The following is a 144,179-nucleotide window of genomic DNA, read 5'->3' on the forward strand; positions in this document are numbered from 1 at the left end:
AAAATCTAGCAATTTCATAGTAATATGTCAATTTCTCTCTTGAAATAATTAAATTTTAGTTCCAGACAACCTTATTAATACTTCCCCCCCATACTAAATTATTTTATATTGCCCTGTGCTAGTGAACTTTCTTATAGCTTACCCTGTATATTTTCAGGGTGATAACTGAATTATCAAATTTTATTTCAAGGCAAAAAGAAAAAGGGAAGAACTGACCGCATAAGGCTGGGTGGAATTTAAAATATTTCATCTTTTAAAATGACACACATGTGACATTTGAAGGGGTGTGGCACAGTTGTTGTTTTTGTTTTTGTTTTTTAAAAAAACACCTTCCTAAATCTGAATACATGTGCATTAACTACTTGTAGTAAAAGGATGGTGGACTTTAAAAATATCTAATGCTCATAAATAAAAACTGTGCTGTGATTGGCTGTAGACTGGGTCATTAACCAATTTTCCAGCACAGCTGTACTTTCTGCAAGACAGCCAACTGGTTAAATAGAATCAAACAGCATGTTTAGGTTAGAAATCCTTATAATTTTCTTCCAAATAAAATCACGACTGTTGTAAATGTTTCTTAAGGGCATGAAAAATATACAAATGTTTTAGGTTTGTCCTAGTCACTATTTTAAAAAATAACTTTTAAAAGATGATAGCACTAACTACTTAACACAAACAAAAGAGCTCAGTGGTGAGAGCCCTGATGCCTGCCATTCAGACAGATGTCAGCCCGTGAACCCACCCATAACAATCACGTTTTGATTTAAGAGGGGCCAATTGTTTTGTGGCTTTAGTAGGCTATGTTTACCTACTGTTGAAGCATTCTGCTTCTCTCCTTTTTACTGGTGTGGGATTGGAGATATTATTTGTGCCAAATTTCTCAAATAAGAGATGCCAGGCCTGAAGGGTGACTAGAAGCAGCCCCACTCTGGTCTGGAAGCCATGCTTATAGTTTCCGCTGTTAACGGTAAGGGAATGCACTCTGCACATGCCCAACAGCACTGCACCTATCCCTGGCACTGAATTATTGTCCTAAACACTCTCATTTGATTTTGCCCTCTTTAGAAGGAAGTGCAGTTTTCAGCCATGTGTTTTCATTGTCAGCTAATGACTCCCCCCCCCCCCAATTAAATAGTAGCCTTTCCACTTAAGTACTCTATTTTGTCCATCTGTTTGGGGTTATAATACCATAATACACAGCTTCACAGCTGATAGGATAGTGGTGCTCCAGTACATAACCATCAAGCCACATGCATCAATGGCAGAAGAGGGGGTGGATTTCTGGAGAGTTGCCAGCCAATGACCTTTCTCATCTTCCCCTTGTCTGAGGAAGTTCCCTTTCCAACTTTGTAAGGTCAGGAAATTGTTGTTTTCTTCTTTCTGCAGCATGAGGCGATATTAACAATGCATGCATTGCCAAAACATAAACTGTTAAGCTCTTTGCCAGTGTTAAATCCTTTCTTAAAACCAGTCTTAAAACCACTCCATTTCAAGAGTGGAAAAATACTCGAATATGCCACTTTTTCAAGAGAAGGGGGATTTTATTGCTTTCATCGACGTGATTTATTTTTGTGCATTTCACGTTATTAAAGGGAGACATCTATATGTATATTAAAAATACTGAGAGGGTTTGGGGTATGTTTGTGTGTACACACACCCCAAACCCTCTCTGTATTATCTCCCAAGACAATCAGCTGCAATTATAACACATTAATGAATAATATGCCTTGAGAGTATGTTTTTTTGTTTTGTTTTGTTATTGTTCATCGCATGATGTTAGACGGCTTTTACAGGCAAAGGAAAGAGAAAGTAAACGGGTTACAAATAGGGAATTATCCCTCGTTTAGCATTAAAATTCATTTAGATAAAATTGCCACAAACATTTAAATGGAGAGATTAGTTCCCCCTCACGCCTTATTGCACACTCTCAATGGCTCCGTTAAGAACATTTTACACGTTGGAAATTCCGCCTTCTCAGCCTGCTTGCTGTTTCCTAGCTACCCACATTCAAAGCAAAGGCAGGAGCCACAGAAAGAGAAGGAGGGAGGGAGAGAGTGTGTGTTGGGGGGCGGGAGGGGGAAAGTTTTTTTTATTATTATTTGGCAACCAGACTGCAATTCATGCACTTGGATCTGCTTTAAGTAAAGGAGAAAATAAAGAAGCAGGCGGTTTCCCTCCCTCTTAAAGCACCCAGTAACCCTCTATGGAGAGACAAGGCGCTGCTGCCGTAGCCGTTGATCCACTTTTAGTCTCCCCCCCCCTTTCAAAAACGAAGCTGGGAATTAAGTTTTCCGAGAGCCGTCTAGCACAAAGAAAGCGAGATAAATTTATGTCTGTATTGGAAAATGCGCGTGTGTTTTGTGGGAGTGGAGCGATGCGCGCGCGGGTGGGTGTGGGGTGGGTGTGGGTGTGGGTGTGTGCGCGCAGCGAACAAAGATGTCCTGGTTTCTGGCGCGTCTGCTGCTCTGTTCCGCAGATTCCCAGCGCGCGCGCGAAGCGGTGCGTAAAGGGGAAGCTCTCCAAGCGCGCGCGCTTAAACGTCTCCAGTTTTGCAGCGCTGTGAGCGGAGTGCGGTTGTCTGTATTTAAAAATCTCTGGAGGGATTAGTTTGAAAACAGATCAGTTGTCCTCCTCCTCCTCCTCCCTCTCTTCTCTCCCCCCCCCCCGTTCCTCCTCCTTTCTCTCTCTCGCTCTTTCCCCCTCTCGCTCGCTGCCACCCGCTGCAGAGCCCAAGGAGAAGGAATGTCAGCTTCGACTGCCATCTTTTGGGGATATGGAAAAACGACCCGATAGGTAGGAGCCCGCCCTCTTCCTCCTCCTCCTCCTCCTCCTCCTCCTCGCTTTCCTTCTTTCCTGCTTCTTCCCCAGCCCCCCGAGTCCAAATCTGGGCTCCCACTTGTGCTTGCTAGGGAAAATACTTTGGAGCGCAGAAGGGGACCCGCTCGGGCAGCTCTGCGCCTTGGCCATTCTGCATGGAAGCATTTGCAGAGAGAGGGGCTTGGCTGGAGGGGGAGACCCCTGATCCCGTCGCCTTTTCCTCCCCCAAGTTCCGCGCAAAAGTTTTCCGGCGTCCCCGCCGGTCTTGCTTTTTTGTCACCTCTTTCTCCTCCCCCCCCCCTTCCCGCCCCTGCAAAGATTGTTCGACGCTGCCGCATGCGCGCTGGGGCTTCCTCGTTGCCTGTTTTGTGCGCGGCGAGGGTACCGTATTGCACCGAGTCGAGTGTCACTTGAGAAATTGCGAGAAATCCCGCTTGATCGGAGGGGTGTGCGGGCAGTTGGTAGTGGAGAACTTTTACCGTCGTGTTTGGACATGATCCCTCCTCCTCCTCTCCTCCCCCGCCTTTAAACCTCCAACCAAGGTTCTCCGTAGAGTTATTGCGCGGATAATACAATTGTTCCAAGATTAGGGTCGCTGCGATTAAAACAATACTTTAGTTTTATTTTTGTTTTGATTTAATACACCTTGTCCTTCTTTTTATCAGTGCCGGATCCACCCCAAGTCTGCTGCTGCCCTTGTCACTTTTCCTGTTGTCACTTTTCCCGGGGGGGGGGTGCGCGTGTGTGTTTGGAGAAGCTGAATCATGGAGATCTTGTTGTCTGCATTTGAACTCCCGGCTTCTCCCAGGAGCCTGCTGAGCGGAGTCCGGTGGGGTGGGCGAGGGTGGGGCAAAAGGCCCCCTCTAGAGGCAGCACCCCCGAGCGGGGCGGGAGGGACCACTAGCCCAGCCGGGCAAAGGGCTTCGCCTCTTTCTGCATTTGTCAGCCGCAGAATCGGAAGCGTCTCCGTCCTCCTCCCAAGTTAACAAATGGCCCCTCCGGTCCCCCTTTGGCTGTTGTGAACAGACAGACCTACTTTTCTCCCCAGCGCGACCCCGCTCCTCCCCTGCCTTTTCCCTGACCGTGAAGGGGCGTTGGATAGCATAGGGCAGGTTTATTCCAAAAAGCAAAAAAACCGGAAAGGCAAAGCAGTTGGATCGATACGACACGGATTTGGGAGAGGGGATTTTTGTTGCTGTTGCTATTCGTTTCCTGGGGCGGGGGAGAGGATGCTGGTGTTTGTGTGTTGCTGGACGGAGGTCTCCCTCCTTTTCTCCGCCCCCCCCTCCTTTTTAAAGTTCTGCAAAACTTTTCCTCGCCCAGCTTTGTTTGCAGACAAGCTCGACCCGCGAAGGGAAAAACAGGAGGAGCAGACGAGAAAAGGGCGATTTGCTCCGCTTCTTTCTGGTCGTGGGGGTGGGGGTGGGATTTCGTCCCGGAACACGTGTCAGCTGGCAAAAGAAGCACCACGTGTGAGTCTGCCCCCGCCGCCTAAAATCCGGCACCACAAGCCGGGATTAGCTGTTATCCCCTCACCCACTTAACTTTCCAGCCTCCTTAGACTCGGAAGATAACCGCTTTGTTTCTTTTCTTGTTCAAGCCAGCCTGCTCTCGATTGTCTCCTTCGGCCTCTCATGCCCTGGCGGCCGGGCCCTGCCCAGCCTCTCTCTCCTCCGACCAAAGCTCTTCTCTGCGGGTTCCTCTGCGCTGAAGGAAAGGGTGGGACCAGCATCATCCAGCCCAGAAGAGGGGACCTGGGGACATTTCTGTGCTTGGAGTGGGAGTCTCTCTCCCACGCCCCCCACGCCTCCTCTCTCTTTCTCCAGTGTCAAAAATCAGTCGGATCCTTCAAAGTGTTTGCGAGAGTGTAAAGAATAGAGCCATCTCCTTACCTTTTCATCCCCTCCTTCCTGCAAGGCGTGCAGCCTGTGTATGTGTGTAACCAACAAAGGTTATTTTTTCTCAGGCTCAAGCTCTAAACCTCCCTCACGTGAGATCGGGGGGATAATATCAGTTCCATATATCCTCTCCTACTTACCGAAATCCATCCAACGTGTGTGTGTGTGTGTGTGTTTGTGTGTGTTGGAAGGAATCCCCGTGTAAGGGGGTGCGTGTGGAGCCTTTCCAGCCCTTCCCCGAAACGCACCCGAAAGTCCGAGAAGTCCCTAAAGGGACCCGGAATAGCAAACTCAGCTCGTGGCTTCTCCTCGCCGCTGCCGGTCACAAACCTCCCAAGGCGAGCGACTTGCCTTTTGCCGGCTGCTGTCTCCAAGGTGCTTCGCAAACGGGGGCGGACGCTTGAATTAAAAGTGGCACCTTAAAAAGTCGTGGGGGTTGTGTGTTTGGGAAGATGTGTGGAGGGTTCCCCCCCACCCCCATTTTTTGTTAAATAAAAAAAGGTAAACTATGCCTTAAAAGTGAATCTGTCGCTCCTCCTGTGTGCAAAGACTGGCGCGGGAGGGGTCATTCCAAGCAAGGCTTGCTCCACAACTTGTGAATGAATTTTGGAATTGTTCCAAGTGTGGCTAGCAGTGAAACGCAATTTTAGGCTGACAAAGACACCATCTTCCACGCACGTACATGAGCGTTCAGACTCATAGACCCTTAAGGGGAAGGTTTTCAAGGGAACCTTTCCAGTTAGAATGCGCTGCTGAGTGATTGTGCTGAAGAAGGCTGCGACTCACCCAGGAGTAAGCGCCACTGAGCGCAAAAGGATTTACTCCCGAGTCGACCTATCGCATTGCACTGCCAATCGGTTTTCATGCGAAGCGCACCCACCACAACTAGTCAACAATATAAGCAGTTATTCCAGAGAGAGAGTTTAGGTAGATGTTTAGGCGGGCATCAAGACCTAGAAATTTAGAAAGTTTTTCGCAGGCTGTTGTTCCTCTGGGTTTCCTTCCGCGTTGATCCTAAACCCATGACTTGTAAGAATGTCCACCCGGGGATCCTAGCGAAAATCTCCAAGTGCGTTTGATATCCCCCGTCCCAAGGAATAGGTTGTGGATGTGAAGAGTGTGCACTTGGTCTTGTATTTTTGCGCTACCATTCCGTTAGTCTTTGTGTGTCTATCCTCTTTGTGTGACTTTGCTGTGTTTACCGGAGGTGTAAAAAGGACTCCCCGGCTCACGGTTTGGAATCGCAAAAGGGCCGCCTTTACTAGACCGTTAGAAGACGCAAAATACACTAAGACCATCTGTAAAAAGTGTGTGTGTGTGTCTGTCTGATAAGGGGCGGAGACTGACCCCCCCCCCACTTTGCCGAATCGGGCCATTTGTCCTAGAATCGTGATAACGCAAGATCTGCTTTTGTTCAGGTTCTCGCTAGAAGGTAGTTAATAAACTCCTAAGCAGTCTCAGCAGCTTTGTATTTTATGTAGTGGACAGAGGAAATCTTCCAGGGCTTTAATGTGTGAAATAACTAAATGCCTGTGTGGCAGCTGTTTCTAAAGCCAAAACTAACTCTTTGGATCCATTGGGGGTGGGGTGGGGGGGGGGTCTGGAGCGGGAGAAGGAGAGTGAAAGGCAAAAGAAAGGACTGCTCTTTTTTGTTTTCTTTTTTTCTTTGGTGCCATTTTGGATGTCATCTGTTTCCTTGGTGACTGTGTTCAGGCCCCCAAAGCCCCTGGGCTCCCGGACTGTTAGAAAAAAAAGCCTGCTATTTCTGCAGCGTCATTTATCACTGTCACCGCATAATGATTCCCCTTGCAGCTTCTTATTGATGTTTGTAATTGCATTATCTCATAAAGGGGAGGGGTGAGATGGGGGGGGGAGTGAGATGATCAATGAAACCGAGCTGTGCATTGTGGGGTCAGGAGATACGCGCGCGCACACACAACACACAACACAGAGAGAACTTTAGCGCTGCACAGGCGATCTGGCGCGCGCTACCTGATTCTGCAGGGACCTCACCGCCACGATTTCCTTCTCCTTTCTTGTTAAGAGGTTTGCGTAACCTTTTGGTGAAATGCAAAATCAAGGACCTGCCTTGCTGCGTTTCAACGAGACAAGGAGCAAGTCCTTGATGGGGGAGAAGGGCGGGAGGCTCGTGATGCGCGCTGCCCAAAGTGGGCGCAGGAAAAGTTGAGAATAAGTACCCGCGATTCCTCCCCGCAACTACCCTCTCCTTTGATGAATGGAGCTCTACAGGGAAATTGACAAAGGCTATATCTGGAAGCACTTAGCAGCCCGCAGCACTTTTAAGCCTCCCTTTAAAGCCCCGCTTTCCTCCCACCCGCGCCCTCCGTGTAGTTAATGCGCGCTGCAGATTTAGCGTGATCGCCTCCAGATTCTCCCTTAGGATCGCGTCGCCTTAGGTTGCTGGCAGCCAACGGGTTGGTTACCTGACCAGTCAAGAAAATGAAATTAGTCCACACTTTGTCCCTGACTCGGGAACAGGGTGGCACCGTGGCGTGGAGCTGACACGAGCCACGGGGCAAATCGAGGCAGCGTGTTGCACAGAAGAGGAGGGGAGAAGAGGCAAAGGGCGGCGTGTCTCTCTCTCTGTGTGTGTCTTGTACTCGGATTCGAGTAAGTTCGCCTATTAGGTGGTATGTCCCACTGATTTCAACTGAAGCTAAAAATAAGAAAACAAAACAAAAAATCCATGCTCAGGATTGCAGCAGCCCCGTGTAAAGTGTGTAAAACGGTCATTGTGCGATTCTCCGACCCTCCTGCTGTATTGTTACCAAAATATCTAGACACTGCGAAGATTGTTTAGCCACGGACTAGGGGAAAAATGTGGCATATTAATCCTCTGGATAAAATAACCGCTTGGATATTTCATCCAGAGGATTATGCCTTGTTCAAGGCAGCAGTTTTCGAAATTCGTCATGTTTCCTTTAATATATTTCTATATATACATAATTTGGATAAGTGGGAATTGCTAACCAGACATCTCTCACCCCATCTTTCAAGGCGAAAATAAGAAGAAGGTGATGCTGCTGGAAATGCCAAATTTAGGCAAAAGATTTCCACTTTGCTCCTCCCTTGTTTACTCCACTTAAAAAAAATAAATCTCCAAGTCCCGTCCCTGCAGGAGATGACCCAACGGCGCGAAGCAGGACTTTTAAAATAAACGCAATACGGAATAGAACCCACGATATTAGACGGGTTTCGGTACTCATCCTCGAGTACTGTATAACAATCTCAGCACACCTATTTTCTGAGCAACAAATCCAGTTAACTTTTGCGGGATTGAAGTCCCGAGTACATGTTATGAAATCTGAGCGCAATTTCATGGCAGTGAATCCTGCGAAAAGGACTGCTTGTGACTGTATTTAAGATCGGGGTGTGAGGCATGAAAAAGCCCCTCTCTAGAATCCAACTCAGAGAGTATTTTCAGTCTCCTGAGGGTGTATTTATACTGTCTGTTCCCATTGAAAGTCAATTGAACTGCCACCACCCGAACTTAAACGCCCTTTAAATGAAAAAGGAGGAGCACTCGATTGATGGGGCCAGACTTCAGGTAAATGTATCCGGAATCTGCATGTAAGACGACAGCACCACGAAAACACGCGGCGCGTGTGGGGTGGGGGCTAAAGGCACCGATCTGAGACCTTTCTGCACTACGAAATTGCCAACAGAAAACATTTCCTAGTTAATATTGTTGCTGTTTCATTTTGGAGAAGGGAGGTCCGAAAAAGTTCTGGAGGAGAAATTAATGGCTGGCAGGTTTCCCTCCTGCTTAGATAGATCACAGCTTTACAGTTGAGCGTTTCTGCTCGGTTTTAAAATGGCAATATCGGCTAATAAAACAATCTGGATGTTAAAGCCATTATTGTGAGGATCTCCTTCCTCTTGCATCTTTTAAAATATATTTCTTGTTCCGCCCCTGTCTCCACTCACTTTTGACCAGTGCTACAACGATGTAGGCAGATAAATATCTTGAATTTTGAAACGACAATTTTTATTTGGATCAGAATTTTAGGTTGGGAATGTTGAATACCATCTTACAAGATTTATTTTCTCTTTTCCCCCATTAATGAAACAAACAAAACCTTTGAACGGTTTTTAAAGGAAAGAGATTGAGTACTGGAGTTCATGGTTAAAAATCCTGATTTTTTTTTTTAAAGTCTCGGTTCAGAAATTATTTATTTATAGAACGAACATAATTAAAGTTAAAATAAATAAATAAAGTGCAGCTGCAACACCAACAAAAAAGCCCTCCCTGATTTACGATTATTAAATCTTTGATTGCCATGTTAATGTTTCTTATTCTACCTTTCATTTGCATTTTAATCTATCGAATCTTTACAATATCCCTGCCTCCAGTGATTGATTACAGATCTGAAAGGGGTGGGGGAGAGACCAGCGCCGGCCTCCCAGCTCTCTGTGCCTTTTTCTAACCCCCCCAATCTTTTTTTTGCTGTCTAGGAAGCCTTCCCCAACAATGTTAAGGCAAACAGGACAAATTAATTATGCTCTTTTAAATGTCAAAGGTATAAATAATTCCCCGCCGCCGCCTCCCAAACGCTAAATTTTTCCGCCCCTCGTTCTGATTGTTAGGCTCCTGTGTAGTGTGTGTGTGTGTGTGTGTGTGTGTGTGTGTGTGTGTGTGTGTGTGTGTGTTTGTATGTTTGTTTGTGTGGTCTCCTCATCCTTATAAAATACAATTAAAGGCCCTTGTAAAAGAGGATTAAAAGAAACCGAGGCGATTGTCACTAAATGGTACTCTTTCGCGTGTTTTGTTTTGGTTCTGTTTTTCAAGGTGAGAAGTTCAGGAGCGGGCCGGCCGCGGCGTTTTTCTGCTTTGTTTTGGCTGCAAACCTGGCCAAGCCCGAGCCAAACTGGGGGTGGGGGGAGTCTCTGACAGACCAGCAAACGAAGACAAAAGACAGGAGACCCCACCTCCCCCCGCCTTGTGTTTACTGACTTTCCCGGGTCTTTCTTTTTGCGCGGCCCGGAGGCTCCCCAGAACCCGGAGCCGCTGCGGCGCCCCAATCCTCGCGGCGCCTTTTGCCCTTGGAAGCAAAGTTGGGGAGCTGGGCGACCCCCCCACCGACCCCGGTGGCTCCCTCCTACAGAAAAGGAACTGAAACCTTCTGTAGGCAACTGCCAACCCTTCATCCCTTAAGCTGTTCAACGAAGTGTTAATGGAGGGGAGAAAGAAGGGTTTTAAAATATAAAAATATACGGGATATATTTGTATTGGGGGCAGGACGAGCAGGGGCGAACCCCGCAAGGGGCAAGATCGGGGGTGGAAGGAGTTCGCTGAAGCAGAGCTGGCAGATTTCTTTTAGGGAAGGAAGTGGGGGTACGGGGGTGGGGAGACTCGCCCTGCTGCTCCCCGGCTCCTCGCGCCGTCTTATCTGCCACCCTGACAGGCGAACGTTGCTGCCCGTTCCCACGACTCGTGTCCTCGGGTCAGCAGAGAGGCGGGCAGCACGCGCTAAGCGTACCGCTCGTCGGGGAAACATCCCAGGCAAGCAAACGGGATGGAAGGACTCTTGAAGCAGAGGGTGGGCGGCGGTATATTGCTGCGAAAGGCGGCCGTGGCTTGCTCTTGCAATGGAGCTGTCCTTGGGGGGTTAGGATTGCGCGCGCGCGCGCCGCGCCACGGAGAGCCAACCTGGCGCCCTCCAGGTGCTGCTGAACTACATCTCTCTGCTTATTGGCTAAGATGGTGGGGGCTGTTGGGGAGGGGGCGTCCGGGGTGCCCGTACGTGGTGCGCGCGCTGGCTTCAAGAACTGCGCCGCACCCGATGTGCTTGGCACGTCCATCGGCCCAGTCCCGACGGCTCCCTTCCAAGTCGGGATAAAATGGTGTGGTTAGGACCAGGGGGCCAGCCGGCCTGCAGCCACTGAACATCCCCCCTTTCTGCTTCCCCCAAAGGCGATTTCGATACGAGCCAGTGTCCTCCTGTAGGTTGTCAGTGGCGTTGAGGAGCAGAAAGCGGAGTCCTAAGGCGGCTGCTTCGCCGCAGCAAACCGCGGAGACAGAGCAGCGGGCGGACAAGAAGGGGAAAGCTCGGTGGCATGAAAATGGGGGCCCGGGATACAGATCCGAGACACCAGCGGAGAGAGGAGGGCGGGGGACAGTATTAAAAGGAGCCATGGAAGGTGAAGATGAACCGGGAGGCTGGGCTGGGCTTAAGAAAGATTCTAGAAGAAGTCCGAGCGAGGCGTCCCATCCGCCGCAGTTTTCTGACGGCTGGAAGGAACCGCGCGAGATTTATTTATTGCCGGGGGTGTCTAGGGAAGGTAACGACGAAGAGCTGGTCTCTTCGTCTGCTGAGGGGAGCGCGCAAGGAGAGCGGAAAGTGAAAGTGGCCTCCCCCGCGGCGGAGCAGGAGGGAGAGCGCGCTGCAACGCTGCTCCATCGCCAAGGTGACGCGCGCCTCAAGGGGGACCTTTCTCTTCCCTTCTCTGGTTAGAGAGGGAGAAAATAGAGATGTTGCCTTGAGCAGCAGCCGCCACTGTCTTGAGAGGTGGAGGGAGGGGGGGGCGGTGTTTGGGGAGGAAGAAACCTCTTCCCTCCGGCTCGCCCAAGCAGACGGGGCGTCCGCACGGCACGGGAAAGATTTTCGGGACCGCGCCGGGACCTGCTGGCTGGCTGGTGCGCAAAAGAGCCGGTCAAAGCCCCGAGAGCCCGGCGGGGCGGGGGAATCCCCTGGCCAGGAAGTGGGGGTGGAGGGGGGTGGAGTACCGCCAAAGAGGGCATGCGGCGGCGTGTTGTTCGACAGCGGTTGTGGAGCCGGTTTCCCCCCCTTAAAAATAAAAATATATATTTTTTTAGCCTTGTGCGGTGTCAGACCTCGGGGGTGGGGACTGCCCCAGTATCAGCCCTGTTGCCCACCCCGGGGGTCTTTGTCGACCTGCGCTTTGAATTCCGCGGAACCGCCCCCCCCCCAGTCCTGCTCAAGCGCCGTCCAGGGTTAAGCATGTGCGCAAGCCGCGCCCATGGGCCGCGGCGGATTCTATAGCCCAGTTGTATTTTGGGATCCTAAATCCTACTGGCCTCGGTGGTTTCTTAGGGCGCTGAAGACTTTTCCCAGGCCAGTGGTGCCCCAAACTCCAGGCCAACACTGCGCCCAAAGGGGGCTTTTGAAAGTCTCCTCTGGCCAAGTCGGCTCGCCTCTGAGGAGCCAGAAAGAAGGTGGCGCTCGCTTCAGCTTCGGAGCCACACCCGAATTCCTCCTCGGAGCTGAGCGGCTCCCAGCCTGGAGGAGAGGCAGGCACGACCTTGGCGCGGGGTTGCCGAGGTCAGAACCGGCGAGGCGGCCTCAGGGGTCCGCGCTTCTCCACCTGATGTGATCTGATCCGAGAATGGGCGCTGTGTTCGCCTGGAACAAGGCGTCCGGCGAGAGGGGCCGCGTCCCGCCCCGCCTTTGCCAGGGGATGCGCTGTCCAAAGATACTCAGCGCATCCGCCGCGCCCTGCGCCCAACCTCCCCGCACCCCAGGCCGCTTTCCTCGGTTCAGAGCTATCTTATTTCAGCTCACAATCACTGCTGACATTCGGGCTTCCCTTTGATCGAGGAAGGCTCAGGAAAGGCACCTGAGACGGAACTGCCATAATCCTGAGGCCAGATTACAGAAGATGGGCGTTTGTAGGAGATGCGGAGGTTGCAAACCGAGAGTCTGAGCTTCCTGCAGACCTGCGCGCGCCCTCGCGCTTTTCATTTATTTGGTTTTTCCAGGAAAGGGAGGGGGGGGATATGCTTTCCATGCCATGGAGTTCTAACTGCATTGTGTGGAGCCGGAACAGATTTGTTCCCGGAATTTCCACAAACGATACCTAGCTCATCAAAAATCTATTCCAAATCCTGAGCACCCAACATTTGCCATAACTAGGTTCGTGGGTGCTCCTGACCCAATTCATTTTTCCAACACACACACGTCTATTCACAGTGCATATAAAGAAAACAATTATTGGCATTCTGCTGCCCTCAGCTTGACAAGTTGTCTGTCTCACTTCAAAGGACGGTTACCTAATTGTTTCCAGAGGTTAAAAGTAATTAAGCTACATTAGAGAAACCTAAGTAACACAGAGAAGGGACTCCCCCCTCCCTTTCACACTGGGACCTCTTTCTTGGACATAGGCGGCTCTGTCTCTTTCTCGGTGTCCTTTTGAAAACGCGAAACTGCTGGAATCTGCCAGTTCCACAACACAGTTGAAGGTCACTTGGCTATAGCTGCAGATTTAATTTAAAACCGGGTTATGGTGTCCGATGCCTTAGTTGGAAAATACCACGATAAATGTGCATAGTTAATGCTGAGAGGACACATATCAGTCATCAAATATTAAACTATTTGTACACATGTATCGTGGGAACTTTGAAAAGAGTCTCCTCCCTGCCCAATAATTCTCCAAGGCTTTGAGAGTGTAAAACTGCACAGTCCTCAGCCATTGAGAAGTGCATTTGATTACTGTACTTCCAATAATTTGGAATATGCTTAGAATGAACAATTGAGAATTTCCATCTCTTCTGCATGTGTGTGTTTATATAGAAGCCATCATTTCGCCAGTAATATTTGCTTTCTTGAAGTTCTGATTGCGAAAATAGCATACATAGCAGTAACGGTAGTATTCATGTGCGTAGCCAGGATTTTTGTTGGGGGGAGGAAGGACTTCGCGGGGGGCAGGGCTTTTGTTTGGGGGACAGAACCGATGTGATTGGTCAGTTAGTTAGGTGTTTCTATTGTTTTACTTGATGGGCCCCTTGGCTACACCCATGGTAGTATTGTTAGCAATTACAAAGCAATACACAAATTACATTACCTGCTTGCCGTGTTCAGAGATGTTTCCCCACTTCTGATAACTTTGGCAAAAGAGAGACAGCCATGCTATATTTTTGTGCTATATTGATAAGCAGTTGGAAATGTTGAAAGAAAATTGTTGATAAAAATGACCAAATGTCCCAATTAAAATTCTCGTGACTGACTCCCATTTAAAACAAAACAATAAGAGCAATGTTTTACAGCATAATCTTCATGGCTGTCTACCGTGAAGCAAATCCCAATAATTTTAATTATAATGTGGTAAATGTGCTAAGATTCTCCTAAGCACGCTTGCTTAGAAGTAAGCTCCATTGAAATAAGTAGGAATTATTGTCAAGTTTACAGGCTTAGGGTAGTAAGTATGTGTAAATGAGGAGTGTTTGAAAATAAGGGGAAAAGCACTTTCAGATAAGATAAAAAATACTATTGTCTGAAACTACTTCCCCCTTATTTTCAAAAAATTGACTCAAAGCATTTTTTTAAAATGCAACACACAGTTCTATGCTAGGAGATCATCTGCCATTTTGTACATGAGTAAAAACAAAATTTAGGGCACAAACCCTACTATGAACTCAGTCTTTAAAGAGAGGCGATCAGGAGAAATGGTAAGTAAATGTTTGTGTGTGTGTGGTGGAAATAGGGTTTAGTGTAACTGGTGTTCATTGTTTTTGGTTTTTAAAAAAGTCTTGTGAATGCTCTAACACCTCAACATTTTAAAAATCCAGTCCAATCTCTCCCTCCCTCCCTCCCTCCCTCCCTCCCTCCCTCCCTCCCTCCCTCCCTCCTCTCTCGTGAACCCCATCAAAAGAAATATGATCCAAGTCAATACATTTTGCTGCCTGAGGCAGACTGCCTAAATAGTGCCCTCAAGGGTGGTAAAATACGACAATAAATTAATACTTGATTGCCTGCTGCCCTTTAGTGATGCATCCCAAAATCTGTCTCTGAGGCAGACCTCCTTACTTCCCAGATTATTCCTCATTCTCTCCATCCTTTGCAGACCCATCTCCTGTGTTTGCTTTCATCCAGGAGTAGCCAACATGGTGCTGTTCAGATGTTGTTGGACTCAATTCCTAGCAGCGGAGACTCTTTCCCAGGTTCAAGGGTTCAAGAAGGCACAAAGGGGAGCTTCCAGTCACCCTTGTTTTGATGCAGCAATGACCGGGGTCATTGTTCTAGATGCACATTCAGAGCACATTTCCATTTGCAGTGACTGATCAATTTCTGCAGGAGCTGGGGACAAATTGGGGACGGGCAGCTAGAAAAGGGTGGTTCAAATGACACAACTCCTTCTGCAAGTTCAGTGTGTTGGAATGTAACCAGTGGTGGACTTAAGTTAAAGGACCCCTGACAGTTAAGTCCAGTCACGGATGACTCTGGGGTTGCGGCGCTCATCTCGCTTTACTGGCCGAGGGAGCCAGCATACAGCTTCTGGGTCATGTGGCCAGCATGACTAAGCCGCTTCTGGCGAACCAGAGCAGTGCATGGAAACGCCGTTTACCTTCCCGCTGGAGCGGTACCTATTTATCTACTTGCACTTTGATGTGCTTTTGAACTGCTAGGTGGGCAAGAGCTGGGACCGAGCAATGGGAGCTCACTCCGTCACAGGGATTCAAACTGCTGATCTTCTGATCGGCAAGCCCTAGGCTCAGTGGTTTAGACCGCAGCGCCACCCATGAACTTGGGGCTCTCAAATTTCAGCAGTGCCCTGTGTGATGCTAAAATTTGCCGCCCCCAACTCTCTTGCTCCGTTCTTCAGCATTGTTGTGGCACCCCCTGCAGTGTGGCACGCTGGGCACCCATGTACCAGTCGCGCTACCCTAAAACCACCCCCGCTGGAACTCAGCTTGCACTGGAGGCTGATGTGTTTGCATGGGAAAGAGCAAGTACAGAGAGGAACCTCATGTTTCCTAGACTGTCCTTCCTGACTTAACCTGTGATGTAAGAGCAAGTACCACTTCTCCACCTTTGTTAGATAAGGAAGATCCCTAGCTCCAGCAAGCATGTATTTCCTGTAATAAATTCAGCTTTCTTGTTTCTCTAAACTCAGAGTTGCAATGCGATTATATCCAGGGTAAAGTGTGCTCTTCCAACACGGATTCAGTGTCAAGTTCAACTTCTGCTGAGCATTTTAACTCCACATGTCAACACAGGGCGAGTGCAGCTTGGCCTCTTCTTCTAGTGCCCCGTGGTCCTGCCCACAATGCCTCTGATTTATGCACTTCCCTGTGTGGTCTGAGTTAGGGTCAACACCCATTTCTACGTTGTGGGTCCTGCAAGACTCTTGCGTTTAGGTTTCTCTGTCTCTTTAGGTGCAAAGGCATATACACCCAGCAGGCATAGAAGCTGCGATTGCTGCCTGCCAATGTTCTGGGCAGGATCTTGTTTCCTGAAAATCTTTACAGACCTTGCTGCCTGGTCGAAGGATGAGCTTGTTGCACTTTGCACTGCACTGGTTCCTCTATAAACTACAGCAGGGCCTTCTGCTGCTTAAGAAAACAAAACAAAGAACCAAAGACAAAAACTTGTGCTGTAACCTATGGCTTTGCTTTATATGTAATAGAAACCAGTTGCTTCCTTCCTTCCCCTCCTTAAACAGAAACCATTCTATTCCTGCTATTGTTGCACTGCAAAACTCAGCTCTGTTAGTAAGTCCTCTGCCAGCCGCATCTCAGCTGAGGGGAGATGACAGGATACAGGAAAACCCCACCAATAGCTGGTGAGTTAGGCTATCTTTTTAACAACATGTCTGAACAGGGCTCTCCTTTGGTCACTGAAGTTGTGTTGAAAAGGCTGGTGTTCAAGTGAGTCAGCCAAATTAGTGCTCCAAACCGCAGCGTGAAGGCTGTTTGGAGAGTGAATCATGGCTAAGCTGTGTGCACTTGAATTAATGATGCTAACATTGTGCATGTGGCTCTCTCTCTCTAGAGAGAGTTTTGGCAGTGGTGGTGCAGAGAGAGAGAGAGAGAGGCAAAATACTTATGACCCCAACAGATTTTTGAATGCCTTTGTGATAGCGCAACTGCATTGGAACCATGAGCTTATGAATCAGGAGTGTTGGTGAAAGTCTTGCAAAACTGCCTTTCTCTGGCTTAAGCAAAACCATGCGGCACCCAATGCTGTACTCGCTGCTTCGTGTGATTTTGGGGTGAGAGGCTGAAGGTTTGGCACTATTTGCAAGATGGAAGTTTGGTACTATTTAATAATTATGCAAATTCTGCCATGGGTTTCCATGGTGCTGGGATTTTATTATAGAGAGGTTCTAGACTGTTTGATTATATCAGCATAGAAGAACGCTGTGGTAGAGACTAGGATTCCCTACCATCACACACACAATGACCTCCAGTTTCCACACCTGCTCCCTCCTTCCTTCCTTCCTTCCTTCCTTCCTTCCTTCCTTCCTTCCTTCCTTTTGACATGTTGTAGGGTTATGTAGGGATAACTCACTATCCCAGGGATACAAGGGCAGTGTTTAGTCCAGGCATCCCCAAATTTGGCCCTCCAGCTGTTTTGGGACTACAATTCCCATCATCCCTGACCACTGGTCTTGCTAGCTAGGGATGATGGGAATTGTAGTCCCAAAACAGTTGGAGGGCCAAGTCTGGGGTTTAGTCCTTTCAATAATCTGTAAGGGGAATCATGCCTTGTTAGAGTTTTGTCACACTCACAGAGCAAAGCAGAGAGCAAATTCATGCTACACAAATGTGCAAGCTGATTGATTTGTTCTCTGCTTTTGCACCCACCGTTCCAAAGTGGCTGCAACCAAATCAGTGATGGCTGGTGTGCATTGGGACTGGTGGAGTGGAGGGCCTGGAGCCCAGCCATAGGGGGAGCTGGAGGCAATGACAGGGAGAGTCACCCCTCCCCATAGGTTGTATGGAAGAAGGCCGGAAGGTGAGGTCTGGCCGAGGTTGGTGGATCCATTTGCCCTGATGCACTAGCCTCCACTGAACCAAGCAACCACTGTCAAATTGAAATCCCATGCTGGATTGAAAATATGTATTTCTGCCTACAAGAATCCCTTGGAAGGCAAGCAACAGATCCATCCCTTTTCCTTGCTCCTCACTATGCCTGAAGGCGCATCAGGTGTCATCACTCCCCCACCCAACAGCCCACAGACAGACATTCCTGCCCACAGGCATGCAATACAAGATGGGCAGCTTTTCCAAGAGAGGGGAAATAGAGAAACTGGAAGGTTACAAAGAAATTAAGGCAGGGGAAATGCTTGGAGAGCAACAGCAATGAAATGGAAGGGGTAAGCAGAGCAGGAATTCAGCTGCAAACAAATGAATTAAAAGATACGATTTAAGGTGCTTTTTAAAAAGCAAATGCAAATGCTAAAGAGAAACACAGTGATACATAAGTTTGATCACGTTCTCTGTAGCTTTGTTAGGGAAGATCTACACCATATATTTAAAGCACATGATTCAAAGAATCATGGTTTCTCACTGTAAGCTCTGCAGTTTCCAAAACACAGGTCCAAGGATGTGCTTTTAATGTATATGTATCCCCCCATTGCCCTGCTCTCAAATCACATCTATACCATGTATTTAAGGCATACGACTCCCCCAAAGAATACTGGGAACTGTAGTTTGTTAAGGGTGCTGGGAATTATAAATCTTTGAGAAGTAAACTAGAAATGCTAGGATTCTTTGAGGGAAGCAGGGCTGGTCCTCCCCACGAGGCAGAGGGAAGCAGCCACCTTGGGTAGCAGAATCCCCCGGCACACCATCGTGGGTGTCAAGCTCACCTCTGTTGCTGCTGCCAGGATTGCGCAGCTGCAGCGACAGCTTCTGGTGGGATCTTGTGAGATCTCACAAAACTATTGCAAGATCTTACGGAACTCATATGGGACGCGGGTGGTGCTGTGGTCTAAACCACAGAGCCTAGGGCTTGCCCATCAAAAGGTTGGCGGTTTGAATCCCTGGGATGAGGTGAGCTCCCATTGTTTGATCCCTGCTCCTGCCAACCTAGCAGTTCGAAAGCACGTCAAAGTGAAGTAGATAAATAGGTACCACTCTGGCGGGAAGGTAAACGGCGTTTCCGTGTGCTGCTCTGGTTCGCCAGAAGTGGCTTAGTCATGCTGGCCACATGACCTGTCAGCAGACAAACGCCGGCTCCCTTGGCCAGTAAAGCAAGATGAGTGCTGCAACCCCAGAGTCGTCCGCGACGGGACTTAATGGTCAGGGGTCCCTTTACCTTTTTATGGAACTCTCACTTGATCTCACCAGAAGCTGCTGCAGCCACACGACCCCAGTAAATGAGGCTTTGGCAGTGGGTTGCGGGGGAAAGTGTCACCGTCACGTTTCACCCCAGGTGGTAAAATGGGATGGGCCACCCCTGGGGTGTGGAATTTTTTTTTTAGCCAAGGACTCTCTTTTCCCTCTCCTTGTTGCCTCCCCATCCTTCCCTTTGGTTCCTTTCTTTGTTTATTTTACTCTGTTAGTTTATGCTGCTCTGTACAGCACCATTCAGGCGGAATGAATAACCACCACCACCAATACCCATGATTGCCAGGTCAAGAAAGAACGTGTGTATCTGCTCACACCCTGCTTGTAGACAAGGTATTTGAAGGACAATTTGAATCATGTCAAACAGGCTCCTGCTCCACTTAAGCTGGTCCCCTGAGGTTTTCAGAGGAGATGTTGCAGGTCAGCTGAATGTTAAATCTATTTCAAGACTTCACTGATCAGCTAACATGATAGATATGCCTTAATTCATTATAAGAGGCAACTACGTTTTCAGTTTGTTTCGTTGCAATGAAGAGGGCTAGAAAGGTATGAAAGAAGGAGAGAAAAGTATCCTTCATGGTTTGGGACAGGCATGTCCAAAGTCCATTTCGGGGCCTAATCCGGCCCGCCGGTCGGTTTAATTTGTCCCTTGTGGCAGTTTCCAAGTTTATTTCCTGGGGTAAAATCCTAAAAAAAACCCTCAACAACTTCAATCCTAAAAAAAAGGTCAACAACTTTGGTCGGCCCTTCACACCATCAGATCTGGCCCTCTTTGAAAAAAGTTTGGACTCCACTAGTTTGGGAGAATTCAGGTTGATGCCCTTTTGGAATAAATGTCCACTCCATACCTTTTGACCTCTTGGTTTGCCCTAGGGACTGATAAACTTGCCATGTAAGGATCTTCTCTCCTTATCTTCTCCACCATGAAAAGACCCACCTTTTAACCAAGGAAATCTGAATGACCTCCCCAGTTCCCCTGAATATTTGGTATTCCTGAACAATAGAAGATGGCGTTTTGCTACCATGAATGAGTTATTTGGTGGGAGAGTGAGGGAGAGGGATAGAGAATGAACACACCAAAGTGTCATCTCCTGGCTTCTAGCATTTATTTAATTTCATTTCAAAGACCATTGTATCCAAATGTAAGATCCCTCCCTTTGCTAAACTCCACTACTAAAAGCAAAACAAAACGCCACACAAAAAGAGGAGGGAAAAGGGACAGAGTTTGACATCCACGGTCAAGAACAATGAACTTTACTAAGCTTGTACGTCACTGTTTTGCCCTGCTTCTCCTTTCAGAGTGATAACAGTCCCACTGACAGAGAATGACAGATTTGATAAAACATGGTTATAAAACTTCATCACATGCTGGTAACTTTCCCACCACTGTGCTTCACAGCACACACGCTGGTGCAAAAGAGCGTGTCAAGGTTGTGTTCCATAATCATATCTGCGATTGGTAACAGAATAGGAAGGCCAAAGAGATAAAAATTTGAAGCCTTGGTTATTTATTCACCTTTGAAAGTTAATGAATTAATCAGCGTACTGAAGGCGTTTTTGATGACCCAGAAGAGAATCTAATTCTTAGATGAAGTACAGCACTTACGGTATAAAACTGTGTGCGTGTACATACCTGTGACACAGAGTGTACATACCTCACACAGAGATGACGTAAGTCCCAGGCGCTGTTGGGTGTTTCTGCCCTGACTATTCTTTTGACTCCTTAATTGACGAGCTTTTCCCCTGCCTCCCAACTTTTTGCTTTTAATTCCTCTGTGGACTCTGACCCTGGATTTATGCAAAAAAACCCAACAGGATTATCGGAATAGGACCACAGTATCAGATCCCTGGCTTAGTTTAGTGGGTCTCAATGTCTTGCCCCTGGAAATGGCCAGGACTGAATACTTCAAAGAGAAAGAGCAAGTAACTCTATAATGGATGATTATAGGAACATAGAAGTATCTTTCAGACTCTCATTAGCTAGTAGTTAGCTTTTGCCCTGAAGCACAAAGGTTTACACATCTCCTGTAAAAGATTCTTCCTTGTGTTACATCCTCATTGCCTATATAAATGTCTATAATCCTTTCTGGGGGGTGGGAATCTACCAAGCTTCCTGACTTCACGAAAATGAAATGGTACTATGATTTTGAAAGAGGAATAAGTAGTTTCTTATAAATAAAGTTACCAGGTAATGACTAACTGAGCTGTTAAATTCAGCTGATACATAACGAACACAAATAATTCCATTGAGATGTTACAATTCGACAAAGCCTCTCTGCTTATTGCTGTTATAACAACAGAGAGACTGCTGGCTCTTTGCAAAACATTGACAAATTAATCCTCACACCACCCCAAAGAGGAAGATTAAGCCACAATATAAACCCTATTGTACAATTGGTAGAACGGGGACATGGATAGGAGGGATGGGGTGGTTCTCAGGAAAGCTTGGCCTGCAGGGTGTGTGGAACAAATTTCCATCTCCTCCAGGGCTGGTCCACCCATGAGGCAAGCTGAGGGCGCATCCTGCCCTCCAAGGAATGCATCGCCCACTGCTGCTGCCATGTGAAACACATATGATGTACTGTATGTGAAACACATGAGATGTAAGTATTGTCAGTTTCTACCTCACCCCTTCCCTTCATCTCCTTCCCCTCCTTTTTCGCTAACGTTAAACACCTGTTGAGCAATTAGTAATGAAAGAGTGTATTTATATCCAGATCCAAATAGCCTTAACCTTGCTAAGTAAATCTTAAATCTTAAGCTTAAGCTTAAGCCAAGAAATAGTATTCTCTATAAAATGTAAGTATATTTGTATAATTTTTTTTGTAGTGTCTGATTTCACGTATAATGGATATGTATTTTTGATTTAATTGAAGATTTAGACGTGCAATAAGTTGTTTCTAATAAGATTTGGTTTGGATTATTATTGGTGAATATCAATATACGTATCAAGGCTTTGAGATGAGACCACTGAAGAAGCCCGGAAAACTACCCTGGGAGTGTGCTCTCTGCAAGCCCCAGTAAAAGGGCCCCATCGGGGGCACACAGCGGCCTCTTGGTTATTATTATTATTATTATTATTATTATTATTATTATTATTATTATTATTATTTATGTGTGGAGCCCAAACAGCAATATCTATGCACAAGGGGGAAGTTTCAGCAGGCACAGGGTAACTGCTAAGTTCCATAGTTTAGTAATAAACAATTCTTTTATTAGAGGTATTTTCTGTCTTTGCCAGTACTAAGCATGGAAAAGGCATTCTGCAAATACTGTGTACAAGTATTTTTCTTTGTTCCTTGGTACTGCATCCTTTAAAATAAATTATTCTCAAAAAGCCATGTCCCCCAAGGAGTCGGGTGAGGACTGAGCATGCCCAGAAGATGCTGTCTCTCCTGGGGACAGGGAATGGAATGGACTGACTAGGAAAGAAGAAAAAGAAGAGGAAGAGGAGGAGGAGGAGTGTGGATTTGATATCCTGCTTTATCACTACCCTAAGGAGTCTCAAAGCGGCTAACAATCTCCTTTCCCTTCCTCCCCCACAACAAACACTCTGTGAGGTGAGTGGGGCTGAGAGACTTCAAAGAAGTGTGACTAGCCCAAGGTCACCCAGCAGCTGCATGTGGAGGAGCGGAGACGCGAACCTGGTACCCCAGATTACAAGTCTACCGCTCTTAACCACTACACCACACTGGCTCCTAGGACGATGGCAGAAGGGAAATATAGATATTTGTAGGGCAGACAGAACCATTTCATTTTCTAGACAAGTCACCAAGAATCTGTTTCCAAATATCCTTAGGAAGAGATGTGAGAGCTGCCCATATGTGGAGAATCCCAACATTTCCATGTAACTGAGACTGGGCACCAGTGTGTCCTCCCCGGCAATAAACTAGCCCAATAAACTCTGGGCATGATCTGTGTGCATTGAATGCTGACTGGGGAGGGGAGACTCTAAACAGACGGTCTTTTTGTGTGAAATGGAGTGTCTGGAACCTTGAACAAACCCCACGTTTGTTGGGGGTTCTGCTTCTTCACTTTCAAATTGCCCATTAACTCTGCACTCCTACTAGCATATTAGCAAAGCTCCTTCTTCCTGCCAATGATTGGCTGTCACAACATGTAGGTGACTAAGTAAGACCGTCAATAAAGTTTTTGGAATTTGAAACTAAAGTGTTTAAACCTCTACCTCCAGAAAGAAGGGCTTTAGGTGCATCCTTTTCCTAGACGATCCCACGCCACTGGGCCAGAGGTGATTTGTCATCTCTCACACACGGCAGTCAGAATTGTATTGCTCTATGCGCATGACCCATAACTTTGCAATATTGTTTTCTGGGCATGCTCAGAATAAATGTGTGTTTGTGTGTGCATGCTGTCAGTAGCAGGATTCCAGGATGAGATGAATCTGTATTTGCCTAATGATAGGAAATGCCCACAATGATGTTGAACTTTCCATTCTTAAAGACAGGAATAAATTATTATTTTATGAGAATGGTCACCCAGTCACCCTTTTTATGGTTTACTACTGTATTTTGGAACGACGTTGGTCTTACCCTTCAATAAAACCATTGTCGTCATCAATTGTCATCATGATCAACATCAACAACCGAGACAGAAATACTTGTAAGTGAGAAGGAACATAAGATAATCTAATATGCAGTTGATACCATTATGCTCTTTCCTAATCTAATATTAGACCTTCAAAATTTAATTAGCTATTGCTTAAGCAAATTTCTGGTTTTAAAATTAATTATGACAAAACAAGCTTTGACTATTCCTGTTCCTTAGTCTATTCAAATTAAATTAGGAGGTACTTTTTCTAAAGTCAGCTAAGAAATCTTTTCCCAGTCAGAGAGGAAGGGAAGTTGGGGTGTCTATATCCAAAACCTATTATGGGCAGGTGACATTTGTCTCATCCACAGATGTCATCTTTCCAAAACTTATTCTCCATTGCTTGTCAGCTACATTTATTAACATCTGCCAACCTATTTCCCTTAGCTAGGTAATAGGTAAACTGGTGTATAATATGACTACTTCAGTTGCAGCACAACTTTACTAATCCAAACGACCCCAACACCAATTATTAGTGATGCTGTCTATGTTAAGTTTGCTCTGATATGGAGCAACACGAAGGATTTCTAATTAATACAAATAAACCAGACTGAGACTCTTGGGCTTGCCGATCGGAAGGTTGGTAGTTCAAATCCCCTCGACGGGGTGAGCTCCCGTTGCTCGGTCCCTGCTCCTGCCCACCTAGCAGTTCAAAAGCACACCAGTGCAAGTAGATAAATAGGTACCACTCCAGTGGGAAGGTACGGCATTTCCGTGCCCTGCTCTGGTTCACCAGAAGCAGCTTAGTCATGCTGGCCACATGACCTGGAAGATGTACGCCGGCTCCCTCGGCCAGTAAAGCGAGATGAGCGCCGCAACCCCAGAGTCGGCCACGACTGGACCTAATGGTCAGGGGTCCCTTTACCTTTACCTTTATTCTTATACTAGGCCAGGGTGTCTACTACTACACAGACACCCCAATAAATTAGCTAGTTTATTACATTTGTATATCACTTTACACATACAGAGGCATCTGAAGTGATTTACAGTAGTAAAATGCAAAATACAGATTACAGGAGAAATTCAATAAAACAATGCAAATATAAAATACTAAAAATGTTTGTTCCAATAAAAGCAATCTAAAGCAGCACAACACAGGAGAGGCACCTGCAGCTGTTAAATGTCAGGCCACCAGGGCTGTTCAAATGCCCAGTGAATAAAAATGTATTTGCCTGGCTCTGAAGAGATGACGCGGTCAGTTTCCTTAGGGAGCGTATCTCAGGCCATCTGAAGCGGTTGTCTCTCTTTGCCTAATGGTTGGGCTGGTCCTGGTCCTATGCCTGTAATCAAGCGAGGAAAAACTGAAGATGTGGATTCTCTGATACATCATGCTACTGATATTGTTCAACAAAACCTGTGTTCACAAAGTCCTAAGCCAGGCAGCAGCCATTTTGGATGTTTGTCACCAGTTTCGGTGCTCACAATCTCTTCTGTCTTGAGATGTAATAATAATAATAATAATAATAATAATAATAATAATAATAATAATAATTTATTATTTGTACCCCGCCCATCTGGCTGGGTTTCCCCAGCCACTCTGGGCGGCTTCCAACAAAGATGAAAAATACACTAAAATGTCACATATTAAAAACTTCCCTGAACAGGGCTGCCTTCAGATGTCTTCTGAATGTCAGGTAGTTGTTTATCACTTTGACATCTGATGGGAGGGCGTTCCACAGGGCGGGTGCCACTACCGAGAAGGCCCTCTGCCTGGTTCCCTGTAACTTGGCCTCTCGCAGTGAGGGAACCGCCAGAAGGCCCTCGGAGATGGACCTCAGTGTCCGGGCAGAACGATGGGGGAGGAGACGCTCCTTCAGATATACTGGACCGAGGCCGTTTAGGGCTTTAAAGGTCAGCACCAACACTTTGAATTGTGCTCGGAAACGTACTGGGAGCCAATGTAGGTCTTTCAAGACCGGTGTTATATGGTCTCGGCGGCCACTCCCAGTCACCAGTCTAGCTGCCGCATTCTGGATTAGTTGTAGTTTCCGGGTCACCTTCAAAGGTAGCCCCACGTAGAGCGCATTGCAGTAGTCCAAGCAGGCGATAACCAGAGCATGCACCACTCTGGCGAGACAGTCTGCAGGCAGATAGGGTCTCAGCCTACGTACCAGATGGAGCTGGTAAACAGCTGCCCTGGATACAGATTTGACCTGTGCCTCCATGGACAGCTGTGAGTCCAAAATGACTCCCAGGCTGCGCACCTAGTCCTTCAGGGGCACAGTTACCCCATTCAGGACCAGGGAATCCTGTAGAGTACTTTCACTCATGTCAGCCCAAACAGCAGGCCATGGGGCCAGCCCAGTTTGTATATTTCACAGAATAACATCCTCAAAGCTGTTTCAGGATCTTTCACAGCCTGGGTTGTGATGGTCCACGCTTTGGTGTGCATTATCTTGGTGTATGGGCAAGATTTGCCTGAAGGAATAAGATAAAAGTGATACAGTTTAACCCCATCAAACCTAACTAGGATGGATACAAGCTCTGTAGAACTGAGTATGCTTACAATTTTCTGTTGGGGGTGTTGAGAGGGTTCAGGGAGACAGATCTATTATCATTTCTATCTCTGCTCAATGAACTTTGACTTTATGAGCCATAGATTAGCAGGCAATGTCAAACTTAAGACTGTGACTCAAGAAAAATGTAAATGTTTTTGAATTAATATAGCTGACCTGGCCACAAGTATTTTTATTAAACACACACACACACGGCTCCCCAATCTATCACTCTGTAAGGGGATTTATGCATACAATTCCCATTACTGTTAATGGGAAATAATCACATAAATCCTCTTCACATCAATAAGAGAATAAACCATTAAATCATTAAGCTTTAAATGACAATAAGAACCAAATTCTCCTCCGATTTTCATCTTTGAATTGTTGCTACAGTGATCAAAATGTGTTGCTGAAGCTGCTGCTGCTTAGAATAACCTGTCCCCTAAGGTGGCCAGCCAGATTGACTGAGGAATGAAGCTTCATAATATCTGGAAATTGTAGGAAGTTTAAGCTACTTTTTTTCCTTCCAAAGAAATATGCATATGGAAACATGACGAGATATTGGGCGGTTATAAGCTGTTATAAAAGGGAAACAGGTAAAACCAAAATCAAACCACATGCCAGTAAAATATTTGACAATAGATGGAGGACTGGGAGGGGGAAGCTTTTTTCAAAATGATTGTAAGGCATAGCTGTCAACGTTTCCCTTTTTAAAAGGGAAATTCCCTTATTCCGAATAGGATTCCTCGCAAGAAAAGGGAAAAGTTGACAGCTATATTGTAAGGGTGTACCTCACTGGATCTTTTTTGGTAGTTTAAGCGTAGCTTGACAGCATTCTGAACCTTGTTGTGAGGAAGCACTTTATTTATTTATTGCATTTACTGATATATGCCACCTTTTCCTGAATTTGGTGTACCTGGTTCTCTTCTTCCCCATTTTATCCTCACAATAACCCTGTGAGGTAGGTTTGGCTGAGAGATGGTGACTGGTTCAAGGTTCATGGCTGAGTGGGGATTTGAACCCTGCTTTCTGAGGTCCTGGGGCAACACTTCAAACCATTACATTGAAATGGCTATCCAAGTGAGTATTTGTAAGCATGTAATTTGTATATCTAGACATCATGCCAGTGAATCCCATTCAGAATGGAATTTGAGATGTAATTATGGTTCTTTTCATCAGCTAGAAATTTGTCTGAATCTGGTGCCGTTTCCTCAGGCATTATGGGCGCAGAGAGGCCTCCTGCATCTATGTAGTGCAACGCGGCCCAATGGTGGCAACATTATCTTTTTTAAAAAATAATAATATTTATTACTTTTAAACCTTACAAAAAAGAAGAAAAAGAAAAGAAAAAAAGAAGAAGCAAAAGAAAAAAAAATACAATACAATATATAAACAGTACACAACGCAACATTAACACATTAGACTAAACAAAACAAAGCAAAAACAATTTAAAAACATACATCATACCATTTCAATGCCTTATCTTTCATTCCCTTGTTTCATCGACCTCCTCTCACCTCCCTTTTTGTATTCCACTTCTATTAATTGTTTCAGCAATTCCTTTCCATCTTTCTATATTTTCTGTCATATAATTATCTTAACTTATTTTAACCGTATTTTCCATTAATACTATAATACTTATTTATGCTTAACTCCTTATAACATTTCTACTAAAGCCATATAATTTCATTCCAACATTTTTCTAACCCTCATTAATTTTACAGTATTTCTATAAATAAACTTTAAACTTTTTCCAATCTTCTTCCACCGTCTCTTCTCCCTGGTCTCGGATACTGCCAGTCATTTCCGTCAATTCCATATAGTCCATCAACCTGGTGATCTTCTGTCCGAGGCTCTTAACTCTTTTCCAGGTCCCTTCTGCAGGTCTTCTTCATATTTATACATGCACTTTACTTTGTCTTCTGCTGATCTTGTTCTTAATTTCCTTCCTTTGATGCTGAAGAGTAGATCTCGGGGAAGCTCTGACCTAGCAATGTTTTTATTCCTTCTCAACAGGTCAGCCAAATCTCCGTAATTAAAACTAAAATCCAAAAGATATTTCAGGACGTGTTTCAAAATCCCTCCAAATCTGAAAGTCCCCACAACTCCAATCTCCTCCTGACCCAGGTCCAGGTCCCAAAGGTCAGTAAATCCTTGCATGAGGTGATCTATCCAACTTTCCTTCTCCAGTCCAAGCAGGGCTCCAATCCTCAAAATCTGACTTTCTCTGAATTCAATCATAGAAGGCAACAACTTATAGTCATCAAATTGTCTCTGTAAGGCTGGGGCTCTCTCCCTCTCCACTTGTATTACTTTAGGTTCAACAACAACAACTTTCTCCCTCGCCTTCTCCACAGTTTGCCATGTCAAAGTAGATTCCTGTATCGATTCCTGAATGGTTTCTGTATAGATGTTCACTTTTTGTCCCAAATTAGTCACTTTTTGTCCCAAGTTATCAATTTTGATAGTCATCAGATCCGTCTTCTTGTGGAGCTGTTCCAATGAATCACTTATCTTACATAATGCAATCACTAAGGCTTCTTCTGTTGACATTCTTAACCGATCCAAGGTCAATCCCTGGTTCTCACAGTTTTTTATCTTGCAGCTGGAGATTCCACCAGCTCAACTCTTGTAACAGTTTCAAAGGCTCCCTCTAGAAGGAAACAATTTCTATTTGTATCAATCCTTTTAAGCACAGTTCAAGCAATAAAATTAGTTTCAATTTTCAGTTACTTTTACTCCTTTTTAAACGCAGAAGGAGACAATGGAAACAATGTATTTCTCTTATTTAACTAGATACGTTTTATTCACAGTCAATGAACTTTCCCAAAACCTCAGTCTTACTAGCAGCCCGTTTCCAGGTTCAGAGCGGTGGTAATTTAACTTTCTTCACTCTCTCCTGCAGGCTTACGCGATCCCAAACTTCCCCCCCTCTTCTCCTGCTTCCAAGGGGGGTTTAATGATTTTGGCCGATGGAAGTTTAATCCTTTTACAGAGGACTTTCCAAGACTTTAGCTTGCAAGCTCTTTGCTTCAATCTATTTACAAAAGGGGAAGGCGGACTTCCTGTTTGAAACCTCCCCGTTTCGGTGCCAAATTAAGATGTTTAAAAATCCAATTTTCCATTCTACTCACAGGTAGTTGTTTAGGATCAAATTGTCCACAGGAAAAAGTCAGTGCTCTCTGGCAACAGCAGTGCGGCTTCACTCCGTGAAAGAAGCAGTCAATTTGAAGCACCGCGCCGCTCACCCCATGTCGCTCCAGATCCCCGAAACCGGGGCGCAACATGTATGTGTGTGTGTGTGTGTGTGTGTGTGTGTGTGTGTAACCATAGAATAATAGAATTGTAGAGTTGGAAGGGATCTCAATGGTCATTTAATCCAACCCCTTGCAATGTGGTATCTCAACACAGGGTCTCCCATCCAATTCAAAACCATTCTGCACCCTGCTTAGTTCAGTGACAAAAATGTCCAACTAGAACGAAGGAAGACTCAGGTTCAAATCTGAATTCAGCCATGAAGTTTACTGACAGTACTCAGGCCAACCTATGTTACCTCACAGGGCTGTTGTGAGGATAGAACGAGAAGAGCAAAAGCATAAACACCACTGTGGAGGAAAGACAGGATATAAATGTCATGGTTAAAGCAAATAAGAGGCTAATCAATAGGAGATGTGTTGTCATGGTGGGCACAGGTGTCAGGAGACTCCTAAGTTGTGGAATTCCCCTGCACAGAGGTTCATCTGACACCTTCACAATACAGCCGTCGGAAAATGTCCTGGTCTTTGATATCCAAGATGTTGTTTGCTTTAGGACCCACCCCATTTCCTGTGACTGTGATATGGTTTTGTTGTTATTGTTGTTGTTGTTGTTGTTGTTTAGTCATTTAGTGGTGTCCAACTCTTTGTGACCCCATGGACCAGAGCACGCCAGGCACTCCTGTCTTCCACTGCCTCCCGCAGTTTGGTCAGACTCATGCTGGTAGCCTCGAGAACACTGTCCCACCATCTCGTCCTCTGTCGTCCCCTTCTCCTTTTGCCCTCCATCTTTCCCAACATCAGGGTCTTTTCCAGGGAGTCTTCTCTTCTCATGAGGTGGCCAAAGTACTGGAGCCTCAGCTTCAGGATCTGTCCTTCCAGTGAGCACTCAGGGCTGATTTCCTTCAGAATTTAGCTGTTTTTAATACTGAACTTTAATTTTTTTATAACGCGGTGGTGGTGGTGATGATAATAACAGTAATAATAGACAATGCCTGAGACAGAATTTGGTGCTGGAGTCCTGCTTCCCTGGGCTGGCTACTGTCTGAACTGAGGTGATTCCAAGAAGCTGAAGAGAGGGCATGCTAAACTAACCTTGGAAGAAGGATTAACTTACATTCTTGAGTCCTCTTAGATGTTCTGCCAGAAAGGAGCTGGTTGGCAAGATAACTTTTAAAACATCTTTCAGCTAAATTAGAGATCCGAAGGCAACATTTAGCATGAAAGGGATATCATGTGGGTTTGTGAGCCTCCCTTGAAACACTGGTGTGAAAGATAATTAATACTTAGGTTTACCCTCATCCATAAATTTCATTGTCTTATCTGAATTGGCAGTGCAATTTTCATGGAACCGTTTCAAGCAACCACATGTGAACACAAGAAAACAGACGGGAAAATTATTCCTACAGCATGTTAGAATGACATGAAAGCATTTCATAGCATGAGGCCAGGCCTCTTGGTGGGGGGAAAGGCTTGGAGCAGATTTCCAGCTGGGCCGAGTTTTGCCGAAGTCATCGCCATATGATATAGGTTTGACATAAATGTGACTCACATACTTATGAACAAGGACTGACTTTGACAGCCACAGAAGGTCGACACCTTCTAGATTTCATGCACAAAACAGGAAGCAGCCAAGATGCAGACTTTTCCATGTGGCATCCTTAGAGTTCTTCAGTTGGTTTTATTATGAAGGCGGGGGGAGACTCTGATGTCTCTACAGTGGTACCTTGGTTCTCAAACGCCTTGGTATTCAAACAACTTGGAACCCAAACACTGCAAACCTGGAAGTAAGTGTTCTGGTTTGCGAATGTGCTCCGTTTTGAGTGTTATGCTGATGATCTGAGTGCCACACTTCTGTTTTGAGTGTTACACTGAGGTCTGTCTGTTTTTGCTATTTATTTTGCTTTTTTGTTTTTGTTGTTCTTTTTTTCTGTCACTGTGTGGAACCCAGTTCAGCTACTGATTGATTATGTGACTGCAGTACATTATTTATTGCTTTCCTTTTATGGATCAATGGTCTTGTTAGATGCTAAAATTCATGTTAAATTGCTGTTTTAGGGATCTGGAACGGATTAATCCGTTTTGCATTATTTTCTAAGGGAAATTGCACCTTGGTTTTGGAATGGAGTTCCAGAACAGATTAAGTTTGAGAACCAAGGTACAACTGTATAGCCCTCCTTTCCGCCATTATAAACCCAGAGCCTGACTTTCTAGGGGTTTTCTGCATTTCTACTATACCCAAAATGTTTAAGCAACATGGACTAGAGTCACTTCATTCATTTCATAGTAGATCCGCCCCTGTATACAGGAGCTGGCCTTGTGTCAGAGTGGAGGTGGCACTCTTGGTAGATATCTGCTGCTTGGATGGCCGGAATCTTTCAATATTCTTTGCTCTCTGAATTTAAGCTGGAAGAGAAGAGAGTTTTCAGGATAAAAGTTTCTTTTCCTTTCTTTCTTGGAGGCAGATGAGAAATGAGTGTTGGGGGTCAGGTGGCTACATCAGTTGAAGTGGATTTTATTTGGCCAGTCCACAAGCGAAATTATTTTTCCTTTTGGGGAGATGAGATTTGAAAGTTTGTTTTTTTTTGAGGCGGAGGAATGAACTGGAAGAGGAATTGTTTAGAGAAGATACATACCCCATCCTCAGCATGCGACCTGTGATCTACTCACTTGTCTCTCAGCATCACTAGGCACCTTCTGCTAAACAGGTGTTAAAACTAAACGATCTGGGGCTCAGACTCCTCCTGTGATGGGACACAGTGGGTGGTCTTGGGCAAGTCATTTGTTTCCACCAAGTCCAACCTTCTGGTCCGACAGTGGTTGTCGGCAAAATGCCTCTGGGAAGTTTATGAGTAGGAGTCAGTGGCAGCAAAGAAATATGGGCGGCTGGGTGGGAGGGAAGACACAGAAGGGGAAGGTATATTGCTAGGTATGTGAGTTGTGCCCCACATGTCTCTGAAAGGAAAATAACAGTAAGAGCTAATGACAGGAGTCCAGCAATATAGGGCAGGGGAACAAACAAGTGTCTGGGGGTGAGCTCCTTGTTTGGGGGAGCACTCTGGCGCCACCCATCAGTGGCGTAGCGTGAGGGGTGCAGGGGGGCCCGGCCGCACTGGGCGCAACATCTGGGGGGGGGCGCTCGCCGCCTCCGGAGTCGCCGAAGAGCCTCGGGCGCAGGCTGTAGCAGAGCCCCATGGCAGCAGCCCAGGCAGCAGCAAGAAGAAGCTGGCAGCGGCGGCAGGTTAGGGGTTAGGGGCGCAAATTACTTGCCTTGCCCCGGGTTAGGGGGCGCAAATTACTTGCCTTGCCCCGGGTTAGGGGGCGCAAATTACTTGCCTTGCCCCGGGTGCTGACAACCCACGCTACGGCGCTGCCACCCATGGTAGGAGCAGGCAGTGCGGGAGGCCAGCGCTGCAGAGCTTCCCTCTGTGGTGCTGCTGCCACTTAAATGGATAGTATGGGGCTTTAGGCTTCACAGGGACACCAGTGTAGTCAACCTGGTATTCCTCTCCATCCCCAAAGCCATCCTCATTCTTCCCCTGCACCACTGGGGCAGGGGTGGTGCCCCACAGCTGCCACATTGCAGCAACCTCTCTGGTTTACGAGAGGTTCCAAGTAAATGATATTCAGTTGTAAAGGTAAAGGCAGCGGCGTAGCGTGGGTTGTCAGCACCCGGGGCAAGGCAAGTAATTTGCGCCCCCTAACCCGGGGCAAGGCAAGTAATTTGCACCCCCTAACCCCTAACCTGCCGCCGCTGCCAGCTTCTTCTCGCTGCTGCCTGGGCTGGGGGTATTTACGGTAAGGTAGTCACTGCGGCGGCGGCGGGTCCGTGTCAGGTGATCTGAGGTGAGTTGCCGCTGGCGCTGCCGCCCAAACGACGCCGCTTGCCCGGAGGAGGAGGAGGGCAGAGAAGCGAGGAAAATGCAACATGGCCCAGCAGCTGCAGCAGCAGCAGCGGCGGTGGCGGGGCTGTGAGGAGGGGCTGCCTGGTGCGCGGAGACCGCGGCGAGCGCTGAGAGCCGCTGCCTGCCGGACGCCTTCAGCCCGGACGCGCGCACAGCTCGTCGGTTCCGCGAGACATGGGGCTCTGCTACAGCCTGCGCCCGAGGCTCTTCGGCGACTCCGGAGGCAGTGAGCGCGCCCCCCAGATGTTGCGCCCGGTGCGGCCGGCCCCCCCTGCACCCCCACGCTACGCCACTGGGTAAAGGGACCCCTGAGTATTAGGTCCAGTCGTGGCCGACTCTGGGGTTGCGGCGCTCATCTTGCTTTATTGGCCGAGGGAGCCGGCGTACAGCATGTGGCCAGCAGGACTAAGCCGCTTCTGGAGAACCAGAGCAGCGCACGGAAACACCGTTTACCTTCCCGCTGGAGCGGTACCTATTTATCTACTTGCACTTTGACGTGCTTTCGAACTGCTAGGTAGGCAGGAACTGGGACCGAGCAACGGGAGCTCACCCCATTGCGGGGATTTGAACCACCAACCTTCTGATCGGCAAGTCCTAGGCTCTGTGGTTTAACCCACAGCGCCACCCGCGTCCCATATTCAGCTGTACACTGCTTTATTAAACCTTTTTTATTTTTAAATTCGTTTTTATTAAACATTTTCTTGGTTTTAGAAAAGTACATGCCTTGTCTCTTTTTCACGTTGTACAGTCTTTCTTACAATTCAGTTGCATTTATTGTGAGATGTTAGTGTTGAGTACAGTATAAGGTTGGGAAAGCAGAGTGGGGAGTGGAGGGGTAGGGTTTATATTCTTTTGTAAAGTGTGTGTGTGGAGTTTTGTGTCAGCGTCAACTGGGTAGGTTCTCTTCCTATTTGCTTATTACATTTCCTTGGTAGTGAGAGGGATTGGGGGAGGCCAGGGCGTGGTTGGTTGAAGTGGGATTTGTTTGCATTGGGGCAGGGGGATTGTTGGGTCAGGTAAACCAGATTGATTCATATGCAGTCGGTGGATTCTTGCCATCAGCTTGTCAGGCTGTGTATGTGATAAAGAGGAACCATACTGGAGTCAAGGCATCCTCTTCTATTTGTCCCCAAGTCAGTTTCAGTTTATTAGTTAGCTTTTCTAGCAAGGCTGTTTCCCATACAAATTGATACCATTGGTCCATGTTTACTCCTGACAGGTCCCTCCTGTGTCTGGCTATGAGGCTTTTGGCTGCTGAGAGTAAGTGGGTTATAAGCCCTCTATAACATGGGTAGGTAAACTAAGGCCCGGGGGCCGGATCCGGCCCAATCGCCTTCCAAATCCGGCCCGCAGACGGTCCAAGAATCAGCATGTTTTTACATGAGTAGAATGTGTCCTTTTATTTAAAATGCACCTCTGGGTTATTTGTGGGGCATAGGAATTCGTTCATTCCCCCCCAAAAAAATATAGTCCAGCCCCCCACATGGTCTGAGGGACAGTGGACTGGCCCCCTGCTGAAAAGGTTTGCTGACCCCTGCTCTATAATGTGGTCATTATGATCTTGGAAGATGTTCAGTAGGGCCAGTTCTGGGGTGAATTCTAATACCCGTTTAGTTGTTTTGCATATCTCTTGTAGGACTGCTGTCCAGAAGGATTGGATTTTAGGACATTCTCACCACATGTGGAGGTAGGTGATGTGGAGGTGCAGCTTCTCCAACATCTTGGGCGTATCAGCACCAGTTTCTGTGGTTTTAAGTACTACCTATAGGTGAGTTTCAGAGTGAGTTCCCTTCCTTTGACTAATATGGACTTGAAGGGAGGTTTAGACCACATTCTAGTCCATTGAGTGGGGTTAATTTCATAGCCTGTGTCATGCTCCCATTGTTCTTTGATTGCCTCAAGGGGGTTTGTGGGATTTTGTATCAGTATTTTGTATGTTGTGGATACCATCCCTTTACTGTGTCCCTTTGCTTTCAGGAGAAGGTTTCTGAAGGTGGTCAAGGGCCTAGAGGCTGCTGGTTTTACTGTTGCATTGTTTAAGAAGGCATGTAGTTGATGATGTGTTAGCCAAGGTATTTGGGTGTCCCCTAGTTTGTCCTGTATTTCTTGTGTTGGTATGGGTTTGTTGTTGCTATAGACGTCTTTTAGATAGCGTAGGCCTTTGGTTGGCCAAGTTTTTATCTGGAGGTTTTGTGCTGCGTGTTGGAATAGTGGGTGGTGGGCCAGGGGGGTTAGTGGGGACGAGAATCGGGATAGTTTGACTGCTTTTCCTTTCCAAGCTTTAAGCATGGACTGTGTGGACCTGTTCAGTGTGGTGGGGATTTTCTTTAGTTTGCTTGGGAGAAATGGGTATGCTGTTGTGGGGATGTTTCCGATGGTGTCTCCATTGTTTTGTCTCCTAGAATATACAGGATTATGTAGTGTACTTTGTTGGCAATGTAATATGATTCTCTGTTGGGAATTTCTCATCCTCCTTCTGAGGTATTTGGGGCTTATTCTTGGCTTTTTGTGTGAGAAAATAAAGGAGTGTAGTTTTTTCTGCCACTTCTGGAATTGGGTTGGGGAATCCAGATTGGGAGGGTTTGGAATAAATAGGTTCGTTTTGGGAGGGTGATCATTTTGATCATTGCTATTTTGTCTGAGAGGGTGAAGTTGGCGTTGTTCCATTTCCTCAAGTCTCTGTTGATTTGTCACCATAGGGGCTTGTAATTGTGGAGGTAAAGTTTGCTGAGGTTTTTGTTATTTGCACCTTTAGGTGCCTGAATTTGGTGCAGAAGAATTTTATCTTTATGATGTTGGTGAATTCCTTTTGGGCATGCTGTGTGTGTGTGTGTGTGTGTGTGTGTGTGTTGAAGCACATAGCCTCAGATTTTGCAAAGTTTACTTGTAGGCCCGACACCATTGCTAATGTGTTGAGTTCTTTAGTTAGGGTGGTTGCTGTGTTTATGGGGTCTGATGCGGTGACCATCAGGTCGTCTGCGAAGGTGAGATATTATTATACTAAATCAATAACAATAAGATAACTAAGGCTGCGTATGAACTATACCTTTAAAGCACATTTCTTTCCCTAAAGAATTCTGAGCCCTGTAGTTTACCCCACACAGAGTTACAATTCGCAGGAACCCATAACAAACTACAGGGCCCAGAATTCTTTGAGGGAAAGAAGGTTCTTTGAATGAGCTTTAAAGGTTATAGTGTGTATACAGCCTTGGCCAAGCAAAAGAGAATGAGACAAGAGACTTGTAAATGCATGCATTTTTTAAAGTGGCATGAATGATGTTTTAAAAAGCAGAGCGAGGGAGAAAATATGAACCCTTTCTGAAATACACAGAGAGGTTCTGGTGACACCATAAACCATTTGCTCTTTGCTCCCCAGGTTTATGATGATGTCACCAAGATTCCTTGAAGCAGGGTCCTTTTAATTCTTCATTGCCACAGTCAGCTATAATTTATTTGATAATGCATCTGCACACTTTTCAGGAACAATTAATCAGCGCACAAGTAAAGTCTACAGTGGGAGACACACTTCAGACGGGCTTTTTCTTGTTCTGAAATTCATAGTCAAATGGGTCATTTTTCAAAAACCATGAATGTTACAATCAAGAGACATTATAGAACAACAGACGCTGGGGACAAGATTAATTGATTAGCAGCCATTTTAGAGTTTTAGAACACTCGGCGATGTTTTAATTGAAAGGTACAGCAACTAATGCATCAGTTGAATGCAGCACAGTTTCATATCAGATGTAACAATGTTTGACATTTCGATTTTCTTCTTCCCAATTTACATAATGGAGAAGATTGTACTGTAAAAACACTGCTGCTGTAAGTACATTTTTGCTTGCACCTTTTCTTTTCAGGGTGGCAAAATTGATCCATGTTTAGAATGTGCAGAATTCTTAACACATGAAAGAGGTGTTCAAAGAACATAATGGCTTCTTTCATCTGTAGTATGAGATTAAGATGTGTTCTGGAGCGTAAATCTTTGAATAACTCAGCTTGTGTATCTGCCTAAAATGTTGGCGCAACATCCTTTTTATTTAAGTGTTATGTCGTTTGTGACATTATACTGTTGCTTAAGCTAATTTGTACTCTGATACAATGAAATCTTTGTACAATCATGCATCTAGACAAACATGAATGAGCTTAAATAACCAACTTAAATAAGAAAAATAAGAAAAAGCCAGAAGCAGCTTAGTCATGCTGGCCACGTTACCTGGAAGCTGTCTGGCTCCCTCGGTCAGTAAAGCGAGATGAGCGCCACACCCCCAGAGTCGTCCGCGACTGGACTTAACGGTCAGGGGTCCTTTTACCTTTACCTTACCCAACCGGAACTTTGATCAAAGGGTTAGCTGGCTGAAAAACTGGGCCTTTGCAATCATGAAATTAACATTCACAGTGTGCCAGAATGTATGACTATTCACACTTCCCCATGGACACAAGGCCTAATAATGTTGCCTATCCTCTGTGTGATATGCATCAAAACCTGTTTAAGCATACATATACCCTGCTAGGTGGATCATGTAGGTAAGACTGAAGCCCTCAGGGCAGTGTCATAGCGTGGGGGGTGCAGGGGGGGCAGGCCGCACCGGGCGCAACATCTCCGGATTCGCCGAAGAGCCTCGGGCGCAGGCTGTAGCAGAGCCCCATGTCTCGTGGAACCGACGAGCTGTGCGCGCGTCCGGGCTGAAGGCGTCCGGCAGGCAGCGGCTCTCAGCGCTTTGCCGCAGTCCCCGTGCGTCAGGGCCATGGAGGGCGCGCCAGGCAGCCCCTCCTCACAGCCCCGCCGCCGCCACTGCTGCTGCAGCTGCTGGGCCATGTTGCGTTTTCCTCGCTTCTCTGCCCTCCTCCTCCTCCGGGCAAGCGGTGTCGTTTGGGCAGCAGCGCCAGCGGCAACTCGCCTAAGATCTACTGACACGGACCCACTGCCGCCGCCGTGGCTACCTTACCATAAATACCCCAGCCCAGGCAGCAGCAAGAAGAAGCTGGCAGCGGCGGCAGGTTAGGGGTTAGGGGCGCAAATTACTTGCCTTGCCCCGGGTGCTGACAACCCACGCTACGCCACTGCCCCTGGGGATACTGCACAGGATGAAAAGCTTCCCTAAACACCAAGACCCCCTGCTAGCGTGTCAAGCAATGGTTGCTAGTGATGTATTTCACTGGGCAAAGGGACACGGGTGGCTACACTGCAGTGACAGAGGCAAGAGGGGCCTGCGCATGCAGACACACAGCTGCCAAGCAGAAGCTAGTTTGGTCACAGGCACAAGCTGCTGACATCATCAGGGGCAGCAACGTGTCCCACGAAAGGTCAGGTGTGAAGTCCTTTCTCCAATTCCAGCACCACTGGTTTCGATGAAGAACTGCCTTAACGGCAGGAGCATAAAAAGGCAAGATAATGGACCACAACCCTTCCGCTTGGCATCCAGTTTTCTGTGTGGAGGGAAGTTTTATATGAAGGAGAATTTGATCAAACATGCTGCCACCTGTTCCTTGAACTGGTACAACCCACATGCTGGTTTCATATGTCTGAGATGGGATACAGAGAGTGAATTGAAGATGAATACTTCTGTTTTCATCAACCTGGGAGTAGGAATGATGGAGCCTTCTTGCATTCCCCTAGGTTCCAGAACTACTTGTCGATGAACACAGGAGCATTAATGGTTGAAAGTGGTTCAAAGGAGGTATTATTCACAAGGTGTAGGCACAGTTTAAGAAAAAATAAATAAATTGTTTAATTTTAAAAAACCCCACACAATTTCAATAGATAACAACAACAACAAACCCCACTCCCACCTATTTCTTTTGTCACTTATCAGTAAGTAAAACTTTAGGTCTTGAAGTAAGAAACCCTTCCCTGCAAAACCTGACTACTGTAGGCAAAAGTGGGTTGAATGTAGACCTCAAAAGACACAGTTCCTCTCCAGCAACCTTCAACTCTCTGGAAACAGCAACTCATGCGTGCAATTTGCAAAGTTCTTAAGACAGCTAGTGTGGGGACTTGGTGGGATGGGGCGTGGTGTGTATGGAGGGATGAAGATGAGAACAGTCGGGTGGTGCAGGGAGCTTCGTGTGTGAATAAGTGCTTGGGGTGTGCATTATGGGCGACAACATGAATAGGGGTGCAAGGATATCCTGTGCCAGCGCTGCAGCTCCTGTGTGCTTCTGCCTGGCACTGCCACCTTCTCCTGTCCTCCTTTTTGCTCTTCAAAATATGGCAACCCCAACTGCTGAGATGTATAAAGTAAAAATGCCTGCCTACCTTATTTTGTAATGAGCTTCAGTCATCTTAGGGAGGTTTGCTTAAAAGTAAAAATCCACATGATTGATTCCTATGGTTTTATTACTTGCTATAAACATGGGATTGAACTGCTGTATTTTCAAAATTATTCTGAATTGCCATTATTTTAATACCAGCCCTTTGCTATGCTTCTTGCATTCTTCCCTACATGGTTTTGAAAGGCAGGTTAAATATTAAATAACAATCTAGTTATTACAGATGGTGTACACAAAACCGAAACAAGAATTCTTCCAAACCTGGAAAGTACAACAACTACATTTAAATGCTTAAAAAATTAAAATAAAGCAATTCACTCCCTTCAGTTTTCCTTTCTCACCTGAATTTGTTAACCACATTTCATCTAAATACCTGACACAACAAAACCAATTATTTACGCATTACTACAAAGCTGACTTGGATGGGAAAATGCTGTTAAACCTGTGTCAAAGAGAGTAACAAAAGTAGAAATATCGCACTGTTTGCTTAATGAGCAAAAGAAGAAGAAGAAGTGTGAAGGTGAAAAGACAGATTCTGGGTTGGAGTGACAAGGCGAGACGGTGTCTTGATCACACTTATTGTGGTGCTGGGGAGCTGGAAACATGGCTGTAAAATCAGCAAAGAACAGAACTGGGCATCCTGAGTTGTGGCTCCTCACGGCCGAAGGGAGAAGTGCCTCTGGCTCAGTGGCGTAGCGTGGGGGGTGCAGGGGGGGCCAGCCGCACCAGGCGCAACATTGGGGGGGGGTGCGCTCGCACTCGCAGCTCTCTGCCCCTACCTGGCTCACTCTCTCTCTCTCACTGCAGTGCTGGCTGTTCGGATCCGATCCGAGCTGCCGGGTCGCCGCCCTCTGTGGAGGGGGAGGGTGCCAGGCGTGCGTTGCGTTGCGGAGCGGAGAGAGAGCGAGGGAGGGACTATCTGGGGGAGGGACAGTGCAGCGGCTGCCCAGCGCAGCGCTGAGCGCGGGAGAGAACCACATCCGACCAGCCCAGGCAGCAGCAAGAAGAAGCTGGCAGCGGCGGCAGGTTAGGGGTTAGGGGCGCAAATTACTTGCCTTGCCCCGGGTTAGGGGGTGCAAATTACTTGCCTTGCCCCGGGTTAGGGGGTGCAAATTACTTGCCTTGCCCCGGGTGCTGACAACCCACGCTACGCCGCTGCTCTGGCTTGTGTTGCATCTTTATCCCCCTGTTTCATGGGAACTGTCAGTTTGCTGCAGTAACTTTTAATTGGTTTATGAGTGACACAAAAGTCAAGTTGCTTATTCTTTAGACATCTGTTTTTGTTTTACTTCCCCCCTCCGCACCACACTTTGACACTACACGAGCCATCTTTTCATATTCCTGATTGTCAGCTTCTTGGCATCTAGTTGGCCACTGTGAGAAGATGCTGGAAAGATGGGTCTTTGGCCCAATCCAGCAGGGCTTGTCTTACATCCTGGCTTTTCAGGATACTGGCTACTTTCCTTCAGAATAGTAATAATAGTAATAATAATACCCTGCCCATCTGCCTGGGTTTCCCCAGCCACTCTGGGTGGTTTCCAACACATATAAAAACATCATACAGTGGTACCTCGGGTTACATACTCTTCAGGTTACATACGCTTCAGGTTACAGACTCCGCTAACCCAGAAATATTACCTCAGGTTAAGAACTTTGCTTCAGGATGAGAACAGAAATTGCACAGTGGAGGCGCAGCGGCAGCGGGAGGCCCTATTAGCTAAAGTGGTGCTTCAGGTTAAGAACAGTTTCAGGTTAAGAACGGACCTCCGGAACGAATTAAGTACGTAACCAGAGGTACCACTGTAAAACACCAGACATTAAAAACTTCTTGATGATACAGGGCTGCCTTCAGATGTCTTCTAAAAATTGTGTAGTTCTTTTTCTCCTTGTCATCTTGTGGGAGAGCGTTCCACAGGGCAGGCACCACTACCAAGAAGGCCCTCTGCCTGGTTCCCTGTAACTTCACTTTGTGTAGTGAGGGAGCTGCCAGAAAGCCCTCAGAGCTGGACCTCAGTGTCTTGGCTGAATGATGGAGGTGGAGACACTCCTTTGGGTTTACAGGGTTGAGGCCGTTTACAGCATTAAATGTCAGGACCAACATTTTGAACTGAGCTTGGATACGTACTGAGATCCAATGTAGATCTTTCAGGGCTAGTGTCCAAGAGGCCACTCCCAGTCACCAGTTTGGCAGCCACATTCTGGATTAGTTGTCGTTTCCAAGTCGCCTTCAAAGGTAGCCTCACATAGAGTGCATTGTGGTAGTCCAAGTGGGAGATAACTAGAGTGCACAGACAGGTAGGGTTTCAGCCGGCATACCAGATGGAGCTGGTAGATAGTTGCTCTGGACACAGAATTGACCTGTGCTGCCATGGACAGCTGTGATCCCAAGATGACTCCCAGGCTGTGCACCTGGTCCTTTAGGGGCACAAGTACCCCATTCAGGACCAGGGAGTCCCTCCCCCCACTTGCCCGCCCCATGTCCCCCAGAAACAGTACTTCTGTCTTGTTGGGATTCAACCTCAATTGGTGAGCCAGTGTGGTATAGTGGTTAAGAGCGGTAGACTCGTAATCTGGTGAACCGGGTTTGCTTCCCCGCTCCTCCACATGCAGCTCCTGGGTGACCTCGGGCCAGTCACACTTCTCTGAAGTCTCTCAGCCCCACAGCGTGTTTGTTGTGGGGGAGGAAGGGAAAGGAGAATGTTAGCCGCTTTGAGACTCCTTGGGGTAGTGATAAAGAGGGATATCAAATCCAAACTCTTCGTCTTCTTCTTCTTGACAACCCGCCATCCTCCAACTGCCTCTAGACACTCACAAGGGACATTCACCACCTGCGTTGGTTCTGATTTAAACGTGAGGTAGAGATGGGTATCCTCTGGATATTGGTGAACACCCAGCCCAAACCCCCTGATGACTGCCCAGGACTTTCTCCTCTTTCCCCCAGAATGCACATCTTGGCTGTTTTGGCATCCTCCTTCTACAGTCTCCCTTCCCAGGACACGTCCTCCCTCTCAGGAACATAGATGCAAATAGATCAATGTGGCAGCTGAAAATTAGCATAGATCATAAAAGGGCTTTAGTTTCTTTTTAAGCACACAAATGCTACCCTTCTTTCTATAACTGCAGTTTTGTTGTCTCTGTGTATGAAATAATAAGCGACTGTCTTTAAAACTGGCAGCAGCCTGCTTGTTTTACTTTAATATAGACAGGAACTACAATTTGAACTTGCATCCCTTTGAAAGACCTTGTAATATGTATTCCGTAAGTGGATAATGACAGTGCGTGTATGCAGTTGTGTTTTTGTTTAAAAAAATTGCTGACTTGTATCTAAAACTCTCATTACCTTACTGTTGCTTATCTGAACAGATATTCAGCTCCATTGTGTGTTTACTTCCTACAGTACCTTTTCAGTACAGACTAGTCCATCTTCTGTCCAAGACTGCCTCCCCGTAAGTTCTGTTTAGAGCAGACCTAAGTATGAATGAACTTCAAGGGGCTCTGAGCAGGTTGCCTACCAATGGATACAACCCCAAACCTTTGCATTACCTTTTGGCTGACTTTGAACTAGACCACAATAGCCTCATTCCTAGGCAACCATCTGTAATGTATTACAGATTCCTTCTTCAGTGTGATACTTATGGACTGACGTCCAGCTATTTCCTTCAAACTGTTGCGCTTTCCCAAGGTTATATGTGAACATTTCCTCTGCTTGGATGTCCTATGGGTCTTTAGGGTGACTTAGATTAAATGGCAGCTGCCTATCTAAAAGTATACGGCTTCATTGAGAGTTGCCAGGCTGACATCAGATTACCTAACTAAACATGACTTCAGTTCATATGATAATAATGTCTGCAGGTCTGTATGTATGTCTGCCCACCTCTTTCTCCCGAACCTCCCCATCAGTGCAGTCAGAAAAGGTGCCATCAAGAAACAAAGGAGGAGACAACTATGCTTGATTCTGTGATCTGGTGCCCCCCTGCCGGCAGTGCCCCATATCAGTTAGGAAATGGCTCTGTCAGTGCACAGTCAAAGGCCATCATTACATAAGCAGCTAGTAGACCACTTCTCCCCTTGCCCTGTCTCCTACTTCCAGTTCTGAAAGTGTCCAGCTTTAAACTGCAAACTGGATGGACAGGCTCTCTGTTTCATTCAAAACAGTTGTAGTCCTAAGACCTTCCAGAAGGGAGCTGCTGCAGGAAGGGGTGAGTCTTCATGCAAGAGCTGTTTCAAGAGGAATACCTGCGAAGGAAGAGTCATTCTCTGACGGCCACCAGGAGAGGGTTGGTTTCACCTGTGTTGCTACACCCTCCAGTCCTAACAGCCTTTATAAGCCTAATGGATATTTTGACTTGACAATTAATAAGCTGTATGCTTACTTAAATGTCTATATATATTAAATGAAATGTTATTTGTTGATTGTGTGTGTTATATTGCAGTGATATCATACGTCTTATTATTGTTGATATTACTTTAGACTTTGATTTTTCTGTGAACTGCTTTGATGACAGTTTTTACCATGGAAAATTTGGTATAGAAATAAACTGACAATGACTATGCTTATGTATTTTTAGTTTTTCTTTTGGTCAATCAGCTAGGAACTTTTTGTGGAGAAAAGCAATATATAAATCTAAGAAACACAAGCCTTGTCAGGCATTTTTGAAAGGCACAGGCATCATGCTACAAAAAAGTGGCAGCCCTTGAGGGACCATGTACCAAGGGAACACTATTGTGATGGGATAGTGAGCTGCTTGTGCGTAAAAGCTTGATCCCTCTGGGGTTTGGCTGGTCATCCAAACCGATGCACTAACGGAGCCCCCAAAGCATGACTCCGTCAGTCGCTGGTAGCATCTGACAGTGGGCGTCTACGGAATTTACGCCAACATAAAAGCTCTTTGACAGACATGCGCTTTCGAGACTCTCTGCGTGACAGTTTCCGGCGAAGGGTGGGCGTTCCCAACGGGGGTCCCGTTACCTCTCCACTACTCTCACTGGAAGCATCCCAGAGCCTCCCCTCCGCTGTGACTCCTGCACTCCCCCTGCTGGTTCCCTCTTCTACTGCAGATTCTCTCCTATTCTCCTGTAGCCTGTCCACCACCTGTCTCTCCGATGGCAGTTCCCTGACAACTATTATTATTATTATTATTATTATTATTATTATTATTATTATGCCCTTCATCCACAGATCTCAGGGTGGTTCACAACATAGGTTTCCAATATAAAACCACAAAATGCATAATAAAAATAAGAATAACAACAAACCAATAATCTCCCCCTCCCACGACATATTTAAAAACACGAGCTGGAAAGAGCGACAGGAAATTCCAGCTTTCATTCATCCCCTCACTCGGAAACAGGCTACATTTCCATTTCCATTTGGAAAGCGTCTCACTAGTTTTAAAATAATGGTCATTATTCATCTGAAAAAAGAAGGAAAGCCCAAAGATGCATTTAGTCAAAATAATACATTGGAGGAGGAAAAGCTTGAAGAGGAATATCCTTAACCAGCTCATTTGCAACCCAACAAAATCAAACGGTAGGGGAAAAATCCTCAGTAGATTTGTACAGCACAGCAATAGCCTTTATGCTTGGAAATTTATGGGCCATGGACAGTTTATAAGAAACGATGTAGTTCATCAGTGAGCCAAACTGATGGAACACATGGGAGCATTCTGCAGAGGAAGTTGAGTTTTGGAATAATACTTACTTTGATAGAGTTGTTTTGTTAGCTAAGTAAAACAGTAGGGAAGCCTATGGCCACTTAGGCTTCAAACATAAATATATATTTATAAGTCACCCAGCTGCTTAATTGAGATCCCTAATGTTTTCACAAAGTATATCTTATCCAAAAAACAATAAAACCAGAAAACAGAAGCGGCGGCCAAGACCTGCTCCAGGCTAAAGTTCGATTAATCAGTCAGCGGTTGCTAGGAAGTAACAGAATGTGACTTAAGGACCAGATTTGGATCAGGGCATGCAGCTCAACAGACAGTCTAATTCTGGAAGCTCTTGAGAAGGAAACTTCACGGACACTGGAGCGTCTAAATGAAAAGGTTGATTAAACACAAATTAATATGGTAAATTTAATTTCAAGCTGATGTCGTAAGCAGTATGGTATTCTCCTGGATTGGGAGTGGGTGGGCAGGGCATAGAAAATAAACAAAGAAGTAAATTGCCTGGGATCCAAAGGGTGCCTGGTGGACATCTGCACATGCTCAGAGGTTCTGAAGGTTTCAGCTTCTGACTGGAGCTACGTATGGTGCCCCAGAGGGTACGGTTGCTTTCAACATCATTTGTGATGTGTGTGTGTGCTGTGCTTGGCTGGTTAATTTTCCAAGTCTGCCATTTTTGAAAGAAATACATTTTCAGTTCTGACAAAAGAAACAGAATCCGTTCCAAGTCAAATGTTTGAGTACATATGACTTGCAGCAGTGACCTCCAAGTGTAAATCTGGACACATCAGGTTTGTTGCCAGAATATTAGCAATGGCTTGTAACAGCAGAAAGGAACTAATGTCTGGCTCATGTTCTATCTGTTTTTGAGGGATGAATGGGAATTACATAAGACCTGAAGTAACAAAATGTGAGAAAAGTAAAAGCAAAGCTGACTAAATGTCACAAGGATTGTGCAGAAACTGACTAAAAATCACATGTAAAATTCAGGTATTTCAATTAAATTTCAATTAAATGTGGAAATACCCAAACCCGACTCATGAATGTGAAGCCTGCTATTTGTACCACTCCAAGTTGCAATGAGTAGGAGAGGACTCTTACATTTTGGAGATAATATTTGTGTCAGGATAAGTGTACATTTTGTAATGAATGGAATGATTTAAAAAAAATAATGACAGGAAAGTGAATCCTATGAAGCATTATTTAATGGCTCATTTTCACATTGAATGGTTAGACTTGTCTCATCCCTGTTGTTTTGTTTGAATTCTGAACTTTTCTTGTTTTGCTATAAAATAAACTTTAATTCAATTCTTCATTTAAAATAAATTATGAAGGCCATTTACTCTTCACAAGTAGGAAAGAGACATCTTGGGGACTTTTCCAAATCTCCGCTTTGTTTACAAAGGGGAAGAAAACACAATTTCCCTGGATGCTTCCAAACCTTCTCACATGGAGGTTAAACAGGAGGCGGCTCATTAAATTTGAGCAGAGAACTGGAAAATGAGATTTCACACTCCTGGGATGGGGGAGCTGGCATGTTTGGGGTTTCACAAAATCTTTTAAAGATATTTGGCAAGTTGCGTGCATGGTTCATGAAATATTGTGGGGCTTAAGTGAAAATATTATTGCAAGTCCTCTCCAACTGGAGTTAATTGGGTTTATCTACTCAATCAAAGGGTAGATTTCATGATAGGAAGCTCACAGGTTTTCAATTAGGCATAGGCCCTTAATCAGTAAAGATTTGCTGCCAAACCATGCACTGTTTAGAGAACAGGAACAGAAAAACACCATAAGTCAGTAGGATCCATGATAGAACTAGCACGTGCTCAGCAATTGCTTTAAAACAGGGGAAAATGCAAGTAGTTACCTGCCTCACAGGTAGCTAGGTAATGGAGGTGAGAGACAAGGCCTGCCAATTGCACCCACTTTCCCTACTTTCACTTCATTTTGAAATCTGTCTTGAGTTGAGTTTGACTAGATAGGGTTAATGGTAAGGGGAACCATGGTTTAAGAATGTTGTTGTTGTTGTTTAGTCGTTTAGTCGTGTCCGACTCTTCATGACCCCATGGACCAGAGCACGCCAGGCACTCCTGTCTTCCACTGCCTCCCACAGTTTGGTCAGACTCATGGTGGTAGCTTCAAAAACAGTGTCCAACCATCTTGTCCTCTGTCGTCCCCTTCTTCTTGTGCCCTCCATCTTTCCCAGCATCAGGTCTTTTCCAGGGAGCCTTCTCTTCTCATGAGGTGGCCATAGTACTGGAGCCTCAGCTTCAGGATCTGTCCTTCCAGTGAGCATTCAGGGCTGGTTGCCTTCAGAATGGAGAGGTTTGATCTTCTTGCAGTCCATGGGACTCTCAAGAGTCTCCGCCAGCACCATAATTCAAAAGCATCAATTCTTCGGCGATCAGCCTTCTTTATGTTCCAGCTCTCACTTCCATACATCACTACTGGGAAAACCATAGCTTTTACTATACAGACCTTTGTTGGCAAGGTGATGCCTCTGCTTTTTAAGATGCTGTCTAGGTTTGTCATTGCTTTTCTCCCAAGAAGCAGGCATCTTTTAATTTCGTGACTGCTGTCACCATCTGCAGTGATCATGGAGCCCAAGAAAGTAAAATCTCTCACTGCCTCCATTTCTTTCTTTAGCTAGAATTACTAAAAATTCAGGGCACAGTTCAGCTTGAATAGACTTATGCTTGCATTAAAATGGGAGTGAGATTTTATTCTATCTAAACTTTTCCCCAATGGTTTATTTATTTATTTGAGAGAATAATCCAGAAGTAGCATACTCTCCAAGTGTCCCAGTTTTCCAGGGACAGTCCTGGAATTACGAAAGCCACACCAGCTCCTGATTTGATCCCAGAATGTCCCTATTTCCCTTGCTAGTGCGGCCAAACTCCAAGAGCAGAAGGAACTGGCGCTTGTCCCGAGCAGTGGTGGCGGCAGCGAGGCAGCATCCCCTTGTCTCCTCATGGCCTCTCCTTTGTAGCTGCTGCTCGTAGCAGCTGAAGGAGAGCAGGCAAGGAGGAGGAGAGGTTGCCACCACCGTGGCTTAGCTCCCCGTGATGTGCCAGCTGTGAGCGGCAGGCAGGGGGACAGGGCCACCCTGGGTGGGAAGGAAGGGGAAGCGGAGAGGAGCGCAAGGTGTCTCGATTATTATTTTTAAAATGTTTTGTGCATCTGCGTCTAGTCTTGCCCCTTTCTAGAATATATTTATTGTTGTGTGTGTGTGTTGGGGTGTGTGTGTTATTGCTGTTGTTGCAGTTATTTTTATATCTTGTTTTATATATCCCAGTACATTTCTGAGCACAGTTCAAAGTGTTGGTGCTGACCTTTAAAGCCCTAAACAGCCTCAGTCCAGTATACCTGAAGGAGCGTCTCCACCCTCATCGTTCAGCCCAGACACTGAGGTCCAGCGCAGAGGGCCTTCTGGCGGTTCCCGCATTGCAAGAAGTGAGGTTACAGGGAACCAGGCAGAGGGCCTTCTCGGTAGTGGCGCCTGCCCTGTGGAACATCCTCCCACCAGATGTCAAAGAGAAGAACAACTACCAGACTTCTAGAAGACATCTGAAGGCAGCCCTGTTTAGGGAAGCTTTTAATGTTTAACAGACTATTGTATTTTAATACTTTGTTGGAAGCTGCCCAGAGTAGCTGGGGAAACCCTGCCAGATGGGTGGGGTATAAATAATTATTATTATTATTATTATTATTATTATTATTATTATTATTATTATGGCTTATGATTTATGTGGAGATTTTTTAATTTGGTTGTGTAATTTTTGATCTTTTGTTATGTTTGTAGTTATGTCATTGTTTTATATGTTGCATATGGAAAGGAGGCATACAAATAAATGATGGATTGATTATTTCCTATGGCCACTGGCTGAAAAATCATTTGAACCAAACTGAAATTGTAATAAACACAACCAAAAAACTGCTTTTCCAGGAGAAGAGGGTTTGAAACCAGAAATGTAACATATGCAGCTTTTACAATGGTGAATCAAATGTAAATATTTAATAGATGAATTATTGAGCCCTGCTGTGAGGATGTTTACAACACCTTGAATAGCTCTGATCACTATATGCTTTAAATGTTAATTCACAACCTGAATTTGTCACATATCTGCTGCATAAAGATGCCAGACCATTTACTCCCATAATATCTCCCCAGTGGCCTTCACCCTGCAGAAAATGGCCTGGAACATATATCTATGTGCTCAACTTGATGTCTCTTATAGGGTTGCCGTATTTCATACAGTGAAAATCCGAACAGAAAAGTTGTTGTGCTTTTTTGGGTGGACACTGCTGCTGGCTGCAGTATTCCGGATGTGTCCAAGAAATTCCAGATGTATGACCACCCTGTCTCTTATCTTGTCCTCTTTCATTAGGAAGAAAAATGCCCCCCATATAAATGTGCTTTTTCTTTCACTTGGAAATAATGGATTTTGTGGATTGTGGTTGTAATCTCTACTGGCTAAGAAAAGTTCATGCCCATTTTAGCACACCACTGAATTCACACAGGTTTTTTGAAACTTCTACAAAGTATGAATGAAAGAAAGAATGGGACGTGGGTGGTGCTGTGGTCTAAACCACTGAGACTTGGGCTTGCTGATCAAAAGGTCGGCGGTTCGAATCCCCGCGATGAGGTGAGCTCCCGTTGCTCGGTCCCAGCTCCTGCCAACCTAGCAGTTCAAAAGCACCCAAAAAAGTGCAAGTAGATTAATAGGTACTGCTCCGGCGGGAAGGTAACAGTGTTTCCATGCGCTGCTCTGGTGTTGGTGTTCTGTTGCGCCAGAAGCGGCTTAGTCATGCTGGCCACATGACCTGGAAAAACCGTCTGCTTAAGCGGACAAACACCGGCTCCCTCGGCCTGTAAAGCGAGATGAGCGCCGCAACCCCAGAGTGGTTCGCGACTGGTCTTAACTGTCAGGGGTCTCTTTACCTTTACATAGTTTGAACTGGAGCAGAATAATCAGTGACCAGGCCTAGACTTGTGTCTGTGACGTTAACATATGAGAGTGCTGGAGGTGAAATAATTGAACAGGTTACCCAATCAGGAGCCGGGGGGTGGAGTCAGAGGGACTATAAAACCAGCTCTGGGAGGGGCGAAGGAGGAGTTCATTGGGAGTTGGGTGGTTGGTTGAGTGGGAGTGAATTGGGATAGAGTCTGGGGGTAGGTTGAGTTAGTGTAGCAAAATAAGCTGAATCAGGAACAGTTAGGAGCTAGGAAGACAAGTAAATATCTGAGAGGTGGTTTAGTGAGTGAGAGCAGGTAGCGGAAGTTACAGGTCTGGATAGGCACCCCATGAATGTAATTGACTGAGACCGTTTATGAAACCACACGCTTGTTAAACTGCAATAAATAAACAGAAGTTTATGTTCCAATTTAACCCTGACTGGACTCAGTATTGTACCAGGTAGGGCCTGGGTGGTGGCAGTGAGAAATAAAGTGGTGGCACAGGGATCAATAGACGGTGAAACGTCCGGGGACCCTGTGTGTGTCCACCTAAAGTTGTTCTCTCTCTCTCTCTCTCTCTCTCTCTCTCTCTCTCTCTCTCTCTCGGCATATGCCATGAGTTGATGCTCTAATAGCAGTAAGAGAGATTTCCAGATGAAGCACTACTTAGAGCTGCTTCTGGTGTCATAAAGGAGGAGCGCTAAGTAGGAAACACCATGAGCATGGCACGTACTTAGTCTCATATGACATTGTGCATTTTTGTTTCATTGTGATCATGTGCTAGGAAACTCCCGGCCAACTGCAGTTTCCCAGCACAGTGAAGCATATGCATGTTTCAATTGCCACACATGATTATTCCGTTTCCACTCTCCCCTGACCACCCCAACCCCCAGCAAGTAGTGATATTCATGTAGATAACTTGTCACATTTGTAGTGGCCCTTAGGATAGAAGCAACCAAGCAAATCTGTTTGATCAGACCTTTCCCACTCATTATGTCGACTGCTATCTGCATTAAAGCTTTTAACCATTACGTATACCACAGAGCTAAAGTTATTGTTAACTTAGGTGATGGATTACAATTGAGAATGTTAATGTTACCTAAAGGAACACTTTTAATGTATGTTGCTGTAAAATAAACAAGGTCATCAAAATTAAATGGGATGTCAATGGTCTACGAAGATCACAAAGTAAACAAAAGTTCTTAAAATAAGCATGAAACCTGAATACCCCTGAGATTGTCGTGTATCAAAGACATTTGTTTATATGAAGTAAAGAGAAAATTACTTACTGGTAATGTTGTTTGTCATAAGTCTACATCTAGGCCCATCAGACTGCAAAAATCCATCATGATGAACAATGCTGTGTCTACTTCTAAGAGGAGGCAAGGAGAATGTGAAACTGACTCACTACATTCAATTTTTTAAAAATATAATATTATGGGCTTGTAGCTTATTCACTGGCAAGTCCAAACAATTGCCATTTAGTTCTACTGTAAAATAATCAATAATCCACTTTAATGTTTTCCAATAACACGTCAGATAAGTCCAAATGAGGCTCATTGGGCAAAAGCATATTGACAACAAGTTTGTCAGCTATAAACAAATTATTTCAAAGGCCATGCTGTCATTACATTTCTTTATTCTATTTTTTAAAATGTTTGCAGGGAGGCAGAAAGAAAAAGCCAATGGGTGCATTTTTTTAATAGGAAAAGATTCAGATATCGCTCCCAGAACATACCCAAAGGTTCACACATCTTGTACCAGATTTATTTGACTACTGGGTCTATGGGTACTAAGATAATGGGTGGCTATCTTCAACTGAGTTTTACGCAGAGTAGACCTGTTGAAATTAATGGGCCAACTTAATCATGCTAATTATTTTTAATAGGTCTACTCTGAGAAAAGTTAGTTGACTACTACCCAATGTATTTAAAGCATTTTCCCACTCCAGAACATGGTCTCCAAAACATGCCCTGAAGACGTCCAACTCCCATTAGCCAAAGCTGCCACAGGGATCATGGGCATTGCAGTGCAAAACATCTGGAGGGCACCAGGTTAGGGATGGCTTGTTTAGAATGTGTTTCTCAGGTACTGAAGAATGAGATAGGCCTACTGGAGTACGTGGACATGAACCAGAAGACTAATGTAAAGATTATAATTTTTGGTAACAACCTTCAAATAACCTTCAGAAGATGCCTCAGTGCCTGTGTTGGGACTCTGCCATCAAGGGCAACATTAGGCATGTACCTCCCAGAAAGGCTGCTTCACATCCCTTAATGTCAGCCATCCATGCATACCTTGGCAAGAAGTTTGTGGACTGACTGCACTAGTTGTTTCCTCTAGGAAAAATGAACATTTGGTTTCCTAACCCATATGTTTTGGGGGTGGGTTAGTATTATTTTTTAGCTTCCTACACTGAAACCCAAGGAAAACCCAAGATAACGCAGTACAGGATGAAGTAAAAGCTAGAATGTGAAATAGCTTAGTGCTTTTACTATTCCCGATTAAGTTATATCCAGTTAATGTGTGTGTTTTTCCTCCTGAAATTTTACACATGCATGGCTACATTCCAAAATATATCAATGAGAGTTCAGAACACAAATGCCAGTTTTCTCTTTTGTAAATCTGCTCCTTTTACATTGTGATATGTTCCATGTGGTCATTCATTATAATTGCAGCAGAAGTGGGATAAGTATGTTTTTTTGCACAAAACAAAACAAAAAAATGAGAGGGGCATGGGGAGGTCACCCATGGAGGTGATGAAATTGACCCATGGGAAGAAGGGGGTATTTAATCTCCCATTGCTGATAGGTTAAGTGTATCTTAGAGTTGGACAAGGAGCCAGCCATGAAGGGAGGTTTTCTGTTCAAGATAAATGAGTTCCCTTCCTTCATGAGGCCATTCCCTTGGCTACCTGATTTCTTTATGACATCCTGGCAGCCACTCCAGTTTGTCTCTCACTGTGAGACAGTCAGCACCACACTCCTAGCACTGCAGGAAAAATAAACTCATCCAAACCAAGTAAAACACTTGGAAAAACATTGTCATGAATTGTGGTTCACTTGAAAGTTATGCATAAAGGGTGTTTTTTTTTAATGTGGTAGGGAAGGCAAACCATGTGGAGACAGGCACTTCTTTATTCAAGTTCCTTTGAGCTTCTTCGAAGGATGCTGGCTTGGAAAAGGCACATGAATGCGGAGGTTGAAATGAAAGGGAACAAAATCAGTTGAGTGCAAGCTATGTTAATTTGACCACAGATCACTTGACCTTGTCCAGAGAAATGCTCAGACAGGACTGTGTGCACATGAGGTTCCCTCCAGAAATCAGATTCTCGGGGAGAAAGTGTGCAGGATGTGAAAATGTAACTGTCACTTTCTTTGGTTCCACTTTGGTAATCTTCATACGGCCAAAAATAACTCCACCCACTCAAGAGTAGAGCTGGGTTCTTCTTCAACATGCAGAGAGAATGGTGATGATGCCTCTGAGAAGTGGGAATACAGGTCCAGCCGCCTGGGCACCCTAAATTCTGGGACTTTGGTTTCCTCAGTGGGCAACTTATAATATGCGACTGGCAGTTTAGAGAAGAAACTGTGCTGGTAGTAGTGATGACGATAATCATTTTTCAAAGACACATCTAGGGACTTACAGAACAACCTAGGACAGGGAAGACTTAAGGCTTTGCATCTATGAGCTGTGTGTGAAATCTTCACAACCCACTGCCTGCACTCCAAATCAAACATTTTAGGATTGTTAAATGGATCCTGGGCCTGACCTAGCTGAGCCTACTGTTGTGCCCCTCATTGCACCATCTCATGACTAGTGCCCCAAACACCTTCTCTACGCTCTTCACGTTGCCTAGACCTGCCCACGCCTACTATATTCGGCTGTTGGACATGAATTGAGAAAGCTAGAGGCAGTGTTGAAATGAAGCTGGGAGCGATGCCAAGGCTCTGGAACTCCATCCTCAGGGAACTTGCCATCTCTTTCATGGTTTTGTGCCATGTGGCAAAGGGATTTCACTGCCAACCTTCCTCCTTGTCTTTTAGGGACATTTTAACAGTGAAGTTTGATCGGTTGGTGTTTCTATATTACCACTATTTTAAGTCGGGGTAGCCAACAGGATGCCCTCCAGAATTTTGGACCACAATTCCCTGTTTCTGGCTGAGGCTGATGGGAATTATAGTCTATCCCTATTGTCATAGAATCATAGAATTGAAGGAGGTTTTTCTTTTTCTTTATTGCTGTGAAATGTATGTTTCGTTCTGCTGCTTCTGAGCATCTAACTCTGCCTTCACTAATTTTCTTTATTTTCGTTTTCAAAAAGCATTTGACACCTACTGTTTTTAGACTATTAGCTACCTTGGCAAGCTATAAATGCTTTAAATAATATAAACAAAGTCTGTCTTAGCTCATCTTAAGGGTTTTGATGTATATGGCATCTGCTATGGGATAGCAAAATTTCCAGCAATACGTAATCCTAGTGCTTTACCATTGCTTTGGTTTGGTGTCCTGGCTCAGCTGAAGAAAAGGCAAGCCTCTTTACCAAATCTGGAAAGGCAACAGATTCTGGACTGAACACAGTTGCCAGATGCCCAGTCATGTTGCATCTCCTTCCTTTCTTAGCAGCTGGAAGAGAAGAAAACATGCACTGATGTCCTTCCCAAACCTGCAATACAGATATAAAAGGAAATAATGTGACAGATTAAATTTGATATAGGCAAACATAAAATGCTTCAAAGTTTTTGCTGTTTGCTGTCATTTGCTCACTTGTCCTGCAGACTTTATACTGGTGGTTGACTAAGGTTGCCCCCAAAGTTGTTGAGCTATTTAAAACACGAACGCCAAAAGAATGTGATTTTTCAATTGACAAAGCACTGCCTTCTGAACATACTTCCTGGATGTAACGCAGCCCTAGGTTTATAATGGTTCCTTTTACAGGTGTATTTCACTGGCTACGAAAGGGCCACAATCCCAAAAAACACAACTGCTCCAAAAAGTTTCAAAAATTGAAGAGCTGTCCAGACTAGTTACTGATAAAACAAGAAAAAGAAAGTCATGCCACAGAATGATGTCCTCTTTGGTTCTGGACCAAATGTGAAGACATATTTCCATAACAACTGTTTGTTTGTTTGTTTGTTTATTAATTAAGATGTTTGTTAACATTCACAACTGGTTAAAAAGATACCAAAGCATGAACATGAAAAGACTTTGCGCAACTACCCTGAGCTGATCCTTCTCCTTTCCTTCTTTCTTTCCTTCCTTCCTTCTTGCTCTCATAAAGTGTGTACCTGTTAAAGATTGCACTAAAATGGATAAAGCAAGAAATACACTTTGGTGAAATATGGAAAACACATGCATGACATACTCTGCAAAGATGAACCCTTCAACTGTTATGCAGTAGAGCTATTCATTGAATATGCAAATAAATAATAATAAATATGCAAAAAGTCTTAAATGAGCAACAAGAATATAAGTAAAAGAGGGCTCTGTTCTATGAGAGCGAGATTGAATATGACAGGAAATATTAAGCTGGAATGTATTTCTTTTCAGCTTTCTGTAGTAAAAAAAAATAAGGCAAAGAGAAGTTGTTCTAGAGGATTTCTTGACCACTCTTGGTTGCAATATGTTTTCTGTAGGGAAAATGTTGAGTTAGGAAATGTCATCTTAGCCACCAATGTGATACTATAACAAACTTTTCTTTCTTCTCGCATGCTGTCATCGAATCAGCTCTTGTTTCCAACAGTAAAGTTCCTTTCTCCATACCATTGGTGTGAATTTTCTTTTACAACAGAAGGACCCAGGTTATGCATGCAGCATGTGGGAACACGACAAATGTCATATGCTGCTGATTTAAGCCACAGATGACTGGAAGATACATGCAATTCTACTGGCAGCTGGATTAACCCTGATACAATCATCTTTCAGTGCATCAGAAGATCCTTTGGAAAATACATCAATGACCAAGAATTGTAAATCTCTCTAACTGATATTAAGAAGGCCTTTCTGGAGAGTGTAGGTTTTAATTTGGGCGCCATAGCTCAATATGCTTGTGTGTTATTCACATTATGTGCTGATGGTTTTTGCCAGTCATCTGTACAACTGCCTCTTCGACTTCTCTGGCATAGAGAGAGGGGTGGGGGTGGGGAATGGTTGTATTTCAGTAGCAGAAAAGTGATGTTGTGTTAATTAGTGATACCAGACTCAAAGGTGTTAAGAGGCAGAACTATAATCCTGGCTCTCATTAACTGTTTCATTCTGAATCTTTACATGAATTTGTATATTTAATCAAGAATCTAGCTATGTAATTGCTCCATAAAAATCCCTGTAAAACTATTCAAAGGGAATTTTTCTACACGGTGAATAAAACATTCAAACCCTTCAAGTGCTATGAACATTCTCCTATTAAACACACTCTGTATCCCCTGACTATTGAATATTGTTAGGAATGGTCTATTGTGGGGAAATCCTGCAAACCAAACCAATCAAGTCCCTGCTACATTTTAGCCATGCAGCCTGATCCTTTGCAGGTTTAAGTAGAATGGAGGCTTACTCCCAAGCAAGCCTGCACAGGAGTGCAGTCTCAATGCGATGCTAAAGCCGGAATCCTAAACCTGCTTACTACAGAGGAGATCCCATAAAACAGAGAGGGGCTGACTTCAGAGTACAACTTGCAGCTTTGGATATTATTTCTCCATGGCCACTGGTCCCATCACCTCCTGGCAAATAGAAGGCGGAGAAATGGAGGCAATGAGAGATTTTACTTTCTTGGGCTCCATGATCACTGTAGATGGTGACAGCAGCCAAGAAATTAAAAGATGCCTGCTTCTTGGGAGAAAAGCAATGACAAACCTAGACAGCATCTTAAAAAGCAGAGACATCACCTTGTCAACAAAGGTCCGTCTAGTTCAAGCTATGGTTTCCCCAGTAGTGATGTATGGAAGTGAGAGCTGTACCATAAAAAAGGCTGATGGCCGAAGAATTGATGCTTTTGAATTATGGTGCTGGAGGAGACTCTTGAGAGTCCCATGGTCTGCAAGAAGATCAAACCTCTCCATTCTGAAGGAAATCAGCCCTGAATGCTCACTGGAAGGGCAGATTGTGAAGCTGAGGCTCCAATACTTTGGCTACCTCATGAGAAGAGAAGACTCCCTGGAAAAGACCCTGATGTTGGGAAAGATGGAGGGCACAAGGAGAAGGGGGCGACAGAGGATGAGATGGTTGGATAGTGTTCTTGAAGCTACACACATGAGTCTGACCAAACTGTGGGAGGCAGTGGAAGACAGGAGTGCCTGGCGTGCTCTGGTCCATGGGGTCACGAAGAGTCGGACACGACTAAACGACTAAACAACAACAACAAGAGAGATCTGCAATGGGCAGAGATCCTGCACTAAATAACTCATGCTCATAATCTCTGATGATATCCCAGGCATTACCCAATAAATGCCCATTCAACAATCCTGTTCTCAGGTGGAGCCTCATCTGGTGAAGGTTGAGGGAAGACTGCGGTTGGTGGGACAGCTCTCCATTTGCTGTAATGGACCAGCCTCCTTACTTAGACAGCAATCCAACGGTCCCTGGAAAGGCGTCTCAGGGACCACCGGATTGCAGTCTAAGTAACAAAGTTACTTTGGCCTTTTTTCACCCCAACTTTTGAGCTTCTCTTTCTTTTCCTTGCCAGATTCCATTTCTTTCCACATATCACCCTCTTCCCCTCCATGATGACGTTGACCAGACATAATCCAGATGGCAGACAGCAGAGGAAAAACCCTCTCCATCACTTGACTTCATGCACCCATTTAAAGATAAAACACAGGAACAATCCAGCTAAAAATAATCATTCCTTGTTATTTTTTTCATTCTTCAGGGGAGAGAAAAAAGATAAGCCTGCAGTCCTCAACACTCTTACTCATTAGTTAAGAGAAACTCCCAATTAAGGCTGACATTCTACGCAGAGTTGCTCAGAGGTACATTCTAGTTAAATCAATGGGACTTATTTCCAAGTTAATAAGTTTAGAATCGGACTGTAAAAGAATTTAGAGTTGCAGCTGATATATTTCATGAACAGCAGAAATAAAATCAATGAAGAGTTTCTAGTTTCAATGTTCCTGTAAGCAACTTCAGGCCTTCTTAAAAATCAGGGCCATTTCTCTCATTACAGCAAAGCTGCTTGTGATTCACAAAAGTATAAATGAGTCAAAGGAATCTGATATTTAAATATATATGCAGCCAATAGATAAACAGTCCAAATCCATCTTGATTAATCTTTTATAAAGGCATACCTATCTAATTATTAACAATATCATCTATTTTTGTTTCCATTCTTTCCAACGGGTGCCATTGCTTAATAAGACAAAATGACAGCACACACATATAAGGAGATGCCATCAATAGGCTCAGGGATATCGGAGATTTGTAGAAGTGTGTGTGGGGGGGGGAATAGAACAAACCCTATGCGGGCACCTGAGTGTCAGTCACCCCCCATCCAAAAAAGAAAGGAAGGGGGGAGGGAAATCCAGGGAGAACTAAGCACATTTCCTGGGCATTGCATTCTGGGTGACTGTTGAGAGAATAAAATGGCACCCTTACCACTGTCCACAGAAAGTCAGAGATAACCATTATTAGAAAAAAGTAGCAAACATAACTTTCTATATGGAAAAAAGATACACACACAAACAGAAGGTCGGAGATAATGGGACACTGAACGGTGGGATTGGCAGCAGGAGAAGCTGTGTTCTCCCCCTTGCCAGGAATGATGGGCTGGCATAAGGGCTCAGCTACACTGACCACATTACTCACCCTGTTAAAATGACATGACTAAACTGTCCATTTTCATTTCTTGGAAGGGGAGGGGGAGTGCAGGAGCTCCATTCTGGAGCAGGCTCCCACTCTGGATTGGGGCCCACACCAGTTTCTGCAAATGCATGGTCCTAGGGCTAAACCACAGAGCCTAGGGCTTGCCGACCAGAAGGTTGGCGGTTCGAATCCCCGTGACGGGATGAACTCCTGTTGCTCGGTCCCAGCTCCTGCCAACCTAGCAGTTTGAAAGCACGTCAAAGTGCAAGTAGATAAATAGGTACCACTCCGGCGGGAAGGTAAACAGTGTTTCCATGCGCTGCTCTGGTTCGCCAGAAGCGGCTTAGTCATGCTGGCCACATGACCCAGAAGCTGTCTGCAGACAAACGCCAGCTTCCTTGGCCAGTAAACCGAGATGAGCGCTGCAACCCCAGAGTCGTCTGTGACTGGACCTAACGGTCAGGGGTCCCTTTACCTTTACCTAGGCCTAATAACACTTTAAGCAGACGGAGAGTTGAAAGGTTATCAGCACCCTGAATTGGGGCCAGAGGAGAATGACAGGTTGCCACAAAAGTGGAGGAATAAGTTCTCAGCTTCCAACATGCATCAGTGACAAACTCTTCCAGCTGAAGCTTCTGACTCCTTCTCAAGGACTCACCACACTTGAGCTGTGGTATCTAGAGTGCATTTTACTACAATATTAATTAACAAGATCCATTTTTATTATAGGAAATTGGGATCTTATTTGAACTTAAGCTGCTATAAAAGCAAAATTGGGTTTGGCTGCCCTGTCACATGATGGCTGTTCTTTATGTTCCCTATATAAGTCCCTCTGTAAATTGTCAGCCTACTATGGGTACGTTTGCTTTATTCTTGGTGGCAGTGGACTGTTGCTGTTCAAATTTCAATAGTTTTTGACAGCAAGATTATGCGTCCTAACAAAGGGGTGTAGTGGGGAATAGCCTCTATATCTGTCATCTTTGCAACTAAGAAAAAATGAAGCCCAGATTTTTGGGTTACTTGTGGGGTGAAGGGCGACGATGACTGTTTCAGTGCACTTAAGCAATACATTTAAATGTGTGATTTATGCAGTCTGACATTGACTTTAATTTAGCTCATGTTACAAGTCAAGTAATTCGGTCCTTAATGAAGTGTGTTTCGCATGACATACTGAACATGTGATCTGACAATCGCTGCTTTTAAACAGGCCTAAGTTACATTTTCTTTTTGTCATTGAAAGTGGCCTGTCAGTTCATAAACTTGAAACAAAGCCTGCTGACCTGTCATTTTCCCTGAACTGTGTTATTGAAGTCTATGGAAGGCATATATTACAATACGCTCTTGTTGTAATCGGATGAGAGACAAGGAAAAAGTGCACACTGGTTGCACTGTTATACAGAACACTTCAGAATTGTGTAGGCAAGTCCTACCCCCCCCCAATTTTTGAAAGCAAGTTAGTGGGGGGACAGGACAAAAGAGATTTCTTTAAAAACAAACAAACCCCGAAACACCCCCCCAACAGAAGGAAAGTACTCGTCTGCTCAAAGAGAGGCTGACCACGAGTATCCAGCAATTGAGACACACCTAAGGCAAGAGTTTTCTTGGGAGAAAAGCAATGACAAACCTAGACAGCATCTTAAAAAGCAGAGACATCACCTTGCCAACAAAGGTCCGTATAGTTAAAGCTATGGTTTTCCCAGTAGTGATGTACGGAAGTGAGAGCTGGACCATAAAGAAGGCTGATCGCCGAAGAATTGATGCTTTTCAAATATGGTGCTGGAGGAGACTCTTGAGAGTCCCATGGACTGCAAGAAGACCAAACCTCTCTATTCTGAAGGAAATCAGCCCTGAGTGCTCACTGGAAGGACAGATCCTGAAGCTGAGGCTCCAATACTTTGGCCACCTCATGAGAAGAGAAGACTCCCTGGAAAAGACCCTGATGTTGGGAAAGATGGAGGGCACAAGGAGAAGGGGATGGCAGAGGACGAGATGGTTGGATAGTGTTCTCGAAGCTACCAGCAGGAGTTTGACCAAACTGCAGGAGGCAGTGGAATACAAGAGTGACTGGTGTGCTCTGGTCCATGGGGCCACGAAGAGTCGGACACGACTAAACGACTAAACAACAACAACAAGGTTACAATAGCTATTTATTCAGTATCTCTACATCATGTGCTGGGCCAGCCAACAGGAGGCCAGGGGCAAAATAAAAGAGGGCTCCTGCACCTTTAATAGTTGTGCAGAAGATTGGGTTTCACCAGGTGTAGCTTGCAGGACAAGCGTGAGCATCTGATCAGTCTAGCTGGCAATGGAGGGAAGGGAGGAGGGGAGTACGAAACATACACTGATTTTTTTTATTCTACATAACCTTGAAGGCATGGGAAGGAGCCCTATCCTTTGGGAACTTCAGCAGTCAGGTTGTCAACAGGGCAAGACAGTTTGAGCCTATAACCCCAATCCTGGCCCAACTGCACAGGAAGCCATCTAGCTTCTGGGCCCAATTCAAAGTGCTGGTTTTAAGCCATAAAGCTAGAGTTGCCATTCGTCCGGACATATCCAGAATACTGCAGTTGGCAGCAGTGTCAAGGCAGAAATCGGTAAAAAATGTCTGCGGAAATCTGGACATATGGCAGCCCATGTCAGAAGTGCTGTTTTCCCGTAAAAATAGCTCAAGAAATTTGGGCAAAAGTAAAAACAGCCTGGATTTTCACTGTTTGAAATACAGCAACCCTACATAATGCCTTAAACCTACCCAGACCCTGTGATCATCATCTGAGGCCCTTCTTCATGTGCCTTCTCCGTGAGAGGTCTGGATGGTGGCACCACATGAACAGGGCCTTTTCTGCAGTGGCTCCCAATTTGTTGAATGTTCTCCCCAGTGAGGCTCACCTGACACCATCGTGATATATCTTTAGGTGCCAGGTGAAAACATTTTTCTTTTCTCCTTGGCCTTTGGCTAATTCAACAATCTGTGGCCTTATAAACTCTGTGTGTGGTATTTTTGTTTGTTTGTTACTATGTTATGCACTTTTGTGATTTTATATTGTAAAGTGCCCTGTGATCCTCAGATGAAGGACAGTATAGAAATTAAATCATATTAATTATATCCTCTTTTGCAGCTGGCCAGCCTAGCCAGGCCAAATCCCTTCTATCCCAATCCTATGCATATTTATTCAGATACAAGTTCCATCCTGTTGACTCAAGCCTGAATATGCGAGTTATCCCAATTGGCCTCATTATTCAGGGTACGTAAAGAGCTGATACGCACCCACTAGAATGTGCCATTTCTCACGAGAAGGAAGTCTGCCTGTAGTCCTTCAGCAGAGCTCCTTTTTAAAAAAAGGCATTTGGTCCTTATTTCGTATTCTCGTGTTTTGATCCCCAGTTGTGCCGGCTGAGGCTGCAATCTAATACACGCGACCAGAGAATAAGTTCAGCTGAACTCAGTGGAGATTTCCTCTGAGTAGACGTTCACAGGATTGCGTTGTTAAGAGGGCTTTCTCTTGTGAGTTAATGTGATCTGACCAGATGTCTCATTTTTCACCAAAGCCGACTAAGTAACACTTTGCGCACGTGTTTTAAAGCGATCAGAAGGAAGCCGGTGCCCCAAAATATCAATTTCGCTTTTTATTGCAGCAAAGCTAATGCCAATGTTTCTAATATAAACCCCTGCTTGTAAAAATTAATCATTTTGCCAACAAACGTCTCCTCCTGTTGGTATAGGGCAAACCATTAAAGTAGAAGGGAAAATCCTCCTTGGAATATGTTTGTTTAAACAGTTGTTTTCAGTGTGTTTTGCTTTATTAATATTGTATGGAAAGCGCTGAACAAAAAATAAAGAAATGGGGCTTTGCTTACCCAATAGGGCATTTTAGCACTTACCAAATTCAAAATGAAGTTTAAGGGACCATCTGCATATCACAGCTCTTCTGTGCCAGGAACACTTCAATCTGGTTGCTTTATTAATATTTGAAATCAAGTAGGGTTTTTGTGGGCAAAAGCCAAGTGAAGCTGAGTCTCATTGATTTCATGTGCATATCCACTCAAATCAATGGGACTTAAAAGGGCCAAGATTCCACACTCCTTTGATGAAACATCCATTGTAACCACACAATTTCCTGTGATACTTGATATATGTTATACAGCCCTGAGAAAATATTAGATTATGCTGTAATCCTGCTTTAAGATGTTATGTACAACAGTGTGTTTCTTCCCCTCCAGTGTTGCGTAATTTCTGGAATTTTGTGTGCTACATCTTCCAGCTGGAAATCAGTTAAAGCGATAAGACTGAGCACTAGGAAATACCGTATGTGTTCTGTTTACCTGGCTGAAAATCCTCGTAGACCCAGAATACGATAACTATTCTCCCCATGAATCATGGAGATGCCTTTAACATAGATTGAAAGTCAGATCAAATTGTAGCTCATGTTTAAGTGTACTTGCGTCTAAGAGGTTTCAGGTAGTAGCCCTGGGAACAGGATGAAAGGAGAATGGACGATGAAAGAGACTGGGATGCAACAGAGGGAAGCTGTGTCTGTAATAGTTGTGTTAGTACAGTGGTGCCCCGCAAGACGAACGCCTCACAAGATGGAAAACCCGCTAGACGAAAGGGTTTTCCGTTTTGGAGGCGCTTCGCAAAACGAATTTCCCTATGGGCTTGCTTCGCAAGACGAAAATGTCTTGCGAGTTCCTGCGGGTTTTTCCCCCCTCCCCCCCTTTTTCTAAGCCGCTAAGCCGCTTATCCGCTTATCCGCTAAGCCGCTAAAAGCTGCTAAACCGCTAATAGCGCTAATCCGCTAAGCCGTCAATAGGCTTGCTTCGCAAGACGAAAAAACCGCTAGACGAAGAGACTCGCGGAACGGATTAATTTCGTCTTGTGAGGCGCCACTGTAAAGGGAATTTCAACAGGTGCAACTTCTTCCAACTCCTTTATGCAAGACCTGACCCACATCATGAATTTGGAGTTACCGTATTTTTTGCTCTATAAGACTCACTTTTTCCCTCCTAAAAAGTAAGGGGAAATGTGTGTGCGTCTTATGGAGCGAATGCAGGCTGCACAGCTATCCCAGAAGCCAGAACAGCAAGAGGGATTCCCTGCTTTCGCTGCACAGCAATCTCTCTTGCTGTTCTGGCTTCTGAGATTCAGAATATTTTTTTTCTTGTTTTCCTCCTCCAAAAACTAGATGCGTCTTGTGGTCTGGTGCATCTTATAGAGCGAAAAATACAGTAAATTCCAAGCAAACGTGGCTTTATTGGACTGGGATTTCATCAACTTTCCTGATGCAACTTGCCAAGGTTGTATTATAGTCAGTCAGTTTTATTGCACATAGCCAAAGGCTGCCACGATGTACACAGAATCCTACCAACAAACGAACATGTTTGCATTAGGGGATGTCCTGAAGTAGAGGACCTTATGCATTATATCTTGTGCTGCCCCTTATATAATGAAGCAAGAGAAAGAATTTTAGCACCTATAATGACAAGGTCCCCTGGCCAGAACCCCTCTGACATGATTTTATATCTCCTTGCAGACACAGATAAGTATGTGACCTGGCGTGTAGCACTCTTTGCAACTGCTGCTAGGAAAATTAGAGCAAATTATATAGCCAAGGTAGCCACCAACTGTAAAGGAGATGAATTTATTTGACCCTATCTACATCCTACATCCTATATTCTATCTTTATCACCAAACTCTGAATATAATTGCACATTGTATTAATTAACATTATTTTTCAATATATTAGTGGCCATGTGATAATTTTAGCTTATAAATTTTATTGTTTAATGTCTTAATTTGTATATTAAGGTACTTTTATAGCTCTGTTTAGAGTAGGTGATGTCTTGATAATATAAATGTTTAAGTTTTTTGTACACAGGATAGAAAGCTCCTCCATACAGTCCACCCCAGGGTGAAAATGTCACACGCTCCCTGAAAATCTTCAAAATGTCATTATATTTCAGTTTTATTTCCTCATTTGCAAGGTGGGATACAGATTTGCTCTGCCTTGCGAGGTTGTTGTTGTGAAGATAAAGTCACTGGGCGCTGCTGTCCATTATGTCTTTATATGGGAATAAATAAGGCTTGCTTCTGAGTAAACCTATCCATGAAAATGACTTTATCAATCATTATCAACAGTTGCCGGTGATTGGGGGAGCATTTAGATGGAACATAGTTCTGGCATGAACCAGTCAGAATGGAAAAATCTGGTCTGGATGAAAAAAAATCACCTGAACAGCAGAACCTTTTAGGGCCAGCTATCCCAGGAATTCTCAAACAATGCCTGCTTGTCATCTTGTGGTTTGCATACCGGGAGGCTGTGATTTAGCCACGGCATCAGCATACCATTTATATAAATTAATTAATGTTTGCTTGACCACTTTTATCCAATTTCTTTCACCAGCACATAAAAGAAAACCAGACATAAATTTCTCTTTCAAAACAATTGACTTAGCAACTGCTGACCTTCTGTTCTGTCATTCTAAGGATTGATTGGATATTGTTGAATTGTTTCATTCTACAGTAATTAAACATAAAATTAATTATGCTGGTAACCCATTATTTCTTTGAACCAAGGACTAAGTCATTTATTTTTGCTTGGTTACTCAATCTGAGAGTCTGACATCAGGCAGGAAAAAAGAGCCCCATTGTTGCAGGCAAACGAAATAGGACGAAGGAACAATTTATGAATCAAAATATACCATAAAGGCTTCTAATTTCCGTATGCCCAGCATATTGTATTAAACTAATATAATTTGGTCTATCAATCTCTTAAACCATATATTTGGTAATTTAAACATTTCCTGGATGACTAATCACGCACAAAAGAAAGCATCAAGAGACAACACACTTCAGAAAAGAGAGGGAGAGGGAAGAGAAGAAAAAGATAAGGTATAACAATTGCATAATGCTCAGTGACCCCAGGACATTATTGAATGCAGTGCTCTAATAAACCTTTGCTATGTTCAGCTTTGGAGCAAATGTCTAATATTTTCTTGCTGTGAAAGGATTATTAGTTCCATATGCATTTATAGAGTTAGGTGAAGACAGGACCATTATAAAGGCATTCTGGCCCTGGCAGGCAGGCAGGTAAGCTCAGTGCCTTTTGTGGAGGCTGGTCTTTATTATATGCCATATTAATTTAATTAGAATTCTAATTTAATCAGAATTACTGAAAGTAGAAAGTGATCTTACATTTTGAGCCATCAGATACCAGGAACCGTTCTGTTATTTACTTCTGACTGATGTAACGCTATTGGCTAACAAAAATATTAGCAGGCTACATTTTCACATTTAGACTTTGCTTGAAAGGTGACAGTAACCAGATAAAGCTGAAAGAATAAACATTATCCTCCCCCCTGGTTGTCCTCCCCACAAATAAACAAAGTTTCTCTGATTCCCACTCAGTAAATTTAGGTTCTGGTGGTCACTTGGTTTTCTTTTCAAGGCAAGGTGCCAAGTTTCTTGCCAATATATCACACATGTGACCCCCTTTCTTTAGAAAGGTCATCGGTCCTCTTGGTCCTTATTTTTCTAAAGGTTTTGTCTGTCACTGGGAATTTCACATTCTCTCACTCTGCTGGTGAGCAAGAGACTGACCAGTCTACTGGGCTCCTATGCCAAGGCAGCGGGAACCATTTTAGAATACCCTCCTCCCCACTTTTATAAGGAAGCCTCCTCCTTCCTGTTATCAAAAAGGACCTATAATGAATCATGCCATCATTAGCAGCAAGGAATGTGCATTCTACTTTTTAGCAAAGCATGAAAATAATGAAGACCATGCCTGATCCTAGCTCAATTCAGTTTTTGCCAAGTGGTTGGCGCATCCCTTTCATGGTTTGGAGTGAAAGATTTGTTCTGGAGCTCCCACAATTCACCTGGTATCTTCCACTAGTTGCCATGTTTGCTGCCTGTAGGCTTCCAATCCATGGACTCCATTAAAACAAACTAGCAAAATCCACTGTGTCTTCACCCTCAGAAGAACACCTCCAGTCATTCATGAATCATTTGATGACCTTGTGATGCTACGGGACAGATGTTGGCTACAGTCTAAAGGAAGCAATGAGCTAAAAAAAAAAGATGATTGAAACAAGCAGGGGCCACAGCCACAACTTTCTTCAACAATATTAGAAGAATATTAAAACAGGAGCCATGTTTCTGATTATTTTAATTTTTGCACTCAAAATTCACGAATGGCAAAATCGAGGAGGCCATTTTGCCAAATAACCTTCAGGGGAGGAATGAAATTCTTTAGTGGTTCAGGAGGAGCTTCAAAAAGGAGATTTTCAAATAAGTATTTGCTGTGAAATTTTGGTCCATCCTTATTGTGAGCTACAAAGGGCTTTTCAGCCCCCACTGCCACATTTTTTCATTAGATCTTGGGTAGGAGTTTCAAACTGACAATCCTAACTGATGCATACATGTGTTATAGAGCCTGTTCTTCCCTGTGAAACTCTCTGGTTTTGATTCAGGTGTGTTTATTCAAATAAATCAGATGGTGCGGTTGTGCTGGGGCAGAGGCACTTACCTGACCTCCTGGCAGGTGAGTTGCTGCTGCTTTCTGGGATGGGAAGATGGCGGTGAGGTTGGTGTGCTGTATATGCACTGGCCAATCCAGTCCAGCATTCCTGCCAGTGCATTTGCACTGTTGGTAATGATAATGGCCATCACCTCTGCCTCCTACGAAGCAGCAGCAACAGGTAAGTGTCTCCACCCCATCACGCTGAATAGAATGAAACCAGAATTGTGGAAATTTGTGGTCAAGTGGGAAATACATGGGCGATCATTGTGCTTTCGAATGTCCAAAGTGTTTGATAAACATTATCCCAGATAGTAAGATAGGAGTCAGTATTACTATCCATATTTTGCAAATGGGGATGGAGATGATTGAGAAATAGTGGCACACCTAAATTTTACTCTTTTCTATTGCAGTGTAATTATCTTGTTAGCTATTTCAAGAGGTGTGTTTCAGCAAGTTAAGAAGCTGAGAAATGGAATAATGATGATGGTAAAAACCATTAGTGGTCAGAAGGGCAGCCGTGATTACGTGACCTCCCTTCACTGCCCTGGCTTTTCCAGGGGGTGATGGGAAACAAGGAGCACTGTGGGAAAATTTCACCTGAAAGCTTCCTGGCTCCCATGCTTAGATACTGCACTAAGCCAATGGAGCCAGAGTGTGGAGGGGGAGCAAAACTTGAGAACTTTTTCCAAGAGATGATACAGTCTTCTAGCAAGGATGATGATGTCATCTCCCTTCAAGTCAATGAGGTGATAATAAGGTTTTCAATTTCCCTTTTGGTGAGAGATTAGCAGAGGATCAGACATTGTGGAAGATAACCAAGCAGACCTGAATACTTCTTTTCTTGATAGGATTTCCAGCTACATGCTAGTAGTTTCAATGGTAACGCTTCTTAGCAAGACTTTTTTTCATTTCTAATTAAAAGTGAAAGGCAGCATTGCAGCTGGCTCAAGATCATTTGTTCAAACTCATCTGAACCTATGGAGTCAGGCGCAAACACCACTGAATTCAATGGAATTTATTCCCAGGTAACTGTGGCTCTGTGGTCTAAACCACAGAGACTTGGGCTTGCCGATCAAAAGGTTGGCGGTTCAAATCCCCGCGACGGGGTGAGCTCCCGTTGCTCTGTCCCTGCTCCTGCCCACCTAGCAGTTCGAAAGCATGTTAAAGTGCAAGTAGATAAATAGGTACCACTCTGGCGGGAAGGTAAACGTTGTTTCCATGTGCTGCTCTGTTTCACCAAAAGCGGCTTAGTCATGCTGGCCACATGACCGGGAAGCTGTACACCGGCTCCCTCAGCCAGTAAAGTGAGATGAGCGCCGCAACACCAGAGTCGTTCGACAGTTATGCCACACTAGTAATCAGGGATGTGAACCAAGGATTGTTCAGCCCAGTTCCAGCAGGGCAACAACTAAGTCACCCATTGCAAGTTCAATATGCTCTTACTTTCCTTTGACCCTGCCCTTCCTTCTCCTAAGAGACATGGCTATGGAGCCTATCATGATGAGTTTCCATACATCAGCATTTACCCCTACACCACAGTAGTAAACCACTTCTCATTTCCCTTTCAAGGGTAATTCCTGAGCATTTGTGGACTGCGGTGCAGGTTGCGGAGCCTATGCTTTTGTGGGGGAGGGATTGCACACCTGCCAAGTACATAATTCTGTTTAAGCCCTGAACCATATCTTTGCAACGCTAGTAAACTTCTTGATCTCATATCTACACACCGTCTCTTGAATCTGCTATTAGTATATAGATATAATGTTCCAATGCATAATTTTCTAGTTTCGCACATTTGTGGACATACAACTCAAGCTGATCTTAATTATCAATGAATGAAAAGAAGAGGAAACGTGAAAGGAGTTCATTGAGGTCCAACGGAATTTTGAGTTTGCAGATTCTTTTTTGAAGTGCATCAGTTTTTCAATGGACAGCTAAGGCAGTTTTGCATGCTAACAGTCCCTTGAAGAAACTGAGAGAGAAGTAGATGGCTTGGTTGCTGATAAAGAGAAGTGAGCAAGAGAACTACTGACTTTCCTGCTTTAAGTTTTGCGTTTTCCCTAGAATGGAAGACACAAGGAAGAAAAATGACCAGGCAAATCTAGTCTTAAGACTGAAGTGGTTTAGCGTGCCCTTGCAGATAATAAGCTGCTGAATAATGAGTTAGCCAAGGAAAGAAAGAAAGAAAGAAAGAAAGAAAGAAAGAAAGAAAGAAAGAAAGAAAGAAAGAAAAAAGACCCTTGCTAATGATAGTTTATGGTGGCAAAAAAGAGAAAGAAGAAAACCTGTTACCATGTGCTGCTGGTGTTTTCAGATTAAGATGGGGGATTAAGGAATTTTACTCAGCAATTTGAGATGCTTTGTTAAGAATAGAGGAGATTTGAACTGCTTTGTTCTGAAACCACATGTTAGTGAAAAAGCAAACAGGCACTTAATCCTGACAGACAGCAGAATTTGACATCAATTTGTCCCTTGGGAAGTGACCAAGAGTTCTTTGGGACAGACTAAAACCGCTGGGACCTAAAATGGCTTTGAGAACTTAATGCCAGTACTTGTACCCTCATGGAAGCCCTCGAATGCCATAACTCACAATGGCTGGGGACTGGTCAACAGTTATATAGACCCAAACAAGGCAGTGTTTAAAAAACACATACAAGGTGCCAAAGTGTTTACCAAATAGAGTTAAAATATGATCTAGTTTAAGGTTATGCCTTTAGCCTTAAAAGAGATGAAGCCAAGAGCGAAGAAAAAGCTGATAACTTTCCCGTTTGTGATGTTGGATGGTTTCCTGTAACAATAAAAATATAGCAGCTGACATCTAGACAGTTGAATATATACAAGGCTATATAGTGGCCTCTGATATACACACAACAATATCTTATGCAGATCTTTAAGGGGGATTAGTTGGTTGTGTTTTTTCTTGAAAAAAACAATGCTGAACAGCTTTTTAAGGTCGGTCATAGCTTGACAGTATTTGTTTCTAAAAAATCTTATTGAAGCTGGCTTTATTTTTCCATATAAATTCAAAGAATGTTAAAGTCTGGCAGCAAAGCTAAATTCTGATGCAACGTTTGACTTCCTTAGTCCTGTGTTTTAAAGTGCAAATGTTGTACTGTGCAGAAAACTTGGCAAGTTCATGTTCTGAGCCACTCGCTACTCAGATCTACTTAGAACACACTTCTTAATAATCTTGTTATAGGAATGCGGGAAGATAAACTAAAAATTAATTGCAGCCATTCTCTGGTTTAAGTTTTACAGTACAGAGTAAATATCTTCAACACACAACACATGCACAAACTCTGTAAAAATGCCCCCCTATGGAAATATAAGCAGTGGGAAGTTACAGTTCTACAGATCCCATTACTTAGGTAAGTAAACAGTACCAACCCAATCAAGTAAGAGCTGTATTGGACCGTTTTTCTTTCCTCTGCAGTTTATTAGTACTGAAATACCTTTTTCAAAGAATAGCTATCTAGGTCTTAAAAAGACATACTTTAGGTAATTTGATAGACTTTTAAAATTTGCTTATATTCCGTTTACAACATCCATAGCTCGTGATCATGACCTGGTAAACTTTTAATAGCATAGTCATCTATTGACTACAATATAAAATTTACATGCTTCAAAAATCCCCCCTCTTTTTTGGATTAAATATCTTTCTTTCCCATTAAGAGAAGGCATATTGCAACATAAAATACAATAAAATAACCTATATATGATCAGGGCCAATGACTATATTTTTAAACTTAAAGCAAAGCACAGAAAAGCAACCCCCCCCAACCCTCTCCTGCTTCTGGCTTTTAATGATCACATTAGGCAAAATATACTCAAAGAACTATAAAAGAATACCTTGACCCTCTGTCCTTTTGAAAATGATCAGATGCTTGTTAAAATCCCGTCACACGATGCATGATTTTCATTACCTTCTTGTACATAACATAGCAAACGCTGAGAGAGTTAGATGCTATAGCCTTCATAGGAAATACCAATTTGTTAATTCTGCTTTTGTAGAAGAGCAGATAACCCAAATCTGTGTGTGTGTGTGTGTGTGTGTGTCTGTGCAACGATAGTGAGACATGCGGGGGGGGGGGTAAAAGGATCAAAGAAGGGGTGAGTTGAAATCAAAAACACAGTATTCATTCATTTAGCTCTGCAATAGCAGAGCAAATCTAGGGTGACTCAAGGGACACAGTGTCTTGTAAAACATATGTACTTAATATAAGGGTCATAAAACTTATTAAATTAAAAGCTAGGTTAAAAATAGGAAGAAAATTTATGCGGCTGTCTGAAATAGCAATAATTTCCCTTTGGCCTTTCCCTTTGCTTGCAACCAACATGAGCTTTCTTTCTTTCTTTCTTTCTTTCTTTCTTTCTTTCTTTCTTTCTTTCTTTCTTTCTCTTTCATTCTTTTTGACAAAGAGATCATATTTTGGAATGGAAGTGTCTCAGTAAGTAGACTATTTGATTACTCATACACAAAACCTTAAGGCTTAAGGTAAACATAACTGGGTGCTAACAAGGAAATGGGGCTCTTCAACGCCTCATTCTAGTGGGAGAGAAAGAGTGAAGATGGCTGCGATCCAAAGTCTGAACATGCAAAGTCTTCCTACTTTCTGACATAGAAGGACAATGGTTCATGTGCCAGGGAGCATATTCTGCTTCAGAGACTGAGCAGTTGTCTCATAAAAGGGTTCTGGGATACTGTTGGCAGACATGGCCACCAGACCACAGGATGTAAAAAGTGCTGTGTGAAATTCTTCAGCAGGCATTGTCAGTATTGTCATATTGTGATGTCTGGTATCAGTTCACCATGTGACTGAAGCAACACCAGGTGATGACTTACATGTCTAAATCAAGAGTCCGAAACAAGACTCTTCCGTCTGCAATCGCAATCGCAATGTTTTTCAATGGAGATACAAAACATTGCATGTACAGTAATTAAATGCAAAGCAACCAAGTGATGCGAAGCAGTCCTTTATGACTAGAAGCTCAATATGTGAACTGACACCACAGAAAAGTATTGTTTCGGAGGTGGCATGGGTTGATAGTGTCACATCCAAAACAATCCATTCATACATGCAAGTTATCACTTGGTATTGCCATCAACTAGTGAGGAACATACCAATATGAACAGTATGGATTTGCCTAGGCCCGAAAATGTTTCTAGCTTTCCAAAACATGCCTGAAGTGGCCATTTTTGCAATGGAATTAAAGCACCAGGCGTTGTTAGCTATAGCTTGCAACCAGCACGTCAATGTTCAACCTGATGGGATGGTCCATTCTCAAACGCACCACAAGTAGCCATTACATAAATGTGTATTATGTAGGGAACATAGTCAGGCCAGAGAGTGTGACTGTGACAATTGCTCATGCCCCAGAACCTCACTTTTTAGACAGGTGAGTGAGCATTTGTCAAAATTATTGCCAACTTGGACCTCTTCTTCTGAAATCAGGTTTATTTGGTGCAGTTAGAAGGCAAAAAACTAGTCCACTTTTTTCTTGGGGAGGGGGAATGACACTGAAATTGGCAGCCTTTATGAAATTTAAGCACACTGCTAATCATGTAATTATAGATGAAATATTAAAGAAGTGGACTAATTACACACAATACTCTTGAGCCCAATTAAAGTAGCATCTGTAGTGTAACGTAAGGGTATTCTCTTCCACTAATAAGAGATACTTTTTTTAACAACAGAGAATAAAACAGCTAAATTGGATAGGCAGTGGAGATTATAAATTTCCTATTAGCATATAAAATGAGGATTAACCTTATTTAATCACTTCATGCTTGATCATCAAAAGTCATGTTTCACCTCTATAATGTAGCAGTATCTAGTCTAAGGGGGGGAAATCATTAACACGTTTAGTTAACAACATGGTTTTCGTCTACTGACAAGAGCTGATAGCAACAAGTACAGCCCCCTCCCAGGTAATTTAGAAAAATAACAAAGAACTTTATTCTTCCAGCCATATAGTTGGGTGTCCTTCAACTAAAGTCAGAGGGACTCTGGCAGCCTAGATCCAGTCCACTTACAGGCAGACCAACCATTGAATTTCAGGACACTGGCTTTCAGGTCCTCCTACAATTCCTCCACCAAAGAGAAACTCCAAAGAAGGTAGAAGGAGTGCTTGTGATCCTGATATAGTTGTGATCAAAGCCATTCATTTAAAGACAGACAGGAAGTCTATGAAAATGGGTGCTGTGTGACAAAGGGTTTTCTGGGATTGTGTTGGCCAGCCTGCAGTGCCTAGTGTCACCTCTCTTGCTGTTCTGTAGGATCCTGCAACCCTACAGAGAAGCTTTCCTAGGCATGCAGGATTGGGAGCTTGTCTGCATTGAGTCCTACACGACTGTGAGCAAATACTGGGCTTAAAGAAAAAGCCTCTGTACAATAGATAGAGCCCTTGGTCACCTCATTCAGTCCCTTAGGAACTTCTCTGCTCTCTTGAATCTTTTTTTTAACAATGAAGTTCTATCCTTTCCCTCTCTTCCTCCCCCCCCCCCCTGTAGAAACTTCATTTTGCCTCCAACCACCTATGAATTGTTGAAATAATGACCTTTGGAGGTTCAGCACAGGTTGGCTCTGCAGCGACGTAGCTTGCCTAACACACTCAGTGAGCTCACAGGGGCATCCAATGTTCATTTCTTGGGATGCCTTGCTGCAGATATGCACCCAATGTGTGGATAGGGTTGAGGTGTGTTTGGCACAAGGATCAGGAGCACTTGCCACCCAGCTGTCCTGTTGCATGATGTTGAACACGTGAATAAGGCTATGTGCACATCGCAGGTTAACCATATTTGTTTGTTTGTTTCAGTAGACCACTTAATCATGTTCATCTCTAAGTGGTGCACAAGCCTAATCATATGCATGTTTGTTTGGAAGCAATTCCCTATGGAGGCCAGTGGGATTTATTCCTAAATTGGAGTGCACAAGATTTCAGCTTGGATCTCTGAAGGCTTCTTTGATGAATGGTGTGGTTTGTGGGCCACAGACGGAGGTCAGAATGTCCTCCTTCCAGTCCAGGGGTCTTTTACCTTTACCTTTAGTGGAGGAGCTAATAAAGATTCATGAATGATTCCTGTGCAACCGCTGATGTTTTTCGCTTGCAATGATCCATATGCCACATTCTCAAGGACTAAAGGAAAGATCGAAATACTTTTTTTAAAAAAAAATGTCCAGTAGCACCTTAAAGACCAACTAAGTTTGTTCTGGGTATAAGCTCTCATGTGCATGCACACCTCTTCAGATACTGGACATTTTAAATATTTTTAAATATATTTTGACTGCGTCAGACCAACACGGCTATCTACCTGAATCTAGAACTAAAGGAAAGATATTATGAAGTGCCTTTCATGGAATGCATACGTTAAGGTCTGATTTTCCATGTGCACCTGGAATGTGGATGCTACACTGAGAGTCAGTGTGGCATAGTCATTAAGGCTGTGATCTCTGCACTGAAAATCCAGAGTTTGTCTCAGACATGGGGCTCAGCCATACTTCTGCTTCTCCTGCCCCTTGGGAAAGCTCAGTCTTTAACACTGAATGCCAGCAAATGCCAGCAGGGTTTTCCTTAGACTGAGCTTTTCCCTGATTTAGTGCTAAAGGGTTGGTTTTCCCCAGAAAAGCAGTGGGACAAATAGAAAACTGCTTGGGCCCTTGCCTAGGAAGCATGGGGGAAGAGGAAAATCGCTCAGATCCACAGGACAAGTGGGGACAAGCCCTCAGCCATGTCTTCACAGGACAAGCTACTATTTCTCAGCCTCTTCCCCTTCGCCATGGAATACGCGAATAAAAAGACTGTCCTCTCTTGACATGCCTGCTGCAAGGATTTACTGAGATAGTGTGTCTGTGAGATGCCTGAACAATTTAAAAGGAAAGTGCCATGTGAGCACTTACTATTCTTAAGAGAACAGCAGGTGGGAAAAAGTCAGATATTTCCATGATCTCTCCCAGAAAGTTCTCCACCAAAACTGTAGCCTTTAATTTTTTCCTGCTAGTCTTTGGAAACTAGTTCAATTGGCACAAACAAATGAATGAAAGCAACATTATAGCAGGAGTGTCTGTAAACTGCTGCGAAAGCAGCACCATATTTTAGTGGTCAAAGGCTCTAAACACTTCTAAATACTGAAAACAGTTGTGACAGATAGCTGTTTGTGTTCCTAAACTGGTACTCTTCAAAATTAGCACTTGTCGAAGTCATCTTTGCCACTCACGCCACCTTTACCACTTGTGGTCTGCTTCTCTTGCTTATTTTTGGTCCAAGAACTCACATCTAGTAAAACTTGCAGTGCAGCCTCGGATGCAAATTGAAAGTGACTGGGAATAAAATGGGCCTTTCCATTCTGAGGGATTTGAGGTGTTGTACTGTCAGAGGACTGTGGGTGAAGTGACTGAATCCAGAAACATATTGAGAACTGTAAGGTTTCCTGCTGAGTCTGACATCAAACACATGATAGAAAGTCAGCAGCACGCTTTTGAAAATGTGAGTTCAGGGACATTGCTGCAAACAAAATATGAGAACATATGTAAAGTAGCCTTCTCGTTTTCAAGGTAAAAGAGGTCTCTGCTCCCCCCACCTTTCCCCTTTACTTCTAAAAATATTTATGCTTAATTTAATCTCCACTAATACCAAATGTACAAAATATATTTTGAAAAGCTTGCTCTCAATGCCAGTTGAAATGTTATGGTGAAATGTCATGGAAGCTACCCAAACTGCTGCTTTGTGGCAGTGGTTTGGTGTGGGGGACATGATGACATAAACTGCTTTTTCACATGCATCAGCCCAGATGTGTTTGTCCCGGAAATGACCAAGAATGTGTGGCACCAACACAGAAATCCCCCATGTTGACCAAACCAACCCACATGTTGGGCTACCTGCAAATGTTATGGGTCCTTGATCAAGTCATGGATGGCTGTGGTCTTATGAATCATTGACCTGGCATTGCACAGCAGCACCTTCAGGTTATGTGGGTATCCCTTTCTGATTCTAGTATCCGTCTGGTCAGAACCAGACCCAGAGGCAGGGATAATCCTCAGACAATGACTAAACCTACCTCCTCTGTAATGACATGGTCTGGTCTTAGCGTAACTCCTCCTCCTACCCGTGATCACTGAGATCGGTTGTCCCAGTGCATCCCTCCCTGTGGAACATGCCCCAGCCATTTTGTTGGCTGGGACCTACTCCCCGGCAGCCCTGACGCCTCCCCTTAAGAACGAAATAAAACCTTTTAAGAAACACACACAATAAAACAATACAAACAAAAAACTGTAAAAATTACAAATACATCAAAATCAAACAAATTCCCAAGCCCAACCAAACATCCATCCCCCCCCCATACAAAAAATTCAAACGGGAAAAAGAAAATTTTAAAACATTTTAAAAAGAACTCTGCGCCCCTCCGAGTCCTCCTGGACAGCAGCAGCAGTAGCAGCAACAACCATCCTTGTGAGGCCTGTCAGGCCCCGCCCTGGGCCAGGTGGCGAGTGGCAGGAAGTGTGGACAAGCCCTCAGACCTGTCTTCACAGGACAAGCCGCTATTTCTCAGCCTCATCCCCTTCGCCATGGAATATGTGAATAAAAAGACCGTCCTCTCTGACATGCCTGCTGCAAGGATTTACTTTGTGGAGTCACTGTGTGTGCCCATTTTATGTTTAATGAAGATGCTGTAATATTTGTAGCATACATGGACTTCCTCAAGCCACCTGAAATACCTGTTGGCCCACAGGAAAGAATATGGGGAAAGCAACTGTTTTGCCTGGTCAATCGTAAGTTCAAAAGGAAAGGAGAGGAGAGGCAGGATGAAGGGGGTAGGCAAGCTAAAAGTGTGCTCAGGCTGGTTATTACAATCACAATGAAACAGAATGAAATTTATGTAGGAATGTTGAGGGTGGCAGGAGAGGATATGTTGTTTATTAATATTCTTCCTAACTTGCCTAGCAAGTTTCTTCACTTAGCAGAGTGCATTCCCCATCTTACGCAGCAGAAAGCGGTTGCAAACTCGTGTGAGTTTCTCAAGACAACAAGTAATTCAATCTGGCTTGTCCAGATTGAGATATGTTCTAACATTCCTGGTAAGACCCCTTTTGAATCCCTCCTAAAAGAATGAAGACACCACAGTCTTTTTCATAAGTAACAAAAAGTAGTTTTACTCACGATCAGGCAGAGCACAGTGTGATCCCTGAAGCAAAGCTCTAGGCTTAAAGTTACAAGCATATACAAACAGGTTTACCCCATATGAGAGATAACCTGTGGAACTGCTGTGGCAGCCAGCAGTCCAGGTGATGCAGAAGCAGGCAGGATGAACAGGAAGGTCGAATAGAGGAAGGTAGCAGCATGACTTGGCCTTTTACCAGGTCTGGAAAGGTCATGCCCACCTACTACCGTGTACCCTCTAGTTATGTACCACTCTGGATACGTAACTTTCAGGTTACGAACACGGGTTTTGCCATGTGCACATGCGCAGAAGTGCTCAATCGTGCCACGTGTGTGCGCAGAAGTGGCACCTCTGCCTATGGACTTTTCAGGTTGTGGACAGACCCCCAGAATGAATTTAATTCGTATCCGAAGGGTCCACTGTAGTCACATGCAAGGAAGGATGCTTCAGGCGGAGGAACAGGAAATTTCGACCGTCTGGACCAAACATTCCCTTGCATGTCCACTCTAACAAAACAAGGAATGTTGTACTTGACTGCTCCCAGTGGATTACATCCCACAATCTACCCAGTGGCTATAGGAACTGATGGCAGCATGGTCATAATACTGGAAACGTCCAAGTCATCGTAGAGGCAGCTGCAGCAATAGAGTTGGAAATCTGACAGCAATTCTTAATCAAATAATACAAAGGATGCAATAGGTTCACCATTCCCTGTGCTTCTCTTCTTGGGAAAAAAGGGTACTGGTACTGTGTACCCTTGCATACCCCCCGAAAAGCGCTGACTATTCCACACCTCCCTTTCAAGCTTCTGGTGCTCAGAAATGTGTCCCCAGCCTTTATAAAGAGAGCAGCATCAAGTCATGGCCTCCAGGAGGCCATCCAAGGTGGAAGCTTCAACTTCCGCTTATCTGCAGCCTCTTGGTTGAGGGTATCACCTGAAAAGGGACACACTAAAAATGAGCACGGACATTAAAATGTTTGAACTGCAAGCATGTGATAGACCTCTGTGTGTGTTGCATTATAACATTTGTACAACGTGTGATGTTGCTCTGGGAAACATGCAAGGGAGCAGACTGCAGAAACATCTAAAGCGGCTCATACTGAACCAATGATGAGCCTTGTGAGAAGCCCAGCAACAGTGCAAACTCCAGCAGAGGCCAGAAATTGGAATATCTTCTGTCGACATGCATCCATTTTGCCTGAATTAGCTGCCTACGCTGGGTATACCCACTTGAGCTGGCCTTCAGACCAGGGCCGTCTTAAGCATATCCGGCACCATGGTGCAAAGATCCCTCCGGCGCCCCCCTCCATTTCTCAGAGTTGTCAATCCCTTTTTTTTAGGTTGGGAACACCAGCAGCGGCGGAGGAAGCCTCTTGGGATGGGATGGCGCTGCCAGTGACGCGCCCAGCTTTGTGGGGCTGGAGGATGCGGGCAGCGACTGGAGGGCGGCTCCGGTGGTGAGGAGGCGGAGGCTGGACGTGGCGCCTCCCGGCTCAGGTGGCTGCTTCATGCCGTGGTGGCCATGGCAGGTGAAGGCTCCAGGCATGGCATGGTGGAGGCGGGTGAGGGCAGTGAGTGGGCCGGGGGAGCCAGCCCCATGGAGATCCGCGGCGCCTGATGCCTGGCTTGAAGACGAAGACTCCAACAGGAGGGGCGCCATGCGCGCCTGTGCCTCAACCCGTTGGGCGAGTGAGCACACCAAGCGAGCGGGCCTGCGCTGAGCAAGCAAGTGTGTGTGCCACTGCTGCCAAGCGTTGGCTCGCTTTTCCCCCCTTTAGCCTTCTGGCACCCCGCAGAATTCGGCGCCTCACTCAGTGCACTCATTCGGTGTTCCCTGGACTCTCGCCTGGCGCCATCCAGAACTTGGCGCCCCGGCGCCCCGCACCACTAGCGTCTACGGGTAAGACGGCCCTGCTTCAGAGATTACACAACATCAATGCAAGGGCAATGATCCCTGTGTTAGGGTAACAAAACAGCTGGTGTGCTCCAGGATTCCTAAAGAATCATAGGGTCTTTCAAAAGAGGTTGATGTGTTTCAAATATACTGAGCACCTAGCATTCTCCACTCTCCCCCTGCTAGTGATATTTGCCCAAGTTTTCAGATGCTAAGAATGGTGGATTAAAGCAGAGCTGAGCTCTTTTGAGAAATCTTATGCCAGCAACAAGTAATGAATCAACCTGAGTACTAATTTTTCAGCATGAATATGCACAGCAAATTAGTCTCAGATTTGCTGCATTGTAGGCAAGTGGTCTCATTGTGACTTTAGGCAGTTGGAACTTCTGTAAGATGGTCTGACTGGGAAATGATCTTTATTGACAAGATCAAAGGAATGCAAAGAGGAGGGTTGCGTTTCATTGTAACAAGAAGGCAGATGATCTCTCTGTGTCCTTATTGTAATTCATTGCTTGTTTTCAGGGCCCATAATAAAAGTCTGGCATAATACACAGAGGACTTGGTTAAATTGTAAATGTGAATTACTTCAAGCACTATGTAGAAATATTCTCCACTCCCTATTGCCATACATTATTTTTTGCTAAGCTTATAGCAGCTCACATTTCCTGGAACTATCCCACACGGTTTCATTCTCCCTACACAACATCACTTTAAAATTGTGGAGCTCTCTTTTTAATCAACCTTTGTATCAGCTACAAATTTGCCGTATGACCTAATTTGAAAAATGTCTCAAAGTGCTGACTCAAACTGTTAGTGAATAAAGGCCAGTCATTACGACCATGACACTAATGTGATGCAAAATAAAATTGAGTTGCATCAGCTGAACATTAGTTTACAAAAATGTTAGTGATTGAAGCCATTTTCTCTTCATATTTTATTTATACTTCTGAGATTTATACTTTTTTCCTTCTTTCAAACAGCTTGGCCACAAAATTTCCCTGAGTGTGAGCGCAAAGAAACATTTTAATCTCTCTCTCTCTCTTTGTGTGTTTGGTGGTGAGGAGGAATCAAGCCAAAACATACATTCAATCTGCATTATATGCTTATCAGATCCTAAGCCTGTCTTGCATAAAACAGAGGAATGCACATTATTTTACAACTTTTATTAAAATATTTATACAGAAACATATGAGAACCTTCATTCTAACAGGCCATTTTACTTTGCCTTCTTGGATGATATTTCACAGCCGCCCCCCCCCCCCCCCCGCCCTGGTAATAGAGTTAAGAACTTAAACTGCATGCAAACCTTGAAATGGAATATTCAAGTGCATGTAGGGCTGTTGTTTCCAGCTGATTTTCTTCATTTTAAGAGATTGGAAAATATAAGCAGAAACACTACTATTATTACTGTTGTTGTTGTTGTTACTATTATTTTGCAAGAAAACCAAACAAACAAAAGTGTTACAAAGGATACCCTTTACATTTCTCACTTTTGTTCGTTTCTAGAAATCGTAGTTCTTGAAGGAAGTTCTGTCTTTTCATTAAGAGTTTCAGATCCGGGCCTGTTACAAATGTCACCTACCATCAGTGGGAAGCAGCCCCTCCATTATGGAATTCCCTTGCTCAGGGAGATTTGTCTGTCCACCCTTCCTTCTGTGAGAAAGCAGGCAAATCCTATTTTCTTTTGGTGAGAATCTTGCTTTTTAGAATTGTAAAAGCTGATTTGGCTTTTACTGGTGTTCTTACGGAACTGTTGCTAATTTCTTGCATTATTTTTTGTATATTATTGATGAATGTTGAGTTGTCTTATAAAGCTGTTTTAGTGCTGCAGTTATGTTTAATGTAAAATGCTCTGGGAGCTTTTGTATAGATATATATTAAGAAATCAGCATCAAAGTTAAATAGGTTCACAAGGTTTAATGACATGCATATTTGGTCTTGTCCAGTGTTGCTGTTCTGGATTTGTGAAAATATTCATAGTCATATTCATTTATTTCTGGTTCTAGATTCAGGTACGTAGCTGTATTGGTCTGACGCAGTCAAAATATATAAAAAAATTGTCCCGTAGCACCTTAGAGACCAACTAAGTTTGTTCTTGGTATAACCTTTTGTGTGCATGCACACTTCTTCAGATACATAAGGGTCTGGTGACTTCTGTTTCAGTGTAGCTGAAGAAGTGCGCATGCACACGAAAGCTTATAGCAAGAACAAACTTAGTTGGTCTCTAAGGTGCTGCTTCCCTTTTGAAGGAAATGAGCCCTGAGTGCTCACTGGACGGATCCTGAAGCTGAGGCTCCAAGACTTTGGCCACCTCATGAGAAGAGAAGACTCCCTGCAAAAGACCCTGATGTTGGGAAAGATGGAGGGCACAAGGAGAAGGGACGACGGAGGACGAGATGGTTGGACAGTGTTCTCGAAGCTACCAGCATGAGTTTGACCAAACTGTGGGAGGCAGTAGAAGACAGAAGTGCCTGGCGTGCTCTGGTCCAGGGGGTCACGAAGAGTCGGACACGCAGCAGTTCTGGGCTGCATAAATAGGAGTATAGCATCTAGATCAAGGGAAGTAATAGTGCCACTGTATTCTGCTCTGGTCAGACCTCACCTGGAGTACTGTGTCCAGTTCTGGGCACCACAGTTCAAGAAGGACACTGACAAACTGGAACGTGTCCAGAGGAGGGCAACCAAAATGGTCAAAGGCCTGGAAACGATGCCTTATGAGGAACGGCTAAGGGAGCTGGGCATGTTTAGCCTGGAGAAGAGGAGGTTAAGGGGTGATATGATAGCCATGTTCAAATATATAAAAGGATGTCACATAGAGGAGGGAGAAAGGTTGTTTTCTGCTGCTCCAGAGAAGCGGACACGGAGCAATGGTTCCAAACTACAAGAAAGAAGATTCCACCTAAACATTAGGAAGAACTTCCTGACAGTAAGAGCTGTTTGACTGTGGAATTTGCTGCCAAGGAGTGTGGTGGAGTCTCCTTCTTTGGAGGTCTGTAAGCAGAGGCTTGACAACCATATGTCAGGAGTGCTCTGATGGTGTTTCCTGCTTGGCAGAGGGTTGGACTCGATGGCCCTTGTGGTCTCTTCCAACTCTATGATTCTATGATTCTATGATTGATTGATTGATTGATTGATTGATTGATGCTGTGCCCACCATGCTGATACACACACATGTCCCTTTGAAGGAAAACAACACCAGAAGTTCCCTTTCCCCTCCTCACAGCAGCAGCAATGGCGGAAAGGAAAGGAGTGGACTTTGCTTAGTGTTAGTAAAACTACCTTGAAGCTGCTTTCTCCTGAACTGGTCAATTTCAGCAGAAACCACAGGAAGAGGACAGCTTGAGGACATCTGCATTGGTGATGCTGACAAAGTATTTTCCTCCTGCTTCCATACAGGGGAAACAAAGGCTTTTCCAAATGTGTGCAGCTCTATGGAAGGTGGGGAGAGTGATGGGTGGAGGTCTGAAAATGCACTTCAGATGGAATGCTCTGGTCAGAGGTCTATTTAAGAACATGAGGCAAGTGAATTTGGAATAACAGAATACCTACACACCCAGTGGGAGAAAGACTTTTTTTAAAAAAAGGGACATGCTTTAATTTTAATGAAATCTGTCATATAAAACAAGCTAAAATAATAGCTACAGCAATGCAAAGAAATAGAGGAAAGCAATAGAATGGGAAGAACCAGAGATCTGTTCAAGAAAATTGGAGATATGGAAGGAACATTTTGTACAAAGATTTCCATAATAAAGGACAAAAGTGGAAAGGACCTAACAGAAGCAGAAGACATCAAGAAGAGGTGGCAAGAATACACAGAGGAATTATACCAGAAAGAAATGGATGTCTCATATACCCCAGGTAGTGTGGTTGCTGACCTTGAGCCAGACATCCTGGAGAGTGAAGTCAAATGGGCCTTAGAAAGCACTGCAAATAACAAGGCCAGTGGAAGTGATGGTATTCCAGCTGAACTATTTAAAATTTTAAAAGATGATGCTGTTAAGGTGCTACACTCAATATGCCAGGAAGTTTGGAAAACTCAGCAGTGGCCAGAAGATTGGAGAAGATCAGTCTACATCCCAATCCCAAAGAAGGGCAGTGCCAAAGAATGCTCCAACTACCGCACAATTGCACTCATTTCACACGCTAGCAAGGTTATGCTTAAAATTCTACAAGGAAGGCTCAAGCAGTATGTGGACCGAGAACTCCCAGAAGTGCATGCTGGATTTAGAAGAGCCAGAGACCAAATTGCAAATATGCGCTGGATTATGGAGAAAGCTAGAGAGTTCCAGAAAGACATTTACTTCTGCTTCATTGACTATGCAAAAGCCTTTGACTGTGTCGACCATGGCAAACTATGGCAAGTTCTTAAAGAAATGGGAGTGCCTGATCACCTCATCTGTCTCCTGAGAAATCTCTATGTGGGACAAGAAGCTACAGTTAGAACTGGATATGGAACAACTGATTGGTTCAAAATTGGGAAAGGGGTACGACAAGGCTGCATTTTGTCTCCCTGCTTATTTAACTTATATGCAGAATTCATCATGCGAAAGGCTGGGCTGGATGAATCCCTAGCCGGAATTAAGATTGCCGGAAGAAATATCAACAACCTCAGATATGCAGATGACGCAACCTTGATGGCAGAAAGTGAGGAGGAATTAAAGAACCTTTTATTGAGGGTGAAAGAGGAGAGTGCAAAATATGGTCTGAAGCTCAACATCAAAAAAATGAAGATCATGGCCACTGGTCCCATCACCTCCTGGCAAATAGAAGGGGAAGAAATGGAGGCAGTGAGAGATTTTACTTTCTTGGGCTCCATGATCACTGCAGATGGTGACAGCAGCCACGAAATTAAAAGATGCCTGCTTCTTGGGAGAAGGGCAATGACAGGCCTAGACAGCATCTTGAGAAGTAGAGACATCACCTTGCCAACAAAGGTTCGTATAGTTAAAGCCATGGTTTCCCCAGTAGTGATGTATGGAAGTGAGAGCTGGACCATAAAGAAGGCTGACTGCCGAAGAATTGATGCTTTTGAATTATGGTGCTGGAGGATACTCTTGAGAGTCCCATGGACTGCAAGAAGATCAAACCTCTCCATTCTGAAGGAAATCAGCCCTGAGTGCTCACTGGAAGGACAGATTCTGAAGCTGAGGCTCCAGTACTTTGGCCACCTCATGAGAAGAGAAGACTCCCTGGAGAAGACCCTGATGTTGGGAAAGATGGAGGGCACAAGGAGAAGGGGGCGACAGAGGACGAGATGGTTGGATAGTGTTTTCGAGGTTACCAGCATGAGTTTGACTAAACTGCGGGAGGCAGTGGAAGACAGGAGTGCCTGGCGTTCTCTGGTCCATGGGGTCACGAAGAGTCGGTCACGGCTAAACGACTAAACAACAACAACAAATAATCTGTTACTACGATTATGCTTCATAGTTCATTTCCTTATTATGTTTGTGGGTATACCGGGAGGTAATGTACACACCTACATTATAATGCAGTATAATGGATGCGGGTGGCGCTATGAGCTTCCCGGGCTTGCCGATCAGAAGGTCAGAGGTTCAAATCCCCAGAATTGGAGTAACATAACTGGTGAATTGTTATAATGCACATTAAATGAAGTGGGGGAAGATTTCTGAGTGATAATTAAAGCACTTTAAAATGCATGTATAATTTCAGCCTTAGTGATAGTGGCAGATGTAAGAAAGCTGCTGGTGTGTGTTCTGCTTCCTTCCTTTTCTCTCCCCCACCTCTTATTTTCCAGTAAGTCTTTGTATTTTGTCCAGACATTAAACACTGCTTTCCTGACAATATGGTTCTTAAAGGCCTTATTGATCTTAACTTTATCATACCATAAGTATGCATGCCAACCAAAAGCATTGTTAAAACCTTCCAAGTCCAACACGTCAGTGTCTTCGAGAAGTAGCCAGTCTTTTAGCCAGCAAAAAGCTGCGGCTTCATAGTACAACTTTAAGTCTGGCAGGGCAAAGCCCCCTCTTTCTTTCGCATCTGTTAATATCTTAAACTTAATTCTGGGCTTTTTGCCCTGCCAGACAAATTTGGATATATCTTTCTGCCACTTCCGGAAGCACTCCGTTTTGTCCACAATCTGTAATGTTTGAAACAAAAACAACATTTTTGGCAATACATTCATCTTAATAGCAGCAATTCGGCCTAACAAAGAAAGCTTCAATTTTGTCCAACTATCCAAGTCTCTCTTAATTTCAGACCAACATTTTTCATAATTATCCTTAAATAGACTCAGGTTTTTTGCTGTTATGTTTACCCCTAGGTATTTTACTTTTTTAACCATAGTTAGTTCTGTTTCTCTCTGAAACCTTTCCGACTCTATATCTGTCAAATTTTTTCCCAACCCTTTAGTTTTCTGTTTATTTAATTTAAATCCTGCCACCCGACCAAAATCCTGTATCAGTTGTAATACTCTTTTCGTACTAGATTCTGGCTCCTGCAGAGTCAAAACTAGGTCATCTGCAAAAGCTTTCAATTTATATTGTTTCGCTCCGACCTGAATCCCTTCCACCAACCGGTCCCCTCTGATCAAGTTCAAGAGCACCTCCAGAACCGAAATAAATAACAAAGGGGAAATCGGGCAGCCTTGTCGTGTTCCTTTTTCAATTTTGAACTCTTCTGTGACCACATTGTTAACTATTAGTTTAGCCTTTTGTTCTGAATATATTGCGTCAATCCCATTCTCAAACCCCCGTCCCACTCCCATTTCATTCAAATTTCCCTTCATAAATTTCCAAGAGATATTGTCAAAGGCCTTCTCCGCGTCTATAAAAATTAACACTGCTTTTGTATTTATATCTGTTTGCAAAAGTTCCAAAACGTCAATAATGTTCCTAGTATTTGCAAACATATGTCTGCCTGGGAGAAAGCCTGCCTGGTCTTTATGAATTACTTCATTAAGCACTCTTTTGAATCTACTTGCCAAAATGTCTGCAAATATTTTGTAATCCACATTCAGAAGGGAGATGGGACGGTAGTTTTTAAGTTGTGTCTTTTCAGCTTCAGATTTTGGTATCAATGTGATAAAAGCTTCCTTCCACGATTCCGGCGCCTTCTTCCCTTCCATAATTTCATTACAGACCTCCATCAATGGTTGGATCAGATAGTCTTTTAATGTCTTATAATACTTGGAGGTCAGACCGTCTGGCCCTGGAGATTTGCCCAATTGCATGTTCTGGATAGCTTGTTCAATCTCTTGCTGTGTTATTTTGTTGTTCAGGATTAATCTGTTTTTTTGTGACAACTTTGTTAGTCCATTTCTTTCCAAAAATTGTTTAATCTCAACCTCATCTTGCGGCCCTTGAGTGTACAATTTTTTAAAGTATCTCTGGAAGCACTTTCTAATTTCCATGGGGTTCTGGATATTTCTTCCTTCAATTTCTAGGTTTGTAACTGTATTTAGTTTCTGTCTCTTCTTCAACTGCCAGGCTAGCAGTTTCCCACATTTGTTTGCCGATTCAAAAGTTTTTTGTTTCATTAATTTAATCTTCCATTCTATTTCTTGGTTTATCAATTTGGAATATTGAGCTTGATGCAGTTTAATTTCTCTCAGAATCGGCTGTGACTTCCTTTTTTCTTGTAGTTTGGAGCCATTGCTCCGTGTCCGCTTCTCTGGAGCAGCAGAAAACAACCTTTCTCCCTCCTCTATGTGACATCCTTTTATATATTTGAACATGGCTATCATATCACCCCTTAACCTCCTCTTCTCCAGGCTAAACATGCCCAGCTCCCTTAGCCGTTCCTCATAAGGCATCGTTTCCAGGCCTTTGACCATTTTGGTTGCCCTCCTCTGGACATGTTCCAGTTTGTCAGTGTCCTTCTTGAACTGTGGTGCCCAGAACTGGACACAGTACTCCAGGTGAGGTCTGACCAGAGCAGAATACAGTGGCACTATTACTTCCCTTGATCTAGATGCTATACTCCTATTGATGCAGCCCAGAATTGCATTGGCTTTTTTAGCTGCCGCGTCACACTGTTGGCTCAATCAATCAATCAATCAATTAATTAATTAATTATGAGCACCAGTGGAACTCATAAGGCTTCCCTCTCCTTCCCTTATGTCAGTTTCATTGTGGAGTAGGGAGAATAGTAGCGTACATGGCAATGGGATGAGCAAAGGGAATATTTCTGGGATTTCAGGAGAGTTGTCACAGAGATAGAATGGATCGTGTTACCATGATTTGCAGGGTGAAGGTGGGATAGCAGGCAGCCTTCAGGATAGGCAAGTGGGGGTTTGACCTTGCAGGGTGGGCGAGATATTTAAATCAGGAGTAACATAACTGGTGAATTGTTATAATGCACATTAAATGAAGTGGGGGAAGATTTCTGAGTGATAATTAAAGCACTTTAAAATGCATGTATAATTTCAGCCTTAGTGATAGTGGCAGATGTAAGAAAGCTGCTGGTGTGTGTTCTGCTTCCTTCCTTTTCTCTCCCCCACCTCTTGAAGCCTTTCTTGGTTTTTTTACCTTTTTAAAATCTAAAACATATGTGTATTTTATGCAACAAATACCCAGAACCATAGCTTTTTTTTTAAAGATTAAAATGAAATTATTGCCACTCTTGATAAGACATCAAAACAAATTCAGATTATTGCAAATGATATGCAAACCTTTTACATTTTTTTTTTTGCCCTGTGCATTCGTAAAGTTCACCACGATTTGTGAAAATATAATATTATTATGTTGAATTGCATTTTCTGCAGCCCCATTCCATGGCATTAATTAATGTAATACAAGGATGACGACCGTCATTACCACTGGGCTGGGTATCTTTGTCCATTCTTGCAAAAGCGAAGGGCAAAGAACCACCTGAAGCTTTTAAAATTGTTGTTTAACCTCCCACCCTTCACTTCCCATGCAGCACTGCTTTCGGACAATGTCTGATGATCTGAAAGCTTGTTGAAAAATCCTGAGACAAATACTAACTATAATCAATATATTAAAAAAATAAAAGGGGGGAGGGAAGGGAACGCAATGAAAATTTATGACCTTAACATTCCTTCAGGGTCAAGCCATTTATCAAATTCTCTCACTCTGGTTTCAATTACACAGCTCTTGTGGAAGGAACTTATTTTAGCAGGTCCATTTGCCTCAGTAGGGAATACAGGACTTTGGCCTAATGCTTCACCTTCAGTGCAGGCTATTTGAGCCTTAGAACAAATACCAATCATCACTCTTTGGGAGGAAAAAAAATCTGCATCAGAGTGGCCTATTGGTATGGGATTCCTGTCAAGGTAAACGGTTGTCGGCAATGACTGTGGTAGAGTGGGTGATAAATCCCATTTTATTGCTGAAAAATTCCAGCCTCTCTCCATGCCTGACAGCTCCCCACATTCTCATACACATTTGGGCAATTTCTGTACTATGTCCATCTGGTTCTTATTACCTCTCAACCTGCCTGTGTCTGGTCCAGAAAAAAAGTGCAGGTCACAAACAGGGGAAAGAGACCAAGGTGTTGGGCAAGAAAGAAAGAAATGATCAGGGCAGCAGCTAAGTCTATCAAGCTAGTACTTTTATAGCCTGTGTAAATATACCATCAGGTAGCTGTGATCAGAGGCATAGAGTTTGAATGGACTAAATCAGACACTTAAGAATGCATAATCTCTCCATTAGAACATAGTGGAAGCAAGTTCACACACACAAGCTCCCCACTCCAATATGATCCAGACCAGCTACAATTATGGAAATTGGGCTGCATCATCAGCTGCAGCCAATTTGTACGGTGACAATACACTTCTTCTGCCTGTCAGGGCCATAAGGTGGCCAGTGCCTTGTGCACTTGCATGTAGCCCAATTTACACCAGTACTTTCCTATGTGAAGGGACGCGGGTGGCGCTGTGGGTTAAACCACAGAGCCTAGGACTTGCCGATCAGAAGGTCAGCGGTTCGAATCCCCGCGCTGGGGTGAGCTCCCGTTTTTCGGTCCGTGCTCCTGCCAACCTAGCAGTTTGAAAGCACGTCAAAGTGCAAGTAGATAAATAAACGAAGGTAAACGGCGTTTCCATGCGCTGCTCTGGTTCGCCAGAAGTGGCTTAGTCATGCTGGCCACATGACCCGGAAGCTGTACGCCGGCTCCCTTGGCCAATAAAGCGAGATGAGCGCCGCAACCCCAGAGTCGGTCACGACTGGACCTAATGGTCAGGGGTCCCTTTACCTTTACTTTACCTTTACTTTACTTTGTGGTACAGGCATGGCCACAGTTAACATGTGTGAACAAGTCCAATGTGTTCCAATACAGATCCTGTATTTAACATAGGGCTCTGCTACATGGCCATCAAGGTCCCTTACAATTTGAGTTACAGATAGGTAGCCGTGTTGGTCTGCCATGGTCAAAACAAAATAAAAAAATTCCTTCCAGTAGCACCTTAAAGACCAACTGAGTTACAATTTGAGTTGTGCATAAATTGCATCATGTTGCGAGATATATCTTGGTGATCAGCAGCTGTCTGCTGTGGTTGTTGAATTATTCACCTACGGAAACACTAAATGCAGATCAAATCAGCGGAAGTGAATGTTTGGTCCATGGGCTGCAATGGCTGAAGACCTTTTATGAAGCCTGGGTAGCCCAATCCTAGAACCACAAGACCGTTCATCCGGGCGGGGAGTGCTTTCGTAGTCTCTGTGTAATGTGGACCATTACCCCGAATCTCAAGACATGTTTTTAAAGGAAGTGTTCTGCATTTAGAAGTTTGAAGACATTTGTCCTAAGGCTGTGGTCACAGGCTCATTCAGTCTGAAGCATGTTTCACTGATGTTATCTGGATTTGCTTCCATGTTAAGAATATTGAGAAAGAGGTTGCAGATCCTGAAGGCAAAAATTAATATAAAATTATTGTTACGTTGTGTCCAGGATGCTGAATGATAGATGATCCCTAATGAGAAATAAATGCACATGAGAAAAGACATGCCAAATGAATCACACAAACTCAGTGTTAAAAAGTATGAAACATTTGAGTATTTTATTACATTAAAGGTATGGATATTTCAGGAAAATCCACAGTCCATTTGGTAAAAATAACTCTTTTACACAATCCATCTCACCTCTCTAGCCTCTATCTTCTCATTTGATTCATTTGAAAGTAATTCTAGAGACTTTAGTTGATTCCTTTGATTAAATCTCATTTTAAAGAGTACTTTGCAGATACCTTTAGAGAGTGGTTTCCTGCCAGTGTCTGTTCTTGTGTATGCAGCTGTAAAGGAATTAGTAGATAAATTAATTATTTTGCACCTAAAATGTATTTTCTACAACATCCAAGAACCAACACCTTCAAATTACAAGGAATATACAGAGTGAGAGCTACATATTTTTTGATGCGCACCATTTTTCCATGGTCTGTCTTTCTTGTCATCTTCTGTTATATGGATATACCATGAAGTGTGATGTTCCCCTCTTGAAAATAGGGGACCTGTGGCATCTGGGAGAGGATCTCTTTCCTTTAAAGATGACTTACATATTAAAACTTTAGCATTTATTTAATGGGATATAGGTTGTCACCTGCATAAACAAGTTACTTGGTTGCAATGCTATTTCAGCACACCAGTGCATAGGGACGGGGAGATCCCTGTTATCAGACCAAAACTATGATGTGCCCATGGGCAGGGGGCTTGCTGTCCCCGCCCCACATCAAGTTAATAAATAAAAACACTTGACTAAAAGTAGAAGTTGTAGAAAGGTTTTGACAGATTTTTCTGAGCGCTTGGTGGGGTGTGTGTGTGTGTCAAAAGAGAGTAATTTAAAACAACTGTTGTTTAGACATTTCATTCTGAATCTGCTAGACAGAGGATGATGACAGGTGGGTGTCCTGCCCTCCATAACATAAATCCTAGCTACGCGTTTGGATTTGCCATGTCATTCTTGGCCAGCTACCGAAAGGCAAGGGTGATGCAGCCTAGGTTCTTGTGCCCAGAAGGCCTGGCGATGTGCACAGCGGTACAACCGCAACACATGTGTTGCAGTCCATGTCGGTAGTAAGGGCTCGACACTCATTGTTGTAGGACGAGTGGAGGCTGGGAAGCCTTTTATACTGACCAGGGGCCGACAGTAATGAGAAGTGAGTCAGCCAGTCCACACTGTGGCCAGTTCACAGCAGCCACAATTACGATGTTATCATCCTGGACTGGGTGTTCCTTGTATAACTCAGCCAGCAGTACATGTATAGGAGGTCCTCCACATGACCCAGCGGCCCCCTGTGGATAGCCACATGCCCAATGTGCTCCATCCTGTTGCACTGCAGTCAGCAGTTTCCCAGAACCAAGAAGGTTTTCTCTAAATATGGATACAGATGAAAGATGAGCCACCATCTTTAAATAACTTTTTTTAAAAATCTAATAGCAATATACTTTAAGGTGCTACTGGAAGGAATTTTTTTATTTTGTTTTTGCAATATGTTTTGTAAGGTTGTTACACAGGAGGCTATGGATTAATATATCAACTGGAAAGAAAAGAACCAAGTTGTAAGAGTTCGCATTTTATTTAAGATCAGATAATTTGGAGAGAGTTGAGCTTCTGGCTGGTTCATTAAAACACTCAAGGCATATGCCTAAGTCACATGATGGCTGAAGACTCATGCAAGGAAGTAGTCTTTTAACTTAACTGGGTTCTGCATACATAGAAACCAACACACCATGCCTGGGGAAAGGCCAAATGCCATAAATATATATATATATATAAAACATTTCAGCATCAGAATGGTTAATACATAGGATAGCCTGAAAAGAGCCTATTGGTTAACCCTAAGGGATGGCTGACAATTGTTAGACTCATCAGATGAAGATAATCTCCTCAGATAGCTTTTAGGTTTGCCTAGCTGACAGCAAAAGCACAGTATACCGGTAACACACGTTTTTCAGAAAGGAGTGTTTCATATACAGAGACTCATGCAACCAAGCAGCTCAGAAACACTGAAAATGAAAAGATGTAAAGCTTTGCTGCATAACTGACTCACGCACTGTCAGAAATATGAAAGTCTTCTATGCTTTGGCCTTCTTTAGATCATTCCTTATTTGTGCCTCCCCTCCTCTTTGTTTCAGATTGCAATTTAAATCAAACTCTTTTCTGTGACTGTCTGTTATGCAGCATTTGGGTAAGTCCCATTTTTTCCACAATTTTAAATTATATCTATATTTATATCTCTGTATACCCTAGGAAATCTATACCAGCAGGGCACTTTACAGAGTAAAATACATGTGATAATCTTTTAAAACCAAAGAGAAAATTGTTTCAGCAGAGGAGCATGTGAAATTGTACAGAACACTAAAACTGGAATGTGCATGTAGGATACATACCCAAACTCCTATTATAAAATATTCCCAGCATTTAAACCACTACTGGGTGAATTTGGGATGATATTTTATTTGGCTTCTTCTTCTTCTTCTTTTTTAAATGAGACGCTCTTTGAAAAATGACACAAAAGTAAATAGTTTTACAAAGCAACAACCTAATCAGTCTCTCAAGCAGAATATAAATCATGGATTTCATTAACTGTTGGTAGCCAGTTTAAATTGTAGTCTTGTCCATAATGTCTATCTATCTATGTATGTCCGAGTTATATTAAAAACCTTTAAATGGCTTTGTAATACCAGCCACATCTAGCTATTATAATAATTAATGATAGTGTTTTATAAATCAATATATGTATTCTTGATAAATTCATATCCAGTTAATGGTGTAATTTAAATAAAAAATTAATGCAATAAAGGACATACAGGCATAGGCAGAAAATCTTTAAAGGTTAAGAGGCAAATTTGTCTAAATTCCTTTTTTATTTTTTATTTTAAAAACCTCTCATTTTTTAGGGCAGCAGGGCTGGGGGGAAGAATTGCCCACTGAAACCCATTTTCCTAAAAGTCAACCTTATATTTTGTTTGCCATTTGGTTTTACTATTATCTATAATTTCACAAGCCTGATGCTTCAGAGTCTGCACTTCTGTAGAAGATTTAGGTTACAACAAATCAGGAGTTAGAGCAGGTGCTCTCAGCATGGATTCAAGGGGGGGGAGGGAGCCCTTTTTAAAATGTAATTGTACGTTTTTTAAATTTATGAACTTCTTATTCCAGATTTTGGTAGGTGAATGTTCTTTATTATATGTGTGCTCCATACTCCATAAATATGAAAACGCAGCTCCAAAATCATAAACGCATTGCAATGATTGTGTAAATCCTCAAGAATGTTTTCAGCCAACAGAAATATGTTCCTTATCTGCTGTTCTAAGTACAGTTAATCCAGTTTATTCAAAAAAATAACATGGGAGTAACTTGGGGGGGGAACTTATCATCCCCCCTCCTTTCCTCCCTAAGCTGCACATTCATATTAAATTACATAAAGTTTCTTTTATGGGTTATTGTATAGTTTACAGTTTATTTATAGCCTATAACAAAATGCATCCTGAAAAATAACACAAGGTTAGAAAAACAACAATGCTCACTGTGTGTTATCATCCACAGCAATCTTAAACATATAATAATAATTGTTGCTTGTTTATATGTTGAACATTAAGCAAGGAATAGCTCACCAAATTTATGCAAAAAATTAAGCATGGCTATTGAGGCTGACATGATGCAGAAATGTTACTTTAATCCGGAGAGATTTGTTTCTGACGTTTTTCTTAACATTGCATTGCCTTATTTAGAACAGTAAAAGTGATTCGTCCAATCTCCCTTGACAAGGATGGAGGGCTGCAAGATCCCTCATGGAAGGAAAAAGGAATGGATTTGCTGTTCTTTCACTTTAATAATACACCTTCATAGCCAATTTTTAATGTTTAAAAGTTTACATTTGCATTTCCACATGCAATTATATATAGTTCAGTGCTTGCTGGAGGGGCAGGGAGAGGGAAGATGTGGTGGGGGAGAGGAGAGATAAAAATAAAAGTACAGTTAATAAGTGCACGTCAAAGTGAGCTGGAAGAATGCAATCCATTTAAGATGTATTGTGATTTTAGGGAGAAAAAAACATGCCACAGATTTCTAGGAAACCTAATAAAAGAATACATCAACTGGTACAGATAAGTGAAACAATGAAATATGTCAAGTTTTTAAATATATATCTTCATCTTCCATTGTATTTTTCCTCTTGGGACTACATATGTTGCTCTCAACTAGCCTCCCGCCTCCGGATTATACTATGCAACAACCACCACCAGCTACCTGAATCTTAGGCTTTATTAGTCTTTCAGCACTTTAAGGATATATCCTCTTCATTACATGAAGTGAAACAGCAGTCTTTAAAATATTGATCCTCAAATATCTGTAAATTTTTTTAAAGAAAGTGTTTTTAATCAAATGTAGGACTTTTTTTTTTTACATACAAATCACAATATTTCTCCACTTAAATGAATGTTGTCTGCTTTTAACTCACTATGCTCATTTTGAAGGTAAAAAATCAATGTACCTGATAATTTTGCTAAAAATTTTTTTTCCTCAGAATGTCTATCAAGCAGCCTAATATATAACCAGTTAATATTTAGATTTAGGTGGATTTAGTCCTGCTAATGTCCACAGGACTCTCAAAAAAATCCTCTACAGCTAATTGGCATATATAAAACACTTACTTTTGGAGCTCTCCTTTTTTACTCCAATGAGACCATTTTCTGGAATAGACAGTTTAAGGCTTTGCTATTGACAGGCCAAAATCCAAGCAGGGGAGTTTAACTGGTTTGTGGATCAAACATTTTGTTTCCTTGTGTGGTTATCCCCCCTTGAGCCATGTGAAGTGGATTAGCATCACACCCACAAGTTCTCTCAGGATTCAAACCTGATTTCAGAAGAAACAGCATCCGTGTAAACAAATGCCTGTCCCAGCTGTGTAGAGTCAGCTCTCATCTGCAGATATTTACATCCACAAAACCACATTGTGAGAGCCAAGGAAATTATGCAACAACAGTGACTTGTTAAATAGCTTTTCCTCATCAGATAAGGACAAGTTTAAGGAGCCCTCGAGGCAAAGTATACTGATCTTGCCAGCTGACGGAGACCAAGATACAGGTAATTATTGCTATCACAGAACAATGGGTTAAAAGAAGGAATCGGCCTCATCCCTTCAACTGGACCGAGAGGGAGTTTATAAGGATATCCTGTTTGGAACATCGTAAATGTACGATCAGCTTTGGCAGCTATAAGCTGGCAAATGTGTTGAATAAATCAGAGAACACTTCTCAGTAATAGCACAATCCAATTGGTTAAAAACATCTGACAGATATGACCATTCTCTGCAGCCCACATCATCCCAATTCCACCGGTCAGGCAGAGCATTTAAGAAAAGCAAAAGTCTTCGCTGCACAGCAAAGCTGTTTGCTTCTTTACATTCCTTGTGAGCACCAATTCTCTGTGACTGAAAACAGTCCTTGCTTATTAAGATGCTAAAGCTTTTCCTCTAGAGGACATACTAATTTCTGTGCAGGAATCACATGGTGTTGAAAGGAAGAGTCCCGGTTTCTGAGGCACACATCATGATTTAAGGAGGCAGAAGCTGAGCATCACTGCAATTTCAGTGTTAAAAGCGGTAATCTGTTTATGAGCTTTTTGCCTGGAGTTATATAAAAAAACCCAAAACCGGAGGGTGTGGGGATAAACACACACATGACAACATGCAACAACAAACAAACAGCTAGTTTAAAAGAACCAAACATTTTGCTTATAATTATTGAGCTCAGTGTAACTAACCATTCTGGGTGGATTCGCCTTTTGAGAATATTTCTCGCTTAGCGGACAGCAAGTTGCCAAAGGCTTCTTCTTGTGGCACGCAGAGGATTCGAGTAGCCATGATAAGAAATGTATTGCAATTTTAAAAGGCTCATACAAAGCCACTGGGAAGGGGGTGGAATCTAAACAAAGGATGTGTAAGCAATTTCATTTATTTTGATAAACCTCCCTCCTGCTCAAGAGCATTTTGCTGTCTTTGTCAAAGTGAATGACAACAATTTGGCCAACTCTCTCTAAGCCACACTCAGCAGTGACAGGCAAATTATCAGAGGCCCTGCACTCCTTATTATCAGAGGAGAAGTCATCAGGAGGATGCGTGGTGGATCCCTCTCCCCTGTCACTATTTGTCAGTGGGACAAGGGCCACTGCTATGGGGAGCTGACAGGTAATTTCAACAATAACAATTACTCCTATTACTGGTGTCATAAACAATTCGCCCAAGGCATGACAATAGCAAAGCTTTATAATTCAATGCCATATAAATAAATGCCAGCAGGTAGCAAGTAATTTAGCTCCAATCAAGCCTTGGCCCCAGCATTAATATTGTTATTGCACGAAAATGGAAAATTGAAAAAAAAAAATTCAATAAGTTAATGAATTAAGAAAGGGTTCAAGGGCTAGCAAAGAGCAGCAGCTTTAAAATCACCCTTTAAGATCCATTTTGCATTTGCAATACTGTACATTCATTTACTATTTCACAAGATAATACCAGAGGCATGGTTCAGCTTACTTGTGTTTCTGCCCTAGAGAAAATGCAAATTTCACTGTTTGTATTCAGTTATTAAACTGCATATTTAAAATGTACATTAAGAACCAATGCATCCCTGCACTTCCCTATTTGTTTTAATACAGACAAAAATCGAATTGAAGAGGTCATATGGCTTAAGATAAGCTATTAGCAGCCTGATCCACAGCCCAGCTGAAGAGAATACTGGGACTTACATCAGGTATAACCCTGTTAAGTTCAATATAGCAGCAATTCATATTTACTAAGCCGTGAATTAGGCTAAGAATGTGTAGTTCAAAATTCAGTACATTGTATTTTTCCTTTTCCGTTCAGGTTTGATGAGACAGCAACTGAAAGTTGTTTTATTGTACAGTAACACAGTGTTGCAATAAAATGCTCTTTTCTCTGTTAGTTTCCTGCCTCACTTTTGTAAGCAGAGCCACAGAATTCAAATCCTGACATTAGCAAAATAAAGCACAAGCAAGTCTTATTACTCCGTGTTGATCCGCCCAATTTGCAATTTTACTCTTTGTCCACTAAGACAATGTGGCATCACTTTGACAGGAGTAAAAGAATTTGAAAATCTCTAATTAGAAGAGCTGTGGAGCAATTAACGCATGTCAAATTTCACTTCATCAAGTGCCACTCTAATTTTCTCACTAAAAATTAATGGACTTTTTTTTTTTGTATGTGCATGTCCCCTCAAGGCAATGTTGATTCAAATCTGCTCAAGAAGCAGTGTTGCACAGCTAAGCATCTTTTTGATTACAATCCGACACACTTCTAACTGCTTTCATTCTCACTGCCACAGATACTTTGTCAACAGTCAAATTACACCACGCTGATAACAATGCATAATGGTGTTCCTCAAAGGAGGTGCCTGTCATGGAAGAGTGTTTCATAAAATGCACCATCTTCTTCACTAAGAAACGCCACTGTTTTAAACCAAACTTTTTGTGTGGCTTCAGCAGCGCTGGCTCTGCATGTTTACGTCTGTTTCATTGCAATTTAGTTAATTCTAGATCACAGGGAAAGACAGTTGTGACTGCTTAAAGATGGCAAGTGTAGAACGAAAAACAAAGGAGGATATCCCTTTTCACCATTTCTCCTCCAAGACAGGTTTCTATGTAGTATCCTGGAATTGCCCAACAGCTTTTCAGCAAAAGACAAAGACACTCCTCATATGAACTGCCTTGTGATGTCAGTCGTAAAAGTTTTCCTGAGCAAAAGCTGCAAGTTTTGGCACAAATACAATAAACATAACAGAAAGTGTTATTTTAATGGATAGTATGTGGATTCCAACAGAATTTGTATAATGGTAGTATTTGCCAGATCCCATCAAAAATAAAATAAATAATTAAAAACCGGAAGAGGCAAGTGACAAATAGCTTTTTACATTTGGAAAAATAACTCTTGAGTGTTGCGAGATGTGGAAAAATGGGCTCATCTAAACGTTTTTATTTTTAAAGTTTATTTATTTATGGTTGATATGCAAGTACAGAAAAGCTTTAGGAGAAGGAGGGGGGGTTCCTTTTCTTTGATCAAAGCTGACTCTCAAAGACCTTGGAAAATTTCCAGTTATTCAAATGCCTCTCCTCCCCCCCCAAATTAAAACATGTCTGTGTTGAACCACTAATTAGTGACTTAACTACCGTAATATACAACTTTGCTACAAATGTCAAACGTTATCTTTTGTGTTTGATTGCTTCTCATCATTTTAAACATCTTATATTTACAGTTTTTATGCCAAATTCATCTCTGTTGCTGGAACTTAATTAACCTGAATGGAAAGAGACCATTGGATAATAGTTCACATTTTCATTATATTCCCTTACCATTTTGACCATGTTGCCATTAACAACTTGGTGCAACTTTATAACAATGTCTTGCAATCCACAGATGTCTCCTTTAGAAAATGTTCAGACATATAGATTTTTCCTTTGTTCCATTTTTGGCATTTATGTTCACAGAAACCAGATCTCAACACAAACTGCTGAAGCATTTAAAACTCCTCAGTGGTGGCAGGATGGAAACAGCGTCATCAAAAGTTAAGCAAATCAAACTGATAAGATGTGTTTCCTTCTTATCGATGGTGATTCTATATTTCTTAAAAATGATAATGTGGGAATTAGACAAGATATAGAATATACACTGCATATCAAATACCTTTTTAAAACATACAATCATTCTGGCATTTAAACAATAAGCAGAAAATAAATTGAATGTGAGGATGAGGTAAAGCAATACACGGATAAAAATTTGAAAATATAACTTCAATGCAAAACCATTTTTTCTTCAGGATTTTTTCTTTTGTTTTTAAAATGCTAAATAAACAATACATAATGCATCCCTCATCAGCCGCGAACCATGAGGGCTCTGCACTCAAATAACAGGAAACATATTCAATTTTCCTAACAGAAGACAGTTCATTAAGCTGTGCCACATCAAATAAAACTTTAATTTCTTCAGCATCCGAGTCGCAATGAAAGCAATTGATGAAGATGAGCCATATGGTACTTCTATCAGCAAACACATATTGCTCATTCCCCAAAAGTTTTCTAATTCTGCTCCCCAGGCCTGTGTAATATAGATAATGTGCTCTGAGAGCAGCAACCATGAGCTATCTGGTGTACATTTCTAATACTGTATTTAATGGGAAATAATGAATCATAAAAGCCTGCGGAAGGCTGCTTTTGCTAACCTAAATCTCAGCTGTAATTTCATCGTTCTGTGCCTAAGATGCTGTTTGCCCTTTCTAAACAACAGCAACTGAATGTAATAATGAAACAGCTTCAAACCTGGGTGGGAGGAGAAATCCTCTTTAATACACGCAGGCTTCGTTTAACTCTTGAGGCTCCAAAGACACCGAAACGAGGATTAATAAAAGAGTATTGTATGCTATGAAAATATGACATACATGTGTACACAGGCACATGGAAATACTTATTTCCATCTGTATCTATATGATTGTATTAAAAAAATTGAAGCTCTCCCAAACAGATAACTAAATGTGTGGGGGGGGGGGGGATGATTTGAGAGTCCAAAATTTGGAACTTTCATAGTAGCAGCTGCAAACACCCAGACTTTATAAGAATTCTTTAAAATGATTTTTTTCCTATGTACACAAAATTGAAAGACAATTCCTGAATGAACAGGTCCATATAAAAGTAGCAGTTTACAAGGTTAGGTACCGGTATATTTTTTTTAGATTTAGACATTACTGATTCATGCAACCTTTTTTTTTTTTTACAAGCTTCTAAATTATATTTTTATATCCAACGAGGATTTAAATATCAAAAATTGCTAAGCAAAAATAGATGGGTTGAAGTTAAACTTTACATGGCTCAGTCATGCAGAGTGTGCTGTTCTGAGAATGTCCTTAAATCTGCAAAAAGTTCAGACGTTAAGCCAACACGTTTTCTTAAAGATATGGTACTTCCACCATATGCATTGGAAACATATTTAGGTGAATGTGTTTGGCAAAATATGAATCCCAAACAATCACATTGCAAAGGAAGCCTTTGAAAAGTTAGAGACTGCCTTTAAAAGCTTATTAAAATCAGCATGTTCCATGTCTGTCTTTGAATTTAGAGACGTGATTGCCTTCATTAATGTTGCCTGTTTGGGTGCTTTTCCCGCAAACGTTTAAAGTGCCTGTTTTCTCCACACCTTCTCTTGCCCCAATGCTGATTCTCACTAGCTGTCCACTTGGGACTTTTCTCCCCGTAAAATCTCAAACAACAAATTAATCTTCCTTATGCAGCAACATTTACCTGCAGGTGAAATATACCAAAACAACACAGTATTGAATGCAGTGTCCTCAAAGAAGAGGTAAAATAAACCTGACCATCTCCAGCGAGAAAAAAATAAATACCCATTTCCAAAACGAAATAAGCACATAGATTATATTTCACGAATGTCTTAAAAACAAGTGTTTAAAGACTCCCACCCCCCTGTCCCCCCTGCTCCAAACAGCGCAGAAACCTCTGCCTGCTCCGATGGGTCGCAATGACAATGGTCTATTGCAATGTAAAACAAGCTGCGGGATAAAAAGGTGCTTTCTGTTACCATTTTATCAAAGCTGTTCATCTTCTAGCTGCAGGCAGCATTTTGCCGGAACTGCAGATATTTCTCTGTCCAGGCGCCTTTGTTTGTGCATCTCATTTGCATATATTTATCTCCAGCTGAGGGTGCTTTCAGCTCATTAAGGCCTCCCCTCACATTATTTCATAAGCCAGCTGCTAGGAGGGATTTCACCTGTGGTGACTGAGAAAAGAAGGGTAGAATAATAATAATAATAATAATAATAATAATAATAATAATAATATTCCAAACACACAATGCACCCCCCCCAATTCTTCATAAAAAGGAAATTTTCGGACTCTCTTCCCCTATAAATGGGCACCATTTGTGTTAAACAGCTTCTTTTCGTGATAGATGCCTTCGAGGGTCAGGGGTGAAAGTTGATTTGAAGGTCAGCAGTAAAACAACAGACAAACCAGACGCCAAACTGGTTCCTGAGCTGTCGGTGGGAGCGCTGGTACAACCAGGTCTTGAACCTTTTCCAACCTCTAATAAAACAGGCTAAGAATCTGAAGCGGATCAAGCGGACCCCAGAGGAAGCTGCGCAGAAACACACACAAATAATATCGATATCAAGCGGCAAGGAGAAACAATCTGGGCAGCTGTCCCGCAGTACAGGCATGCTCCTATTGTTTCAAGAGCAGGGGAATTAATTCCACTTATTTATTTAAGGCGTGTCAACTCACTGCCTAAACCTGTTTCAGTGTCAAGATGAATAAAACTTTTATGGCTCATAAAATGGAGTAATTCATCTCAATGTTCTTTGTGGTGCTTTCCCCCCTCCCCTGGCATAGAGAGATGGGTCTCCGTTCGGAATGGTTGAGGCCAAATGTACTGTTGCTACGGGATGCACCATACGAAATAAATAGGGGGGGCCCAGCAGCAGAATTATTTGACTGGCAAAGGGAGAACGGCACAAACAATAAAGCAGAAGAGGTTAGAAGCTGAGTAATCGCCTCCAAAATTCTCACAGGCAGTGCCTCCCTCGCCTGCATTTGCAAGCCTGCCTCGCTGCAAGCAGGGAGCTGCAACCCTAAAACATTTAAAAATAAACAAATTCCAGGGAGGAATGTGTTGGGGGTTTTTTTTGCGCATTATGTTGCTCACCTGCTTTGTCATCCATTTGCTTATTAAGTTGGCCCTTCTCAGTTTTGCACCAGTGCGAACAATACCAAATTCTTACATTTATTAAAAAGTAGACCCAATCTCTTAACTGTAGACTCGTCAGAGTTTGCTACCCAGGTGTGGGATTCGCAGCTAATAAAGCCTCACGAACCAATTCTTCTCACCCACCCAGGATGTGTTTAGTTCACAGTAGTTGTAAAAAGTATAGCCTGAAATTTAATGCATTTGAATGTGCCATATCTGATGAGTGAGAAGCAGACTCTCTCAAATAGCAAAGCTTAAACGGATTATCCAGGTTTGTAAAGAGAGGGCAAGTGTGCCTGCAACTTGTTTTAAATAGAATGAGGACACCTTTGAAGTAATGGGAAATAATTTACAGCAGAATTGCTGCCCCTGGATCAAAAAAAAAAAGACAATTTCAATTTTAAGAAATGTCTGTAAAATAAACTTTTATGACATGTCTGTAAAATAAATAGTCAAATATTGGTCTCTGCTTAGATATATCTATGATACTTAGTCATTGGTTTGTTTATAGTGAAAGGGAATCTGAAATAAACAAATGCCATTTTGTTTAGTGTTTCATCCAAAATGCTCGTCACAGTAACACGGTGTTTTCATTGCGTGAATTGCAGGTTCTCTTCAAACTTACGTTTCCTTTACAAATTCAGATCACTGTCACTTTTTCAGCATTCGCTGCCTACAATGTGAAGATATCCCCATTTTTAGCTTCAGCTCATCTTATCCGAAACAAGCCTTGACTCAAAAAAACTCTGAAAGAAACATGAAAAATAGGAGATATTCATAATGATCGAACTCTGTCTCAGTAACAGCTTGCATTTCCACCTTGGCTTGCATTTAAAAGATTTCCTTTTATTTCACCTAAAGAAAGAGTGTCTCTGACCGAAATGCCTTTAAAACTTTTGAAATCTTGTTCATACCTTGATTTACTTATTTTTAACAACTTGAATAAGTTTATTACGGCTATCTTGGCGTTTGTTCTCTCTTAAGAAACACAGAATACACCCCAGATCCCAAACAGATCTCTTACTCCCCCCAAAGATCTTTAACCGTGTTTCTCATTTTTCTTTGCCTCTAATCTAATCGCTAATTCCTTCACTTGGTCAAGACGTTAAAAATGTTAAGTGCTAGCAGTGCCTCCTTCCTCCCCCTCATATCTGTCTCTGTTTATGGAACGGGCCCTGGTTTCCTCCCTCGCTTGTTCAGCTCCAGGTCTTCAGGTCAGGAGACTGTAAATACACACAGCACTGCCCCAACCCATAAATCTGAGCAAAGGGCAGGCATATATATTCAGATAAGCAATGTGGAGGGGAAAGAAAGGAAAGACAGAACAAACAGAGTCTGTAGAGCGCCAGGCGTTTTCCTAGAAACAAAATTAAAATGCCAACAAACCTCTCCGTAAGGCAGTGGAAGGAGAGAAGTCTTCTTGCTGAACATTGGCCTCTAAAAGATGAGTTTGGAATCATCACCGTTCTCCTCCCACTGTTTATATACAAATGAGTAAAATAAATGCATTTTATTGCCTTCGAGACAGGGAAAACAAACAAAGGCATTGCACTTACATTCCTGCATGCTGTTCTGGTGTCTCCCAATTGCAACCGGTTGTTTTGGTACCCAGTTCCACACCAGTTTAAGAAACCCCAACAACAGCACTAATTCCTTTCTACAACAATCCCAATCCCAGGGAGGGTGGGGTACAAATAAATTATTATTATTATTATTATTATTATTATTATTATTATTATTATTATTATTAAAGGACCCAATGAGACAGTGCTTGAAACCACCTTACCAACCCCCCTCCCAATAATAATCAATTATTTCATCAAATAAGATTTGGTGCTAATGTTTGCCAAATGGCACATGCATCGTCGACACTCACCTCTCAACATGTATGCAAATTGTTGACATCCTATAATAATCTAAATCTTTGGGTGACTTTGGCCAACCGCCATGATGGCAGGATACCCCCACCTGCCCATTCCTAGCGTCTGAGTAGATAGGTTTTAATGCTGGGATCAAGAACAAGCTGGGAAGAAGATGTCAGCATTTCACAAAGCAATCTAGGTAAGAATTGAGGTTGCCTCCTTGTAGTCTTGGCTGGTGTTCCCTGAGCAAAAAAAGCAGAACTGACTGACATTTTGCTCTTACACGAACATACCAAACTTCCCTCCTCAGCTCAGGCTGACATTTCCTCGCACTGCTCTCATATTCACCTCTCCTGCTCTCTGATATCTGGTGTAAATAGGACCGGTTCAGGTGAGGTGTAACATACTGCAGATGTACCAGTGAGAGAAGCCATTACACTAAGGGCCTTTTTCCCTTCCTCAGTTGAAAAAGAAGTGAAAACTTCAGTTACTTGGCAGCCCTCTGCAGAAAACCATAGCAGAGAGAGCACACAATTTATTGCAAGGCCAATTCCCTCCCCAGTATGGTGGGGTTTTTTTTGCAGTTACTTGAAACAAATGTAAATCAATTGTCATTAGTTCTGGCACATACTGGCAAGTTGTTGAATTAAAGGTTTTCAGTCATATGACAGAAGTTGTCTCCTTCCACACACACAAACATTCCAGGCCTAGTCCTTTTCCATCAAAAAGATTTAGAAGAACATTTTCAAGGTTTCCAAACATTTCAGAGTATTAGTGTGGGTTTTTAATTTAATTTTTTAAAGTCAAATCTTGATTTCATACGTATTAGAACTGAAAAACTTTTACATTTAAAATAGATTGTTACATGAAACTTTCATATCAATATTAGTTCCCTTGGTGGAAATGACTGACAGACAAATGGGGAAAATGATAATTTGTTAATACATATCCAAGAAATTAGTAATAACTAGTTTCTTAATAAAAAAAATCTTTCCAGTAGCACCTTGGAGACCAACTAAGTTTGTTATTGGTATGAGCTTTCATGTGCATACACATGTCTTCAGGTGTATCTGAAGACGTGTGCATGCACACGAAAGCTCATACCAATAACAAACTTAGTTGGTCTCTAAGGTGCTACTGGAAGGAAATTTTTTTATTTTGTTTCGACTACGGCAGACCAACACTCCTACCCACCTGTAACTAGTTTCTTAATATTTACTGATATGATGAATAAGACTTTTGCATTTTCTCTATGTGGATTTTAATTTATTTGACCTGAGGTAATTACCTAACTTTCAATTTTGGGTCTTCTAAAGCAGGTATTGGTTTATGTTCTGCCCTATTGTAAAATTATCTGCACCACAGAAATGTTTTAAATGTTTGCTTAAATGCTCAGTAGGAAAGCTCTCTAAAGTACAATTGGCTTTTAATCTGCATTTTTTTTCTTTACTGCATGGGTCCAGGTTATCTTAATATCCGCCTGATCCATTATGTCCCGGCCTTATCACTGAGGTTTGGGGGACAGTCTTTGTTGGTGGTCTCCCATGGCTCAGATGCATGGTTCGTAACTACCAGAATCCGTGCCTTCAGTTTAGTGGGCTTGAGACGGTGGAGCTGAGAGTGGACAGGCACCTTCCTGACTGAACTTCAGGCCACAGAATAAGACTTTCTTGTTCCATCAGGCATTTTAAGGTAATGTTTGGTTTTATGATTATTTTTATTCTCTTATTGCCTGGATAGCTCAGTCGGTAGAGCATCAGACTTTTAATCTGAGGGTCCAGGGTCCATGTCCCTGTTTGGGCAATTAATTTTGACTGCTGGGATAGCTCGGTCAGTAGAGTATGGGACTTTTATTCTCAGGGTTATGGGTTCGAGCCCAACACTGAGCAAAAGATTCCTGCATTGCAGGGGGTTGCACTACATGACCCTCGTGGTCCCTTCTAACTCTACAATTCGATGATTAGGTTTTCTGTGAATTGTTTTAATGCGTACCACTCAGAAATATGAATAAATAAGCAGTAAAAGGTAAAGGTAAAGGGACCCCTGACCATTAGGTCCAGTCGTGGCCGACTCTGGGGTTGTGGTGCTCATCTCGCTTTACTGGCCGAGGGAGCCAGCATACAGCTTCTGGGTCATGTGGCCAGCATGACTAAGTCGCTTCTGGCGAACCAGAGCAGCGCACGGAAACACCATTTACCTTCCTGCCGGAGCGGTACCTATTTATCTACTTGTACTTTGACGTGCTTTCGAACTGCTAGGTTGGCAGGAGCAGGGACTGAGCAAAGGGAGCTCACCCCGTCGTGAGGATTCAAACTGCCAACCTTCTGATCGGCAGGCCCTAGGCTCTGTGGTTTAACCCACAGCGCCACCCACGTTCCTTAATAAGAAGTACAGAAATTTCTTAAATAATTAAAATGAATATATACAAACTTTATAAATGCTCAGCTAGGGATGCAAGGAATATTTACAGGGAAGTTCATACCAAAGTCAATGAAGATGAATGAAAATGGGGGGCAATTTCATCAAAAACCAATTTGGGGTTGGTGGTTGAAAGGGGGGCAGGAAGGCGGGAGACCATTACTGGGTTCTTACTGGAAGCTGGCCGTGTGAAATGCAGGAGTGCCCATTACCCTACACTAACCCCTTGGGGTCATTCCTGGTCAAGCGTCATCATTTGACCACCATCAGTATAAAACTAAATGTTTAAAATAATGCAAGAGACTTCTTTGAAATGCACGTGCCCAAATTCTTGTCACTTAAAAAGGTAAAGGACCCCTGACAGTTAAGTCCAGTCGCAGACGACTCTGGGGTTGTGGCGCTCATCTCGCTCTACAGGCTGAGGCAGCTGGTGTTTGTTTGCAGACAGTTTTTCCGGGTCATGTGGCTAGCATGACTAAGCCGCTTCTGGCGAAACCAGAGCATCGCACGGAAACACCATTTACCTTCCTGCCGGAGTGGTACCTATTTATCTACTTGTACTTTGACGTGCTTTCAAACTGCTAGGTGGGCAGGAGCAGGGACTGAGCAACAGGAGCTCACCCCGTTGCGGGGATTCGAACCGCCAACCTTCCGATTGGCAAGCCCAAGACTCAGTGGTTTACACCACAGCGCCACCTGCATCCCTTCTTGTCACTTACAACAAAACAATTGCCAGTTTTTGTCCAACAAAGAAAATGGTCAGCTTTCAAATGGGTGCGTACAGACGCCTTTGTTACTTCTGGAAATTAGCGAGGTGGAGAAGGATTCCCTAGAGATGCATTTGATGCAGACGAGGCAGTGCAGTATGAAGCAAAAATTGGCAAAGCCCCCTGTATGTGCATATGGTTGTACTTTAGGTGTCTGGAGTGTGTTTGTTGCATCCATTCCAACTATCAGTATAAATCGAGAACATTCGATTGGTAAACTTTATAACCCTCACTTTACAACCCTATCCATGAATAAATGGGAAAGTTCTATAATATTTTTTCCCCTGTATATACAGGCAAGTTTCATGTTTTCTTAGGTAATTTGTCATATTTTTAAAGGGAATAAAGCTAATTGGTTTATAGCTATCAGATTCCTCTGAAATTGTCAGAGGCAATTCATATGAAACTTAGAGTCTGAGTGTTTGGCTGGATAACCCTAAAAATATTCAGGGCTTATCTAAGCCTCAGTAAAACCTATCAGTACCATTTTAAAACTCTGGAAATTGAGCTAAAACTGTCTTGAGAGAGGTATCTTTCTTTGTAAGATTACCACTACTTCCTGACTGAAACCAGACTTGAGAAAATATGGTGAGAATCACTTTTTTGTGGTATTTCAGCTTTCAATCCAAGTCAAAACCAGGAAGTGCAGAAGTAGGTGAAAATTAAAATCACTAAGAAAATAAGTTTCACAAAGGCTTGATTCCCAAAAGCCTTCTGGAAAGTTGAAAAAAATATATATGCCATTAACTCCCATGAATGATTGTCACGAGGAATGCTTTCCACAGTCAAATCCTACTTTTGTAGACTGAATCCCCGTGTTGTCTGCTTCCCTCTAAAGTCAGATCTGCTTGCATTTTATCCAGGCCAGTGCATAAATCCCAAGTCATAAATCTATATGCTGTCCCAGACTGCTGGATTTTGCATCTGTAACTTTGGAAAACGGAGAGTAAAAAGATTTACACAACTGCATGAAGACAGAATCCTCCTTGTTGATTCCTCAGCTGATTCCTCTGTTGCTGATTTGAGGAAGAATATTTTGGACAGAGTCTTCTATTGAGATGTATATTCCTGAGATGAGGCAAAATGAAGACATGATTTCTTAGTTGCACAGGGCTTTTGGAAGGGATTGGACAGGCTTATTTATTGCACTTGGTCGTAGCAGTCCACATACATGAGTATCTTGTGCCTGCACCAGCCTGCTGTTGTCTCAGTGAGGTGAATGCAAGTAGCACTTATGCTCCATAGCAGAAGCCAGGTTGCAGTGCTGGCCTGCCATTTTCTGCCCCCTGTGCCAAATTCTCCAGAAGCCCTAAACTGGTGGTGTGTAAGCCTATTCTTGCACCGTGCCTTAAAAGCATCAGATTAAAAGCTGTAATTTTATTTGTTTCTTTCATTAAATTTATGCACATTTTTACTGTAAATAAAAACCCAACAACAACAACCCTCAAAGCAGTTTACAAAAAGATATAATGCACGAGAACAGCAGCTGGACAGGAAAGGGGAAGTTTTTTGTTTTGCTTTGTTTTTTTGCAACCAGAAAGAGAAATCTAGCCACAGTTTCTAATAATTTATTCTGATCTGCTGAAAGGTGGAATTTTTTGAGGGAATAGAAGCTGAGTGGTTCACTGGAAGGGGTACACTTAAATTGGCCATCCGATAACACAGAAGGTAAGCAATTAACCTACCTTGGGTGGAAAATAATTTCCCTAAGTATCTTGCATGGCTTCCTGGGGAGCACGGAACAAACCCAGATAGAGGGGGGAACAAACTTTATGGGCAGAGGACATAGAGTATCAATGAGTATCAATGTTCTGAGCATGGAGGTGCTGCATGGACTGAGTGCAGTTGTGTCTCAATGCTCCAGAGCAGGCTTCCTCAACCTCGGCCCTCCAGATGTTTTGAGACTACAATTCCCACCATCCCTGACCACTGGTCCTGCTAGCTAGGGATTGTGGGAGTTGTAGGCCAAAAACATCTGGAGGGCTGAGGTTGAGGAAGGCTGCTTCAGAGGAACAGGCTCATCTTGGACTCCTTGAGTGGGAATGGATCTCCTGCTTGTCGAGAGTGAGGTGGGCACCTGGGCAGGGCACCTAGATTCAACTTGCACCTTACAGGTGGACCTTGAGGACCCTGCTGGTGCAGCATCTGCTGGAGCTGGCTTCACAATGGGCTTCACAATATATTGTAATTGTTTTATAGATGATGTGTTAATTACTTTATATTATTTATGCCGTATTTGTGATGTTCTATTATGCTTCATTATGTTATTGTTATTTACTGTGTGTAAGCCTCTCTGGGGACGCGGGTGGCGCTGTGGGTTAAACCACAGAGCCTAGGACTTGCCAATCAGAAGGTCGGCGGTTCGAATCCCCGTGACGGATGAGTTCCTGTTGCTCGGTCCCAGCTCCTGCCAACCTAGCAGTTTGAAAGCACGTTAAAGTGCAAGTAGATAAATAGGTACCACTCCGGCGGGAAGGTAAACGGCATTTCCGTGCGCTGCTCTGGTTTGCCAGAAGTGGCTTAGTCATACTGGCCACATGACCCGGAAGCTGTACGTTGGCTCCCTTGGCCAATAAAGCGAGATGAGTGCCGCAACCCCAGAGTCGGTCACAACTGGACCTAATGGTCAGGGGTCCCTTTACCTTTTAAGCCGCTCTGAGAGTCATACGCAATGGAAAGCAGCGTAGAAGTACAGCAAATCAAATCAATTCAATTAATTCAACGAGCCATAGTTGATTTTGCTTGGTGATAGCCCAGGGTAAGCCAAAAGTTTTATGGATAAACCTAACAATTGTTATTTCTTGTTAAGGGTCTTATACGACCTGCTGATATACTTGTCCTATTGGAGGATGAGCAGAGGCCCTAAGGGGAATGTCAGAGGATGCCTTGGTATTCTGATAGAAAGAAAAATAGTTCTGCCTATAGCAGATGGTCTGCAAGCCCCTTACTGAATGTTTAAACCAGGATAGACTATGTGATGGTTACAGATGTATTTGTTTAAAGCTTGTCTGCTCCAACCCAGACAAAGCTGGAGTGGAGTAGATTTTTAGGGCAGAAGGCAGCACACTGGTGACAGGAGCTGAACTCTCCTTGTACTTCCTGCTGCTTATGTTTCCTTCTGTTCTCCTTTCAGGGAGAATCGCTTTCGACATAAAAGTCCACACTGAGAGTGAAATTTCAGGGAGCTAAGCCCCAGACTGGGGAAACCTGCAAATCTGATGAGCATCTCCTCCGTTCCTTTGTCCTAGTCATTTATAAACATGTTGGGCCCAGGGCAGAATGTGTTTCAGTTTTAGGGTCCTGTTTTATGAGTTATTCAGATTTTTTTATCTATTCGTACATATGACGCATGTAATACTTTCAGGACATTCACATCTCAGTGCTGAAGTAAGCAAAAAATAAAATAAAAAATGGAGGCTGGGTTTTTAAAACTTCAAACTCAAATGTGGTCTGGGGTTTTAAAAATCTTACCTATGGAGAACCCCTTTTAGAAAAGCTGGTAAAATTTGAATAGGCCTACAGAGACTCCTGGTGCATGGAATGCACAGGAAACCTCTTCAAACATGAAATGGGGGTGGGGTTTCCCCCTAGCAGTTCACCCAAGGGTTACTTAAAAATTACCTTTTCTCTTATTAATAGCATCCACCATAAAGTTGTTCTGATCCTTTTATTGTACTGCACTAATTAAAAATGCTCTGCAAGAGCTAGTATTGAGCTAATGAAAGGCCAATAAAATGAATTTGCAAATAGCACAGCTCTGTAATCAATTATCACATTTTTTTTTATTTTTTTGGGTAAAGGCACATTCATCTCAAAGAATAAGATGGAGTCATCTGGCTATGAGCAAACTGGATCTCTAAATGTTAATGAGCCCCAGATTTACCACCACTATAGAGAAGAGTTTAATGGGGTGCAAATCTAATGCATAGCACCACTCTGGGCAGGGCTACAGATCGAGCGATTTGTTCCTTTAAAACCAGCATCTGTAATATTTAAAATTCCTGCAACTTCCATACTGCCAACTTCTGAAGGATGTTACTGAGAACATTAATGAGAGTTGGGTACATAGTAAAAACATCTCATGAAGATATGCCGAAATCATTAATTCAGTTATATTCATAATTCTTTGGTGTTTCCTTTCCATAAGTATGGGCCATTTAGTTTAACTAGCCCTGGAAGCAAATTACAAGGTTTTATGCTGAATGCCTTCTTGCAGCTGTTGAAGACCAAAAGCTCAACCCAGCCCAAGCCTCAATATTCAATAGCTCTGTAGCACTGGGGGATTACAGACCATTTGCTCCAATATACTCTCCTTTTAGCTTTCTGTACTAAGACCTACATTTCAGGAACTCTTTTTTACTTTCTTTTTTTTGGTGGGGTGCGTGTAATTTTTATTTTACTTTGATTTCCCTGCAATGAGGAACTTACGTTTTGCTATCACACTTTTAATCAGATTTTTGTTCTTCACATATCTCTGTGATATGTGGATGACATGCAATGCTGCCATTTCACTTTTATTCCAGCAGAAACATCTAAGAGGAAGGGAGAGACTTTAATTCTGTTCTCCCATGCCTCGTTAACTCTTGCACTACTGTCCACACCATTCAGGAACAGGTTTTCAGGGCACTACAGCATGGGGAAGGAAGATCTGCAGACATAGACTTCCCTCCTGTTCCATTAGCTGATGTAGCTGCTGGATCAAAAGCCATTATGTGTGGAACAGCAGAATTGGATTCCACCCATTAAGGTAAAGGTAAAGGGACCCCTGACCATTAGGTCCAGTTGTGGCCGACTCTGGCGTTGTGGCGCTCATCTTGCTTTATTGGCCAGCGTACAGCTTCCGGGTCATGTGGCCAGCACGTGATCCCTTGCAGGTGATCACAGTGGTTAGAGACAGCCAGTCAAGTTGTGTACCCACAGCAGTCACCAGAGGAGGCCGCTGTAAAGCATACCGAGAGCAGAAATGCCATGGTGTACCTATAGCAGCAAAACTGCATGCCCTCATCTGCCCCAGGTGCAACAAAACATGTCTCTCCCATATTGATCTCTACAGCCACAGTAGGCGTTGTGACTCTCCAACAGTTTGACTTTATGCACTCTTCCATTGTTTCCTAAGACAGACAGATGCCAACATACCACCTAACTAGAACAAAGTTGAATAGGGTTTACTCCAGTAAAACTCAGGGCCATCTTGCTTGCCTGAAACTCTAGCCACACTGAAAAATTTATTATCATAAGAATACTTATTAATGGTGCTGGAGAAGACTCTTGAGAGTCCCATGGACTGCAAGAAGATCAAACCAATCCATTCTGAAGGAAATCAGCCCTGAGTGCTCACTGGAAGGACAGATTGTGAAGCTGAGGCTCCAGTACTTTGGCCACCTCATGAGAAGAGAAGACTCCCTGGAAAAGACCCTGATGTTGGGAAAGATGGAGGGCACAAGGAGAAGGGGACGACAGAGGACGAGATGGTTGGACAGTGTTCTCAAAGCCACAAACATGAGTCTGACCAAGCTGCGGGAGGCAGTGGAAGAGAGGAGTGCCTGGCATGCTCTGGTCCATGGGGTCACAAAGATTCAGACATGACTACACGACTAAACAACAACACTTATTAATGCATCATATGTAGGGAATTGCGGGTGGCCAAAGCTAAGAGAGAAAGTGGCTTGTTTAATCCTATCTGTTGTGAGTAGGAAGTGAGAGATGAATCCGGGATTTCTTTTCACAGCTCAATCTCGTACTTGAACCATTCACTAGCTGTTAAATAGACACTGTGTTGTGCAAATGCCATATTTCTTTGTATTCAATATGCAGCTTTGTTTTTGAAGCCGGTTAAAAACACAAATTGTATTTTGCTTTGTTACCTAAATGCTTTTGTAGTCAGAGTCACCAAGAACAAAGTCATGATTAATATTACAGTGGTGCCCCGCAAGACGAATGCCTCGCTAGACGGAAAACTCGCTAGACGAAAGAGTTTTCCGTTTTGGAGGTGCTTCGCAAAACGAATTTCCTATGGGCTTGCTTCGCAAGACGAAAATGTCTTGCGAGTTCCTGCGGGTTCCCCCCCTTTCCCCCCTTTTTCTAAGCCGCTAAGCCGCTTATCTGCTTATCCGCTAAGCTGATTATCCACTAAAAGCCGCTAAAAGCCGCTAATAGCGCTAATCCGCTAATCCGTCAATGGACTTGCTTCGCAAGACGAAAAAACCGCTAGACGAAGAGACTCACGGAACGGATTCTTTTCGTTTTGCGAGGCACCACTGTAGTTTTAAAATTACACATGAAGCGGAAAAACACACGATTCATTCCCAATTCCAAACTGAAGAGAGAACAACAGGCACTGCCCCCCCCCAATCTCATTCTGTTCAGAAAACCTGGGGCCACTTTCAACCAATACATCTCTCCCTACAGTACAAGCCATGCATTCAAATATAGTAGGCATTGGGCTTTCTTGGTCATTATTGCTTGAGATCCACTCAATGGTTTACTTGACTGGTCCTTTGCAGCTACTCTGAAGTGGTGGTGAGGTTGGGGAAATGGGACTTTCCCATGCTAGTCAAGTGGCTGTCAAAAAGCTCTCAGACACTAAATGCATATGCATGATTGAAGCCCTCTGTGTAAGATCTCATTGTGTGATTCTAGCAGGTCCGCCTTTACCTCCAACGTTGCCTATTACTCAATAAGATTTGATGATGTACTCTTATGAACAGGTTGTTCCTCCTGGAGGTCAGCCAGCAGTGTGCGAAAAGGACTTCATGAACTTTTGCCTTAGTTCAGGCATAGGCAAACTTGGCCCTCCAGATGTTTTGGGACTACAACTCCCATCATCCCTGACCACTGGTCCTGTTAGCTAGGGATGATGGGAGTTGTAGTCCCAAAACATCTGGAGGGCTGAGTTTGCCTATGCCTGCCTTAGTTTCTAGTTCTTCCAATGGATCCAGCTTTGGTAAACTGTCAGAATTTATTTATTTGTTGTATTTGTTAGTCACTATATCTTGCTCAGGGCAACCCAAACTGACTTACAATGGGCTTATCACTGGCAAACCATTTATAGTGCTTTTGCTGACATGTTAGGTATTTTCCTTGTCTGTCTCTGCATAAGATCAAATGGCCTCAAAGTCCTTGTTTTTCTAAAAATTCTTCAGCTAAAAGAACAAAACAAAAAACCCCAAAGGGTTTATGTATTAACTTTTGTATGTCTTTCTAGTTCCCATGGCTTTACCATTTCTGAAGTGTGTATGCATTTATTAAAAATCTTCTAGTATTGAATATGGCAGGCAGCCCAACAGAATCATAAGCTTTTGTGGACTAGACACTACTACTTCATCAGATGCATGAAATGCAATCTTCAGTTGGCAGGTAGGGCCAACTGGGCATATAGAAGAAAGACTTTGTAAAGTTTGAAGTTAAATTGCCAATGAGATGAATAAAGTGCAGCCTGTGACAATTCAATTAGAGCTTATATGTATACAAAACAGAAATTGTGACCCTTCATAGTATCAGTAACTGGTGATAACAGAATCATCTTAGATTTCTAGATTTAGAAGTCAGTACATCACAATAACTTAATTGGGGTGAATGTAGAGTAGGAGAGTATCTTCTGCAGAAAAAAATCCCAAATTGGGTTAGAACAAATCCCAGCCTCTCCTTCAAACCCCAAACTGATTAAGATGTCAACTATGGCCTTGAAAGAACTGTGCTTGGAGTTCCAAAAACTTATGTCAAGTTTTAAAATAAATTGCTTTCTCCGGTTGATTGTGTTATTGGGTGGAACTGAGTAGACTCTTGTATTCAATAACCATAATTGGAGAACAGTTTGCCAACACCCTTAAAATAATGAACCCCCTGGACCCATGCTGCTTCATTCCTCCACATTTATCTTTGCTTCTCGCAGAAGTGCTCCCATAAGAATACAAAATGGACACGTGCATCCTCTTCAACTCCTTAAATTTTGTTAAGATCATGTTTCTTTAAAATCTCCCCACAAGTCAAGCAGAGTTGAGAAAACTCAAAATTGCTTACGCTCCAGTCTCACACTATTCCTCGTGGACCACTTTCCCCATTAAACTCTTCTTCCCAAAGTGGAATTTTTATAGTGATAATAGCAAGGTTAAATTAATCAGCTAATGATGTCCCTAAAGATCATTTGCTGCTGCTTAAGATCTACACCTGGCTTTCTTTACTTATGTGTTATTGCTTTCTTCACTAAATTGGTTTCTTAGGCTGTTCTCTCTTTGTTCCCCACATTTCTCTGCTTTGACAGCACGCGAAGAGCCAAACTTTATGTGACAACAGGCCTGATGTAATTTTATCTCCAAGTTTCACTATTACCTTTTTTTAAAACACACACACACACACAAAAGCCCACATTTAATAATTGTAGCCACGGTAGGTGGGTGTGGGGGTTGACTGATTCCCCTGCTCCATTATTCCATTGGCTCCTCCTTACTGTTTGCCCTCACTACCAGAATTGTGGTTCTGATTTGATTTAGGCAATCTTGCAGATGCTTTTATTTTTTTTAAAAAAACAACCCCTCACAACTGAGAAAGTACCTTTGATTGTGTTCAGAGAAATTCTATAGATTCCGAATCTGCATTAGCAATCAGTGCCTAGCAGTTTTGAAGAAGGAAAAAAAACCTATGAAAAAGTACCACTCAGCTGTCATTACTTACTGCCAGACAGATTTCCTTGCAAAACACTTTAAATTACGGTGCCAATTGGATTTCAGTTTTATTTTAAAGAGTCCTAGAACTGGCACATGAAATAAACTGGAAATTTAATGCTGTAATTTCTTGCCAAGTGGAGAAGAAAAAGTCTTTGCCACATTTCTGCACCTGATCAGAAATTTACAAAAGCAGTAAGATACTCACCAACTTGGCAGGACAGTTGAGATGCCTGGATGACTAAATTGCTACCTGTACGTAGGTAAGTTACCACGTGGTAAATGGTAACTCAAGATCGGCTGCAGATTTGTTTATATTGAAATTACTTTGAACTGACACCAAATCAACAAAAAGGATGGCAAGGTGGTATAGGGGGCAGATGGTTGATCTTCCTCTTGCTTTATTGAAAATGAACTCATTCATTCAACCACCATCCACTTTCCATCTTGCCATGTGTTTAGCTGATTTTGCACATCATGAAAGTGGCCCCAGGACTATAGAATATGGTTAGGTGAAAATATTCTGACACAGTGAAAATATAGACACAATTCAACACACAGCCCCTTTGAACGGTTCTTTGAGGACAAATGGTGAAAAGATGCCATAATTTTACAAGTGAATGGGAAGAAAAAGCCAGAACATATCCTGGCAACATGTTTAAGAAGTTGATTTATGTCTCATGCTGAGCCTTACACCTGCAGTTCAAGCAAAACCCAACTTTGCCGCCCCACAGAGTCTACTTTATTAGGTATGAAGGAGTCACAAGAAGCCATGTAATTAAAACTGTAATTAACTGGAAAGAGAAAGTGCCACCTGAGTTTTGAGAGGCTGTCAATTTTATTTGCCTTACAGCTCTCCTTCTGGTTCTTTTCTCTGTGTGGGCTTATTTTATTCTTAAATCTAATCCTCCTTGCCCATTCCCCATTTACCCCAAATATTCAGTGTATATTCTCATCAGCCTCATTAAGCAGAACAAGTAATCTACATGGGAATCTATGTTATTTAAATATCATTCATTCAAAACTCAAACTTAATTCTGTCCCTCATATTCTGTCAAATGCAATCTCCCTTGATCTTAGCCTTTGATTACCAGAGTGCTCTATATATTTTATAGTTATGTGTTCAAAATGTGGAATCAATCCACATTCTTAAGGCAATGTTGACAATCTTTTATGACTGGAAATATGGAGGTGATACTGGTCATCCAGTAGTCTTTATGTATTCAGGTGTCTGTCTCTCTATATTTAAGGGGCATTCTGGCATAGTGCAGACATTTTCTGAAACCCATGTATGATCTATTATACACTGTTAGCTTAGCCTTGGTAATTGTATATAACATTAAATCTTGTCAAACAATATTTCTCAAAAGAAGCATCTGAATTTGGAGAATCCAAGTTCTGAGGAATCAGAAGTCTTCAATTTACAATGAGAAAAACAAGGCCTCCAAGCTTTTGGTAGTGTTACTAAAAGCGTATCAGTTCCAGGCTGCTAATATAAGTTGAAGTGGAAACTGTTTCCTCCAGAAGTAGAAATGACCAATATTAATGGGAAGAAATCTATATAGTAGCTTCTTTTAACACTGTCCAGGATGAGTGAGCATTGTGTGTGTGTGTGTGTGTACATACACATGCACACTGAGATAAATAAATAGATGTATGTATAGATATATATTACAATACGTTCATTGACAAATTGCATGCAGAAGATGCATTCCATAGCAAGATGATTTGCCTGCTAAAAGCAATGGAGTAGACAATGGACCAGGCTCTCGGCTGGTGTAAATCAGCACAGCTCTGAGAAAATAGAAACTGACACACCCCAGCTGGGGATCTGTAGCCGAATTGTCAAGAACATCATCACCTGGTAATGCAAAAGGTGTTCCTGCTGCTTGTGTTTGCAGCTGCCCAGTTATTCAACTTGGTTCTCTTTTCACCTGCAACATTTCCTTTCTGTCTGAAAGCAGAGGATGAGGAACATTAGCACCATCTAGATACAATGCTAATTATTTGAAACAAATACAATGAAGCAGATTATACACCTCCCCCCCCCCCACCAAAGAGCTCTAATATGTGAGTTAATATAGTTTCTTCTTTAGCTGCTTAACTTGCTCTCTCCTCACTTCATATAGAAAGCAGTCTCTTTCTAATACATTCTCCTGGAACTAACTTCTACAAATGTTCTTTTGAATAAGGGTACTTTAACAAATAGGGATGCGGGTGGCGCTGTGGGTTAAACCACAGAGCCTAGGGCTTCCCAATCAGAAGGTCAGCGGTTCAAATCCCCGTGATGGGGTGGGCTCCCGTTGCTCGGTCCCTGCTCCTGCCAACCTAGCAGTTCGAAAGCATGTCAGAGTGCAAGTAGATAAATAGGTACCGCTCCGGTGGGAAGGAAAACGGTGTTTCCGTGCACTGCTCTGGTTCGCCAGAAGCGGTTTATGCTGGCCACATGACCCGGAAGCTGTCTGTGGACAAACGCCAGCTCCCTTGGCCAGTAAAGCGAGATGAGTGCCACAACCCCAGAGTCGTTTGCGAATGGACCTAATGGTCAGGGGTCCCTTTGCCTTTACCTTTTACTTTAACAAATACTATTGTTCTAAAAATCAGCACTTAGGAACAGGACATTATAGCAAAAATACTGCAACAATATGCTTCTTGCAAAGTGATCAGGGTCGAAGTGTTATTATCATTGCTAAGGTGTTTTTTGTTTAAAGGAACACACACACCATATTCAGCACAGACCACAAGGAACTGGCTATCATGTGAATACTGTACAAGAAAAAGAACAAACAGAACAAGATAAGATTCTGGTTTAGTTCACAAGTGTATTTTTCTTGAAGGGGCAAATACTCATTTTCACTGAGCAGATCAAAATTTAAAAATAATGTGTTTTTTTTATTGCCTAGTCTGGTAGGTCTTAGTCTGCCATTCCTGATCAAAGCTGTGATCTTCCAGTTTGTGTCATTGGCTGGTTGACCACAATAAACATACTACTACCGTTACCTGGAGGAAAAGTGCTCTGCAAGGCTAGAGACGCCAACTTGCTCCCAAGATTGAGGGAGCCCGGCGTGCACTGTGGGCGTTTGATGCCATGTGTTGTGTGTGTGACATCATGTATGCATCATGGCATCATCAGGAGGAGGCCGAGCCTAGAGCCCAGAGCCCAGAGCCCAGCACAAGGTGGCTTCAATGGCTGCTGGCTCCTTCTCTCTCATGCTCAGGAGGAGCTGGTCACTGAAGCCACACCATGCTCAGCTCCATGCGTGGCCTTCATCTCCCCACAACACTGAGGGGGCCTGGCCTCCTCCCAAAGGATATTGGGTGGGGTGCAAAAACCCATTGGGTGGGTCAGCTCCATAGACTTGACACCCCTGGAAAAGGCATTGCTTGTGGACACCTGTACATTTGTCAGCCTAATTTGCAGGACTCCCCAATTCTTTTTACAAGTGAAGAATCAGATGAATCAGGCCTTTATGTGGCCCTTTGAATTGCCCACTTTCCACGTAACCTCAGGTACAAGTCCTCTTCTCTATCACATAAAGAGGGTTGCTGGGTTTGGTGGGGAAGTGGGGAACCTTTGGCTCTCCAGATACTGTGGAACTGCAACTCTCACCAGCTATCCTTGCTAGGGCTGATGGGAATTATAGCTCAGCAAATCTGGAGGGCCAAAGTTTCTGCACTTCCTGGTGTACACCAAACCTCTGTTTTAAAGTGCCTGGATGTATTGGATAAAATGCAAAGATAAATAATTTAGGTGGCAATCCACTACCAACTGAAAATCTTAGAACTCCAGAATTAGCTAGAAGTAAGCCCCATAGAAGTAACCAAGATGAGCGCCACAACCCCAGAGTCATTCGCAACTGGACTTAACTGTCAGGAGTCCTTTACCTTTACCTTTTTAAGCCCCATTGAACTTAGTAGGACTTACTGCTGAGTAGAACTGCATAGGATTGTGCTGTTTAACACCCATTGATTTACACAATAAATTTTTAAGCATACACTTAACCCTTTCATTGAAATTAACATGATCTAGATGTGCTTAACATTGGTTGAGTCACATCCATTAAATTATAAGGAACAAACAAACAGTGAACTAAACTAAAACCTAAAACCAAATGCTTATTTTGCAGAGACTCAAGATAATAGCGTTAACCTTTTCCCCTTATCGATTTACCAGATGACAGAAAGCATCAGTTTAAAATCTCAACCCTGGAGAAAGGAAGCTATAATTCTTACAATTCATTTTCCTTTCATGTAGTTCATTTGTATCTGCCTTTGTAAACGTTATTCGTTTGCAGTTGCCCCCACTTTCGCAAATAGGCCTCTTAATTGCAAGATTGCTGGTTCCTGGAATCTTTTAACATTAGGGGAGATCTCTGTATCAGCGCATAATTTCGGAAAGTCAACTAGAGGTATCCACAGCCCATAACGTGCAGGGCTTCGCTTCTTATTGAGGTACAAGTCCCTGACCATCTGTGTTCTATAAATTACAGTAACACTGGCACATGCTGCTACTAAATCACCAATGAACAGGCTTTACCTTGTGACACACTACATGAACCCTGTTGGATATTCCAATAAACTTCCATAAAGCATCTGATATAAACTCAGGATTATGTTTCCTTCAGGGGTTGGGAAACTTACATTATTCTTTCCTTGTGGGAACGTCTAGTACTTACCATGTCAAAAATGTGCGCATCGGTACATTACCTGTTTCCAAATTAGCGACTTGCACCATATTCTTAGGCTGCTATCCACAAACAGGTTGAGGCTGAGGTAATTTTGTTTCAATCAATTGGCACTTCAATTGGAGTTTCAGTGGAACTAGTTTCCAAATTATAACCGTGCTTAGTAATGCAGGCTTTCCCCATTAAAATGGATTAAAACAGCTCAAATTCAGGAAGTTTATCATTTTTTAAAAATTGGTAGGACTTTTAGCTATTATTGTGGTAGTCCAGGAATCCACACGTATGTGATTTTTTTTTATTCACCTCATATAAAAATATTAATAGTAGTAGCAGCAAGAGTATTAGTATCCAAGGCAGGGTACTACAATAACATACAATATTCATTCACTACATCCTCCACCTCACAAATCAATATTACAATATTAAAATCAATTTAAAATTTTACTTTCCTAGCAGATAATATGGGGAATTATTTAAAGCTATGAGGTTTAGATTGTCCACTTCAGAATACGATGAACAAGTGTCTGATTTTTCTTACGCTAGAGAAAAAGAAAAGCATATGCAGGCAGTTTTCTGCAAAAGGTTCAGAATAAACTTTTAAAAGTGCTACCTCTGCTTACAGAGGAGACTTTAGTGTATGCTTGTCTTTGATATATTTCTTTTATTTCCGATATAGTTATAGTAATGATGACTATTGGCTCCAAACCTCAAAGAGTCCTAAACTACGTGCACAACAGCCTTTCAAAGAAGGCCTTGTCTTTTCACCAGCCTCTCATGACCAGCACATGGCAAAAAGAAACAGAAGCGGTAAAGTTGGATGAAAATGATTCTCATAAAGATTTCAAGAGTTCTTGAAAAAAAAACCAAAACTAGAGTCAATATGTTTAGGAGAGTCTTAGACTCTGTGTGCATGCATGCTGTATATGGAAATAATAAACACACATCCTGTAAACCAAAATTACAAGAAGAATATGACTAATCAAACATCTGAAATGCTATTGCTGCTGGCTTGTATGTCTGCTTGTTAAAATAGCAGATATTTCATCTTGAACATACACTCCGAACATGACCGATTGCAGATATAACTTTCAGCAACTTTAAAACACCTAATCCAGTTCTTTAATTAATACAGTCTATTCTGAAACTTGAGGGATTTATTGGTGCTGGCAGAAACATTTGAAAATAACTTCAGGAAGTTCGTGACATACCATGTATCTCAAGGGAATTCATTCATTTTCCTACATATTTTTTCTTTGCCACCATCAATAAATTCATTCAGAGGTTTAAATATACTAAGCTAGAAGGCAGTTAAAACGCTGTTGGAAATTTTCAATAGTATGATTTAAGAGAATATAAATATGGACAAAGAGATTCACTGTATTATTATTTGTTTTATAAATTTATATTTAAATATGTCTAGAACGGCTGAAGGAGACTCTCAAGTTCTCAAAGAAAAACCAAACCAAGAGATACCCAGACTAACTATGTTTTTGTGTCTTGATGTAGATATACCCATTCATACAGGGTGGGGTTCAACTAAATCCCGTAAGTGGAAGCATTGCACAAGGACTCCTGCTTGTGTCATGGGGCTTCCCCTCTCTCTGCTCCCTTTGTGTTCCCTGAAATTGGCTCTGGAAGGGTTTTGCAGAGTCCCTGGAACAGCACGCAGAGGGGGGAGTGGGGGAAGCCCCAATGTACGAGCAGAAGATCTTGCACAGGATTTCCAACAATCGCCTTGGCACAATAATGAATTGCTCCTACGGTCATTTAGAAAAAAGCCAAGCACTAAGGATTCTGAAATTGGTTGTGCCAGCACATTAGGGTCGGGGGGGGGGAAGGTGTTCCCCTGACCTGTGTTGTGCCCCCCTGCTGCCCCCGCCAAAGCCTTACCAGGCTCACATGGCTGAGGTCCAGTGCCGAGGGTCTTCTAGCAGTTCCCTCACTGCAAGAAGTGAAGTTACAGGGAACCAGGCAGAGGGCCTTCTTGGTAGTGGCTCCCGCCCTGTGGAATGCCCTCGCATCAGATGTCAAGGAAATAAACAACTATCTGACATTTAGAAGACATCTGAAGGCAGCCCTGTTTAGGGAGGTTTTTAATGTCTGATGTTTTAATGTATTGGAAGCCGCCCAGATTGGCTGGGGAAACCCAGCCAGATGGGTAGGGTAGAAATAATAAATTATTATTATTATTATTATTATTATTATTATTATTATTATTATTATTAGGCTTCCAGGTTTTGCTGAGATCTTGTGAGAGCTCCGTGAGATTGCGCAGAGACCTCCAGAAGCCTCACACAACCTTCCTTGGACACTCTGCCTCACTTACAGAAGTCTCAGGAAGGTCGTGCGAAGCCTCTGCACAATCTCGTGGATGTCTTGCAAGATCTCATCAGAACTCGGAAGTCACTGCAGTCGCTTCTCCTTCCTTCTCTGGGGGTGTTGGGCACCCACAGAAGCACCCCTTGGATTCTGTCACCTGAGGCGTCTGCCTCCATCTGCCTCATGGACTGGCTGGCCCTGATTAGTGTCAGGGAACTGACATCGGAGCCAGAAGTGGAGGCAGGGCTCCCAAGCGATGCCGGAGAAGGGACAAGCAGGGAGAGAGGGAACTCATCGGCTGGGGAAGGAAATCAGCGTAACACCAGGGATAAAGGGGGGCGGTTGGGGGAATCGGAGAGGGGTCTCCAGGACTCTTCGCTGGAGACCAGCGGGGAGAGCACAGGTCCTCCTCTGCCCACAACCACCCTGCGCAGAAGACTTCCGCGCAGGGAAAGTAGGCGTAGACTTGGCGTCAAAGAGCTTCTGTGCTGGAAGAAGTTTAAGAAATGCCCACTGACGGATTCTGCTAGCGACTGAACAGCCACGAAGTGAAGGGCTGTCCAGCCAGGAAAGGTTTAACCAGGCTACCTAGCCAGGAGTGGTGGCAAACTTACGCACGAGCAACCCCCATACATCCATTACAATTAGGATGTTGGATATTACAAAAGCATGACATTATTCCGGCATTATATTGATGTCCAGATGCAGGGCACATGTTAGGAACATGGTGAATGGCCAAGACATTTCACTAGGAAGTTGGGTTTGAGGAAAGATTCATACAGAATTGTTGACAAGGTAATAATATAATTATATTTGTCATGGACATTCCCTGTGCAAAAAATATGGCAGACACAGTTAAAACATATTGATGGGTAAGAGGAGACAATACTATCATGTGGTCATGTCTCTTTCACACCTTTGTGATATAGGATTATTAATACCCTTTTGGTTATGGAGAAATGGTAATGACCACTGTCCACATTAAACAGGGGCGCCCTTTGCGTGGTCGCGCGCAGCCCCTGGACCCTGTATGGCTCCATTAGCACAGGCTTGGCTTCGCCTCCCCACAGGTGGGATGCCTGGAGGTCTCCGCCTACCTCAGCCAGTTGTCCAATCCCACCTGGGGAAGCGTTGCCAAGGTGACCAGGCCAGGTAGGGGGAGGGACTACCTGACCACACAATAGGGGGAGGATCTTACCTGGGAATTGTCAGTTGGCTCCAGAGCTTCTCCCACCCTACCCACCTTCAGTTAAGACTTCTTTTGCAGGTTAACCTTTTCTTCACAGGTACGCGGGCGCTGCTACGTCAAGGTCGCTGTTGAAGGGCCGGAGAGGAATTCCCCTGCATTGGCAGGTTTTGCCTTTCCCTTAGCAAAATGTCACAACTTGGGCAGAATCCTTTAGTCTATCTTCCCTGAAGGGGGGTGCGTGCAGCGGTGACCCATGCTCCCCTCCTCTTTGTGGCGGCGATACCAGGGTTCCCTGTTAAAGGGGTTTTTGAGGGGAGGCTTTGACCATACGCCGAGAGGTCGTCATTGCTCTCCCCTGTGACAGTGGCATAATGGGACCGGCTCGCTCTGCTTGAGCACATGTTCTCCAGAGCCGGCCCATTCCCCCCCCCACTGGATAACCCTGATGTTCCCCAGATCCTTGGCGGGGGACTGGGAGGGATAAATGCCCAATTCCTGAGCCAAGGTCTACCCACATCTGAAATATAATAAAGTTGTGGCCAATTTTAATCCCATAGCACGTTGTCTTGAGTCGTTATTCCAAATGGGGGGGCAGCCAGGGTTTGGGGGACTCCGCCTGCCCACGCAAAACACACACACACTGACTTTACTTGCTCACAGTCACCTATTACAGCAGGAAATGAAATAATCCAGTGTCAGTACTGTCAACTGAAAGAGCATAGAGTCTTTCAAAGCTGACATAAAGAGGTCTTGGTAGTGCAGATGCACTGCGCCATTTTGAACATTTGTAGCTATAATTGTAGCCAACTTTTTTTTTTTGTTTCTTTGAGTGGCTAAATGAGTACTGATCAAGCTGTGTTTGGAGATCTACTGACGGAGGGAAGTTCTGCATGGCACCACTTAATATTTTATGATGCATCCTACCTGCAATACGGTGGTAGTTGTCGTTTTAAAGACTTAGTGGTGAGAGGCATGCTGTAAAAACAAAAACAAATGTACAACTCCTTTTATTTTATTTTCTAGAGTAGCACAATGCAAGAAGAGGGTCAGATTCTCTCACGCCTCCGGCAAAATTGTCCCTCAAGGAAGGAAAAATTCTAGGAGGACCAAAGAGCTCATCTGATAAGTTAACTGCTCTCCCCTGAACTTTGCCTTCTGTCTTGTTGTACCATTTATGTGAATGACTGCAGTGTACACCTGCCAACCACACCAGTGAAAGGTGGCAAAAAATGGCCGGTGCAGGAAAAAGGAAGTGCAGAGTGGTTTCTTACAGAACTGAGGTGTGATGAAGGGAATGCAGTGACTACTTCATTCACACCCACAGTGCTATATAAACAACACTAGCAATGCACACCATTGTTATGATTAGCTCTCCGGACAACCAGTGGTTTGCGGAATGAATATACCTGTTTATTTGTGCACAGTCCAGTCTGGAGCACCAAATCCACCATATTTTATGCAACATCTCCCACTGTAGTCCCATTCACATGCTTACTCGTGTTGCAGAACATTCATGCTGCAGGAGCTGAAGGAGTGAGGCAGTGCTTTTGGCCTAGTCCTGATATTACACCCCCCCACACACACATGTCACCTCGACCTTCACAGGTTCAGCACCGAGTTGATCACCCCACTAGGCTATTGCAATCTCTTTATAGGGCCAAGTCTTCTTCAACCGTTTTTTCTGAATTTGCATTTTTTTTATTTGTTAACATTCTTATATTACATCAATAAACGTTGTCATATTACATTACAGGGATGCGGGTGGCGCTGTGGGTTAAACCACAGAGCCGAGGACTTGCCGATCAGAAGGTCAGCGGTTCGAATCCCCGCGACGGGGTGAGCTCCCGTTGCTCGGTCCCTGCTCCTGCCAACCTAGCAGTTCGAAAGCACGTCAAAGTGCAAGTAGATAAATAGGTACCGCTCCGGCAGGAAGGTAAATGGCATTTCCATGCGCTGCTCTGGTTCACCAGAAGCGGCTTAGTCATGCTGGCCACATGACCCGGAAGCTGTATGCCAGCTCCCTCGGCCAATAAAGCCAGATGAGCGCCACAACGCCAGAGTCGGTCATGACTGGACCTAATGGTCAGGGGTCCCTTTACCTTTACCTATTACCTTACAGGACTTACTATAATATAATTTCCAACATGTATACAAAAATTATATACCTAGAAAGAAAGAAAATGAAACAAAAAGAAAGAAAGAACAAAGAGAAAAAAAAAAACAATTCCCTCCTCAAAATCATATACATACCAACACACTAGATTTTCTGTCTATCCCATTGTATATTCCTTTTTTTCAAATGAATATACTCTTATTATTGTATATTTCTTCACGTTTTATCTAATACATTCCTATATCAATATATGCTCTTAGTCTTATTTCTCAACTCAGTCTCACTCCAACGTTAATCAAATGCTAGCATAGATAGCGAACCTTTACTGTATTTTTGAACGTATGTTTCATATCTATCCCACTTTTCCATAAATGTTTGTTTTGAATTGCCTCTCAGGGTATTTGTTAACTGCACCATTTCAGCAAATTCTTGTAGCTTGTTATGCCAGTCCGTTATTGTCGGGACTTCTTGTTCCACCAATGAGTAGTATGAAGAGGGTTCCCAGGAATGCATTTCTTCTTTATCTGCAGGCTTTATATAAGGATAAAGTAAGGGAAGGGGAATCAAGGTGTTGGAACACACTGCCAATTAAACAAATTCTTAAAGCCATCACCCAGTAGGTGCAGAATGCAGCGGCGAGACTCCTTACGGGGTCCTCACCGTGGGATCACATTCACCCAGTGCTATACCAGCTGCACTGGCTCCTGGTGGAGTACAGGATCAGGTTTAAGGTGCTGGTTTTAACCTTTAAAGCCCTATACGGCCTAGGACCCTTGTACCTATGGGACCGCCTCTCCTGGTATGCCCCATGGAGGACCTTACAGTCTGCAAATAACAACAAGATCCCGGGCCCCAGAGAGATCAGACTGGCCTCGACTACAGCCAGGGTCTTTTCGGCTGTGGCCCTGGCCTAGCGGAACACTCTCTCACATGAGACTAGGGCCCCTGTGGGATTTGACATCTTTCCGCAGGGCCTGCAAGACGGAGCTGTTCCACTAGGCCTTTGGTCGGGGTTCAGTCTGACTCATTTTCTCCTTGAACAAGCATGAAGGAGGTTCCCAGTCCGCTCACAGGTGCTTATAATATCAGTGGAAATAGTTGGTAACTGCCTTCAGTTTTAACCTGAAGATTGCCCCTTGTCCAGTTTTAATTTTAATTTGTTTTCATTAATTGTGGGATGTATCTTAATTTATTGATCGCTTGTTTTTATGCATTGTCTTACTTGTATGATGTTAGCCGCTCTGAGCCCAGCTTTAGCTGGGGAGGGTAGGATATAAATAAAATTTATTTATTATTATTATTATTATTATTATTATTATTATTATCCTAAGCACCAAGTGTCCACCACATAATTTTACCCACAGTACAGTGGCAAGAATCTGTGTTATTGGTTGGGACTGGTTTCTGCAGAGAAACTTCTTCAAATAATAATAATAATAATAATAATAATAATAATATAATGTTTGGGAGCCAAGAAACTTACTCTTAATGCAACCCTTATTTCCAGGGAGTCTGGCATGCAAGTGCTAATGATACTTTTCTCTGGCACCACTGCTCCTTATAACAGCCCCAACACAGGGAGTTCTGAAAATGTTTCCATATACAGTGGTACCTTGTGTTACAGACGCTTCAGGTTACAGACTCCGCTAACCCAGAAATAATACCTCGGGTTAAGAACTTTGCTTCAGGATGAGAACAGAAATCACGTGGCGGCAGCGGGAGGCCCCATTAGCTAAAGTGGTGCTTCAGGTTAAGAACAGTTTCAGGTTAAGAACGGACCTCCAAAATGAATTAAGTACTTAACCCGAGGTACCACTGTATGCATTGCTCATAAGCTTTTTCTGCTGCTGTAGTTGATGGTCATGCAACCTCTGCTTTCTGTAATAGGCGATTTCGACATTGTATTTTATCTATTCCAATTCTTCACAAATGTTTATTGGGTTCATGCTACTCTGCAAATCCAGCCTTCCTGCCAGCGTGTCTGCAATGCAGACTTGTCCCCCTTCCCAGGAAAAGAGCAGTGACTCAGCTCCTGGGAGGTCAGATGAATACTGCTGTCATACCAGGCCATCCATGAATGGTGCTGCTCGTCTGCTTTCCATTTCAGCAGTTACTGTAGCTTCACCAGATCAGTCCTCTTGCTGTGATGTAGCAGGTTACTTGGTTAGCAGTTTGTGAACCCAGAGAAGAAGAAGAGTTTGGGTTTGATATCCCGCCTTTCACTCCCTTTGAGGAGTCTCAAAGTGGCTCACATTCTCCTTTCCCTTCCTCCCCCACAACAAACACTCTGTGAGGTGAGTGGGGCTGAGAGACTTCAGAGAAGTGTGACTGGCCCAAGGTCGCCCAGCAGCTGCATGTGGAGGAGCAGAGACGCAAACCCAGTTCCCCAGATTACAAGACTACCGCTCTTAACCACTACACCACACTGGCTCTCCATATCACAAACCACAGTTTGCACAAACGGTGGCTTGCAAACCAACTTCAAATCATGAACTGATGCGCTGGTTTGGCAGTCCGTCACAAACCATGGTTCGTAAGATGGTGAAGGTTCCAGCCCTGAACCGTGGGGTTTGGTACTGCCTAAAGGCAACCTTTGTCTTTGGGAGATTTTCCTGTTAATAATATATATATATCTGAACAAAATAAAAGCAAATACATAAAAAGACGCCCTGAAGAGGGGCAGAGAATTGGCTGTTGGAGCAACATAATGAAAAGAGCACCTGTCCTCCATAAAACCTTCAAATGCAGAGGTTTTAAAAATTATATTTCTATTTCAGCTTTATGTCCTACTTTCAGAGCACCTTGGCTATTGACACTTCAGAGTGAAACAAAATTGGCAGTGAATGAACCTAAAAATGCTATCAAAAGTGAAAAAGAACAATGAAAATCACGTAGCCTAAATGCATAGTCTTTGCTCTGAACCTTTTACTGATAGAAAACATCTAATTCCCTCAAACCACTTCCCGAAAAGCACAGCTTTAGGTAGAGAAAGAGCAGCCCGGCTATGTAACATTCATTTTTCTTTTTTTGCTTTGATGCCAAATACAAAGGAGCAATTCTGTATTTTTCAAAATCTTGGTTCCAGCATTTTGAAAGGTCAGTCCAAAAAATAGACATTGTCTCCCTTCCTCTATTTTACTGTGTTCTGGGATCAATGAGTTCTCAATACTACTGATATAAAATGTTTTTATCCATTTATAAATTTGTGTGTATTATATTTATTATTGTGGGTGCCCTGGGGGGACATGATATGCACATGCTTGCATAGTAAACACATGTGCATGTGCTGTGTACTTCCTTATGGTACTGTCTATGTTTTCCATTTGGCTTTTGTTCCAGTTGAGGTATGCAGATGATTGGTGCAGAATAAACCTGTGCAAATGGGGTGGGGGGCGGATGCGAGAAACTGCCTATTGGTAAAAATCTTGACCATAGTCTTAATTTCCTAATGTAGAAGTTCTAAATTTGTAGTCAAATGACTTTCAAGAAATCCTGTTCTTGGGCTCCACAATTTTTGACCTCACTCCCTTTTGCCTACATCTTTCCTTCTTTGCTTTCTGTAAATTTAACAACTGCTGTCCCGTTCATAGCAAGGAGACTTGGAGGTGGGGGAAAGTTACCAGTTTAATTTACCGTATTTTTCGCCCTATAGGGCGCACTGGCCCATAGGGCGCACCTAGTGGTTTTTTTGAGGGGGAAATAAAGAAAAAAAATTATTCCCCCCCCCCCAGGCGCAGGGGTGGGGGAAGCCCGAGCTTCCCCCGACCCCAGCCCCCAGAACAGGCTGCTATCCGCAAGCCTAAGGAGCCCGGCAGTAACTCCTGCCAGGCTCCCAAGGCTTGTGGAGAGCTGCCCGAAGCCCGGGGGGGCGCTCCGCTGCATTCCCTGGGTTTCAGGAAGCGGGCTGCTATCCGCAAGCCTGGGGAGCCCGGCGGGAACTCCAGCGGGCTCCCAAGGCTTGTGGAGAGCTTCCTGAAGCCTGGAGAGCTTCCTGAAGCCTGGTGCGCACCAACCCCTCTCGCTCTCCAGGCTTCAGCGAAAGCCTGCATTCTCCCCATAGGATGCACACACATTTCCCCTTCATTTTTGGAGGGGAAAAAGTGCGTCCTATAGAGCGAAAAATACGGTATGTACATCAAGACAATACTTTAAAAGTACAGGAGTGGGATCTATGAAATTGTGTTACCCCGACTCATGCAGAGACTCAAAAGGAGGCAGACATTCCTAATACTGTTTATCCCACAGCTGAAATCTGCTGTGATCAGAGCCCTGCTGATCAGGCTTTTGATATATATATATCTGCAATGCAGAAATATTTCCTGTGTTCTGGGCTATGGGCAATTTTAATGGAATGAAGCCCAGAGAGCAAGGCAGGCTCTCCATCTCTATCAAGGGCTCCACTCAGGCTGGGCCTGTGCCCTGCAGAATATCCACAAAGCAGTTAAATACTTGGAATACTTGGATTTAATTCTCCCAATTTAGTTCCACTGCCTTCGCTGGGTCTTAGCTAGTTTAAATCCAAATCTCACAGCTTAACCAGGTCAAGGAGTGGGACGTCCGCTGAACACATCTGCCGCCCCTCCTTTTTCTTAAGCACGCACTTTCCACTCTCACTCTCGGTTAAGATCCTTTGACAGCATGGGCACTGTGGTGGTGGCAACTTCTAAAAGTGTAATGCTACAGACCCAGACATACGCAAGGCATCTCAGCCATCAGGTTTGCTCTGACTCCACATCACTCACTGCCCATATTCCCCACTCTGAGCAGAACAGGACAAGGCCAGAGGGGGAAATGCAACTGAAGTGTACTGAGCTATTAGTGCATTGCATTGTTTTCAATCTTAATATAACAGGACAGAATAAATAGGGATTAGTGCTGAAGTTGAAGTTTTTATTATGTGAGGTACTCGATGGGCTGCTCGGGGAGTTTCAGAGATAAAGAGAGTACCAACCAGAAAAAAGGTATTTATTTTGTCAAGCCCCTTTAATATTTTCCTTAGCTTGCTTTTGAGCCCGTGAATTACAAGTGTTAACAAATTTGATTGCCCTACAGTCTTCTAGGGCAATAAGGAAAATTTCTGTGCTTTTGCAAAAGTATACACAGCGTGCTTGTGGAATTCAGCACGCCCCTTTTTTGGAAGGGTTTGGGGTGGCAGCACCTTAGAGCACAGTGGTTAACTTCTGGGCAGGCTACCCACATCCCAGAGCTCTCATAGTTACTTCCAATTGGGCAGCACACATCTGTCTAGATGCAACAATAGAAGGCTTCTGTCACTGATATTGGCTGGCAACATGGCAACACCGAAACGCCCCATTCCATAGAATCATAGAATCATAGAGTTGGAAGAGACCACAAGGGCCATCGAGCCCAACCCCCTGCCAAGCAGGAAACACCATCAGAGCACTCCTGACATATGGTTGTCAAGCCTCTGCTTAAAGACCTCCAAAGAAGGAGACTCCACCACACTCCTGGGCAGCAAATTCCACTGTTGAACAGCTCTTACTGTCAGGAAGTTCTTCCTAATGTTTAGGTGGAATCTTCTTTCTTGTAGTTTGGATCCATTGCTCCGTGTCCGCTTCTCTGGAGCAGCAGAAAACAACCTTTCTCCCTCTATGTGACATCCTTTTATATATTTGAACATGGCTATCATATCACCCCTTAACCCCCTCTTCTCCTCTTAACCAGATATCAAACTGGTTAGGGTATATCATTTACCCTTGAGCAGTTGGAGTTGGACTATGGACTGGAGATTCACTAGTTACTCTGGTTGTTCACTAGTTGCACTACAACATAGGAAGCTGCTTTATAACCATGTTCTATTGGGGTGTGGCCTGTGTGATGTGCTGGACTAGGACCTGGGAGACCAGGGTTCAAATCTTCACTCTCCCATGAAGCTCACTGGATGATCTTGGGTCAGTCACCATCTTTCAGTCTAAATTACCTGACAGTGCTGTTTTAGTGAGGAAATGAGAGGAGGAGTGTGAGGAATAGAAATGTAGTAATAAATACAAATACCCAAGTTATAAATTTTACAGGTATTTGCTATGTCCTTCTGTGTCCTAATAGAAGTTTTGTCTGGTGGATTTTCTTCATAGCCTTGTGATTTCTGGAGTTGTTTTGATGATGAGGATATAGCCCAAATCTTGAACATACATTAAAGACCATGCAATGCATGCTGCCTCCTCATTTTTTAAAATCTAGACATAGCATTTAGTTGGGTTACCTAGCTCTTCAACTGTTTTCTAATCAATAGTGTCTCTGAGTACATCTAGCCTGCATTTATCATCCAACTTAGATCATAACCAACTGACACAGAGTGGAGATACTTCCAGTTAAGTCAGTGGCAATACTTCTTTAGAGCAGTGTTCCCCAACCTTGGGCCTCCAGCTGTTTTTGGACTACAATTCCCATCATCCTTGACCACTGGTCTTGCTAGCGAGGGATGATGGGAGTTGTAGTCCAAAAACAGCTGGAGGCCCAAGGTTGGGGAACACTGCTTTAGAGGACCTGAGAGATGCAGAGTTGGTGCTGCAGGTGGATGAAACCTTGCACATGCTTCCTGTGGCTGATGGAAGTTGCAGTTCAAACACCTAGAGGGCACCAGGTTGGCAAAGATTGCCTTACGCTTGCTTGGAAGTCCTTTCTGATGATTTCTTTTGTCTTCAGTTTTATTCTCTTTTCCCTCGGTCATCTCTTCATCCCTGTGCTCCTCCTCCTCCTTTTAAATGCATGTTTACCAATGAACACATTTAACCCATATGACCACTGTCATTCTGCAAAGACCCAATAAACCTGCATTATAATCCAAGATGGTGAGATATGCCTTCAAATATTTCCTCTTCCAAGGAAAAATGAGGTGCACTTACTCTCACTGAAGACAGGAGATAAACTGCTTTTCATGAAAAGGGCTGCAAGATAGGATAATATGGTTTGTGTTAAAGAACTCTCCTTCTCCTATCCCTATTATTAATCCTTATCTCCAAAACAAAATATTTCTGCCATTAAGCACATTCCCATAGCAGCAGCCTTTTCTTTTCCAGTGGCCAGCTGGATGCCAGTTTGGATTTTGCACTGCAGAGAGATCACTTTAATCTACCAGTATTTCTATTTCCATTCCAAGAACACCATTTGTACGTTGTCCAGCTTGAAAATGTTAACCTGACACCATTGGCTATGATGAGCCATTTCTCTTCAAGTGGCAAGTTTCCAACTAGCTGCCAGTTGAGTATTTACGCTGGAATGTTTCCTCTGCACACCCAAAATATACTGTTTGTTCCCTTATAAAGTGCACATTAGCATGTTAAGCACTTTCCTGGCCCCAGGCAGGGCTCAGTCACGAGGGCCAATGCAGGGGGCAGTTTATTATTATTCCGCAATGCATGTGGAAGTATTATGGGGGCGGGAATTAAGTTGCATGTCTTTTGTTTGTTTGTTTGAGACCTTGAAGGACATCATATTCAACCCTACTGCTCAGTACAGGAACTGCAATGCAGGATGCAATTACCGTATTTTTCACTCCACAAGACGCACCTGACCATAAGACACACCTAGTTTTTAGAGGGGGAATGCAAGAAAAAAAATATTCTTTAAAGGGAGCGCTGAGCAGAGCCTGTATACATCCTAGATTGCAGGCTTTTCCCCACAGAGGGAGAAGGGCAGCCCGTCACTTCTCCCTCCTTGGGGAAAAGCCCCCAAGAGCCGCACACACACTCCACGTGGCTCTTTAAAGGGAGCGTGTCTCTTGCAGGCTTTTCCGGGAGGTGGGGGAAGGGACAGAGGGGCTGCCCAGGGGCTGCAAAAGCCAGGGATAGCTGCGTGAAGCCTCTGCAGGGCAGAAGGATGAAGGCTCCCCGTGCCCTGAGGAGGCTTCGCGCGGCTAAGCCAGAAGCTAGAACAGCGAGAGGGAGCACTGCGCAGCGCTCCATCTTGCTGTTCTGGCTTCTGGGATAGCTGCGCAGCCTGCATTCGCTCCATAAGATGCACACACATTTCCCCTTACTTTTTAGGAGGGAAAAAGTGTGTCTTATAGAGCGAAAAATACGGTATATTATTCCCTAACAGATAGCCACCAGGCCCCTTCTTCAAAGCCGTCTTTCCTATTGGGCTTACTGGCACGTTGCACCAGGGCGCTGGCCTCTCAGGGGCACCCCAGCGAGTAGGGGAGTTGCGTGGCTTGCCAGTGGCCTCCTCTTTACTTAAATGCCCGCCAGCTGTGCCCCATCAACCATATGGCTGGCGGGCGTGCAGCTTGCCTCCCAAGCCTCTGCAGGAGGAGAGCGATCCCTGCAGAGGCTTGGGAAAAGGTTGACAAGTTGACAACTCTGGAAAACGGCAGGGGCAGCCCCGGAGGGATCTTTGCACCACGGCGCCAGATATGCTTAAGACGGCCCTGCCTTTCTTAAAACCTCCAGCCATTTGTTTGTTTTAGGATCCCCGCAATATAAAAATCCCAGGTAATTGCATTTTAATAAAAAGCACAAGAGAAAAGAGTGGGGTTCAATTAATGAGTTCTATTAGAGGTAGGCGTGCACAAGGACTTTAGTGTGCAATGGTGCTTCCCTCTATCTGTGCCCCCCACCCAAAACATTGGCTGAGGGTGCATGTGTTGGGAAAAAACCCCATGTAAGGGGGGAGGCAGAGGGTGGATCACACCACCTTGCAGGCTTAAATGCTTGCCCCCGACAGAATGATTGGAGTAGTGCAATATTTAATTCCGCCCAAAGCATCGAAGAGAAAAGCACAGTAAGGGTAGCCAGGAACCCAATAAAAATCCAGAAGAGATATAAAGAATAAAGAGGAGGAGTAGAAGAAGCAGAATCCAAAATCAGCTGCAAAACATTCTGAATTGGGCAAAAGATAAATAAAAAACCTTGCACAGGGCCAGATGGACAATGAGGTGAGCAGCAAGTAAGCTTCTCTGAGAAGTCCCTTCTCTAGTTACTACCTGCTGAAACCTGGATAGGAGGAGGACCTGGCAGAGGGTCCCAGATGAAGAACAGAGGGTTCAGGTTCAGATAGGCTTGTGTAGGAAATGGCCCTTCCACAGCCGCGTCCCAAGGTGATTTAGGCTTTATAGTTAGTGAAAAACAAGACTTGGAATGGTGCCTCAAAATAGACTGGCAGCTATTGTACCCATTCCAGCACTGGCGCTGTATATCTACATCTGAGAGGTCACCAGAGGCAGAGATTACTAGAGAATGGGTAACTCTGTCCAAGCTAATTCCACTCTGAAGGAGTTGCAGCTGTTGTACCAGTCACACAATACATGATAGATACTACCTGGATATCCATTGACAATGCTTCATATATCGGTACCGTTAAAACTGTGGACCTTATCCTCAAGGAGCCTAAAAACTTATCCAGGAGAGGTTGCAAACCACCTACCCAGTCAAATAAACTATGGACCAACTAAACTTCACGTTGCTGGCATAAAGCTTCAGTTTATTGGCTCTAATAAACAAGGTAGAGGTTCATATGGCCTTATCTGACTCTGATGAAATGGAGAAGTAGATCTGAGAGTCAACACACGGCCACCAATTGACAATTTGTCTCTGCTGAAGGACTGTTCCTGGAGTATCTAACTTCAGTGATTTCAGCTTTTGTGTCCCAGCTGCTTGTTCTTGAACAGCAGCTTGCTATCACCTAGGACACTAAGCTCTCAGCCAGGGGTAGACAACCTAAGGCCCAACTGCCTTCTCAATCCGGCCCACGGACAGTCTGGGAATTAGTGTGTTTTTACATGAGCAGAATGTGTCCTTTTATTAAAAATCCATCTCTGGGTTATTTGTGGGGCATAGGAATTCATTCACCCCCCCAAAAAAAATAGTCTGGCGCACCACATGGTCTGAGGGATGGTGGACTGGCCCACGGCTGAAAAAGGTTGCAGACTCGTGCTCTTAACTGTCCTTCAGCTCCTTCTCCTGCTTGCTACTGTAGCTCCAGTTTTCTTCATTCTCTTCAACTGGACTCTCTTCAGAGTCTTCTCCAAACAGTGCCATACTTTTATTGTCTCCATCTGGAACCATCTAACTAATTAAAGGTTCCATCTGACTGGAGTATAACTAAGGACCTCTGATAAAATATCCAATTAATAGTGTATGACATCACAGCATGACCTTTGGGATTCTACTGATTCATATGCAAGCTGAGGTCCACTGACTACTGTGATAATAATGATGATGATGATGATGATGATGATGATAAGCACCTCACAAGACACCTACACACTTCTTAAGTAACTGTATCAGTCTTGGTGGACTGCTAACAGAGGACTCAGCAAGATTGATAAAGGAAAAGCTATTTATATGCATTGTATATGTGATATAACATTGTGCCACCAGATGGTTTTGTGGAGTTCCATTTTTCTCTACCTGTTTTCCCTGTTTGAATTTACAACGCGTTTCTGAAACATTTCTTTGATGTGTCTAGATCCAGGCTGAGGAACCTCTACACACTGTATCTCACAGGCTTCACCTAGAAGCAAACTGCTTGTTTTCCACCCCTTTTCAGTTAACTATTTACAGATAGTTAACATTAATAAGATAGTTAACAGATAGTTAACATTAGGGACGCGGGTGGCGCTGTGGGTTAAACCCCAGAGCCTAGGACTTGCCGATCAGAAGGTTGGCGGTTTGAATCCCCGCGACGGGGTGAGCTTCTGTTGCTTGGTCCCTGCTCCTGCCAACCTAGCAGTTTAAAAACATGTTAAGTGCAAGCAGATAAATAGGTACCGCTCCAGCGGGAAGGGAAATGGCGTTTCCGTGCGCTGCTCTGGTTCGCCAGAAGCGGCTTAGTCATGCTGGCCACATTACCCGGAAGCTGTACGCTGGCTCCCTCGGCCAATAAAGCGAGATGAGCGCTGCAACCCCAGAGTTGGTCACGACTGGACCTAATGGTCAGGGGTCCCTTTACCTTTTTAACATTCTTGCATTTTAATTTCTTCTCCTCCTTCTTCCAATTATTTATTCCACATAAGAACAGGGTCCAAAGCAATGAAGCTGGGCCTTTCCAAAACTTATAATTTTGGTTATTAGCAAGAGCAATGAACACAGCTTTTTAGAACTTTCTCCAATTGTCTGTACCCTACCAGCAAAGTTTTAGGACACTCATCTTGTTTGAAGTACATGCAACAGGCATATGAATGCAGTCCTTGACTAAAGACAACAAAGGGATTCCTAGGGGGTTCTATGAAGGAGATTGCTATTACTTCCAGCAATACAATTTATGGTTCCTGAAAGAATATTACACTTTGGGCTGTCTTCCATAATTGAAATAAGAAGTTGTGGTTCATTTCTGTGATTTGGCATCAGGGTTGTTATGTAGCAGGAAAGGGTGTGTTTCATGTACTTCATTTCAAGTGATTCCCAATAAAACATATCCTTTCTTTGTGCTTCTCTAGTAGCCGGAGGAAATTGGAGGCGAGGAAAAGAGTAAGACTATGACAACCTGGAAACATATAGTTCAGGAACAGAAAATCTCTCTCTTCCTCCTACTCAGAAGACTCTGGATTAGGCTGGGGAAAATTCTGAAAGCTGCAGAAGGGAAACTAGGACAACAGAATATTTGTCTTTTCCACCTCACCAAATCTGATCTCAACAAATCCATCGCATTCACTTTTTACAGCAAGCTATGTGAACTGCAAGTTTTTCACTAAGGCTCCAATCCTGAGGCCCTCACAGTATTCAGCTGTCTGCTACTTCAAAGACCTTTGCAAAATATTCACATTACAAGAAAACCACGTGTAGCTTACCTTTGCAGTGAGAACGGTGATACTAGTAATGGTGTGTTGACCGTGGAGCCCACCGTACCCCATTGGCTGTCAATTGTAAATTATTGTCCTTAAAAATGAACTGCTGAATCTAGGAATACAGGCTTTTTTTCTTTTTCTTTTTTAAATGACCTTACCTGGCATTTTGTATGAAATGATTGTCACAGACAGCTTTGAAGGGCACAGGTGGTAGAGAGCTGAGGAGGCTTCCCAAATTCTTCAGCTGACTTCCTTCAAATGGGACATAGGTGTTTTAGGCTCCTGAAAGGTACAGTTTTAATCAGTCAGTCATTTCAGTGGAACATTCAGTAGCTCATTATTACAATGGTACAGTGGTATCTCGGGTTACATACGCTTCAGGTTACATACGCTTCAGGTTACAGATGCTTCAGGTTTCAGACTCCGCTAACCCAGAAATAGTACCTCGGGTTAAGAACTTTGCTTCAGGATGAGAACAGAAATCGTGCGGCAGCAGAGCGGCGGCAGCGGGAGGCCCCATTAGCTAAAGTGGTGCTTCAGGTTAAGAACAGTTTCAGGTTAAGAACGGACCTCTGGAACGAATTAAGTTCTTAACCCGGGGTACCACTGCACTGTATTTTTTGCTCCATAAGACACACTTTTCTCCTCCTAAAAAGTAAGGGGAAATGTCTGTGCATCTTATGGAGCAAATGTGCGGTCGATCGCTGGCCCCGCCCCCTTGTCCAGACCTCCATTGTTGAATGTTCTGCAGCTGGAGGCTGTTTGTTTTCCCAGCGACAAGTGACTGGCTGACTAGATTATCTGTCTGGAAACTGTAGAAATGGCTCCCTTTTCTTTCCTAAAGAAGCTGCAGAACTGAGTTGAAGCCCATCAAAACAGGATTTTTTTCCCTTTGCAAAGTAAGCTCAACAACTTTGAGCTGATCCTCAAAAAAGGAGGCTTTTCCCCTTTGCAAAAGAAGCTGCACAACTGTGAGCTGATCCCCCAGAAAACAGGACTTTCCCCTTTTCCTCCTCTAAAAACTAGGTGTGTCTTATGGTCAGGTGCATCTTATGGAGCGAAAAATACGGCACTTCCATACAGGATAAAGGACCCCTGGACGGTTAAGTCCTTTATATTGGATTCCCCCCCCTCCCAATATCGGTGCATCAGGAACATCTTGATTTAGTTGGAGGCAAGTGGAGTCTGCACTTGGATGCCTAAAGGAAAAAAATAAGGGAGAGAGTATGAAATCCACATTAGCAGCTTCAAATCCACATTAAACTTCAGTGTGGGTGAGCCCATAGGTCTCAAAAACCAAAACAAAACCAAAACAAAACAACAACCCCAAAGCAGTCTTTTTTTTGAATACTTTTAGTAAGTTTGACGAACATTAAGCTGGACTCAGATAGTATAAAAGCAGCGTTTCAGTATGTGCTTGGAGTTACGAAACCAAAGCAGACAGCCCTGAAGTCTGTGAGAGGAGATTTGGACTCCAAGGAAGGGAGAAAACCAAGTGCTTTTTGGAAGAAATTTAGTCACCAGGGGAAAACTGAGTGTCTGCAGAAGGATAATGGGCCTGAAAAAGAGTGATTGGGAGACTGGGAAATAACATCAGGCTCACAGAGAGGGAAAAAGCTTCGTGGTTGGAGATAGGCTTTGGGAACTCATAACTGAAGAGGCCTGGGGCTAATCTTTGTTTGGTTTCTCCCTCCTCCCCCTCTGTTTGTTTAGCTCAATCAGATTTCCGAGCAATTAGTAAAATATCATGCAAATATTTCCTGGGAGACTGCATGTGAATATCTTTAATTTAGCTGAACATTTGTCTCATTGCTGCAAAATTCATCTGCTGTTTGCATTAACTTAATCTGTTCAAATATGGCAACCTGAGTTAAGGTTTTTTAGAATGCATTTATGAAACAATTTCATAACTCGTGCCCTGTCCCTGGGAGTATACGTGAGGATCTTTGATTACATGGGGACTAGAAGCGAATGGATGCGGTACCATTTTGTCAATAACTTCCAGTTGGTTGAGAATAGTTCAATGTATCCCAGCTCCTAAAAGGATAAGGAGAATGCAGTTCAACTGTCTCAATGTTTCCTCCTTACTCATATAGGACACCTGTCTTTTTACCTATTATCCCCCAAACTTCCTCGCAGAACACCCGTGTGATGTTCCTCATCTCACGTCCTTCTGATCCCTTCTCAAAATTATGCTTTGCATAATTAAGTCTACAGCTGCATTCAGACAACACTTGATTCCATATTCCCAATTTTCCATTGACTGATAATTTCCACATTTTATGTGATCATTCACATGATGTAAAAGGCTAGTTAAATCTAATGTAACTTGGGTGTTCGTTTCTGCACTAATTGCTTTCAGAAAAAATCTGTTTGCAACTTCCTTAACCCAGAAAATGGTGAGAGTTGTGTGCTGTAATTTCCTGGTCACGTGATAAAATTGGGGGTTGCCTGAAGGTGCCATTGCGCCCCAGAAATAGAGGAAATCTTCAAAATCAATTACGCCAGCTCTAGGTCTAGATTACTTTAAACCTCAGACAAAGAGACAAACATAAGGGAATCTGATTATTATGCCTTTAATCAGATTAGGACAATAAATACATATGGTGAGAGTTTGAGTTGGAATGATGGCCTTAATGAACAAACTAATACTTCTGCAAATGAATGTACAACTCTGCTTTAGCTAAATTATAACTCCTTTACTCCTCTGGAGAGCTCAATCAAGAGAATTTAGAGTACTTCTACAGCTAATAGACAAGATGCATATCAGGTGGTGGGTGTTTATTGCTTTTACACATCATGAAAACAGCTTTCAGAGACCATCAAGCTGAGCTGATCCAGGGACCAATTTCATGCTGTGTGAACACTCTAAAAAAGAACGGTGTGGCCCAATAAATCTATCTAAATATCCAAACTTGACTTTAGTAAGAACAGCAGCAGCAAAATAGAGTTTGGGTTAATATTTTGTTGACTAATAAGAGTTTCACATTGCTGACTTAAAACTTAAAGCATTTTTGAATCCACATCAACAGACGACGACATACCAGAGCTGCATTTGTCCCAGAACTGATGACCAACATTGATGGTCTGCTTTTCTGCTTTGGCTGCTTAATGAATTTGTAGTCAAACAAGCAAGAACATATATAAACAGAAGATGTGGTACAAAAACATATAGCTTGCCAGTGGAGGCCTGGAACTCAAATGCTCCATTACATTATTTGTTTTAGGAGTGCTGAAGGAAACTATAATTTATACTTACATTTAAATCAACTGCAGATGTTTTTCCTTTTAAATTATGCAGAGCATTTATGACATTGACAATTCTCTCTCTCTCTCTGGTTTAGTAAATGCATCTGAACACCATTGCAAAGAACTGGAGCCTGTCTGCAAAAAGGGTTGCATGGAGTATTGCACTGGATATGTTCCCTACAGCAAAAGCTTGAAGTACAGTGGTACCTTGGTTTAAGTACTTAATTCGTTCCAGAGGTCCGTACTGAACCTGAAATTGTTCTTAACCTGAAGCACCACTTTAGCTAATGGGGCCTCCCGCTGCCGCCACACGATTTCTGTTCTCATCCTGAAGCAAAGAAGAATAAGAAGAATTAGAATTAGAATTAGAAGAATTAGAATTAGAATTAGAATTAGAATTAGAATTAGAATTAGAATTATTAGAATTAGAATTAGAATTAGAATTAGAATTAGAATTAGAATTATTAGAATTAGAATTAGAATTAGAATTAGAATTAGAATTAGAATTAGAATTAGAATTAGAATTAGAATTTGTAGTCTAGCCCAGGACAACTCAAAGTGATTTACAACCAACCAAACCACTAGAAAGCATGCATGAGGGAGTTATGGGGCTACACTGGCTAGCCTTTACCCTCATGGTGATTGGCCCAGGATTTTCCCTCATGGGAAATTTCCCCTCTATGCACATACACCAGGACATTCAGAGGGCCCATTCACACTCCCACACTCCTCCAACATTTCTCCTATGAAAATAGTGACAACCTTAATAATAATAATAATAATAATAATAATAATAATAATAATAATAATTGTACCCCGCCCATCTGACTGGGTTGCCCCAGCCACTCTGGATGGCTTCCAACATACATAAAAACGTAATAAAACACAAAACATTAAAAAAACTTCCCTTATATAGAGCTGCCTTCAGATGTCTTCTAAAGGCTGTATATCCTTAGCTTATCTCCTCAGCTTGGGGGGTGGGGTGGGTCACATAACTCCATACCCTCTAAAATTTCTCCGATAAAATAGGAATATCCTAAGGAAAAGCAGAACATTCCTGGATCAAATCAGAAACTGGGATGGCTTCTGTAAATCCAGGACTGTCCCTGGAAAATAGGGACACTTGGAGGGTCTGCTTGCCATGTTGTGTGTTGCGCTACAATATGGTGCAAGGGCTAACCTCGTGTGCTTTCTGCTGAATAGTGAAGACCTCTGGGAAAACATCATTATTCTCAACAGCAAGCAGAACAATCCTATCCTTGCCCAGGGGATTATCAGGGCAGTAATTTGGAGTATTTGAAGCACTGCTAGCGTTCTGTGGTCAGGGTGGCAGATCAGAGGTCATGTTCTCAATTCTTTCTTTTTTGGTGTACCACTGCTAGGGTAGCATAGCAGAGGGGCCTGAATCAACCCAAATAAAAGTGAATTGAGCTTGTCTGTTTTAAATCAGTGATACTAAGTTCCACTTGGAGAAAGCACCTTCTCTGTGGAAACGCATCAGCTGTAAAATGCTCTTCCCAAAGAGGTTTGCCTTATTACCTTCTCAGAATTAGGGCAAAGACCTTTTGGTTTTCACGAATGTTTAGATACAATTTTAAATTGTGTGTCAACACCTTTTTTTTTTTAATCATATTTATTGAAATTTCCAAAAAATCCAAAACATAAAAGAAAAAAAAAGAAAAAAAAAAAGAAAAAGGAAAAAAAAAACTATTTGCATTTAAAACCTTATTTTCATTAACATCTTTCCAGGACTTCCCCATACCTCCCCCTCTTGTATTCCATTTCCATTAGATTAATTCAACAAGTTCTTACCCCAAATTTTAAAACTTATTATAATTAACCCATTATTCAATTTAATTCATCTTATATAACCACTTTCTCTCTCTCTCTCTCTCTCTCTCTCTCTCTCTCTTCCTTTTGCTTTTCCCTAAGGTCGACCCCAATTCCCTTCCACGAATTCCCCTTTTTAGCACAAACAGCAAAAAAACAACAACACAAAAAAACAAAGGAATTTCAAAATATAATTTTACACCCTTTGGATTCCAAATCTCCCTCCCCCCTTTCCCGGTTTCGATCCCCAATGTCCATCAATCGATCTACTGTCAGCCTGGAGACTCCACGACCATGTCCAAATCACTCTCGATTCCACTTTGCCATCTTTTTGGTAGTCTTTAGTTTCAAACGCCCAATCTTGAAGAGGCTCCATCTCAGAAAAGCCCATTTTTCTTCCATCCAGACCTCTATATTTAAGAGTAAAACTCGAATTTTGTTTCTTAATCCTTTTAAGTCTGGATGTCCCAAATGCTCCAAGTTCCAACTTAGTCCAATTCTTGTTGTTCTCTTTCCACACTTTCCTCAGGTTTCTTTTCCTGTTCCGCTGCAAAAACCTTCTAATTCAAAGACTTCTAGTTCCTCTACAGAGGCTTTATTTGTTCAGGAACAAAAACTTGCCTCAAGTGCCTTCCGTTCTTCAATAGATATATCCATTGTCTCCTTTAGTGTAGAGACCTCTGTAGACAAAATAATGTTTCACTTTTGCAGCTTTCCCAGGAGATAAAAAGTCCTGTTCAATTCCATGAGTATTTTTCCACTTACCACCATTCTTGCAATGTCCCGAAGCCCCCTCTAGAGGGATTATGGTAACTTAGTTTCATTCCAGATCACACCCAAAAGTCAAACTAACTTGTTACCCTTGTTTTCAACAATTTATATCCAAATTGTAACGAATCTCACCAGCAAAGTCATCATAACAAAGTTCTCTTTTATTCTCCAACTTTGACAGCTACTTTGACAGCTGTCAAAATTTCTATATCTCTTCACCAGGTTCTCTCACAGATCACTCCCGGTTCCCGGGGGGTTGCACTTTAGTTCTCACAAACCACTCTCCTCCTCCAGCACAATTACTTGTAATTTCCCATCGTGAAATTAATAACCTTTATCAAAAAATGGGCTCTTCTCTCGACCTTAGTTGTCGGATCCTTGCTTTAAGTCATCTACAACAGGGGGAGACGGACTTCCTTTTTGCACCTCCCCCGCTCGATCCAAATCCAAAAAACAATTTTTCCCTTTTAGGTCCGATTTCCAAATTACTCACGGGTTATTATTTCAGTCCAAATTTTCAATAGAAGAAGTCAGCGCTCTCCGGCGAATGGCATGCGGCTTCGCTCGGCAGGGGAAGCAGAGGACTCATAGTACCACCCCACC

General features: G+C 43.3%; 3 long non-coding RNA genes across 3 annotated transcripts; 1 reads left to right on the forward strand and 2 right to left on the reverse strand.

Moving 5' to 3' along the window:
- Positions 1-2,674: 2,674 nt before the first annotated feature.
- LOC309338499 lies at positions 2,675-94,768 on the forward strand. Its single transcript, XR_014154941.1, has 3 exons — positions 2,675-2,793; positions 92,339-92,391; positions 93,938-94,768. It is a non-coding gene; the product is annotated as an uncharacterized lncRNA (long non-coding RNA).
- Positions 49,254-54,548, reverse strand: LOC309338512. The gene is made up of 3 exons (XR_014154954.1): positions 54,473-54,548; positions 51,219-51,301; positions 49,254-49,957 (listed from the first exon to the last, which is right to left on the reverse strand). It is a non-coding gene; the product is annotated as an uncharacterized lncRNA (long non-coding RNA).
- On the reverse strand, positions 90,248-103,572 carry LOC309338479. The gene is made up of 5 exons (XR_014154918.1): positions 103,354-103,572; positions 102,593-102,713; positions 100,804-100,992; positions 92,594-92,700; positions 90,248-91,574 (listed from the first exon to the last, which is right to left on the reverse strand). It is a non-coding gene; the product is annotated as an uncharacterized lncRNA (long non-coding RNA).
- Positions 103,573-144,179: the final 40,607 nt, after the last annotated feature.

The sequence above is a fragment of the Podarcis erhardii genome (genome assembly GCF_964252035.2).
Source record: "Podarcis erhardii genome assembly, chromosome: 3".
NCBI classification, from domain to species: Eukaryota; Metazoa; Chordata; class Lepidosauria; order Squamata; family Lacertidae; genus Podarcis; species Podarcis erhardii.